The sequence below is a fragment of the Dendronephthya gigantea genome, unplaced genomic scaffold (genome assembly GCF_004324835.1).
Source record: "Dendronephthya gigantea isolate DGI-Jeju-01 unplaced genomic scaffold, DenGig_1.0 000156F, whole genome shotgun sequence".
Taxonomy (NCBI): Eukaryota; Metazoa; Cnidaria; class Anthozoa; order Malacalcyonacea; family Nephtheidae; genus Dendronephthya; species Dendronephthya gigantea.
In genome coordinates this window covers 86,961-231,139 of record NW_021163166.1, presented here as the reverse complement: position 1 = coordinate 231,139, position 144,179 = coordinate 86,961, and the positions used below count along the sequence as shown (strand labels likewise).

The window sequence follows — 144,179 nt, the reverse complement described above, 5'->3', positions numbered from 1 at the left end:
CAATTAGTACATGCTGACCAGAGACGGGGTAGGAGAGCATTCCTATTCAGAGGGGAATATATAAACAAATAAATACACCTACCTTCCTCCAGCCAGATGGCACTTACCTTGAGAATGGCAGAATGCGGCCTGATAAATGCAACACTTCTTCGCCTGAAGGCGGCAGGAAAGCTAAGCATACGATTATACGCAGCTGACTTCCCAACCACAACAAGCAACGTTCGTTTCGCACTTGTACTAATTCACGGAGTACATGCCCCTCATTTATAGCCCAGCCTCGAACACAAACTTTGATAAAAACAAAGCTTTTTCACCCGAAAGTGGAAAGAAATGCAGCATGCGATCGGACGCAACCGACTTCCCCTCCACGACGAGCGATATTCGTTTCGCACTCGTACTAATTCACGGAGTACATGCTCCTCAGTTATAGCCCAACCTCGAACACAAACTTCGATAAAAACAACGCTTTTTCACCCGAAAGTGGAAAGAAATGCAGCATACGATCGGACGCAACCGACTTCCTCACCACGACGAGCGATATTCGTTTCGCACTCGTACTAATTCACGGAGTACATGCTCCTCAGTTATAGCCCAATCTCGAACACAAACTTCGATAAAAACAACGCTTTTTCACCCGAAAGTGGAAAGAAATGCAGCATACGATCGGACGCAACCGATTTCCTTACCACGACGAGCGATGTTCGTTTCGCACTCGTACTAATTCACAGAGCACATATACCCCTCTTATATAGCCAACTTTGAAGCAAAACATCGATTAACGCAACGCCTTTTTACCCGAAGGTGGAAAGAAAGCCAGCCATACGATTGGACGCATTTGACTTCCTCACCACAACGAGCAATGTTGATTTCGCACTCGCACTCATTCACAGAGCACATGCCCCTCATATATAGTAAAAATATTAACCGGAGAACCGTTCGCCGCAACATCCTCCTGGAAGGTCGATGTTGACAATGTTTCACAAACCGGACTCCATCTTCCCAAACATCCTCCTTGGTCATGACCCGTGCAAGCTAACTTCAGCGACATCGCCATTTCGCTCGAATCGACCACAGCGAAATCACAACCTTTTTTCGAACATGTTCGAGAGACCTCGACTTTTTTCCCAACTACTGCGGGTCCAAACCGGACTTTTTGGACATGTTCGGGAGAATTCGATTTTCACCCGTCTTAGTGCTGGTCGAAATCGAGACTTTTTCGAACTTGTTCGAAAGACCTCGAGTTTTTCCCTTCTTGGTCGGGGTCGAAATCGCTACTTACCCGAACATGTTAGAGAAGATCTCGAGTTGTTCCCCTTTTCTGCCGTTCATGTTAGAGAGACTACGACTTGTTGGCCTCTTCTGCCGAACATGTTCGATCGACCTCGAGATGTTGGCCTCTTCTGCGGACATGTTCAAGAGACCAGGACTTGTTCTGCTCTTAGGTCGACTTCGCCGAGGATGTTCGAGTTTTGGAAAAAAAAACAATCGCAAAAAGGGTTTAATCTCAGCAGATCATAGCAACAAGGCTACTTTCTACTGCTTACATTACCCCTGTTCTTTATTCAAGTCGTCTGCAAATGATTTAGCTCTGGAAAATTTAGATTTTGATCGTTGTAGTGCTTGGGAGCATGGTCCGCTCCGTGGGCACGTTGTGACGCAGAGGCGCGAAAGATCGCGTCTGTTATTCGTGTTCGCTGAAGTCGTCCAGAGAAAAGGAATCGTTGCGTTCTAGCACGAATTCTGATTTAGAGGTGTTCAATCATAATCCAACAGATAGTAGCTTCGCACCATTGTCTTTCAGGCAAATTGCATGAAAATCTCATGTCAATATCAACTAACACATTTCGTTAACTCGGCGTTCAGTTTATTCCGCAACACCAGTTCTGCATACTAAAAATGGCCCACTAAGAGCTTGCATTCGAGCGTCCGGCTTCAATCGAGCGAGTGGGACTTCTTACCATTTTAAAGTTTGAGAATAGGTTAAGGTCCTTCTACCCTAAGACCTCTTAATCATCCGCTTTACCTGATAAAACTGCATGTATGAACTCCATCTTTCCTGATGGAAACTTCGGAGGGAACCAGCTACTAGATGGTACGATGAAGCAAACATCGATTAACGCAACGCCTTTTTACCCGAAGGTGGAAAGAAAGCCAGCCATACGATTGGACGCATTTGACTTCCTCACCACAACGAGCAATGTTGATTTCGCACTCGCACTCATTCACAGAGCACATGCCCCTCATATATAGTAAAATATTAACCGGAGAACCGTTCGCCGCAACATCCTCCTGGAAGGTCGATGTTGACAATGTTTCACAAACCGACTCCATCTTCCCAAACATCCTCCTTGGTCATGACCCGTGCAAGCTAACTTCAGCGACATCGCCATTTCGCTCGAATCGACCACAGCGAAATCACAACCTTTTTTCGAACATGTTCGAGAGACCTCGACTTTTTTCCCAACTACTGCGGGTCCAAACCGGGACTTTTTTGGACATGTTCGGGAGAATTCGATTTTCACCCGTCTTAGTGCTGGTCGAAATCGAGACTTTTTCGAACTTGTTCGAAAGACCTCGAGTTTTTCCCTTCTTGGTCGGGGTCGAAATCGCTACTTACCCGAACATGTTAGAGAAGATCTCGAGTTGTTCCCCTTTTCTGCCGTTCATGTTAGAGAGACTACGACTTGTTGGCCTCTTCTGCCGAACATGTTCGATCGACCTCGAGATGTTGGCCTCTTCTGCGGACATGTTCAAGAGACCAGGACTTGTTCTGCTCTTAGGTCGACTTCGCCGAGGATGTTCGAGTTTTGGAAAAAAAAACAAATCGCAGAAAAAGGGTTTAATCTCAGCAGATCATAGCAACAAGGCTACTTTCTACTGCTTACATTACCCCTGTTCTTTATTCAAGTCGTCTGCAAATGATTTAGCTCTGGAAAATTTAGATTTTGATCGTTGTAGTGCTTGGGAGCATGGTCCGCTCCGTGGGCACGTTGTGACGCAGGAGGCGCGAAAGATGCGTCTGTTATTCGTGTTCGCTGAAGTCGTCCAGAGAAAAGGAATCGTTGCGTTCTAGCACGAATTCTGATTTAGAGGTGTTCAATCATAATCCAACAGATAGTAGCTTCGCACCATTGTCTTTTCAGGCAAATTGCATGAAAATCTCATGTCAATATCAACTAACACATTTCGTTAACTCGGCGTTCAGTTTATTCCGCAACACCAGTTCTGCATACTAAAAATGGCCCACTAAGAGCTTGCATTCGAGCGTCCGGCTTCAATCGAGCGAGTGGGACTTCTTACCATTTTAAAGTTTGAGAATAGGTTAAGGTCCTTCTACCCTAAGACCTTTAATCATCCGCTTTACCTGATAAAACTGCATGTATGAACTCCATCTTTCCTGATGGAAACTTCGGAGGGAACCAGCTACTAGATGGTACGATGAAGCAAAACATCGATTAACGCAACGCCTTTTTACCCGAAGGTGGAAAGAAAGCCAGCCATACGATTGGACGCATTTGACTTCCTCACCACAACGAGCAATGTTGATTTCGCACTCGCACTCATTCACAGAGCACATGCCCCTCATATATAGTAAAATATTAACCGGAGAACCGTTCGCCGCAACATCCTCCTGGAAGGTCGATGTTGACAATGTTTCACAAACCGACTCCATCTTCCCAAACATCCTCCTTGGTCATGACCCGTGCAAGCTAACTTCAGCGACATCGCCATTTCGCTCGAATCGACCACAGCGAAATCACAACCTTTTTTCGAACATGTTCGAGAGACCTCGACTTTTTTCCCAACTACTGCGGGTCCAAACCGGGACTTTTTTGGACATGTTCGGGAGAATTCGATTTTCACCCGTCTTAGTGCTGGTCGAAATCGAGACTTTTTCGAACTTGTTCGAAAGACCTCGAGTTTTTCCCTTCTTGGTCGGGGTCGAAATCGCTACTTACCCGAACATGTTAGAGAAGATCTCGAGTTGTTCCCCTTTTCTGCCGTTCATGTTAGAGAGACTACGACTTGTTGGCCTCTTCTGCCGAACATGTTCATCGACCTCGAGATGTTGGCCTCTTCTGCGGACATGTTCAAGAGACCAGGACTTGTTCTGCTCTTAGGTCGACTTCGCCGAGGATGTTCGAGTTTTGGAAAAAAAAACAAATCGCAGAAAAAGGGTTTAATCTCAGCAGATCATAGCAACAAGGCTACTTTCTACTGCTTACATTACCCCTGTTCTTTATTCAAGTCGTCTGCAAATGATTTAGCTCTGGAAAATTTAGATTTTGATCGTTGTAGTGTTGGGAGCATGGTCCGCTCCGTGGGCACGTTGTGACGCAGAGGCGCGAAAGATCGCGTCTGTTATTCGTGTTCGCTGAAGTCGTCCAGAGAAAAGGAATCGTTGCGTTCTAGCACGAATTCTGATTTAGAGGTGTTCAATCATAATCCAACAGATAGTAGCTTCGCACCATTGTCTTTTCAGGCAAATTGCATGAAAATCTCATGTCAATATCAACTAACACATTTCGTTAACTCGGCGTTCAGTTTATTCCGCAACACCAGTTCTGCATACTAAAAATGGCCCACTAAGAGCTTGCATTCGAGCGTCCGGCTTCAATCGAGCGAGTGGGACTTCTTACCATTTTAAAGTTTGAGAATAGGTTAAGGTCCTTCTACCCTAAGACCTTAATCATCCGCTTTACCTGATAAAACTGCATGTATGAACTCCATCTTTCCTGATGGAAACTTCGGAGGGAACCAGCTACTAGATGGTACGATGAAGCAAAACATCGATTAACGCAACGCCTTTTTACCCGAAGGTGGAAAGAAAGCCAGCCATACGATTGGACGCATTTGACTTCCTCACCACAACGAGCAATGTTGATTTCGCACTCGCACTCATTCACAGAGCACATGCCCCTCATATATAGTAAAATATTAACCGGAGAACCGTTCGCCGCAACATCCTCCTGGAAGGTCGATGTTGACAATGTTTCACAAACCGACTCCATCTTCCCAAACATCCTCCTTGGTCATGACCCGTGCAAGCTAACTTCAGCGACATCGCCATTTCGCTCGAATCGACCACAGCGAAATCACAACCTTTTTTCGAACATGTTCGAGAGACCTCGACTTTTTTCCCAACTACTGCGGGTCCAAACCGGGACTTTTTTGGACATGTTCGGGAGAATTCGATTTTCACCCGTCTTAGTGCTGGTCGAAATCGAGACTTTTTCGAACTTGTTCGAAAGACCTCGAGTTTTTCCCTTCTTGGTCGGGGTCGAAATCGCTACTTACCCGAACATGTTAGAGAAGATCTCGAGTTGTTCCCCTTTTCTGCCGTTCATGTTAGAGAGACTACGACTTGTTGGCCTCTTCTGCCGAACATGTTCGATCGACCTCGAGATGTTGGCCTCTTCTGCGGACATGTTCAAGAGACCAGGACTTGTTCTGCTCTTAGGTCGACTTCGCCGAGGATGTTCGAGTTTTGGAAAAAAAAACAAATCGCAGAAAAAGGTTTAATCTCAGCAGATCATAGCAACAAGGCTACTTTCTACTGCTTACATTACCCCTGTTCTTATTCAAGTCGTCTGCAAATGATTTAGCTCTGGAAAATTTAGATTTTGATCGTTGTAGTGCTTGGGAGTATGGTCCGCTCCGTGGGCTTGTTGTGACGCAGTAGGCGCGAAAGTTTGCGTCTGTTATTCGTTCGCTTAAGTCGTCCAGAGAAAAGGAATCGTTGCGTTCTAGCACGAATTCTGATTTAGAGGTGTTCAATCATAATCCAACAGATAGTAGCTTCGCACCATTGTCTTTTCAGGCAAATTGCATGAAAATCTCATGTCAATATCAACTAACACATTTCGTTAACTTGGCGTTCAGTTTATTCCGCAACACCAGTTCTGCATACTAAAAATGGCCCACTAAGAGCTTGCATTCGAGCGTCCGGCTTCAATCGAGCGAGTGGGACTTCTTACCATTTTAAAGTTTGAGAATAGGTTAAGGTCCTTCTACCCTAAGACCACTTAATCATCCGCTTTACCTGATAAAACTGCATGTATGAATTCCATCTTTCCTGATGGAAACTTCGGAGGGAACCAGCTACTAGATGGTACGATGAAGCAAAACATCGATTAACGCAACGCCTTTTTACCCGAAGGTGGAAAGAAAGCCAGCCATACGATTGGACGCATTTGACTTCCTCACCACAACGAGCAATGTTGATTTCGCACTCGCACTCATTCACAGAGCACATGCCCCTCATATATAGTAAAAATATTAACCGGAGAACCGTTCGCCGCAACATCCTCCTGGAAGGTCGATGTTGACAATGTTTCACAAACCGGACTCCATCTTCCCAAACATCCTCCTTGGTCATGACCCGTGCAAGCTAACTTCAGCGACATCGCCATTTCGCTCGAATCGACCACAGCGAAATCACAACCTTTTTTCGAACATGTTCGAGAGACCTCGACTTTTTTCCCAACTACTGCGGGTCCAAACCGGGACTTTTTTGGACATGTTCGGGAGAATTCGATTTTCACCCGTCTTAGTGCTGGTCGAAATCGAGACTTTTTCGAACTTGTTCGAAAGACCTCGAGTTTTTCCCTTCTTGGTCGGGGTCGAAATCGCTACTTACCCGAACATGTTAGAGAAGATCTCGAGTTGTTCCCCTTTTCTGCCGTTCATGTTAGAGAGACTACGACTTGTTGGCCTCTTCTGCCGAACATGTTCGATCGACCTCGAGATGTTGGCCTCTTCTGCGGACATGTTCAAGAGACCAGGACTTGTTCTGCTCTTAGGTCGACTTCGCCGAGGATGTTCGAGTTTTGGAAAAAAAAACAAATCGCAGAAAAAGGGTTTAATCTCAGCAGATCATAGCAACAAGGCTACTTTCTACTGCTTACATTACCCCTGTTCTTTATTCAAGTCGTCTGCAAATGATTTAGCTCTGGAAAATTTAGATTTTGATCGTTGTAGTGCTTGGGAGTATGGTCCGCTCCGTGGGCTTGTTGTGACGCAGTAGGCGCGAAAGTTTGCGTCTGTTATTCGTTCGCTTAAGTCGTCCAGAGAAAAGGAATCGTTGCGTTCTAGCACGAATTCTGATTTAGAGGTGTTCAATCATAATCCAACAGATAGTAGCTTCGCACCATTGTCTTTTCAGGCAAATTGCATGAAAATCTCATGTCAATATCAACTAACACATTTCGTTAACTTGGCGTTCAGTTTATTCCGCAACACCAGTTCTGCATACTAAAAATGGCCCACTAAGAGCTTGCATTCGAGCGTCCGGCTTCAATCGAGCGAGTGGGACTTCTTACCATTTTAAAGTTTGAGAATAGGTTAAGGTCCTTCTACCCTAAGACCTTAATCATCCGCTTTACCTGATAAAACTGCATGTATGAACTCCATCTTTCCTGATGGAAACTTCGGAGGGAACCAGCTACTAGATGGTACGATGAAGCAAAACATCGATTAACGCAACGCCTTTTTACCCGAAGGTGGAAAGAAAGCCAGCCATACGATTGGACGCATTTGACTTCCTCACCACAACGAGCAATGTTGATTTCGCACTCGCACTCATTCACAGAGCACATGCCCCTCATATATAGTAAAAATATTAACCGGAGAACCGTTCGCCGCAACATCCTCCTGGAAGGTCGATGTTGACAATGTTTCACAAACCGGACTCCATCTTCCCAAACATCCTCCTTGGTCATGACCCGTGCAAGCTAACTTCAGCGACATCGCCATTTCGCTCGAATCGACCACAGCGAAATCACAACCTTTTTTCGAACATGTTCGAGAGACCTCGACTTTTTTCCCAACTACTGCGGGTCCAAACCGGGACTTTTTTGGACATGTTCGGGAGAATTCGATTTTCACCCGTCTTAGTGCTGGTCGAAATCGAGACTTTTTCGAACTTGTTCGAAAGACCTCGAGTTTTTCCCTTCTTGGTCGGGGTCGAAATCGCTACTTACCCGAACATGTTAGAGAAGATCTCGAGTTGTTCCCCTTTTCTGCCGTTCATGTTAGAGAGACTACGACTTGTTGGCCTCTTCTGCCGAACATGTTCGATCGACCTCGAGACCTCTCTTGTTCAAGAGACCAGGACTTGTTCTGCTCTTAGGTCGACTTCGCCGAGGATGTTCGAGTTTTGGAAAAAAAAACAAATCGCAGAAAAAGGGTTTAATCTCAGCAGATCATAGCAACAAGGCTACTTTCTACTGCTTACATTACCCCTGTTCTTTATTCAAGTCGTCTGCAAATGATTTAGCTCTGGAAAATTTAGATTTTGATCGTTGTAGTGCTTGGGAGCATGGTCCGCTCCGTGGGCTTGTTGTGACGCAGTAGGCGCGAAAGTTTGCGTCTGTTATTCGTTCTTAAGTCGTCCAGAGAAAAGGAATCGTTGCGTTCTAGCACGAATTCTGATTTAGAGGTGTTCAATCATAATCCAACAGATAGTAGCTTCGCACCATTGTCTTTTCAGGCAAATTGCATGAAAATCTCATGTCAATATCAACTAACACATTTCGTTAACTTGGCGTTCAGTTTATTCCGCAACACCAGTTCTGCATACTAAAAATGGCCCACTAAGAGCTTGCATTCGAGCGTCCGGCTTCAATCGAGCGAGTGGGACTTCTTACCATTTTAAAGTTTGAGAATAGGTTAAGGTCCTTCTACCCTAAGACCTCTTAATCATCCGCTTTACCTGATAAAACTATGTATGAACTCCATCTTTCCTGATGGAAACTTCGGAGGGAACCAGCTACTAGATGGTACGATGAAGCAAAACATCGATTAACGCAACGCCTTTTTACCCGAAGGTGGAAAGAAAGCCAGCCATACGATTGGACGCATTTGACTTCCTCACCACAACGAGCAATGTTGATTTCGCACTCGCACTCATTCACAGAGCACATGCCCCTCATATATAGTAAAATATTAACCGGAGAACCGTTCGCCGCAACATCCTCCTGGAAGGTCGATGTTGACAATGTTTCACAAACCGGACTCCATCTTCCCAAACATCCTCCTTGGTCATGACCCGTGCAAGCTAACTTCAGCGACATCGCCATTTCGCTCGAATCGACCACAGCGAAATCACAACCTTTTTTCGAACATGTTCGAGAGACCTCGTTTTTCCCAACTACTGCGGGTCCAAACCGGGACTTTTTTGGACATGTTCGGGAGAATTCGATTTTCACCCGTCTTAGTGCTGGTCGAAATCGAGACTTTTTCGAACTTGTTCGAAAGACCTCGAGTTTTTCCCTTCTTGGTCGGGGTCGAAATCGCTACTTACCCGAACATGTTAGAGAAGATCTCGAGTTGTTCCCCTTTTCTGCCGTTCATGTTAGAGAGACTACGACTTGTTGGCCTCTTCTGCCGAACATGTTCGATCGACCTCGAGATGTTGGCCTCTTCTGCGGACATGTTCAAGAGACCAGGACTTGTTCTGCTCTTAGGTCGACTTCGCCGAGGATGTTCGAGTTTTGGAAAAAAAAACAAATCGCAGAAAAAGGGTTTAATCTCAGCAGATCATAGCAACAAGGCTACTTTCTACTGCTTACATTACCCCTGTTCTTTATTCAAGTCGTCTGCAAATGATTTAGCTCTGGAAAATTTAGATTTTGATCGTTGTAGTGCTTGGGAGCATGGTCCGCTCCGTGGGCTTGTTGTGACGCAGTAGGCGCGAAAGTTTGCGTCTGTTATTCGTTCGCTTAAGTCGTCCAGAGAAAAGGAATCGTTGCGTTCTAGCACGAATTCTGATTTAGAGGTGTTCAATCATAATCCAACAGATAGTAGCTTCGCACCATTGTCTTTTCAGGCAAATTGCATGAAAATCTCATGTCAATATCAACTAACACATTTCGTTAACTTGGCGTTCAGTTTATTCCGCAACACCAGTTCTGCATACTAAAAATGGCCCACTAAGAGCTTGCATTCGAGCGTCCGGCTTCAATCGAGCGAGTGGGACTTCTTACCATTTTAAAGTTTGAGAATAGGTTAAGGTCCTTCTACCCTAAGACCTTTAATCATCCGCTTTACCTGATAAAACTGCATGTATGAATTCCATCTTTCCTGATGGAAACTTCGGAGGGAACCAGCTACTAGATGGTACGATGAAGCAAAACATCGATTAACGCAACGCCTTTTTACCCGAAGGTGGAAAGAAAGCCAGCCATACGATTGGACGCATTTGACTTCCTCACCACAACGAGCAATGTTGATTTCGCACTCGCACTCATTCACAGAGCACATGCCCCTCATATATAGTAAAATATTAACCGGAGAACCGTTCGCCGCAACATCCTCCTGGAAGGTCGATGTTGACAATGTTTCACAAACCGGACTCCATCTTCCCAAACATCCTCCTTGGTCATGACCCGTGCAAGCTAACTTCAGCGACATCGCCATTTCGCTCGAATCGACCACAGCGAAATCACAACCTTTTTTCGAACATGTTCGAGAGACCTCGACTTTTTTCCCAACTACTGCGGGTCCAAACCGGGACTTTTTTGGACATGTTCGGGAGAATTCGATTTTCACCCGTCTTAGTGCTGGTCGAAATCGAGACTTTTTCGAACTTGTTCGAAAGACCTCGAGTTTTTCCCTTCTTGGTCGGGGTCGAAATCGCTACTTACCCGAACATGTTAGAGAAGATCTCGAGTTGTTCCCCTTTTCTGCCGTTCATGTTAGAGAGACTACGACTTGTTGGCCTCTTCTGCCGAACATGTTCGATCGACCTCGAGATGTTGGCCTCTTCTGCGGACATGTTCAAGAGACCAGGACTTGTTCTGCTCTTAGGTCGACTTCGCCGAGGATGTTCGAGTTTTGGAAAAAAAACAAATCGCAGAAAAAGGGTTTAATCTCAGCAGATCATAGCAACAAGGCTACTTTCTACTGCTTACATTACCCCTGTTCTTTATTCAAGTCGTCTGCAAATGATTTAGCTCTGGAAAATTTAGATTTTGATCGTTGTAGTGCTTGGGAGTATGGTCCGCTCCGTGGGCTTGTTGTGACGCAGGCGCGAAAGTTTGCGTCTGTTATTCGTTCGCTAAGTCGTCCAGAGAAAAGGAATCGTTGCGTTCTAGCACGAATTCTGATTTAGAGGTGTTCAATCATAATCCAACAGATAGTAGCTTCGCCATTGTCTTTTCAGGCAAATTGCATGAAAATCTCATGTCAATATCAACTAACACATTTCGTTAACTGGCGTTCAGTTTATTCCGCAACACCAGTTCTGCATACTAAAAATGGCCCACTAAGAGCTTGCATTCGAGCGTCCGGCTTCAATCGAGCGAGTGGGACTTCTTACCATTTTAAAGTTTGAATAGGTTAAGGTCCTTCTACCCTAAGACCCTTAATCATCCGCTTTACCTGATAAAACTGCATGTATGAACTCCATCTTTCCTGATGGAAACTTCGGAGGGAACCAGCTACTATGGTACGATGAAGCAAACATCGATTAACGCAACGCCTTTTTACCCGAAGGTGGAAAGAAAGCCAGCCATACGATTGGACGCATTTGACTTCCTCACCACAACGAGCAATGTTGATTTCGCACTCGCACTCATTCACAGAGCACATGCCCCTCATATATAGTAAAATATTAACCGGAGAACCGTTCGCCGCAACATCCTCCTGGAAGGTCGATGTTGACAATGTTTCACAAACCGCACTCCATCTTCCCAAACATCCTCCTTGGTCATGACCCGTGCAAGCTAACTTCGGCGACATCGCCATTTCGCTAGAATCGACCACAACGAAATCGCAACCTTTTTTCGAACATGTTCGAGAGACCTCGACTTTTTCCCCAACTACTGCTGGTCCACCAAATCGGGACTTTTTTGGACATGTTCGGGAGAAGTCGATTTTCACCCGTCTTAGTCTTGGTCGACACCGAGACTTTTTCGAACTTGTTCGAAAGACCTCGAGTTTTTCCCCTCTTGGTCGGGGTCGAAATCGCTACTTACCCGAACATGTTAGAGAAGATCTCGAGTTGTTCCCCTCTTCCGCCGTTCATGTTCAAGAGACTACGACTTGTTGGCCTCTTCTGCCGAACATGTTCGATCGACCTCGAGTTGTTGGCCTTTTCTGCGGACATGTTCAAGAGACCAGGACTTGTTCTGCTCTTAAGTTCGACTTCGCCGAGGATGTTCGAATTTTGGAAAAAAACAAATCGCAGAAAAAGGGTTTAATCTCAGCAGATCATAGCAACAAGGCTACTCTCTACTGCTTACATTACCCCTGTTCTTTATTCAGTCGTCTGCAAATGATTTAGCTCTGGAAATTTAGTTGATCGTTGTAGTGCTTGGAGTATGGTCCGCTCCGTGGGCTTGTTGTGACGCGTAGGCGCGAAAGTTTGCGTCTGTTATTCGTTCGCTTAAGTCGTCCAGAGAAAAGGAATCGTTGCGTTCTAGCACGAATTCTGATTTAGAGGTGTTCAATCATAATCCAACAGTAGTAGCTTCGCACCATTGTCTTTTCAGGCAAATTGCATGAAAATCTCATGTCATATACTAACACATTTCGTTAACTTGGCGTTCAGTTTATTCCGCAACACCAGTTCTGCATACTAAAAATGGCCCACTAAGAGCTTGCATTCGAGCGTCCGGCTTCAATCGAGCGAGTGGGACTTCTTACCATTTTAAAGTTTGAGAATAGGTTAAGGTCCTTCTACCCTAAGACCTCTTAATCATCCGCTTTACCTGATAAAACTGCATGTATGAATTCCATCTTTCCTGATGGAAACTTCGGAGGGAACCAGCTACTAGATGGTACGATGAAGCAAAACATCGATTAACGCAACGCCTTTTTACCCGAAGGTGGAAAGAAAGCCAGCCATACGATTGGACGCATTTGACTTCCTCACCACAACGAGCAATGTTGATTTCGCACTCGCACTCATTCACAGAGCACATGCCCCTCATATAAGTAAAATATTAACCGGAGAACCGTTCGCCGCAACATCCTCCTGGAAGGTCGATGTTGACAATGTTTCACAAACCGGACTCCATCTTCCCAAACATCCTCCTTGGTCATGACCCGTGCAAGCTAACTTCAGCGACATCGCCATTTCGCTCGAATCGACCACAGCGAAATCACAACCTTTTTTCGAACATGTTCGAGAGACCTCGACTTTTTTCCCAACTACTGCGGGTCCAAACCGGGACTTTTTTGGACATGTTCGGGAGAATTCGATTTTCACCCGTCTTAGTGCTGGTCGAAATCGAGACTTTTTCGAACTTGTTCGAAAGACCTCGAGTTTTTCCCTTCTTGGTCGGGGTCGAAATCGCTACTTACCCGAACATGTTAGAGAAGATCTCGAGTTGTTCCCCTTTTCTGCCGTTCATGTTAGAGAGACTACGACTTGTTGGCCTCTTCTGCCGAACATGTTCGATCGACCTCGAGATGTTGGCCTCTTCTGCGGACATGTTCAAGAGACCAGGACTTGTTCTGCTCTTAGGTCGACTTCGCCGAGGATGTTCGAGTTTTGGAAAAAAAAACAAATCGCAGAAAAAGGGTTTAATCTCAGCAGATCATAGCAACAAGGCTACTTTCTACTGCTTACATTACCCCTGTTCTTTATTCAAGTCGTCTGCAAATGATTTAGCTCTGGAAAATTTAGATTTTGATCGTTGTAGTGCTTGGGAGTATGGTCCGCTCCGTGGGCTTGTTGTGACGCAGTAGGCGCGAAAGTTTGCGTCTGTTATTCGTTCGCTTAAGTCGTCCAGAGAAAAGGAATCGTTGCGTTCTAGCACGAATTCTGATTTAGAGGTGTTCAATCATAATCCAACAGATAGTAGCTTCGCACCATTGTCTTTTCAGGCAAATTGCATGAAAATCTCATGTCAATATCAACTAACACATTTCGTTAACTTGGCGTTCAGTTTATTCCGCAACACCAGTTCTGCATACTAAAAATGGCCCACTAAGAGCTTGCATTCGAGCGTCCGGCTTCAATCGAGCGAGTGGGACTTCTTACCATTTTAAAGTTTGAGAATAGGTTAAGGTCCTTCTACCCTAAGACCACTTAATCATCCGCTTTACCTGATAAAACTGCATGTATGAATTCCATCTTTCCTGATGGAAACTTCGGAGGGAACCAGCTACTAGATGGTACGATGAAGCAAAACATCGATTAACGCAACGCCTTTTTACCCGAAGGTGGAAAGAAAGCCAGCCATACGATTGGACGCATTTGACTTCCTCACCACAACGAGCAATGTTGATTTCGCACTCGCACTCATTCACAGAGCACATGCCCCTCATATATAGTAAAAATATTAACCGGAGAACCGTTCGCCGCAACATCCTCCTGGAAGGTCGATGTTGACAATGTTTCACAAACCGGACTCCATCTTCCCAAACATCCTCCTTGGTCATGACCCGTGCAAGCTAACTTCAGCGACATCGCCATTTCGCTCGAATCGACCACAGCGAAATCACAACCTTTTTTCGAACATGTTCGAGAGACCTCGACTTTTTTCCCAACTACTGCGGGTCCAAACCGGGACTTTTTTGGACATGTTCGGGAGAATTCGATTTTCACCCGTCTTAGTGCTGGTCGAAATCGAGACTTTTTCGAACTTGTTCGAAAGACCTCGAGTTTTTCCCTTCTTGGTCGGGGTCGAAATCGCTACTTACCCGAACATGTTAGAGAAGATCTCGAGTTGTTCCCCTTTTCTGCCGTTCATGTTAGAGAGACTACGACTTGTTGGCCTCTTCTGCCGAACATGTTCGATCGACCTCGAGATGTTGGCCTCTTCTGCGGACATGTTCAAGAGACCAGGACTTGTTCTGCTCTTAGGTCGACTTCGCCGAGGATGTTCGAGTTTTGGAAAAAAAAACAAATCGCAGAAAAAGGGTTTAATCTCAGCAGATCATAGCAACAAGGCTACTTTCTACTGCTTACATTACCCCTGTTCTTTATTCAAGTCGTCTGCAAATGATTTAGCTCTGGAAAATTTAGATTTTGATCGTTGTAGTGCTTGGGAGTATGGTCCGCTCCGTGGGCTTGTTGTGACGCAGTAGGCGCGAAAGTTTGCGTCTGTTATTCGTTCGCTTAAGTCGTCCAGAGAAAAGGAATCGTTGCGTTCTAGCACGAATTCTGATTTAGAGGTGTTCAATCATAATCCAACAGATAGTAGCTTCGCACCATTGTCTTTTCAGGCAAATTGCATGAAAATCTCATGTCAATATCAACTAACACATTTCGTTAACTTGGCGTTCAGTTTATTCCGCAACACCAGTTCTGCATACTAAAAATGGCCCACTAAGAGCTTGCATTCGAGCGTCCGGCTTCAATCGAGCGAGTGGGACTTCTTACCATTTTAAAGTTTGAGAATAGGTTAAGGTCCTTCTACCCTAAGACCTCTAATCATCCGCTTTACCTGATAAAACTGCATGTATGAACTCCATCTTTCCTGATGGAAACTTCGGAGGGAACCAGCTACTAGATGGTACGATGAAGCAAAACATCGATTAACGCAACGCCTTTTTACCCGAAGGTGGAAAGAAAGCCAGCCATACGATTGGACGCATTTGACTTCCTCACCACAACGAGCAATGTTGATTTCGCACTCGCACTCATTCACAGAGCACATGCCCCTCATATATAGTAAAAATATTAACCGGAGAACCGTTCGCCGCAACATCCTCCTGGAAGGTCGATGTTGACAATGTTTCACAAACCGGACTCCATCTTCCCAAACATCCTCCTTGGTCATGACCCGTGCAAGCTAACTTCAGCGACATCGCCCTTTCGCTCGAATCGACCACAGCGAAATCACAACCTTTTTTCGAACATGTTCGAGAGACCTCGACTTTTTTCCCAACTACTGCGGGTCCAAACCGGGACTTTTTTGGACATGTTCGGGAGAATTCGATTTTCACCCGTCTTAGTGCTGGTCGAAATCGAGACTTTTTCGAACTTGTTCGAAAGACCTCGAGTTTTTCCCTTCTTGGTCGGGGTCGAAATCGCTACTTACCCGAACATGTTAGAGAAGATCTCGAGTTGTTCCCCTTTTCTGCCGTTCATGTTAGAGAGACTACGACTTGTTGGCCTCTTCTGCCGAACATGTTCGATCGACCTCGAGATGTTGGCCTCTTCTGCGGACATGTTCAAGAGACCAGGACTTGTTCTGCTCTTAGGTCGACTTCGCCGAGGATGTTCGAGTTTTGGAAAAAAAAACAAATCGCAGAAAAAGGTTTAATCTCAGCAGATCATAGCAACAAGGCTACTTTCTACTGCTTACATTACCCCTGTTCTTTATTCAAGTCGTCTGCAAATGATTTAGCTCTGGAAAATTTAGATTTTGATCGTTGTAGTGCTTGGGAGTATGGTCCGCTCCGTGGGCTTGTTGTGACGCAGTAGGCGCGAAAGTTTGCGTCTGTTATTCGTTCGCTTAAGTCGTCCAGAGAAAAGGAATCGTTGCGTTCTAGCACGAATTCTGATTTAGAGGTGTTCAATCATAATCCAACAGATAGTAGCTTCGCACCATTGTCTTTTCAGGCAAATTGCATGAAAATCTCATGTCAATATCAACTAACACATTTCGTTAACTTGGCGTTCAGTTTATTCCGCAACACCAGTTCTGCATACTAAAAATGGCCCACTAAGAGCTTGCATTCGAGCGTCCGGCTTCAATCGAGCGAGTGGGACTTCTTACCATTTTAAAGTTTGAGAATAGGTTAAGGTCCTTCTACCCTAAGACCTCTTAATCATCCGCTTTACCTGATAAAACTGCATGTATGAACTCCATCTTTCCTGATGGAAACTTCGGAGGGAACCAGCTACTAGATGGTACGATGAAGCAAAACATCGATTAACGCAACGCCTTTTTACCCGAAGGTGGAAAGAAAGCCAGCCATACGATTGGACGCATTTGACTTCCTCACCACAACGAGCAATGTTGATTTCGCACTCGCACTCATTCACAGAGCACATGCCCCTCATATATAGTAAAAATATTAACCGGAGAACCGTTCGCCGCAACATCCTCCTGGAAGGTCGATGTTGACAATGTTTCACAAACCGGACTCCATCTTCCCAAACATCCTCCTTGGTCATGACCCGTGCAAGCTAACTTCAGCGACATCGCCATTTCGCTCGAATCGACCACAGCGAAATCACAACCTTTTTTCGAACATGTTCGAGAGACCTCGACTTTTTTCCCAACTACTGCGGGTCCAAACCGGGACTTTTTTGGACATGTTCGGGAGAATTCGATTTTCACCCGTCTTAGTGCTGGTCGAAATCGAGACTTTTTCGAACTTGTTCGAAAGACCTCGAGTTTTTCCCTTCTTGGTCGGGGTCGAAATCGCTACTTACCCGAACATGTTAGAGAAGATCTCGAGTTGTTCCCCTTTTCTGCCGTTCATGTTAGAGAGACTACGACTTGTTGGCCTCTTTTGCCGAACATGTTCGATCGACCTCGAGATGTTGGCCTCTTCTGCGGACATGTTCAAGAGACCAGGACTTGTTCTGCTCTTAGGTCGACTTCGCCGAGGATGTTCGAGTTTTGGAAAAAAAAACAAATCGCAGAAAAAGGGTTTAATCTCAGCAGATCATAGCAACAAGGCTACTTTCTACTGCTTACATTACCCCTGTTCTTTATTCAAGTCGTCTGCAAATGATTTAGCTCTGGAAAATTTAGATTTTGATCGTTGTAGTGCTTGGGAGCATGGTCCGCTCCGTGGGCACGTTGTGACGCAGTAGGCGCGAAAGTTTGCGTCTGTTATTCGTTCGCTTAAGTCGTCCAGAGAAAAGGAATCGTTGCGTTCTAGCACGAATTCTGATTTAGAGGTGTTCAATCATAATCCAACAGATAGTAGCTTCGCACCATTGTCTTTTCAGGCAAATTGCATGAAAATCTCATGTCAATATCAACTAACACATTTCGTTAACTTTGCGTTCAGTTTATTCCGCAACACCAGTTCTGCATACTAAAAATGGCCCACTAAGAGCTTGCGTTCGAGCGTCCGGCTTCAATCGAGCGAGTGGGACTTCTTACCATTTTAAAGTTTGAGAATAGGTTAAGGTCCTTCTACCCTAAGACCTCTTAATCATCCGCTTTACCTGATAAAACTGCATGTATGAACTCCATCTTTCCTGATGGAAACTTCGGAGGGAACCAGCTACTAGATGGTACGATGAAGCAAAACATCGATTAACGCAACGCCTTTTTATCCGAAGGTGGAAAGAAAGCCAGCCATACGATTGGACGCATTTGACTTCCTCACCACAACGAGCAATGTTGATTTCGCACTCGCACTCATTCACAGAGCACATGCCCCTCGTATATAGTAAAAATATTAACCGGAGAACCGTTCGCCGCAACATCCTCCTGGAAGGTCGATGTTGACAATGTTTCACAAACCGGACCCCATCTTCCCAAACATCCTCCTTGGTCATGACCCGTGCAAGCTAACTTCACCGACATCGCCATTTCGCTCGAATCGACCACAGCGAAATCACAACCTTTTTTCGAACATGTTCGAGAGACCTCGACTTTTTTCCCAACTACTGCGGGTCCAAACCGGGACTTTTTTGGACATGTTCGGGAGAATTCGATTTTCACCCGTCTTAGTGCTGGTCGAAATCGAGACTTTTTCGAACTTGTTCGAAAGACCTCGAGTTTTTCCCTTCTTGGTCGGGGTCGAAATTGCTACTTACCCGAACATGTTAGAGAAGATCTCGAGTTGTTCCCGTTTTCTGCCGTTCATGTTAGAGAGACTACGACTTGTTGGCCTCTTCTGCCGAACATGTTCGATCGACCTCGAGATGTTGGCCTCTTCTGCGGACATGTTCAAGAGACCAGGACTTGTTCTGCTCTTAGGTCGACTTCGCCGAGGATGTTCGAGTTTTAGAAAAAAAAACAAATCGCAGAAAAAGGGTTTAATCTCAGCAGATCATAGCAACAAGGCTACTTTCTACTGCTTACATTACCCCTGTTCTTTATTCAAGTCGTCTGCAAATGATTTAGCTCTGGAAAATTTAGATTTTGATCGTTGTAGTGCTTGGGAGCATGGTCCGCTCCGTGGGCACGTTGTGACGCAGGAGGCGCGAAAGATCGCGTCTGTTATTCGTGTTCGCTTAAGTCGTCAGAGAAAAGGAATCGTTGCGTTCTAGCACGAATTCTGATTTAGAGGTGTTCAATCATAATCCAACAGATAGTAGCTTCGCAGCATTGTCTTTTCAGGCAAATTGCATGAAAATCTCATGTCAATATCAACTAACACATTTTGTTAACTTGGCGTTCAGTTTATTCCGCAACACCAGTTCTGCATACTAAAAATGGCCCACTAAGAGCTTGCATTCGAGCGTCCGGCTTCAATCGAGCGAGTGGGACTTCTTACCATTTTAAAGTTTGAGAATAGGTTAAGGTCCTTCTACCCTAAGACCTCTTAATCATCCGCTTTACCTGATAAAACTGCATGTATGAATTCCATCTTTCCTGATGGAAACTTCGGAGGGAACCAGCTACTAGATGGTACGATGAAGCAAAACATCGATTAACGCAACGCCTTTTTACCCGAAGGTGGAAAGAAAGCCAGCCATACGATTGGACGCATTTGACTTCCTCACCACAACGAGCAATGTTGATTTCGCACTCGCACTCATTCACAGAGCACATGCCCCTCATATATAGTAAAAATATTAACCGGGGAGGCGTTCGCCGCAACATCCTCCTTGAAGTCGATGTTGACAATGTTTCACAAACCGCTCCATCTCCCCAAACATCCTCCTTGGTCATGACCCGTGCAAGCTAACTTCGGCGACATCGCCATTTCGCTCGAATCGACCACAGCGAAATCGCAACCTTTTTTCGAACATGTTCGAGAGACCTCGACTTTTTCCCCAACTACTGCAGGTCCAAACCGGGACTTTTTTGTACATGTTCGATAGAACTCGATTTTTCCCCGTCTTAGTGCGGGTCGAAATCGAGACTTTTTCGGACATGTTCCAAAGACCTCGAGTTTTTCCCTTGTTGGTCGGGGTCGAAATCGCTACTTACCCGAACATGTTAAAGAAGATCTCGAGTTGTTCCCCTTTCTGCCGTTCATGTTAGAGAGACTACGACTTGTTGGCCTCTTCTGCCGAACATGTTCGATCGACCTCGAGTTGTTGGCCTCTTCTGCGGACATGTTCAAGAGCCTAGGACTTGTTCTGCTCTTAGGTCGACTTCGCCGAGGATGTTCGAGTTTTGGAAAAAAAAACAAATCGCAGAAAAAGGGTTTAATCTCAGCAGATCATAACAACAAGGCTACTTTCTACTGCTTACATTACCCGTTCTTTATTTAAGTCGTCTGCAAATGATTTAGCTCTGGAAAATTTAGATTTTGATCGTTGTAGTGCTTGGGAGTATGGTCCGCTCCGTAGGCTTGTTGTGACGCAGGAGGCGCGAAAGATCGCGTCTGTTATTCGTGTTCGCTTAAGTCGTCCAGAGAAAAGGAATCGTTGCGTTCTAGCACGAATTCTGGTTTAGAGGCGTTCAATCATAATTTAACAGATGTAGCTTCGCACCATTGTCTTTTCAGGCAAATTGCATGAAAATCTCATGTCAATATCAACTAACACATTTCGTTAACTCGGCGTTCAGTTTATTCCGCAACACCAGTTCTGCATACTAAAAATGGCCCACTAAGAGCTTGCATTCGAGCGTCCGGCTTCAATCGAGCGAGTGGGACTTCTTACCATTTTAAAGTTTGAGAATAGGTTAAGGTCCTTCTACCCTAAGACCTCTTAATCATCCGCTTTACCTGATAAAACTGCATGTATGAACTCCATCTTTCCTGATGGAAACTTCGGAGGGAACCAGCTACTAGATGGTACGATAAAGCAAAACATCGATTAACGCAACGCCTTTTCACCCGAAGGCGGAAAGAAAGGCGGCATACGATCGCACGCAGCTGACTTCCCCACCACGACAAGGCGACGTTCGTTTCGCTCTCGTACTAATTCACAGAGCAAAGGCCTCTCATAATTTATAGGCAACTTCGAAGCAAAACATCGATTAACGCAACGTATTTTCACCCGAAGGCGGTAAGAAAGCCAGCATACGATCACACGCAGCCGAATTCCTCCCCACGATTGGCGTTGTTCGTTTCGCACACGCACTCATTCACCGAGCACATGCCCCTCATTCATATATAACCAACTTCGAAGCAAAGCTTCGATGAACGCAACGCTTTCTCGCCCAAAAGGGGCAGGAAAAGCAATATACGACCAGCATACAACCAGGATTTAGGGTTAATTGTCACATTCTTGGGAGTCGAACCCAAGCCCCAGTGGGGCAGCCGTGAATGTGTGGACGCATTCGAATGTTACAGGACAACACAAGACAACACAACAAAAAACACAACGAACCTTTTATCTGAAACGAGAGCTTAGAAAAATAGTATTTACAATTAGCATAGCAGAAAAATTTAGGCAAAGGGGTCTAAGGAAGGGGTTGGGCTCAGTGCAGGGCAGGGGCTGGGCCTAGTAATCACACTAAAATCGGTCATCTTTGTTCTGAAAGAGAAAGAATAAGTTTAGTAGCCCTAGAGAAAAAAATTACACAATTAGTACATGCTGACAAGAGACGGGGTAGAGTGCATTCCTATTCAGAGGGGTATATATAAACAAATAAATACACCTACCTTCCTCCAGCCAGATGGCACTTACCTGGAGAATGGCAGAATGCGGCCTGATAATTGCAACACTTCTTCGCCTGAAGGCGGCAGGAAAGCTAAGCATACGATTAAACGCAGCTGACTTCCCAACCACAACAAGCAACGTTCGTTTCGCACTTGTACTAATTCACGGAGTACATGCGCCTCATTTATAGCCCAACCTCGAACACAAACTTCGAAAAAAACAACGCTTTTCACCCGAAAGTGGAAAGAAATGCAGCATACGATCGGACGCCACCGACTTCCTACCACGACGAGCGATATTCGTTTCGCACTCGTACTAATTCACGGAGTACATGCTCCTCAGTTATAGCCCAACCTCGAACACAAACTTCGGTAAAAACAACGCTTTTTCAACCGAAAGTGGAAAGAAATGCAGCATACGATCGGACGCAACCGACTTCCCCACCACGATGAGCGATATTCGTTTCGCACTCGTACTAATTCACGGAGTACATGCTTTTCAGTTATAGCCCAACCTCGAACAAAAACTTCGATAAAAACAACGCTTTTTGACCCGAAAGTGGAAAGAAATGCAGCATACGATCGGACGCAACCGACTTCCCCACCACGATGAGCGATATTCGTTTCGCACTCGTACTAATTCACGGAGTACATGCTTTTCAGTTATAGCCCAACCTCGAACAAAAACTTCGATAAAAACAACGCTTTTTGACCCGAAAGTGGAAAGAAATGCAGCATACGATCGGACGCAACCGACTTCCCCACCACGACGAGCGATGTTCGTTTCGCACTCGTACTAATTCACAGAGCACATATACCCCTCTTATATAGCCAACTTTGAAGCAAAACTTCGATTAACGCAACGCCTTTTTACCCGAAGGTGGAAAGAAAGCCAGCCATACGATTGGACGCATTTGAATTCCTCACCACAACGAGCAATGTTGATTTCGAACTCGAACTCATTCACAGAGCACATGCCCCTCATATATAGTAAAAATATTAACCGGAGAACCGTTCGCCGCAACATCCTCCTGGAAGATCGATGTTGACAATGTTTCACAAACCGCATTCCATCTTCCCAAACATCCTCCTTGGTCATGACCCGTGCAAGCTAACTTCAGCGACATCGCCATTTCGCTCGAATCGACCACAGCGAAATCACAACCTTTTTTCGAACATCTTCGAGAGACCTCGACTTTTTTCCCAACTACTGCGGGTCCAAACCGGGACTTTTTTGGACATGTTCGGGAGAATTCGATTTTCACCCGTCTTAGTGCTGGTCGAAATCGAGACTTTTTCGAACTTGTTCGAAAGACCTCGAGTTTTTCCCTTCTTGGTCGGGGTCGAAATCGCTACTTACCCGAACATGTTAGAGAAGATCTCGAGTTGTTCCCCTTTTCTGCCGTTCATGTTAGAGAGACTACGACTTGTTGGCCTCTTCTGCCGAACATGTTCGATGGACCTCGAGATGTTGGCCTCTTCTACGGACATGTTCAAGAGACCAGGACTTGTTCTGCTCTTAGGTCGACTTCGCCGAGGATGTTCGAGTTTTGGAAAAAAAAAACAAATCGCAGAAAAAGGGTTTAATCTCAGCAGATCATAGCAACAAGGCTACTCTCTACTGCTTACATTAACCTGTTCTTTATTTAAGTCGTCTGCAAATGATTTGGCTCTGGAAAATTTAGATTTTGATCGTTGTAGTGCTTGGGACCATGGTCCGTTCCGTGGGCAGGTTGTGACGCAGGAGGCGCGAAAGATCTCGTCTGTAATTCGTGTTCGCTTAAGTCGTCCAGAGAAAAGGAATCGTTTTGTTCTAGCATGAATTCTGATTTAGAGGCGTTCAATCATAATCCAACAGATGGTAGCTTCGCACCATTGTCTTTTCAGGCAAATTGCATGAAAATCTCATGTCAATATCAACTAACACATTTCGTTAACTCGGCGTTCAGTTTATCCCGCAACAGCAGTTCTGCATACTAAAAATGGCCTACTAAGAGCTTGCATCCGAGCGTCCGGCTTCAATCGAGCGAGTGGGATTTATTACCAATTTAAAGTTTGAGAATAGGTTAAGGTCATTTCTACCCTAAGACCTCTAATCATCCGCTTTACCTGATAAAACTGAATGTATGAACTCCATCTTTCCTGATGGAAACCTCGGAGGGAACCACCTACTAGATGGTACGATGAAGCAAAACATCGATTAACGCAACGCCTTTTCACCCGAAGGCGGAAAGAAAGGTGGCATACGATCGGACGCAGCTGACTTCCCCACCACGACAAGGCGACGTTCGTTTTGCTCTCGTACTAATACACGGAGCAAAGGCCTCTCATAATTTATAGGCAACTTCGAAGCAAAACATCGATTTACGCAACGCATTTTTACCCGAAGGTGGTAATAAATTAATGATTCTCCACTAAGAAATTTGGCAAGAACACCACGCGAACGTTCCTCCACCCTACAAGCTCGACAAGTGCGCGATACATTAAAGGAATATTTCTTTAATGAAGGGGCTCTTGACTTTCAATTGAAAATGACTGAATAATTTCAAATGATTTATAAGATTTATACCTTAAATTGAAAATTAATACTATTGAATCATTCTTAATACAATATTTGTACAACAATAACATTATGTAATTATTAACAACAAAATATATATTTTAAGTGAAATTATTTTATAATGTATTGAGTGTAACTTAATTGAGTGTACAGAATATTTATAAATTATACAAAAACCCCAACTAACACGTGTTGTAATTTATCTACTTACATACAATCAGTGGTGGATCCATCCCTGAATTTTAGGATGTGCACCAGGGTGACTTAAGCAGGCGATTGAGTGCTGAAAGTGCGAGCCACCTAGCGGGATCTAGGGGCATGCCCCACCTAATTTTGCATTCCTCATGTAGAGATTAAGCGGGGCATGCACCCCCAGTAAATCCACCACTGCATACTATAACAAAAACAACTTTTTCAAACTGTTTCAACATTAAAACCTAGTGTCAGTAATCTCTATAGTGAATACTCTGCAATGGTGGATAATTGAACATTTGTGACATTTCACTCTCTTCACCATTCATTTGGCCATATTGCATGGACTGGGGAGCAAAAGGAGGGGTTACAGGGGTTGGCTCTGATATCTGGAAAAGTGCTTGTTGGACAGCAAACTTGGCCTTGCGCTGCAATTGCAAATTCCCAAGGGAGCGGATTGAACTGGCACGTTTTTACCGAATATCTGCCATTCATCTTGTGGCTCAGTGGTTGCACCTTTAGCTAATTCATTTAGGGCATTTGCTGCAGTTTCCATCCATGAGGAGGTACGCTTTTTCTTTGTTGGATGTTGGACATCTGAAGAGGCTGGTACAATTGTTTGTTGAGGGTAGTTTTCTTTTGAAACATCATTATCTTCATCAACATCATAATCTTCACCATCCAAATCATTCAAACGACTGGGAGCAGATACGTTTGAAACTGTAGCTCTCTTAGACAATACAACATCCTCCAAAAATTTGCACAGTTCAAAAAACTTCCAATTTGGAGCATAAACATCATTTGTACCACTGCCCGTGCCTTGGCTCTTCTTAACTTTCCGCACTTCCTCTCTAAAAGACGTTCGCAAACTTTGTATTTTACCTACAATTGAAATATTTTAAAATTAGACGCAAAGCACCCAACTTGGCAAACATATGTATAGTCAGAACAAAATATAGTCAGAACATCTAATTTGTATTGCTTTTCAGTTTTCCTCATTAATATACAAAATAAAATACTATAATACCTTTTAAAGCGGCTAAGTTGACAGCAGGACAATCATCTTTCGAAAGTTGAAGCAGTTCATCATATTCACGTTTCTTTTTGTTTTTGTCCTTATATTCTGTGATACCCGTGTTCCACAAACTTTTTCTGGATTGTAGGGCTTCCAATAAAATAAAGACAGCAGAATCCGTCCAGTAAACTGCCATAATAATTCTTAAAGGACCGAATTTCAAGACAAACAAAAATTATGAAACTTCAAAAAGCCGCTCGAATATATTGATGCGCAGTAGCCTACTGCGCATTTCCTTGTCAAGTTTTCCTTGACGGCCGTACACACGAACAAGTTTCCTTGTTGAAAAGCTGGCATGACTAGCTTTTGAACAAGGCTCCTTGTCAAGGAAAAATTGTCAATTTTCGTGCGTACACACGGGCAAATAAAACTTGTCAAGGAAAACTTGCTCGTCTGTGCGGGGCTTTAGCAGAATGAGTGTCTATTGTATTCTATTGAGTGGCATAGTACAGAGCTGTGACGTCATTACGTTGTTCGAATATTAACTGTATGAGTGTCTATTGTATTCTAATGAGTGGCACAGTACACAGCTGTGACGTCATGTTAAATGAACTGGTAACCAATATAGAAATAATTCATAACACGATTGTGAGGCTCAGTGGCTAAAACCTAAGAATAATCAAACACGAAACAGCAAATAAGGCAGATTAGTTGTTCTGAGACGAAGGATCGATTCACACAGTTTTATTTTAAAAGACTCGATCCTTATATTTTAATAGACTCGATCCCTGAGCGCCTAATAGTAGTGCATAGACTTACGAAATTACTAGAAATACATGCATACAGCAACCCCTCGCCATTTCAAACGAAGCAAAATATTTCCTGAGCTAGCCAAACCTAACCTTCAATATTATGAAATGTCCTAAATGTAAAACCGATAGCTGATGTTTCAAATATTTCGGAAACAAACACAGTCGTAAAGGTGAAGTGAAATCACCCGTTTTCCTGCTGCTTTCCGTTGCATTAAGTTATAGACTTTCACAGTTTAAGTAAGAGTTAATACTTCATTATAGCTAAACCTTCAAAACATCAAAACAGCCCAAATAATATAAATAACCAAGCAGTGAACGTCGAATGTTTTTTTTTCGATTATTAAATTCATGCAGTGATTGCAGTCGACTATATATAAACCTTTAAAGTGATATTTGTTATATTGAAACTCCGAATTGCACTTTTAAGAACTCTTTTAGAAGTTAAAACGATAATGTAAAGCCTTAAATAGTCGGTCACGTCTTCGCAAAACCGAGCAAAACGACATACTGTACGAAGGCATAAAATGTATTCGTATAGCAAACACGAAATAAACCTCGAAATAAACAAAATAGACTCCTACCATTTCAAGGATTATAATCGAGTTGTTCGTTTTCACCGCTAATTCCTCCAGTTCTGATAATATTTTAAACTCTTCCCAGTGTTTTATCTGTTTTTTGATCCCACATTTCATATTTTGTTTTCGAAACATTTTTTTAAAAAATAGTTTGCAAAATGACAATTAAATTGCTGACATTTTTCACTTGCTGTTTCAATTGCTGACAGTTGCTGATTACCAGTCTACACTCGTTAGCATTTCGCGCATGCGCACAAGTACCATGACCATTGAACGTCCATGACATTTGGGCAACTTTGGATTCCGCTATGTTCTCCTGGGCCCGGGTGTAATTCCTAATCTCCGGGCGGAATTAGTACCCTCGCACGGTGCTCCGCACTGGCTCGTGGATAATAATCCAGCTTAACTGGTTACATGCTGAGGAAGCACAGCCACTAGTCTGAGAAGAGAAATGTTTATAAAGTATTATTTGTAAAAATAAATGATCGAGAGTTTGCTGAAATAGCTTTTCAAAATTATCGCTCGAACTAAATGGAATTTATAAAAAACCTTCAACCACAGTTTACAATCGGAAATGAAAAAAATCGAGTAGCAATAAATCTTAAATACACGAGATATATATTATTTTGCATGAAAATATACTCAGCTGATACCATGTCTATAAATGGGAACAGACTTTCAAAATTTATAATACCAAGAAAAATCTCATTCCACACACAAATAAGGCAGTAGATTACTTCCCCCCCATATACCGGACAAAGGGATGTCGCCAATGACGTCGTACTGGGTGTACACGAGGTTACCAGGTTAACATCATGTGGGAATACACGATAGTTTACGATTACATCACATCAAATGTGCACTATAGTTTCACGTGTACATCATGCGTTTGATGTGTCTAGTGTTTATGTAACATTCAAAAACAAATTTTAGTGTGAGTCATTTATTATTCTGATTTATTGAGACATGGTTATAAAGTTCGATTTAATTTCATTAACATAATTTTGGAACTTTATGACTATTAAATAGATAGTAATTTATGATACGAATAACTATTGTTCTATAGTCATTTAAGCTTGCGGCTTGTTCTATTTTGATGAAATGAGTAATTATCAATAAGTAAAAGCTAATGTTTGAAGGATATATGAGCGAGTCAAGCAGAAACATCTGATCATGTCTTAGCATACAGTCAGTGACTTCCATCCAAACAATTATTATTATAACTCATGGGCCATGACGTTTTGCTAATTAGGTCGTATTCTCTGGCACGAAAAGTCGCTTAGAAAACGATTTCCGTTGCTCCCCTTCGGACACTACTTGAAAACACGATAGAAAAATAGAAGATATTATAGAAAGTCTAAATTTATTTGTTTTCACCTTCACAAACCTGCAGTTTTCGAGCATTTCATCTTCGAAAAATCAGTAAATTGGCATGTTTTGAAATACACTGACGCCATTTTGATTCAGGAAATGTCCAAGATATTTGGTGTAATATTATACGACATATATAGCAGATTCTGCAGTTTTATTTGTAAAGGTGGCCTCTTCCGACTCATGTCTAATTCTTTTTGACGAAAAAAAATGACGTGTTTTTTCAAAAATTTTTGAATTGTCTTAGTATTTAGTTAACGCTAGATGGAGAACATCGTGATATTGCACGGATAGGTTTAGATCTTGGTAGCAAAAACGTAGAAAATGTTAAAACTGACGGTATCGAATATGCAAATTTCTCGTATCACAGAGCTTGTTATTCAGTATTGACAAATAATATTCACATCAAACGAGCTCGAGTGCGGTGTCAGAAAAAAAAAGAACGTGAAGCAGTTGAACTTTCGTCTTCTGTTGGTGAAATTGAGGAAACAGAACCAGAAGAAGTTCAACCTGCAAAAACGATGCTGCGAAAAACATTGGCTGAATTTCCGGAGATTGTTGAGTGCTTTTCAATGCTTGGAAGATACCTCCCTCCTTCAGAAGATCTTGTCAATTGGCTGAACAAATTTATTTGTTCATTGTATGGAGACAAAGCGTCAACAAGTGTGGATGACTCTAGATATGCCCTTTTTAAGACAGGAAAACGTTCTGATGACATCTATGTATATCGTTGTTCCTGCTAAAAGGCGGCCTTTAAGTGCACCGACCTATGTGTGGTGATTGCCAAAATGCAGTAGTTAAAGGTGGTAATGACGATGATAGCAGTTATGGCCTGGCTCAATCTGATGACGATGATGAACTTGAAGGATCTAATCCGGATTTCGGAGATGACGATGACGATGAGTTTTGGTACTCTAAGAGATATACTCCAATTATCTTTTTAGTGGTTTGATGATAAGATAAAGCGTTGCCGTAATTAACTATGTAAAAAACTGAGATGTTGTAAATAGTTTCGTTGAGAAAACGTGTGTATTATACTTGTAGCTAACATAAAACAAAGGTTATGCTGGAAAAAGATTGTGTAGCGATTATTTTATATAACTTGACTAGAAAAAAAACACTCGTAGATGGTTTTAAATTAATATTTATAAAATAAACTATAAGTCTATAACAGTCAAATAACTGAGTCCAGTACCAGTATTCTACTAAGAATTATTTACCAAAATAAGCCAATGTTCATAATATTCAGGTTTCCCAACTACCAACCATAACGTTGATTGAAAAGCGATGAAAAACCGTTTAAAAGGGAAAAAGTAAAAGAACCCAGCTCAGTATGCATGGCAAACAGTGGTGGAACCTGACGCCTCCGGATGCTATACCCCAAGAAATTAATTGCGCTTAGCCTCCCCCGCAAAATAATAGATGAATTTTCACACAGTAAGTAAAAAACTTCAAATGATACATTGAATAAGAACTTCAATGTGTTTATTTTGTGTTATATAACAACGTCAAAGAATTCAAGCAATTTCATTGGTCGAGAGCCATGATCTTAAGAGGACACACGCACGGAATGACGTCACATATAATTTTAACGAATTTGATCAGTCATTTCTTGTTTTATTTTGTTACCCAGTCGCATTTTAGCACATGTCTTATTATTTATAATGAGCTGTCCGCCATCTTGTTTTATTATTAATCTAATTAAATGACGTCACAACCAGAGAAAAACTTTTTATTACAAGTGGATGCTCCTGTGTAGCAAGCATATGAGTGAATTTAAGACATGATCGATGAATTAGTATTTAACATCATCCACTAGGCATGAGAAGCGCTCAATAAAATTATAAATTTACTCCGCTTGTGACATCATGCATAACCAAAGACATACATGAATATCAAAGATGGTGGTATGTGCCATTATTATTGCTACGGTAAAAAAAAGCTTAATTATTCAAACTATGATATCTTCCGAAATATATATTAATGAGTAAAATATGATTTTTTTAGTTTAATTTTCTTAGTTTTTTTTGGGTAAATATCTTCTTCAGGAGGTGAACCGACACTATTATTAAGATTGGTGCAACAGTAAAAGTCCGATAAGCTATAAACATAAAACGCCAATTACTTTCGGACAAAAATTATCACCGTTTTACTACAATAAGATTCACAATTCGAATTAACAGTTCGTCTATATGGATCACAAAATAATTCTGAATTAATTCCGAAAAAATTTTTGGGGGAAACTATATGTAAGAATCGCCGTATACACTATTTTGACTAAATCCCATGATGCTGTGCGCGTGCATATCTTGGGGTACAAAAATAATCAAAATTGCGACGTTTTGATTTTGGCGGGATTTAGTACCCTAAGGAATGTGCGCGCACAGCATCATGAGATTTAGCAAAAATAGTGAATAGGTATTTAGAAAATCTCAAAAGTAGGTCTTAACAAAAGTGCCTTCCACAATATGGACTCCAAGCTTAGCTTCGTGAAATTGCAGCTGTTACATAGGATTTTTTTTCAATTTTCAATGCTTCCTAGAGACTTTAATTAAGCAGGAACAAAACTCACTATCTTAAATGAATTTCTTTGTCTCCGGCCACGAACAATAGCTACATCATCAACTGTCTCTGAAATATAAGGACTATAGGCTTAAATATGAATGCAATTAAACTTTTTAAATACACATATATTTATATTTAAAGGTATTATACATCTTTCAAACGAAAACTTAAACTAACTGCAGTGGTGACTTAACCTTAAAATCAAGAGTTACAATGCGATGCTAATTAGTGCAAATTTGCAAGCCAATACATAAACTGGCAATATGAGGCAAATTAGCACACACAGCTAAGCAAAGATCACGGTGTAAATTTTCTAAGCGTCCTCTTTCGAAATACCCGAACTTATAAGTTCGTCGAATGACGATTGTAATGTTCCTACAAAGGATATTATCGATGTTCGCTCAAAGCATATTTTATAAATCGCATTTAAAACACCAGATGACGTTGGTCAATTATCATTGTCTAATTCAATTGTTTACACAACAACTGGTTATTATGTAAGTGTAAGTGTGAACTTTCACTCAAACCTTGTTATCACTACGAGCTTTACTGAACCAGGCCCTGGACATGTGACAATAGCCACGTTTACACTAGAAGCCTAGATCTGGCCTGGACCAGGTCTTGGACAAGTCTAGGTAATATTATGTGCTATACATTCGCGATATCTAATAGGCAACATAATTGACTAAATACACGGAACACTACCCATACTATTAAGTTGAAAATAGATTAAACTAGATAAAGACTAGGTAAAGCCCATTCACATTACAAAAATCGTGCTCGAGGTCAGGTCCAGGCCTGGTTGATGACTACATGGGAAAACCTGGCTAAAGTGCGTTTAAACCACTGAGCTATATAATAATTCCTGGAGGACCGGCTCGCCACCAAAAAGTGTAACGAAAAAGATGGCGGATTTTCAGCTTTGCTGACGCCACATGGTCCCCTTTGCCCATGGTAATTACCACTGACATACCGCGATACAAAGTCAAAAACGTGTCCATCACCCTCCCGATTTTTATGAAAATATTTTTGGTTTTCGGTATTGTTTTCGGCATATATTTTCTCCGCGTTTCATCTAAAAAGACTCTTTTTCCCTGTTCAACAAGTTAAATGGAGAAGTGATTTCTCGCTCTACATATGATGCTGTGAATGGCCTAATTCACCTATCGGGATATCAATTTTTACCTCAGGTAAGCCGGTTTTCATAACATTTTCGTTTTTCGCCTTTGGTATATAGACAACTACCAAAGCGTCTGTTGCAGTTTATTTCTTTTGAAATTAATGTTAAAAACGGCAAATATGCTGCAGAGTGCAGCCTTTTTGATCAATAGTACATGACTTAGTTACGCTATGAAAAACTATACTTTATGAAAAAGGATCAATAACTGATCTTTTGAGTTTTGGCTATGTTTTGCCAGTTTTGGCTTTTGAATAGAACTCTTTATGGCATTTGCACTGGAGCTTTCACTCATATTGAATGCCAACTCATGAGTATTTTCAGCCAAACAATTAAAATGAATCAATATTCAATCCTCCCAGTGAATCTACTAGTCTCTCTATTGATCCTTTAGATGAATTTAAAACATTAAACATGATGACTGTGTGAGTGCTGATACAAAATATTTTACTGTCAGATTTCAAAGTGGTTGGTTAAAAGTCTAGTATGTTATCTTGTTTGCCTTGTCAAATGCAAAGTCAATAATCATGGCTTAATAGACTTCTTGGCATCTTGCACCTTGTTGATCAAGCTACAAGCTTGATTGTTAATCAGTTTGCAATGGTTTTTATTCCCCTCTGGCTCTGTCCTCTGGGTGTACTCTATTGAGTACAGTTAAACTTGGTCTGATCTCTCTTTTTTAGGATGAAGATGCTATTGAATTTGGGGATGGCTTTTTTGCAAATTACTGGAACATTAAACTGTTAATTTTACCATGTTGACTTTGTTAGTCATAGTTAAGATAGTTATATAAATGGAAAATAAATTTATACAGACATGCATTGACTGAGCAGTTTGTTTTCAATTTGCAGCAACTTCTGGACAGTTTTACCCTCCCCACCATTCAAAGGAATATTATCATGGGGCTAATCAGGAATTGAAGGTTAATAGATTATAGAATAATGGAGGAATGAATAGGCTCAGTTGCATTTTCATGAATTCATGAGACATTTGTTTAATAGCACAACTAGTACCATATTCTTCTTGGTAGTTGGTACTATAATAAAATTTTTGTTATTTACCATAGCCTTTCTTCGCATTATCTGGAATATGATTCCATATCAAATCCTTGAGTCAAACAGGGAATCATTTGAAAATGCATTACTTGGGATACAGTAAGATAGGGGTAACTTAGGCTAGCTATAATGACCTGAATGAAAATATCCTATGCAAATGACGTGAAGTACTATTACTATATAATCAGCTGCCCAGCATCTTGCATGAGGTTTGGCCTTTTTTTCCTTGAGTTATGGGCTGATATGCATAAGCATGATGTTCTAAGGAAAACATCACATAACAACATATTTTCTGCCGGTAACCTTTAGTCGGCGATTGATATCCGAAAGATAATCCAAATTTCTGACAAGACTCGAAAAATATTCAAGTATTTTCAAAAATTTTATACAGAAATGTATGAATAATGAAAATAAATAAATAAATAAAATAACCTGTCAGCTAATCGTACATAAAAATCCTTCGTCCACAATTTTTTTTTACGTTTTAATATTAATATTTTCTCTGGCATTCGCAAAATAGCGTCCACGATTGTAAAGAACTGAAATAAACGCCTTATTGCAACGCTTTGTAGCACAAAAATAAATCGAAAAATACAAAACAGCAAGGTTTCCAACATGTTTCACGGCAAAAAAAATATTCATAAAAAACCAGGGGGGAAATACTGTTGTTTAGATAAACCAGGGGGGAGCATCTCTCGTAGCGGGCTCAGATTTGAGCCTGGTCAGTGGTAATTACCCTGGGCAAAGGGGACCATATGGCGTCAGCAAAACTTCTGCGCAGTGCGCAGAAGGCAAAATCCGCCATGTTTTTTTGTGCAAAAAGATGGCGGCGAAGTTACCGAAAAATGACGAACCGGTCCTCCAGGAATTATTATATAGCTCAGTGGTTTAAACTATGACGTGAGCTCTTGCAAGCGCCAAATTAAAATACGGTTAACAGTCAACAGTAATCGGCTCAATAAAATATCAACATGCCACCCAAATTAGCAAACTACGATTCGTGAACATTGCAAGAGCCCAATACCCCATAAAAATACAAAGATACGCAAGTAAAGTAAATGATATGAAAAAATTAGGACAAAATAACCTAATACCTGACGAAGAAGCGACAGTCACTTCAATCCAACTGAAAATGTACTAAAAAGCTACCTAAATTATCATATGTGGGCGAGAAAAGATTAGTGAGTTTCGCAGCAATTTTTGCTTATCACCAGCTAGTCTACTGCAACACTACAACATACATTGCACAAAGGCAAGGTTAAATTGATTTTAAGGGCAAAGTTCTCCAAAGGTGACAACGATCGCTCCTCGGCAACAATTCTTGTTATTAGGATTGTAGTATTCTGTGCCACAGCATTTGAAGTCATATTTCTTCCTGTGGACTTCACCACAACAGCAAACATGAGTGATGTGATTATAATCCGTGTGACCACAATCCTTTCCTGAAAGGTAACAATATATAATGATGATATAAGTGCATCGAGGTCATTAAATAAATCAAACTTAGATTCATCGAAGTCATTAAATAAATCAAACTTAGATTTTGGGTTTTTTTTAACGGTAAGGCTAACACTTCCCAGATTCCCAAAGAATGTAATAAGCATTTACCTGTGACATGAATTTTCACATGACATAGTATATCAGTAATATATGAACTGGCATTGCGCCAGTCCCAGGACATATGCATACTGCAATAAAATATGTCTCGCATTAAATTCATACTTATTGTTAGTGTGCAGTGATAACCAATTTGTGCAGTGATAAAATAAGAAATGTGATGTAATAAATGGTATTTTCTCAACAGACCTCACTCTTCTCAGATGGGTTAATCAGTAACTGTGGCCCAAAATGCAGGAAATCAACGCATAGGGACTCAAAAATACAAATAATTATCTGTGAGAGATCCTGCAGACCCCCTACAATTACGCAATCCCTCTTTTTTTATAATGCCCCCCCCCCCAACCTCCACTATACCATTTTGATTATATGTGCAGTGATAAAAAAAAATTCTTAAAATTAGCGATTAATTATGTGTGATCTACACTATAAATGTCTTCTATTATTACGCAACGCAGGCATTGTTAGAGTTTTTTTGTATGAGTAAGTGTTAGACACTCCCCAGACACGTCCTGGGAAACCATAATTTTGCTAATGGAGTGTGTGTATGTTTTTAGACATCATTATAAAAATGGGTCGCGCTTCAGGAAAGTGTTTGTCCTCACTGGGTGGGCTGTAAAACATGTAAGGCCCCGTTCACATGAGTGGGATGAAGATAACGATTTTCGACAAGTTTACATGACGCCGATACGAATTCCCGAGATACACCCCATATTTGTAATGCCTTTTTTAACGTATTTTTTTAAGATGGCGCTTTTAAATATCGTATCACTGCTCGTTTTGCAATATTATTATGCCATTGCAGCATTGCTATTGGAAAGGGTTCTACTCGGCGGAAATTATCTTCATGACTTCATCCTATTTTTCAGCCATGCGCTTCCTAATGTCAAATTGAACTTAATTTCATTCGAAATCAACTCGCTTATGCTGATGCTTTGAATAGTGGAAATAATAGTAAAGTGAACTAATATCAGGAAAATAAGCCATTGGGTTTCTATTGGTTTTCATTGTATATCTCCAAGTGAAAAAATCAATTCCAGTTCCATTAAACCCACACTGTTGAACACAATTAAAGCTTGACACTTGTAATTGTATACTTTGCAAGTTTGTAGCTATTTCGGCCTTTACGTTAAGGCGTTGAACTGGTTGTATATAGATAATAGACCATGTGGGGTTACCAAAAAAAGTTTTGTTGGATATGTTTTTAATTGCATTCCACATAATAACTGTATTTTTTCTTTCCTAAGAGCACATTAGTGGTAACGAAACTCACTATGCGACATGAACTTTTCAAGTAGGGTTCTTCTGTTAACAAAAGATGAGACGCTAAAGGCAAAATTGCAACATTGCTTGAGAGCAAATAAAAAATATTAAAGAACTGGTATTATATTCCCAATGAAAAGATTTAACAAATTTTCTATTATCCCAAAAATTAGATAACTTATTCTTTGCTGTAAGCAAGCAGAAATTGTAGCTAATACAAGGCAAACTTCATACAAAATGTTTGATTACGAAAGAAATCATAGTCATTCACTCGTACTTTGCGTGATCACCGTAATTAAAGTTGACAATCCTTATAATACAGTTACACAGACAATCGCACAGCAAAGTTCGAGTTAACGGACGCTGTTGAACCTCAGATATAAACGCTGTAAAGACGTCCACCTAATTCAAGAAGAATGCAAAGATTTAACTGGTGAAGTTTTAAAAAAATGTGTCAGGACAGGAGGAGAAAAACACTTTTAAGTGAGAAATAGGGAAAAATTTGCGTTTTTCAGATATGTGCTATGAGAGCCACATTAACATGTTTATTTTTTGTATCTTTACCTGGTGAAATACATTCTAATCCAGCGTCTTCGGAATGACTGCAATCATGTTTCCCCCATCCTTTATGAGAACAACTTATCAAATTTTGCTCCATTCCTTTGCATCCAACCTCGTCTAACAATATCCGTCCAGAACCATGAGGAACCTGACCTCCCTGAAGAGCTCTCACAGCATCTTGATAACCAAGTTGACGACACACAACTCTAGCATCTTTGAAATCCCATCCATCATCACAGATTGTTCCCCACTGTCCATTGAAGAACACTTCAACACGTCCTGTTCCATTTTTACTCAAAGATCCTTGTAACCGCAGCGTTATATCAGCTGGAATATTTAAAATAACTAAATAAAGCTTCTGTGAGTTATATGCGGATGCTTTGAATAGTGGAATAAATAGTAAAGTAATTAAGTGAAACTAATATCACGAAAATTACTCATTTCGTTTTTCAAGCACGTAGGTTTCCATTGTCTTTTAACACATATCTCAAAGTGAAAAATTTAATTCGAGATCGATTCCGTTATACTGCACTGTTCAACACAATTAAACCATTGACACTTGTATACTTTGCACGCTTATATTTCGTGGTTTATGTTACGCGTTTAAAGGCCCGTTTACACTTGCGATTTTTGCTGTGATTTTTTGTGATATTTTGCTCTCTCGATAGATATGAACGAGTAACTAGTTACGAATTCTCTGATGTATAAGAACTCTTATTTGAGTATCAGTAACTAATTCACTCATTTGTATCTATCAAAGAAAGAATATAGCACATAAAATCGCAGCAAAAATTGCAAAAAAAAAATTAAAAAATAATTCTTTGGTGTATAAGCAAGCAGAAATTGTAGTTAATTCAAGGCAAACTTCATATAAAATATCTCAACTTTGCGTACTTTGTGTGCAACTCGTACTTTGCGTGATCATCGGCATTAAGAGTTCACAATCATGATAATAGAGAATAACAAAATAACATTTCCGTTTTTTAGAAATATGGTCAGAGAGCATTAACATGTTTATTTTTTGTATCTTTACCTGTTGAAACACATTCTACTCCAGCGTGTTTTTTAGAAATATGGTCAGAGAGCATTAACATGTTTATTTTTTGTATCTTTACCTGTTGAAACACATTCTACTCCAGCGTCTTCGTAATGACTGCAATCATGTTCTCTCGATTCTCTATAGGAACAACTTGTCAAATTTTGCTCCATTCCTGTGCATGCAACCTCGTCTAACCATATCCGTCCAGAACCATGAGGAACCTGACCTCCCTGAAGAGCTCTAACAGCATCTTGATAACCAAGTTGATGACAAACAACTCTAGCATCTTTGAAATCCCATGTATTATCACAGATTGTTCCCCATTGTCCATTGAAGAACACTTCAACACGTCCTGTTCCATTTTTACTTAAAGATCCTTGTAACCTCAGCGTTTTATAAGCTGGAATATTTAAAATGAAGCTTATGCTGATGCTTTGAATAGTGGAATTAATAGTAAAGTGAAACCATGGTGAAACTAATATCACGAAAATTTCTGTTTTCATTTCTCGGGCAGAGTTCATACCAAATGTTTGCTTTTGATAGAAATCATAGACATTGATTCGTCTTTGCGTGATTAACAGCATTAAAGTACACAAGCCTGATAATAGAGTTACACAGACAATAGACCTTTCGTATAAGACGTCAAATGCGGAAAGTCTGCTGTCACACGCAATTTGATTTGTTCCACAAAACTATCGAGCCAATCAAACTTCTTCTAACAGCAGACTTTCCTTGCTTGACGTCATTATGAAATAGGTCTATTGCAAAGATAATAGAAACCTTACGCAAACAGGACGGCACCTTCGTAATGGCGTGTAGAAATGGTGTTGCTTCCGCTTTTGCCAAATATTAATATGCATTGATTAGCAACAACGGAAGCAAAGCAATTTCTTACACGCCATTACGAAGGTGCCGTCCTGTTTGCGTAAGGTCTCTATAGTCCAAGTTAACGAACGCTGTTAGATATATGCTCATTGAGCTACCTTGACATGTTGTTATTTTTTGCATCTTTACCTGTTGAAACACATTCTACTCCAGCGTCTTCGTAATGACTGCAATCATGTTTTCCCCATCCTCTATGAGAACAACTTATCAAATTTTGTTCCATTCCTTTGCATCCAACCTCGTCTAACCATATCCGTCCAGAACCACGAGGAACCTGAGCTCCGTAAGGAGCTCTAACAGCATCTTTATAACCAAGTTGACGACAGACAACTCTAGCATCTCTTAAATCCCATCCATGAGCACAAATTGTTCCCCATTGTCTATTGAAGAATACTTCAACACGTCCTGTTCCATTTTTACTTAAAGATCCTTGTAACCTCAGCGTTATATAAGCTGGAAGATTTAAAGTCAAGCTTATGCTGATGCTTTGAATAGTGGAATTAATAGTGAAGTGAAACTAAAATAACGAAAATTTCTGATTTCGTTTCTCAGGCCCGTAGGTCTGTATTGTTTTTTAATGCACGTCTCCAAGAGAAAAATTTAATTCGAACTCTATTATACCGACACTGTTCAACACAATTAAGGCTTAGCATTTGTACACAGTGCACGCTTATATTTCGGGTTTTACGTTTCAGCGTTTGAGGTTTATAGAATTCAACTTTTTTTCAATTAGCTATAACCATGCGAAATTTGAATACAGGTTACCCTATAGCATTCAGTACAAGTTTTAGTTAAGTAATGTAAAACAATTGGGATTATTATTAGAGTGAAGAGCATAACTGTGACAGCAATTCTTACATGACATTGGATGCCAAATGTTCCATACTTGTCGCTGTACGTGTAATTGTAGTACAGCGTGTAATTACCAATAGAAAACAAGCCAATAAGTTTCGGATTGGCGGGATTTGGTGTTGCCGGGCATCTAGGCTTAGGTTCTGTCCAACTGACTAGGATCTTCTTGTCCTGACCCTCTTCAACTTCAGAATTTACTGTTTGTGTGCATGGGCAATCACAAGCTAAATTGCAAAATAAACAATTGGGAATTTTTCAAGTTTATAAAAAAAAGACTAAAGAAAGTACAATTAGGATGTCGAAAACTTCGGAAATGGTTACGAAATATTAAAGAAATTAAATCATTACTGTAACTGCTGGCTTAATTACCAGCGACTTGCGGGCTCGAGTTTAATGAGGTTATTCATCAACCAAAGTTAATAGCGAGGAAAGCACGCGTGTTCCGGAAGTTAGGTGTTTCTGTCGAGGTGTTCTAAGTCAGCCCACGTGTTATATTGCGTTCTCACTCCCTTTGCGGTCATTAGTTACTCAGCACGCAAAGTGTAACAAGCCTAACAAAAATTTTAAATGGTTTACATTGAAAGAACCTAAACTTCGTCCTTGTGGATTTACACGCGGCTGATGCGTCTTTGGGAGAGTCTTCTACCCCAGCTTCCACGGGGACCAACACCAACTGGAACGTTACCTTTCAGAGTTTCAGTCGCCAGAGTTTTTCTTAGGGCTACAGAGCGCAATGGCCCGCCTTGCGTCCACGTCGTCCCATCGCTCTGCGACGCATTTAGAACAGTTGGGGGATGCGCTCCCTTCCACTTCCATCGCACCAACATAACTTGTCTCTGGCTCAACAAGGTACGTTATATGCTCCGTCGTTTGTTACGGCTTTAAGCGGTATTACTTTCACACTACACCTTCCCTCTATGCATGCTGATGAAACCGAAATTTTTGCACCCTTTAATGACTGCTGCGATCTGGGGCCAGTTGTTCAAAAGCAGGTTAAATTTAACCCTGGGTTAGTGCTAAACCTAAGTTAAAATCTCTAACCCAAGGTTAGCTAAACCTGGGTTAAAACTGTGTTGTTCAAAGCAGGGTTAGCGGTAGGGTTAGTTAACCCAGGGTTAAAATATTTAACCTAAGATTAAATGCATTTTAAGGACTAAATTGGATATAAGAACGTTTTCGATTGGTCAATAAACGAGCGTCAAAACTTTACCCGACGAGGATATATTGTCAGTCGAAAGATTATAAGCCGTGAGGGCAGGGTCGCAGGGACGTTGTTTTGAACAGCAATTTCTGTGCAAAGAATTTTGGAAAGATTGTTAATGAAAGGCCATTTTGTTTGATAAACAATGTCGATGTGAAATAAAATTAAGCAAATTATAAACAATCTATTTTAAAATTTCAGGCATTCTTTGATTATTCAAAATTCAGGAACAAACGTAGCCTTACCACTTGCTGCCAATCAAAAGAATCGAATTTTGGCATCCCAAACAAATATTTCGATTACCATGTTTCAATTTGTACGGTTGTATTCATTTATCGTGTATTTTGCATTGAAGCAAAGATAAACAAATCAATACATTAGCTCAAACCGAACGAATTAACTTAAATAATTATTTGCTGTCGAAATAATTCCTAAAACCTTTCCAAAGTGTTTAATTCATGACGAATTATACGTGTTTACGTGTTTCAGCTCCTTATTCATCCATTTTGAATTGAAGTTAACCCAGGATTAAAAAGTTAAACCACCTAGATAGCAGGGTTAATTTTTTTTATCAATTTTAACCCAGGGTTATCGCTAATCGAGCTTTGTGCAACGCAAATCAACCGAGGTTTAAAATTTAACCCTGGGTTAAGCACTTTTAATCCTGGGTTAGCGTTAACCGGCTTTTGAACAACCGGCCCTTGGAATAAACATATCAAATCTATTTGTTCCAAGGTTAGTGCCGGCATTGGTGCAATCAGACGGATTAATAAGAGGAGATTTTTTATAATGTCGCGTATTTTGGCGAGAAAACGCTCAAAACCTAAAATCTTTTCGGCGTACCAGTCAAAATCCATTTATTTTACCATTATTCTTTAGATTATGTTGTGAACTAAATTTTGAACTGTATTTGGTGAATGCAAAACACCAAACAAAGGAGTTATTACAAAATATAATGCGGCGGCTATGAACAATGTTATAATGTCAACGCCATTAATTATAACTGAAATGAATACAGAAGAAGCTTCGATTCAAGTGTCACTTTCTTCTCGGTGTATCCCGAGAAATCTTTTCATTTTCACAATATTTTGAGATTATACAGTAAACATACTTTGTGGATGCTTTTCAGGTTTGCAAAACATTTTTAATGCTAAAAATTTTAGTGTTACATGAAGATATAACGGAGGTTTTGACTTTTGAGCATATATTACGCGACATAGAAAAATATCTCCTCTTAAACCTTTTGTACCACTGTCGACTAGCAAAACGTTATATAATTGTATAATACTGCCATGGATATTTCGATTATTGCAGTCCTCTATGGGATAATTGCGCGAGTGGTCTTAAAAATAAGTTGCAAAAATACCAAAATCATGCGGCAAGGGTTTATTGGGGCAACTTACGATACTCGGTCTTTTGAATTACTCGAGAACCTAAATTGGAAATCTCTGGATGAAAGAAGAAACAATCCATTGATTTTCATTAAAGTTCTGAACGGCCACACCGCTCTCAATCTAAGTGAATGATTTCGATGCAATAATGAAAAAATTATTACATATAATCTCAGAAGTAGGAATACCGATTTAGCACTACCAATGCCGAGAAAAGAATTCGGCAAGAGGTGCTTTAGATATAATGGCGCTTTGCATTGGATTAATAAGCAATTTTGAGACAATTGAGTTGAAACGGGTATTGCAAATCTATCGTCCGTTTCCACGGATAATACGGTTTGTGGTTCGTACCAACGACAGCGCATTATTTTAGCAAATCTATCTTGCGTTTTCGTGAATAGTAGGGTTTGTGGTTCGTATCCAACGACAGCGAATTATCTGAGCAAATCTATCTTGCGTTTCCGCGGAAAGAAAGGTTTGTCGGTCGTATCCAACGTCAGCGCGTTATCCTGGTCAAGCTATGAGAGTCATCCTAGGGGCGGCGTCCATTGCCAGCACTTCGCTAGCTCGGTACTTTGATGCGTGATGCTTGCAACATCTCTTGGTTGGCTGTTCAAGATACCATTGGCATGGAACTTCCCTTAATCCAAGTACCATTGCTAGTTCCCAGGCCACCTCCAGCCTTGCATAGTTCCCGGACCACCTTGGACTACAGCTTGCACCTAACCTTCCAAATTCGTAACTAAGCAGCGGGACCAGGGTTAATGTTTGTCCTTACGTTATGTAATTTTACATCAAGTTTTGGGGATTAATAGAGCGATTAAACTGTACGAAAATTGCGTGGTCGATAGCGGATTAATCTCCATAAGGCTTGTGAGTGATTAAAGAAATTTTTTCGTTCAAGAGCGGCTCTATTGCGAATTTGCTGACCGAGGGCAACAATTACTTACCGATAACAGTGAAGTTAACAAAACATTTGAACTCTATAGTCTTGTTATTGCGTTTGTACGAGTAGGGATAGGTAATCACATGCTTGCCAAGGGAGAAATTTGCAGGAGACCTGACGTCAGGTGGATGAACTTGGCCTCTCTCATAGTCAGAGCACGTGACTTCTGGTACCGACCAATGAACCAGCCCTTTGATTTCATTAGGTTTAGCATATGCAGTAAACTCATAGTTAACGCCATCTCTGCATTCACATCCGCCTTTGAATTAAAAAGAAGAATTGGTGATTACTCTAAATTTGCACAGCATTAGGAGCAAAATTTTTTGGGAAACGGAAGGGAATTGTTTATTTTTTAGATTGCTTGAATTAACGAGTCTTATAAGCTTCAAAATTATACCTTTTGACACACATACACTTACCATGCAAAGTGCAGGAAGCATCAACTGTTTCATTCACAACTTTGTTCAACTCGTCCAACTTTAATTCGAATATTCGCTCTGGTGACGACCAGCCATTAATATACAGTTTCAACTTTTTGAACTCATTCCCGACAGCCAAGCGGACAATAGTGAAATTCTTCTTGCTAAGTATTGTGGTATATTCATCGACAAGCTTCGTTTGATTTTCTGAAGATTCATGTCCGCTGCTGGTTAACAACAAAATAACGTCTTTTACGTCCGGACGGAAATTTTTAGGACTTGTATCGTTAAACAGCTATGAAAAAATTGAATATTAAACTTGTATACTCGTTTGATTGTTGAAAAATATGTAGTAGTTCAGTAAATAATTTGTATATTTGTGCCAATGGGCACCTGGAATTGGACGTTTCTCACAGTTAGGGCTGTTCAGTCTATACTCTCAGTTAGCTGCTCTGAAATGATAAGGTCATAGGACATCAATCAGTGACGTCAATGCAAAAGTGAGTTTTCCTTAGTGAGCTTCACATAAAGATTTCATCTAAGTTTTGTAAATAATCATAAATTGTAATTTTTACCCCTTGAATGTAAAGCGCTCCTGGATATTTATAGAAGAAGCGCTATATAAGATTTAAATTATTATTATATTATTATTATTATTATTATTATTATATATCTGGAGTAAGAATTTTTGGTGCAAAAAGTGAAGCAAAAGATGGCGGAAATTGAAGCGAGATAGTACGTCAGTTTCAGTCTCCTAACTCGCGCGGCCTAATATTTTTCATTGTTTTTGACCGGGAGTGACGTTCCCGAACCCTCAGATTTTCGCGTTTTTCATCCTTTTGAGAGCACAAAATTGGAAAAAAATGATTGATTTTACGGGGAGTCTGTAACTTTGTGATAAAGATGTTGTCTATCAACGCTCTGCCATTGACTCATTCAACAAGTACGGTCGTACTATAGTGGACCAGGAACTGCGTGACCGAGTTTCTGAACTGCATTGTATTTACAACGATAGAGAGGACAATGTATTTCTAATCGTTTGCGTATTCTTATATACAGGGTGTCCCAAAAAAACGAAAACTATTGAAATCACTCATTGTTAAAACTTGAATGCCGTGTTCACGAATTTTAGCTCGTGGGGATTAAATGCGACTTATAAAATGCTAAATGCTTTGTGTTGCTAGAGAAAGGGGACATGTCGAAGGTCATGGTCCTTGAGATGCACATTTAAATAATGTTATCTATGTTTGTAAATTGTAAATATTGTTAATAAATATCATTTTTGCGAACAAGCAAATTTTACTGCATATAATATACTGCATAAAAATGAGTATGGCAAACATTTATACACCTGTGGGTCCCAACAGAGTGCTTAGGCATTCTAACAATTGCATTGTTATGGGTGATTTCAATAGTTTTCGTTTTTTTTGGGACACCCTGTACAGGCTGAATATTAATTATATATAGGCTGAATATTAATGATATGTATATATTATTTGCTGCACATATAATCAAGAATTGCTTGTAACTTGCTTCAAAAGTCAAAAGTAAAAATTCGAACTCCGTCAATCGATGCGGAATATTGCTTAGAATAATTGTGCCAAGTTTCATTCCGATCAAACAAGTAATGATAGAGCCTTAGGGTTTTTTTAAAGAGCGTCGCCCCCTAACAACAACAACAACAGCAAGATTAGCAGCGGTTAGGGACCAGTTCCTGGTCCAATAAGTTATAGCTAATCTAGGTCTGAGTAGATTATTTTCTTGGTTAAAACTTTAAAATGGAGAGGGGTGCTGCATGAATTTATTTTTATATCGTATTAACACAGATCCCTTCCTCCTTTGTGGTTTTCAATTGCAAGGAAATTCCCTTGCATTTTGGAAACCCTGGCTATCATGTGAAATGGTAACTGATTTTCTTTGAGGTCCTGGCTTATGATTTGTTAATTTTCATTCTCAGATCACCTGCAGAATGATACGTAAATTACAAATGAAAATAACCAAATTATTTCCCGTTTATATTATCATAGACTGGGTTGGTTTATCTGGGTTGTTTACGCTTTACAGTCTTCACGTGCCGACCTCACCTGGTAATTGTGGAGTCCTTTGTATTATCACGGTTTAACAACTTTTCTCAATAACACGATCGAATATGAGCAAAGATTGAAAACACGCTTGTGTAAATGTTACCTTGGTAAAACATTTTAGGCCTACTTACATTTTTCGCCATACTTTTGAACGCCGTATTGACGCTCGGATTATTTTCAAAGTCATTTCTATCCAGCCACTGCATCAACAATGTTTTGTTCTTAATTTCACCAACCTCCAATAATTCTCTAGTTCTGTTGTCGCTTGAGAAGGAAGCGAAACCAAGATGAGTGCCTTGTTCTTCCACTCGCAGCTTTTCACTTTTGATAAATTTCTTCAGAAATTCTTTCACAACATCGATGTACGCAGAGTTAACATAATTCGAAATATCCCAGAGAACAGGGATATCTTTTTTACAGTCTAGAACAAAATAGAATAAAACTGTTCAGTGCCAGTCTATAAAGTATAATGCCAAATATGATTGTTGTTGATTAATTCCACGAATGTTCCAAGAATGTCAAGAATAATCCAAGAATGTCCCACTGACAAATATTACAACTCACAGCAACGATAAACACCATCCAAATTTATACTTGGACCTAGCTGCCATCTCACATCGACCGCTTTGTTTTTACATTTTCAAAAGAGACAAAATTGACAGAAAACTAATTAAACCATTTTAATAACGCATTAAACAAACACGTCCCAATGAGACTATAATATTTATTACTATTTTCGTTTACTATATTTTTAAATGAATAAGCTATAGTTTATGCCCAAAGAAATGCAAAACATACGAAATTTGGGAAATTTCTAAAGCATGGAGTCCCGCAATGCAAAACCGAATAAACTATAGTTAAAGTCCTTCGAGGCCAAAATTTGTCTGCATGGCTTTTGACATCATGTTGGTTCTCGTCTCTGTAAAAATTGTCGCATACTGATATTTTTTGTATTCTATTGTGGAATATTTTTTGTATTTTATATGTTTTATGTAACACGAAGACGAAAGAAGAATTTACACAAAATACTTTTTCAATTATACTACCGTCTCCCAGGCTCACGCCTATAGCCAGATAGCCCAGGAACCTGGCTGAAAGCGTATAGCGTCTATCAAAACGTCTATATAAAATGATATATCGCATGCGACTAGTAATCAGAAGTTATCTTCAGAAAGGAAACAACTTGAAAAGTACGCAATGCGAACTAAACTACGAACTTGTGAAGGATTGATTGTTTTGTCTCCAATTCAAACGTCTTGATAATATAATTAAACATTAATAAAGATATTTTCGAAAGTGATAATGATCTTTGCAGTTTACCTCTTTTATTGCCATTTCTCTCAGCTATTTCTTCTTTTTCTAAGCATTGAATACAAAACTTGTTAATCGCGTGGATAGACCCAATGTGTATCGAATCATATTATGATCTAGGCAAATCTTACAAATAATTTTGTCATATATAGGATTATAGGTAGAAATAGCGTCACAAAATTAATAAATATGGTTTTGATGTTTCGTTGAGAAATGTTGTAAGCTAAATAGAATTAGGCGTGGGTTAAAAGTACGCCGCAGGCAACATTGCATGGTACTGTTTTTGAGAAACTGAAAGGTATTAATTTTGGACCAATAATAAAAAAGTATGTAAATTTTTTGAATTCCTATGTCTATACCTTTAACAATTTAAAACGTTTCGCAAAGGGTTTTACTAACTTTGTGATGCTCTAAAAGGTTCGTGAAATTTTAGTTCATCAAGTATAATTTTTGAGCAAAAAACAATTATGGAATAACAAAATGAATTACTACAATGGTTAATTTCCCTCATCTTATTGAATTTGGATACGGTACCCCTGCTCCCTCCCTTTTTCTGGCCAATGATAACAATGAAGATATCCAGACGACTTATTTCTCGCTGTGTCCTGGTCTTTTGCTTTCACTATTCGAGTATTTGTCATCGCTAGAAGTGCTATAAACTTAGGATTACACTTACCACTGGAATTACAAGAACGAACATGCCGCATAGTCTATCACCTCGAAAAAGGTTATTCTTTGGAATTTGTAGGAGATTATTATCAATACCGTCATGTAGCCATGTTTCAGAAATAGCTACAAAATCAGCGACATTATGTTGTAACAATAAGTCAAGTTCATCCACCTTTGGGAGAAGGGATCGCACATCAGCAGACAAAAATTCGGTAGTTGCGACCTCGTATAAGCTGGAGTTGCTGGTTTAATATTTATTAAATTAGAAGGATTTCTAAATCTTTTATTATTAACCATAGGGGAGTAACGTGATATAGAACAGTGGGACTTTCGTGAGGTTACCCGAACCGGGATATGATGATTAATACCATTATTTAGTCTCGTAATGTCGCACGGAAAAATGTCAGGTAATCTTGCCAACTTGAGTCCCGTTTCCGTCTCCAACAAAAATCCCGATCATGCATTGTGGGCTTACTTTAACTGATCTTTTCAGCTGGTTGGTTTGATTTTGTTTAGTTCGTAGCTGTTGTTGTACGAAACGGGTTGTATGAGGTGGAAACTTGGGTACATTTATTTCAATTACTTTAGGAATTTTAATTTTAGAATTTTAAAGTTATCTTACTGAAATTTCCAGCATTCGATATCTCGCCAATTTAAATTAAGACGGGAAATATTCTTTTCCAACCGCAGGAAAGTTTTCGTAGTGTAGTGGTTATCACATGCGCTTCACACGTGCAAGGTCCCCAGTTCAATCCAGGGCGAAATCAATTCGCTTTCTTTCCCTGTTTTAAAGACACAATTTTGTCATTTTTTTTCTGCTGAATGTGGTTTGCGTGTTTCCGTAGTGTAGCGGTTATCACGTGCACCTAACGTGCGCAACGTCCCCAGTTTAATCCTGGGCGGAAACATTTCGCTTTGTTTCCCCCGCTTTTAAAGACACAATTTTGCCATTCTTGTTCTGCCGAATGTTCTTTGCGGTTTTCCGTAGCTGCCTCGTCCACAGGCTTTTTTAATTTTGGCTTATTTCATGTATATATCGGTTTTACATCATTGAAGCGATTAGGGACGAGGCAGTTTCCGTAGTGTAGCGGTTATCACGTGCGCCTAACACGCGCAAGGTCCCCAGTTCAATCCTGGGCGGAAACATTTCGCTTTCTTTCACTCTATCAAACACTAAATTTTCTACTTTTGTTTTTTTCAATGCTTTTTGCACTATAATCGTTTGTGGAATACAAGTTGCCGCATATGCAGCAGATTTCAGACTTTAAAATAGCTAATGAAATTACTTCCTGAAAGATAAACTGGTAACAAATATACCGGATTCCAGCAATCCTTTGGTTTAAACACTTTTAAGGTGCGATACGATTTCTCTAGTGTAGCGGTTATCAAGTGCTCTTTGGAGGCACAAGGTAAACAGTTTCACCATTTACAGAAAAAACTAATTCCGCTGTGTTTCTTTCGATATATTTTATTTAAACCTGTAACCGTTCTGACTCGTAGAAATTTCTGAAACATAAAGAATTTTGGAGTTGTCTTACTAAAATTTCCAGCATTCGATATCTTGCCAATTCAAATTAAGAGGGCCCGGAAATATTCTTTTCCAACCGCGGGAAAGTTTTCGTAGTGTAGTGGTTATTACATGCGCTTCACACGTGTAAGGTCCCCAGTTCAATCCTGGGCGAAAACAATTCGCTTTCTTTCCCTGTTTTAAAGACACAATTTTCCCATTTTTGTTCTGCTGAATGTGCTTTGCGTGTTTCCGTAGTGTAGCGGTTATCACGTGCGCCTAACGTTCGCAACGTCCCCAGTTCAATCCTGGGCGGAAACATTTCGCTTTGTTTCCCCCGCTTTTAAAGACTCAATTTTCCATTCTTGTTCTGCTGAATGTTCTTTGCGGTTTTCCGTAAATGCCTCGTCCTCAGGCTTTTTTTAATTTTTGGCTTATTTCATGTATATCTGTTTTACATAATTGAAGCGATGGGGGACGAGGCAGTTTCCGTAGTGTAGCGGCTATGACGTGTACCTAAAGGCCGATCTACACGATGCGATTAGTCGCATACGATTCGTATGCTGGCGTATGTATTCGAATAAATGCGTGTAAAGGTTTCCCATTTTAAATTTCGTTATAAACTGATGAACAGACAAAGAGACGTTACCAATCTTTTTCATACGTCAGGATAAGAATCGTATACGACTAATCGCATCGTGTAGATCGGCCTTAATACGCGCAAAGTCCCCAGTTTAATCCTGGGCGGAAACATTTTGCTTTCTTACACTCTATTAAACACTAAATTTGCTAATTTTGTTCTTTTAAATGCTTTTTACACGATAATCGTTTGTGGAACACAAGTTGCCGCATATATGCAGAATTTTTCAGACTTGAAGATAGCTAATGAAATTACTTCCTGAAAAATAAACCGATAACAAATATACCGGATTCCAGCATTGCTTTGGTTTAAACACTTTTAAGGTGCGATACGATTTCTCTACTGTAGCGGTTATCAAGTGCTCTTAAGAGGCGCAAGGTAAACAGTTTGACCATGTACAGAAACAACTATTTGCGCTGTGTTTCTTTCGATATATTTTATTTAAACCTGTAACCGTTATGACTCGCAGAAATTTCTGAAACATAAATAATTTTAAAGTTATCTTACTAAAATTTCCAGCATTCGATATTTTGATAATTCAAATTAAGAACGCCCGGAAATATTCTTTTCCAACCGCGGGAAAGTTTTCGTAGTGTAGTGGTTATCACGTTTGCTTTACACGCGCAAGGCCCCTAGTTCAATCCTGGGCGAAAACAATTCGCTGCACGCTTTTAAAGACACAATTTGCCATTCTTGTTCTGCTGAATGTTCATTGCGGTTTTCCGTAGCTGCCTCGTCCACAGGCTTTTTTTAATTTTTGGCTTATTTGATGTATATATCAATTTTACATCATTGAAGCGATTAGGGACGAGGCAGTTTCTGTAGTGTAGCGGTTATCACGTGCGCCTAACACGCGCAAGGTCCCCAGTTCAATCCTGGGCGGAAACATTTCGCTTTTTTTCACTCTATCGAACACTAAATTTTCTACTTTTGTTTTTTCAATGCTTTTTGCACCATAATCGTTTGTGGAACACAAGTTGCCGCATATGCAGCAGATTTCAGACTTTAAGATAGCTAATGAAATTACTTCCTGAAAAGCAATGCTTTGGTTAAAACACTTTTAAGGTTCGATACGATTTCTCTAGTGTGCGGTTATCAAGTGCTCTTTAGAGGCGCAAGGTAAACAGTTTGACCATTTACAGAAACTACTATTTGCGCTGTGTTTCTTTCGATATATTTTACTTAAACCTGTAACCGTTATGACTCATAGAAATTTCTGAAAGACAAAGAATTTTAAAGTTATCTCACTAAAATTTCCAGCATTCGATATTTTGATAACTCAAATTAAGAGCGCTGGGAAATATTCTTTTCCAGGCACGAGAAAGTTTTCGTAGTGTATTGGTTATCACGCGGGCTTTACACGCGCAAGGTCCCCAGTCCAATCCTGGGCGAAAACAATTCGCTTTGTTTCCCGCTTTTAAAGACACAATTTTCCATTCTTGTTCTGCTAAATGTTCTTTGCGGTTTCCGTAGCTGCCTCGTCCACAGGTTTTTTTTAATTTTTGGCTTATTTCATGTATATATCAGTTTTACATTATTTAAGCGACTAGGGACGAGGCAGTTTCTGTAGTGTAGCGGTTATCACGTGCGCCTAAGGCGCGCAAGGTCCGCAGGTCAATCCTGGGCGGAAACATTTCGCTTTCTTTCACTCTATGAAACACTAAATTTGCTACTTTTGTTCTTTTGAATGCTTTTTGCAGGATAATCGTTTGTGGAACACAAGTTGCCGCATAGGCAGCAGATTTCAGATTTGAAGATATATAGCTAATGAAATTACTTCCTGAAAAATAAACCGATAATAAATATACTGGATTCCAGCAATGCTTTGGTTTAAACACTTTTAAGGTGCGATACGATTTCTCTAGTGTAGCGGTTATCAAGTGCTCTTTAGAGGCGCAAGGTAAACAGTTTGACCATGTACAGCAACAACTATTTGCGCTGTGTTTCTTTCGATGTATTTTATTTAAACCTGTAACCATTTTGACTTGTAGAAATTTCTGAAACATAAACAATTTTATAGTTGTCTTACTAAAATTTCCAGCATTCGATATCTTGCCAATTCAAATTAAGAGGGCCCGGAAATATTCTTTTCCAACCGTGGGAAAGTTTTCGTAGTGTAGTGGTTATTACATGCGCTTCACACGTGCAAGGTCCCCAGTTCAATCCTGGGCGAAAACAATTCGCTTTCTTTCCCTGTTTTAAAGACACAATTTTGCCATTTTTGTTCTGCTGAATTTTCTTTGAGTGTTTCCGTAGTGTAGCGGTTATCACGTGCGCCTAACGTTCGCAACGTCCCCAGTTTAATCCTGGGCGAAACATTTCGCTTTGTTTCCCCCCCTTTTAAAGACTCAATTTTGCCATTCTTGTTCTGCTGAATGTTCTTTGCGGTTTTCCGTAAATGCCTTGTCCTCAGGCTTTTTTTAATTTTTGGCTTATTTCATGTATATATCTGTTTTACATCATTGAAGCGATGGGGGACGAGGCAGTTTCCGTAGTGTAGCGGCTATGACGTGCGCCTAAAGGCCGATCTACACGATGCGATTAGTCGCATACGATTCGTATGGTGGCGTATGTATTCGAATAAATGCGTGTAAAGGTTTCCCATTTTAAATTTCGTTATAAACTGATGAACAGACAGAGTGACGTTACCAATCTTTTTCATACGTCAGGATAAGAATCGTATACGACTAATCGCATCGTGTAGATCGGCCTTAACACGCGCAAAGTCCCCAGTTCAATCCTGGGCGGAAACATTTTGCTTTCTTTCACTCTATTAAACACTAAATTTGCTAATTTTGTTCTTCTAAATGCTTTTTGCACGATAATCGTTTGTGGAACACAAGTTGCCGCATATATGCAGAATTTTTCAGACTTGAAGATAGCTAATGAAATTACTTCCTGAAAAATAAACCGATAACAAATATACCAGATTCCAGCATTGCTTTGGTTTAAACACTTTTAAGGTGCGATACGATTTCTCTACTGTAGCGGTTATCAAGTGCTCTTTCGAGGCGCAAGGTAAACAGTTTGACAATGTACAGAAACAACTATTTGCGCTGTGTTTCTTTCGATATATTTTATTTAAACCTGTAACCGTTATGACTCACAGAAATATCTGAAACATAAATAATTTTAAAGTTATCTTACTAAAATTTCCAGCATTCGATATTTTGATAATTCAAATTAAGAGCGCCCGGAAATATTCTTTTCCAACCGCGGGAAAGTTTTCGTAGTGTAGTGGTTATCACGTGCGCTTTACACGCGCAAGGTCCCCAGTTCAATCCTGGGCGAAAACAATTCGCTTTGTTTCCCGCTTTTAAAGACACAATTTGCCATTCTTGTTTCTGCTGAATGTTCTTTGCGGTTTTCCGTAGCTGCCTCGTCCACAGGCTTTTTTTAATTTTTGGCTTATTTGATGTATATATCAGTTTACATCATTGAAGCGATTAGGGACGAGGCAGTTTCTTTAGTGTAGCGGTTATCACGTGCGCCTAACACGCGCAAGGTCCCAGTTCAATCCTGGGCGGAAAATTTCGCTTTTTTCACTCTATCGAACACTAAATTTTCTACTTTTGTTTTTTCAATGCTTTTTGCACCTAATCGTTTGTGGAACACAAGTTGCCGCATATGCATCAGATTTCAGACTTTAAGATAGCTAATGAAATTACTTCCTGAAAAGCTATACGGATTCCAGCTGTTTGGTTAAACACTTTTAAGGTTCGATACGATTTCTCTAGTGTGCGGTTATCAAGTGCTCTTTAGAGGCGCAAGGTAAACAGTTTGACCATTTACAGAAACTACTATTTGCGCTGTGTTTCTTTCGATATATTTTACTTAAACCTGTAACCGTTATGACTCATAGAAATTTCTGAAAGACAAAGAATTTTAAAGTTATCTCACTAAAATTTCCAGCATTCGATATTTTGATAACTCAAATTAAGAGCCGGGAAATATTCTTTTCCAGGCACGAGAAGTTTTCGTAGTGTATTGGTTTTCACGCGGGCTTTACACGCGCAAGGTCCCCAGTCCAATCCTGGGCGAAAACAATTCGCTTTGTTTCCCGCTTTTAAAGACATTTTCCATTCTTTTCTGCTGAATGTTCTTTGCGGTTTCCGTAGCTGCCTCGTCCACAGGTTTTTTTAATTTTTGGCTTATTTCATGTATATCAGTTTTACATTATTTAAGCGACTAGGGACGAGGCAGTTTCTGTAGTGTAGCGGTTATCACGTGCGCCTAAGGCGCGCAAGGTCCGCAGGTCAATCCTGGGCGGAAACATTTCGCTTTCTTTCACTCTATGAAACACTAAATTTGCTACTTTTGTTCTTTTGAATGCTTTTTGCAGGATAATCGTTTGTGGAACACAAGTTGCCGCATGCAGCAGATTTCAGATTTGAAGATATAGCTAATGAAATTACTTCCTGAAAAATAAACCGATAAATATACTGGATTCCAGCAATGCTTTGGTTTAAACACTTTTAAGGTGCGATACGATTTCTCTAGTGTAGCGGTTATCAAGTGCTCTTTAGAGGCGCAAGGTAAACAGTTTGACCATGTACAGCAACAACTATTTGCGCTGTGTTTCTTTCGATGTATTTATTTAAACCTGTAACATTTTGACTTGTAGAAATTCTGAAACATAAACAATTTTAAGTTGTCTTACTAAAATTTCCAGCATTCGATATCTTGCCAATTCAAATTAAGAGGGCCCGGAAATATTCTTTTCCAACCGTGGGAAAGTTTTCGTAGTGGTTATTACATGCGCTTCACACGTGCAAGGTCCCCAGTTCAATCCTGGGCGAAAACAATTCGCTTTCTTTCCCTGTTTTAAAGACACAATTTTGCCATTTTTGTTCTGCTGAATTTTCTTTGCGTGTTTCCGTAGTGTAGCGGTTATCACGTGCGCCTAACGTTCGCAACGTCCCCAGTTTAATCCTGGGCGAAACATTTCGCTTTGTTTCCCCCCCTTTTAAAGACTCAATTTTGCCATTCTTGTTCTGCTGAATGTTCTTTGCGGTTTTCCGTAAATGCCTTGTCCTCAGGCTTTTTTTAATTTTTGGCTTATTTCATGTATATCTGTTTTACATCATTGAAGCGATGGGGGACGAGGCAGTTTCCGTAGTGTAGCGGCTATGACGTGCGCCTAAAGGCCGATCTACACGATGCGATTAGTCGCATCGATTCGTATGGTGGCGTATGTATTCGAATAAATGCGTGTAAAGGTTTCCCATTTTAAATTTCGTTATAAACTGATGAACAGACAGAGTGACGTTACCAATCTTTTTCATACGTCAGGATAGAATCGTATACGACTAATCGCATCGTGTAGATCGGCCTTAACACGCGCAAAGTCCCCAGTTCAATCCTGGGCGGAAACATTTTGCTTTCTTTCACTCTATTAAACACTAAATTTGCTAATTTTGTTATTTTAAATGCTTTTTGCACGATAATCGTTTGTGGAACACAAGTTGCCGCATATATGCAGAATTTTTCAGACTTGAAGATAGCTAATGAAATTACTTCCTGAAAAATAAACCGATAACAAATATACCAGATTCCAGCATTGCTTTGGTTTAAACACTTTTAAGGTGCGATACGATTTCTCTACTGTAGCGGTTATCAAGTGCTCTTTCGAGGCGCAAGGTAAACAGTTTGACAATGTACAGAAACAACTATTTGCGCTGTGTTTCTTTCGATATATTTATTTAAACCTGTAACCGTTATGACTCACAGAAATATCTGAAACATAAATAATTTTAAAGTTATCTTACTAAAATTTCCAGCATTCGATATTTTGATAATTCAAATTAAGAGCGCCCGGAAATATTCTTTTCCAACCGCGGGAAGTTTTCGTAGTGTAGTGGTTATCACGTGCGCTTTACACGCGCAAGGTCCCCAGTTCAATCCTGGGCGAAAACAATTCGCTTTGTTTCCCGCTTTTAAAGACACAATTTGCCATTCTTGTTTTACTGAATGTTCTTTGCGGTTTTCCGTAGCTGCCTCGTCCACAGGCTTTTTTTAATTTTTGGCTTATTTCATGTATACACCAGTTTTACATCATTGAAGCGATTAGGGACGAGGCAGATTCTTTAGTGTAGCGGTTATCACGTGCGCCTAACACGCGCAAAGTCCCTAGTTCAATCCTGGGCGGAATTATTTCGCTTTTTTTCACTCTATCAAACACTAAATTTTCTACTTTTGTTTTTTTCAATGCTTTTTGCACTATAATCGTTTGTGGAACACAAGTTGCCGCATATGCATCAGATTTCAGACTTTAAGATAGTTAATGAAATTACTTCCTGAAAAATAAACCGATAACAAATATACCGGATTCCAGCAATGTTTTGGTTTAAACACTTTTAAGGTTCGATACGATTTCTCTAGTGTAGCGGTTATCAAGTGCTCTTTAGAGGCGCAAGGTAAACAGTTTGACCATTTACAGAAACTACTATTTGCGCTGTGTTTCTTTCGATATATTTTACTTAAACCTGTAACCGTTATGACTCATAGAAATTTCTGAAAGACAAAGAATTTTAAAGTTATCTCACTAAAATTTCCAGCATTCGATATTTTGATAACTCAAATTAAGAGCGCCGGGAAATATTCTTTTCCAGGCACGAGAAAGTTTTCGTAGTGTATTGGTTATCACGTGGGCTTTACACGCGCAAGGTCCCCAGTCCAATCCTGGGCGAAAACAATTCGCTTTTTTTCCCGCTTTTAAAGACACAATTTTCCATTCTTATTCTGCTGAATGTTCTTTGCGGTTTTCCGTAGCTGCCTCGTCCACAGGTTTTTTTTAATTTTTGGCTTATTTCATGTATATATCAGTTTTACATTATTTAAGCGACTAGGGACGAGGCAGTTTCTGTAGTGTAGCGGTTATCACGTGCGCCTAAGGCGCGCAAGGTCCGCAGGTCAATCCTGGGCGGAAACATTTCGCTTTCTTTCACTCTATGAAACACTAAATTTGCTACTTTTGTTCTTTTGAATGCTTTTTGCAGGATAATCGTTTGTGGAACACAAGTTGCCGCATATGCAGCAGATTTCAGATTTGAAGATATAGCTAATGAAATTACTTCCTGAAAATAAACCGATAATAAATACTGGATTCCAGCAATGCTTTGGTTTAAACACTTTTAAGGTGCGATACGATTTCTCTAGTGTAGCGGTTATCAAGTGCTCTTTAGAGGCGCAAGGTAAACAGTTTGACCATGTACAGCAACAACTATTTGCGCTGTGTTTCTTTCGATGTATTCTATTTAAACCTGTAACTATTTTGACTTGTAGAAATTTCTGAAACATAAACAATTTTAAAGTTGTCTTACTAAAATTTCCAGCATTCGATATCTTGCCAATTCAAATTAAGAGGGCCCGGAAATATTCTTTTCCAACCGTGGGAAAGTTTTCGTAGTGTAGTGGTTATTACATGCGCTTCACACGTGCAAGGTCCCCAGTTCAATCCTGGGCGAAAACAATTCGCTTTCTTTCCCTGTTTTAAAGACACAATTTTGCCATTTTTGTTCTGCTGAATTTTCTTTGCATGTTTCCGTAGTGTAGCGGTTATCACGTGCGCCTAACGTTCGCAACGTCCCCAGTTTAATCCTGGGCGAAACATTTCGCTTTGTTTCCCCCCCTTTTAAAGACTCAATTTTGCCATTCTTGTTCTGCTGAATGTTCTTTGCGGTTTTCCGTAAATGCCTTGTCCTCAGGCTTTTTTTAATTTTTGGCTTATTTCATGTATATATCTGTTTTACATCATTGAAGCGATGGGGGACGAGGCAGTTTCCGTAATGTAGCGGCTATGACGTGCGCCTAAAGGCCGATCTACACGATGCGATTAGTCGCATACGATTCGTATGGTGGCGTATGTATTCGAATAAATGCGTGTAAAGGTTTCCCATTTTAAATTTCGTTATAAACTGATGAACAGACAGAGTGACGTTACCAATCTTTTTCATACGTCAGGATAAGAATCGTATACGACTAATCGCATCGTGCAGATCGGCCTTAACACGCGCAAAGTCCCCAGTTCAATCCTGGGCGGAAACATTTTGCTTTCTTTCACTCTATTAAACACTAAATTTGCTAATTTTGTTCTTTTAAATGCTTTTTGCACGATAATCGTTTGTGGAACACAAGTTGCCGCATATATGCAGAATTTTCAGACTTGAAGATATCTAATGAAATTACTTCCTGAAAAATAAACCGATAACAAATATACCGGATTCCAGCATTGCTTTGGTTTAAACACTTTTAAGGTGCGATACGATTTCTCTACTGTAGCGGTTATCAAGTGCTCTTTCGAGGCGCAAGGTAAACAGTTTGACAATGTACAGAAACAACTATTTGCGCTGTGTTTCTTTCGATATATTTTATTTAAACCTGTAACCGTTATGACTCACAGAAATATCTGAAACATAAATAATTTTAAAGTTATCTTACTAAAATTTCCAGCATTCGATATTTTGATAATTCAAATTAAGAGCGCCCGGAAATATTCTTTTCCAACCGCGGGAAAGTTTTCGTAGTGTAGTGGTTATCACGTGCGCTTTACACGCGCAAGGTCCCCAGTTCAATCCTGGGCGAAAACAATTCGCTTGGTTTCCCGCTTTTAAAGACACAATTTGCCATTCTTGTTTTGCTGAATGTTCTTTGCGGTTTTCCGTAGCTGCCTCGTCCACAGGCTTTTTTTAATTTTTGGCTTATTTCATGTATATATCAGTTTTACATCATTGAAGCGATTAGGGACGAGGCAGATTCTTTAGTGTAGCGGTTATCACGTGCGCCTAACACGCGCAAAGTCCCCAGTTCAATCCTGGGCGGAAATATTTCGCTTTTTTTCACTCTATCAAACACTAAATTTTCTACTTTTGTTTTTTTCAATGCTTTTTGCACTATAATCGTTTGTGGAACACAAGTTGCCGCATATGCATCAGATTTCAGACTTTAAGATAGTTAATGAAATTACTTCCTGAAAAATAAACCGATAACAAATATACCGGATTCCAGCAATGTTTTGGTTTAAACACTTTTAAGGTTCGATACGATTTCTCTAGTGTAGCGGTTATCAAGTGCTCTTTAGAGGCGCAAGGTAAACAGTTTGACCATTTACAGAAACAACTATTTGCGCTGTGTTTCTTTCGATATATTTTACTTAAACCTGTAACCGTTATGACTCATAGAAATTTCTGAAACATAAAGAATTTTAAAGTTGTCTTACTAAAATTTCCAGCATTCGATATCTTTTCAATTCAAATTAAGAGGGCCCGGAAATATTCTTTTCCAACCGCGGGAAAGTTTTCGTAGTGGGGTGGTTATCACTTGCGCTTCACACGTGCAAGGTCCCCAGTTCAATCCTGGGCGGAAACATTTCGCTTTCTTTCACTCTATTAAACACTAAATTCGCTACTTTTGTTCTTTTGAATGCTTTTTGCACGATAATCGTTTGTGGAACACAATTTGCCGCATATGCAGCAGATTTCAGACTTGAAGATATCTAATGAAATTACTTTCTGAAAGATAAACTGATAACAAATATACCGGATTCCAGCAATGCTTTTGTTTAATTAAACACTTTTAAGGTGCGATACGATTTCTCTAGTGTAGCGGTTATCAAGTGCTCTTTGGAGGGGCAAGGTAAACAGTTTGAAAACTACTATTTGCGCTGTGTTTCTTTCGATATATTTTACTTAAACCTGTAACCGTTATGACTCATAGAAATTTCTGAAAGACAAAGAATTTTAAAGTTATCTCACTAAAATTTCCAGCATTCGATATTTTGATAACTCAAATTAAGAGCGCCGGGAAATATTCTTTTCCAGGCACAAGAAAGTTTTCGTAGTGTATGGGTTATCACGTGGGCTTTACACGCGCAAGGTCCCCAGTCCAATCCTGGGCGAAAACAATTCGCTTTGTTTCCCGCTTTTAAAGACACAATTTTCCATTCTTATTCTGCTGAATGTTCTTTGCGGTTTTCCGTAGCTGCCTCGTCCACAGGTTTTTTTTAATTTTTGGCTTATTTCATGTATATATCAGTTTTACATTATTTAAGCGACTAGGGACGAGGCAGTTTCTGTAGTGTAGCGGTTATCACGTGCGCCTAAGGCGCGCAAGGTCCGCAGGTCAATCCTGGGCGGAAACATTTCGCTTTCTTTCACTCTATGAAACACTAAATTTGCTACTTTTGTTCTTTTGAATGCTTTTTGCAGGATAATCGTTTGTGGAACACAAGTTGCCGCATATGCAGCAGATTTCAGATTTGAAGATATATAGCTAATGAAATTACTTCCTGAAAAATAAACCGATAATAAATATACTGGATTCCAGCAATGGTTTGGTTTAAACACTTTTAAGGTGCGATACGATTTCTCTAGTGTAGCGGTTATCAAGTGCTCTTTAGAGGCGCAAGGTAAACAGTTTGACCATGTACAGCAACAACTATTTGCGCTGTGTTTCTTTCGATGTATTCTATTTAAACCTGTAACCATTTTGACTTGTATAAATTTCTGAAACATAAACAATTTTAAAGTTGTCTTACTAAAATTTCCAGCATTCGATATCTTGCCAATTCATAATAAGAGGGCCCGGAAATATTCTTTTCCAACCGTGGGAAAGTTTTCGTAGTGTAGTGGTTATTACATGCGCTTCACACGTGCAAGGTCCCCAGTTCAATCCTGGGCGAAAACAATTCGCTTTCTTTCCCTGTTTTAAAGACACAATTTTGCCATTTTTGTTCTGCTGAATTTTCTTTGCGTGTTTCCGTAGTGTAGCGGTTATCACGTGCGCCTAACGTTCGCAACGTCCCCAGTTTAATCCTGGGCGAAACATTTCGCTTTGTTTCCCCCCCTTTTAAAGACTCAATTTTGCCATTCTTGTTCTGCTGAATGTTCTTTGCGGTTTTCCGTAAATGCCTTGTCCTCAGGCTTTTTTTAATTTTTGGCTTATTTCATGTATATATCTGTTTTACATCATTGAAGCGATGGGAGACGAGGCAGTTTCCGTAGTGTAGCGGCTATGACGTGCGCCTAAAGGCCGATCTACACGATGCGATTAGTCGCATACGATTCGTATGGTGGCGTATGTATTCGAATAAATGCGTGTAAAGGTTTCCCATTTTAAATTTCGTTATAAACTGATGAACAGACAGAGTGACGTTACCAATCTTTTTCATACGTCAGGATAAGAATCGTATACGACTAATCGCATCGTGCAGATCGGCCTTAACACGCGCAAAGTCCCCAGTTCAATCCTGGGCGGAAACATTTTGCTTTCTTTCACTCTATTAAACACTAAATTTGCTAATTTTGTTCTTTTAAATGCTTTTTGCACGATAATCGTTTGTGGAACACAAGTTGCCGCATATATGCAGAATTTTTCAGACTTGAAGATATCTAATGAAATTACTTCCTGAAAAATAAACCGATAACAAATATACCGGATTCCAGCATTGCTTTGGTTTAAACACTTTTAAGGTGCGATACGATTTCTCTACTGTAGCGGTTATCAAGTGCTCTTTCGAGGCGCAAGGTAAACAGTTTGACAATGTACAGAAACAACTATTTGCGCTGTGTTTCTTTCGATATATTTTATTTAAACCTGTAACCGTTATGACTCACAGAAATATCTGAAACATAAATAATTTTAAAGTTATCTTACTAAAATTTCCAGCATTCGATATTTTGATAATTCAAATTAAGAGCGCCCGGAAATATTCTTTTTCCAACCGCGGGAAAGTTTTCGTAGTGTAGTGGTTATCACGTGCGCTTTACACGCGCAAGGTCCCCAGTTCAATCCTGGGCGAAAACAATTCGCTTTGTTTCCCGCTTTTAAAGACACAATTTGCCATTCTTGTTTTGCTGAATGTTCTTTGCGGTTTTCCGTAGCTGCCTCGTCCACAGGCTTTTTTTAATTTTTGGCTTATTTCATGTATATATCAGTTTTACATCATTGAAGCGATTAGGGACGAGGCAGATTCTTTAGTGTAGCGGTTATCACGTGCGCCTAACACGCGCAAAGTCCCCAGTTCAATCCTGGGCGGAAATATTTCGCTTTTTTTCACTCTATCAAACACTAAATTTTCTACTTTTGTTTTTTTCAATGCTTTTTGCACTATAATCGTTTGTGGAACACAAGTTGCCGCATATGCATCAGATTTCAGACTTTAAGATAGTTAATGAAATTACTTCCTGAAAAATAAACCGATAACAAATATACCGGATTCCAGCAATGTTTTGGTTTAAACACTTTTAAGGTTCGATACGATTTCTCTAGTGTAGCGGTTATCAAGTGCTCTTTAGAGGCGCAAGGTAAACAGTTTGACCATTTACAGAAACAACTATTTGCGCTGTGTTTCTTTCGATATATTTTACTTAAACCTGTAACCGTTATGACTCATAGAAATTTCTGAAACATAAAGAATTTTAAAGTTGTCTTACTAAAATTTCCAGCATTCGATATCTTTTCAATTCAAATTAAGAGGGCCCGGAAATATTCTTTTCCAACCGCGGGAAAGTTTTCGTAGTGGAGTGGTTATCACTTGCGCTTCACACGTGCAAGGTCTCCAGTTCAATCCTGGGCGGAAACATTTCGCTTTCTTTCACTCTATTAAACACTAAATTTGCTACTTTTGTTCTTTTGAATGCTTTTTGCACGATAATCGTTTGTGGAACACAATTTGCCGCATATGCAGCAGATTTCAGACTTGAAGATATCTAATGAAATTACTTTCTGAAGGATAAACTGATAACAAATATACCGGATTCCAGCAATGCTTTTGTTTAATTTAACACTTTTAAGGTGCGATACGATTTCTCTAGTGTAGCGGTTATCAAGTGCTCTTTGGAGGCGCAAGGTAAACAGTTTGACCATTTACAGAAACTACTATTTGCGCTGTGTTTCTTTCGATATATTTTACTTAAACCTGTAACCGTTATGACTCATAGAAATTTCTGAAAGACAAAGAATTTTAAAGTTATCTCACTAAAATTTCCAGCATTCGATATTTTGATAACTGAAATTAAGAGCGCCGGGAAATATTCTTTTCCAGGCACGAGAAAGTTTTCGTAGAGTATGGGTTATCACGTGGGCTTTACACGCACAAGGTCCCCAGTCCAATCCTGGGCGAAAACAATTCGCTTTGTTTCCCGCTTTTAAAGACACAATTTTCCATTCTTGTTCTGCTGAATGTTCTTTGCGGTTTTCCGTAGCTGCCTCGTCCACAGGTTTTTTTTAATTTTTGGCTTATTTCATGTATATATCAGTTTTACATTATTTAAGCGACTAGGGACGAGGCAGTTTCTGTAGTGTAGCGGTTATCACGTGCGCCTAAGGCGCGCAAGGTCCGCAGGTCAATCCTGGGCGGAAACATTTCGCTTTCTTTCACTCTATGAAACACTAAATTTGCTACTTTTGTTCTTTTGAATGCTTTTTGCAGGATAATCGTTTGTGGAACACAAGTTGCCGCATATGCAGCAGATTTCAGATTTGAAGATATATAGCTAATGAAATTACTTCCTGAAAAATAAACCGATAACAAATATACCGGATTCCAGCATTGCTTTGGTTTAAACACTTTTAAGGTGCGATACGATTTCTCTAGTGTAGCGGTTATCAAGTGCTCTTTAGAGGCGCAAGGTAAAGAGTTTGACCATGTACAGAAACAACTATTTGCGCTGTGTTTCTTTCGATATATTTTATTTAAACCTGTAACCGTTATGACTCGTAGAAATTTCTGAAACATAAAGAATTTTAAAGTTATCTCACTAAAATTTCCAGCATTCGATATCTTGCCAATTCAAATTAAGAGGGCCGGGAAATATTCTTTTCTAACCGCGGGAAAGTTTTCGTAGTGTAGTTGTTATCACATGCGATTCACACGTGCAAGGTCCCTGTTTTAAAGACACAATTTTGCTTTTCTTGTTATGCTGACTGTTCTTTGCGTGTTTCTGTAGCTGCCTCGTCCACAGGCTCGTCTTAATGTTTGACTTATTTAACGTATATATCACTTTTACATCATTGAAGCGACTGGAGACCAGGCAGTTTCCGTTGTGTAAAAGTTATCTCGTGTGTTGAACACGCGCAATGTCCCTAGTTCAATCCTGGGCGGGAACACGTTGCTTCTACTTTTCCTATTTTGAACACTGGATAATCGTTTATGGTCAATTGTTATCGCACAGCAGATTTCAAACTTGAAGATTGGTTGTGAGAATAATTTTCTTTAAGTAGACAATTTATAAATATACCGGATTACACCAGCTCCTTCCTTTGAACACTTCAAAGATGCCACGCAATTCATGTAGTGAAGCGGTAATCACGTGCACCTTACACGCCAGAGAACCCAATTCAGAACTTAGCGGAAACAAACCACATGTGCGCTGTGTTTCTGTTTTCCTGCCATATAAATAAGATAAATTAGAATGCGAAAATTGGCGAAACACCGGGTTTCCAATAACATAAACAAATTTGTTTGCTTGGAAGTGCGAAAATTTTTAATTAGACCTTGGAATGCGATGGCCTTTAGAGAAATGTTTTTTATTTCTTTGAACAGGTTGAGTTCTTTGAACATGCAGGTAGGTGGAATGTTTTGTGAACATCCTCTCTGTGTATACATATGACTTTTTTTTTTAATTTTTTACAACTTTATTGGATAACAATACCCAAGCGGCAAGAGTGCGAACGGGACCTTTAGACTCATGCGAGGCAACTCTCCCGTATTTAACATGCAGCTACAGTATTACACAAAACACACACATCTAGACACATAAGCACGTTGCAATTGTTAAATTACGTAACAGACAAGTCCTGGTGACAGAAACAACTACGATGTAATGACCAAGTGCAAGTCGTGTCAATCGGTTGAAATAGGAGGACTTGAAGGTGTTGGTTCTGCATGACGGAACTTTTAGTAGAAGCAAAGGGTTATTACAGTTACGAGTTCTACTATGACCAACGAAAGACACATAACTTGAGACATCCAAATCATAAAATCCATACAACGCCTTGTAGAAGAAAATCAAGTCTTTTATTTCTCTATCGTACGCCAAGGGTATAAGGTGAAGGGAGAGCATCCGTTCTTTGTAGGGGATATCACCTATCTTCGTTCCCAGGATCCATCTTGTAGCTCTCCTCTGAACTCTCTCAAGTTTCTCCAGATTTGATTTACTTGTGTGGAGGGTTGGTGCCCAGACTTGCGTAGCATATGATAGTTGGGATTTGACAAGAGATAGGTATAGGGCACGTCGAATATCATGATTGGTTAGCAAAGGATATGTTCTTCTTAGTAGTCCAAGCATTTTGTTTGCCTTGTTAACAAGATTATTGACGTGAGTATTCCACAAAAGGTTACTGGTTACAGTGATTCCCAGATCAAGTTCACTGTCCACGTGTTTTAGTTCAGGTCCAAGATGGTAATTTATTTGACACGGGGTTTTGCGGCGGGATATCGTTAAAACTTTACATTTGGATGTGTTAAATTTCATGTTACAATCTTTACTCCAATCCTCAGCACGCGACAAGGCATGTTGCAACTGCACGCCGTCCTCGCAAGTTCTAATTGCTTGGTATAACTTCGTATCATCAGCATACAATCCTGTTGATGTAGCTTTAGGTATAACATCAGGAAAGTCATTTATGAATAGCAAGAAAAGCATAGGACCTAAGATGACAACAGCATTTAAGATGGAAAACTGCTTAAATTTTATTGCTACCATGCCTTAAGTCACAAGGTCTAGTGAATGAATGTCACCAAGAGATCCAGTTAATAGCAACTTCGGGGATGTGCTTTTTTTGACAATAGTCGAAATTTTAACACCAATGTAATCCTAAGATAAAATTTAAGAATTATAAAACTTTATATTTCTAAGCTTGGAAATAAAATATTTACACCCGGGAAAAATCCTGGGACACTAAAGAGCAAGACCTTACACTTGACAAGCAGCAACATATGCAATTCTAATTAGATTTCGGGTATCTATCTATATATCTATCTGCGGCCAACGTTTTTGCAAACGGGTATATATATATATATATATATATATATATATATATATTATAATATATAATATATATATATATATAATATATATATATATATATATATATATATATATATATATATATATTTACATATATATATATATATATATATATATATATATTTACATATATATATATATACATATATATATATATATATATATATATATATATATATATATATATATATATATATATATATATATCAATATATATATATATATATATATATATACCTTTTTCTTGTTCGGGTGACAACTTCGAACAGGACATCTTTGTTCTTGTTCTTTTCCAGAGCAGCCAGCATTGATGGCTTCTTTGAATCAATGTTTCGGTATCTTAACCATGTGCATCGAAATGATGCTCTACACACAGAAAAAGTAAAACTCAACAATAGCTAAACCAAGATATGTATATAAGATACATTAACTTCCACACATAGTTACTAACAATTACTACTTACCACATATACTCTTAACCTTCTCTGGGACAAGTTTGGGTTTTTGCATCCTTTTCTTTAAAAGCATTTGAAGCTTTTCCTGGGATGGAATGAGAGCAAAGTTGTTCTTGCATCGTCGACATGCCCATAATTGCATAAACTAAATCTTTCACATTTAATTTTGCTTTTATAGCTCTATTTTGACCTTTGGTTAATATGATGTTTGGATATAAGAAAATCTGTAATCTTCAACAGTAAATGTGAAAATTAAACATTTCACACCTTATTCACTCTTAGCATGATGCCATGATATAGCTACAGAATTTACTAGAAATACATGCATGCAGCAACCCTTCGCTATTTCAAACCAAGTACACAATTTCCTGAGTTAACTTGACCTAAATTTATATTATGAAATGACACAAAACTCAAATCAGTCTTATTATATTTTACCGAGTATATTATAGCTAATGTTTCCATCATTCAATACAAAAATAATCATAAAGCTAGTGTAAACATTGCCCGTTCAATTTGGCTGCATTATTATACCATGCCAGCAATTAAGTAACGGTTTAAAATCGAAGTTTGAAACGATTAAAACAGAACAAAATCTTCACAGACAAAGAAAAAACTTCAAATGTTATTTTATTCTGTAATTGCATTCGACGCCGGCGGCTAAAAGTTTTATACTTTATAAACAGTGTGTATTTTTTATACCAAAATTCAAATTACACTTTCATAAACACTTTTTGAAGTTAAAGCAAAGGTGTAATAGCCTTTCACAGGTTTATGCGTTCGCATAAAAAGCTGAAAATTTAACAAATTAACGGCTTACAAAGCTGAAAAGTATACAAATACGGCTCATTCTTATCGCGAAACAAATACGAAATACATAAAGTAAACACGTACCCTTTGTCTTTTAAAACATTTATAAGTTTGTAGATTATGAATTATTCCTCTTACACGCGGCTTTGTCTTGACCATATCCACGTTCATCTTTGCTAACTGTCGTGGTTCATATATCTTGTTTCTTCTCGTTTTACTTGCTTTGCACAAAGTTTATGAAACGCTTTTACAAAAATTTTTACGAAATGACAGTTAATATAAATTGCTGCCGTTCGCATTGAAATACAAATTTTCTGTCTAAGCCAATCCGAACGTTCGTTGATTACCAGACGTTACTCGTGCATGCGCATAACTTACAAAACCACCCAACGTCGACCGTCCATGACAAAGAATTTGGACAAGTTTGGATTCGCCTATGCCCTACCGGGTTCCGGGTGTAATTCCTAATCTCCGAGCGGAATTAGTACCCTCGCAGGCGCTCAGCGCTCGCTCGGGGATAAATGTACTGCAAAGGCATTGACAGAAATAATTTTTAGTTGTAATGGCCCTAACAAGGGGGAATTTCGTCCTCAACCAATCAGCATATTTGTTTACATTTTCAGTAAGCCAATCAGAATACACAAATCTTGACTACTTACTTCCGGTATTAAAATTTAGGAATTCTGATTGGCTCTGCCTGACAAATGTAAACAAACATGCAGATTTGTTCAAAACGAAATTCCTCCTTGTTAATGGCCCTATTTATAACGATATAAATAAAAGGTATATTATGTTATCTATATGATTCACCAGAAGTATGATTTGCAGCTGTTGAGTTTTGACAGCATGAATACAATAATACCTGCCATTTCTGATCAGTAGCGTAGCCAGCCTGTCGATTTGTCCCGCTATGCTAATATTTTGGTGTTCGCTGACTCTGAAAACAATAGGTTTCTAAAGGCACGAATAATTATAATGACTCGAAATTTACATAGCGGGACAAAATCGTCAGGCTGGCTACGCCACTGTTTCTGATTCAGCATCACTCATAAGAATCTTACACGTAAAGTTGATCTTGAAGCCAGGGTGCAATCGGTGTATATCACACGCCGAAGATACGCAAAAGCAATCTTAACATTACGCCAATTTCCCACCGTTGGCCATATACTTACGACAATTACCCACTCCAGGACGTTACGTCGGTCGCACACTCGCAAGGACATTCGACTCATGAGTCAAAAAATGCTACACGTTTAGAGGACCATTTTTAAGAATTTAATGCCTTTGTTGTAGTTAAAATACTTAAATGCATGCAGTTGAAGTCGGTGTGTGTGTGGACCTTCGAATTACAAAGTTTGGTGTCTTTATTCGGTATTTATGCGTTTTTGAAAAAAGTTTTGAAAAAGTGTCCAGCAGCCATACAAAGTCTAATCTGAAAAAATAGTCAATGTGCAAGGGTACTAATCCCGCCCGGAGATTAGGAATTACACCCGGGTATTCTGACAGAACATTGGCGAATCCAAAGTTGCCCAAATTCAATGGTCTTTTACTGAAGATCGCTTGGAAGGTGGTCGGTCGTAGAATGCACCAGTAACGGCTACAACTGAGAACGAGTAACGAGAACATTGACTTAAACAAACAAATTGAGTTCATAAAGCCATTTGCTTTACACGCTCCTGCAGGAGAATAGGACTTGGAATATCGCTTCGCTTAATGAGATAACTTTGCTTATCGCTTCGGTTATCGCTTCGCTTAAGGAGATCCTCGTTGCTCACGACCTCGTGCGGATGTGTATTTTATAGCTCCGTTCCGATTGATTTAAATTGACTTTAAATATGGATAAAGTGTTAGCGATTCCTACGAATCAGTTCGTCTTTTTGAAAGACAAACTATCCTGGACAGGGAATCTGGACGAATTAAAAACATTCGTTAGCACAGTTGCTGATAAGGAGGCTTTAGAACAAGCCTTTTGGAAATCGCCCGGTGGTGGTACTTGGAAGTTTACGAGCGAGCAGCTTCTCGTCACTTGGTATTCTAAAACTAAGTCAATTTATTTCAAAGGTTCGAGAGCAAGTGAACTATTATCGTTGATTCAGGATCAACTATGTCCCTCTAGTGCTAATATTTCCTCTCATGATGGCGATAACACAGCTTGTAACGGCATTAACTGTTCAGATTGTAAAGCAACTATAGAGTCGAGATGGCTGAAGCAAAGCTTGAAATTGCTATGCTTTGGGCAGTGGTGCATAAACTCGAAGACATTGTTAAGGCCAACCTGCCTTGTTCTGATATTGAACACTTGAAAGCTGAAATTAATCTGTTAAAGAATCAAAATGAAAGCATTAAAGAACTCCTAGAATATAGTCAAACTTCATGGGACCAGCCTCGTCAAACAGATTGCAGAATGCGTATTCAGAAGAAAAATTGAACTTTTTTAAGATATTCAAAAGGTTTCTCTTTGATAGGGCGATACAGAAATGCACAATTGTGAACCAGCGATTAGATTTTCGGGTTGAAACGTCTTAAACACCAATTTCTGCGGTGTCCGTCAAACATGTCCAAGGGAAACCGCAAACGAATCAAGTAATACGCCTATTTTACAATTATTTTGAGCCCCTCGCTAATGAGCCGAGTGAATATCAATCCGAAGTAAATCCTAGCGATCAAAGCAGTGTCACTGTCCCGGCTTCCTTCGATGATCAGATAGAAGAGTACCGCAACAATCAGAGACTAAAATGCATTGCATCTGGGACCTTCAATGCCCGTGAGAGGCCTGCTCTTGAGGAAGACAATTCTGTTGTCGAAGTTTCGCCAGATAAGTCCGACGCTCGCGGCTCTATTCTAAATCGATCGACTCAACGATTCGAAAGCATAAACGGCATAGGATCAAATCAGGAAAGAACCGATCGCATGGCCAGGCCACCGGTAAATCAGCTAATGTTGGGGAGACTAGTTTGGAAATGGCCACGTAAACAGACACAGACCCAGGGACAAGTATGACTAACACGAAGAAAGAAATTTATATCATCGGCGACTCCATTATCAAGAATATAGACGGACACCGACTATCAAGTAAGGCAAAGGTTCAGGTACGTTCTTTTCCAGGCTGTACTACATTAGACATGAAAGATCATGCCAAGCCGATACTGAGAAAAAATCCAGCAGAGATAATTATCCATGTTGGGACCAATAATCTATGCGAAAATAAGTCAGCTAGGAAATGTGCCGATGAAATAATTGAATTAGCCTCAACAATTAGTCGTCATTCTGCTTCTAAAATCGCTATATCTGGTATAGTTGACAGGTCTGACGACTTGAAATCTGCTAGTAAAATTAGAGACGTTAATAAATATTTGGATCAAATGAGCAAACAAAACAAATGGGGATTTATGAATAATAGTAATATATTAGCCAGTGAGCATCTGAATCGTAGTCGTCTCCATTTGAATAAACGTGGAACAGCTCTTTTAGCTCTTAATTTTGTAAATTATATTAGAAAAGATGAGGATATTGCCGCGGGGAAATCAGATACATTTGTGCGCGGTGGAACAACTCCTGACCTATGTCTCAAGCTTCGAATTTGAATTTTAACATAACAAATCGGGGCTTAGTTATGGCATCATTAAACATTAATAGCTTGTTACTGCATATTGATGAGCTCAAATTATTTTTGAGTACTTCTAAAATCGACATTTTAGCAATCAATGAAACCAAATTAGACTCTCATATTGAGAATAGGGAAATTCAACTACCGGGTTTTGAACTCGTGAGAAGGGATCGTGACCTGAACGGTAGGCATGGAGGTGGAATTTGCCTCTATGTACGATCCAACATTAATTACTTCATCCAACACGACTTAGAAGCTCCGACCCTTGAATATCTATGTATTGAAATTACTAAGCCAAGATCGAAGGCGTTTTTGGTCAGCACATGGTATAGGCCTCCGAACTCCCCAAGTGAAGCGTTCCATGCTTTTGAGAAAATTATAGGCAGAATAGATAGCGAGGATAAAGAGCATTATTTGCTCGGAGATATTAATTGTGATATGTTATCTCCTGAGGCGCATAATACTTCAACCTTGATTGATTTATTCAATATATATGGATTAAGTCAGTTGATTGATGAACCAACAAGAGGTTCCCCCAGTTCGCGAACATTAATTGACCTATGTGTCACTAATTGTCCTCAAAAAATAGTCAATGCAGGTGTCTTGCATCTTGGAATTAGTGATCACTCTTTGGTTTATTTTATTCGAAAAACACATTATCAGCAAACAACCGCACGTATCATCCAATCGCGGGTGTTTAAAAACTTTAATAAGAATGATTTTCTTCGGGAGTTGAACGAAAAGCCCTGGTGTGAGGTTAACTCCCAAAATAATCCGAATTGCATTTGGGATATCTGGAAATCACTTCTAATGGAAAGCATAGACAAACACGCACCTATTAGAAGCAGACGTGTTGGTAGAAAAAAAGCACCGTGGATTACCAATGAGTTGTTGAAAAAAATGCATGTGCGTAATTATCTTAAGAAACAGGCGGTCAACTTTAACGATGGGGTATCTTGGGAAAAATATAAACGCTGTCGTAATCTGACTAATAATGCAATTAAGTATGCTAAACAGCAGTACTTCAGCTCAAACCTTGAACATAATAAAAATCATCCTCGTCAAACGTGGAAGCTTATTAATGAACTGACTTCCCGCACGTGTAGTAAGTCCCAAATTTCCGAAATTGAAGTTGGTGATCGTACTATTAAATCTTCCACGCATATAACAGAAGCTTTTAATGAATATTTCAGCAATATTGGTCCTGATTTAGCTAGGGAAATTCCACAAACTAACATTAACCCGGAAATATATTTAGAACCAACCACCAAATCTTTTAGTCTTGACGCCCCTTCTAAGCAAACAGTATGTCTACTGTTAAGTAAACTTAATGAAAAAAAGGCTATGGGTCTTGATAAAATTCCAGCTAGGCTCCTAAAAATTGCGGCTTTTGTTGTTGGTCCCTCGCTTACCAACATATTTGAGCGATCGATTATTACCGGAATATATCCAACAGAATGGAAACTCGCGCGGGTGTTACCAGTGTTTAAAAAAGGCAGGAAATCTGACCAGAGCAATTATCGACCAATTTCAATATTACCAATTGTCTCAAAAGTTTTTGAAAAAATGGTTTATGATCAGCTTTTTGGCTATTTAAACGAGAATAATTTATTAAGTAGCTGCCAATCTGGCTTTCGTTCGCTCCATAGTACAGTAACAGCTTTACTTGAGGCCACTAATAAATGGTCAGTGAATATAGACAATGGTCTTCTCAATGGAGTAATATTTATTGACCTGAAGAAGGCCTTTGACACTATTGACCATGATATTTTACTGAGTAAATTAGTAAACTATGGTGTTGACCAGAATGCCCTAAGGTGGTTTAATTCATATGTCAGTGGCCGAACCCAAAAATGTGATGTCAACGGCAGGTTATCTAGTCTTGGCGCAATTAATTGTGGCGTGCCCCAAGGTAGTATTATTGGTCCTTTGCTATTTTTAATTTACATAAATGATCTACCAAATTGTCTTCGATCAGCCTCTGCCAATTTATTTGCTGATGATACTAATATTAGCCTTTCGGCACGTAACCTACCTGAACTTGAGCCCTTAGTCAATTCAGAACTTGCTAATCTCAAAACTTGGTTGATTGCAAATAAACTTAGTTTGAATATAGCTAAAACCGAATTTATGGTTATTGGATCGAGGCAAAAAATATCTGCCGATAATCACAGTACAATTTGTATTCATATTGGCGATCAGACGATCCAGCGAGTTGGTCACACTATTTCCCTTGGCCTGACCATCGATGACCGTCTTTCTTGGTCCAATCATATTGATGAATTATGTAAAAAAATTTCGTCAGGGATTGGGGTTTTGAAAAGAATTAGACCTTGTGTCCCTTTACACTCTGCTGTGCTAATTTATAATGCTTTAATATTGCCATATTTCGATTATTGTTCTCCAGTTTGGGATGGTCTAAGGAATCAACTTAGCGATAAACTACAAAAACTGCAAAATCGTGCAGCCAGAGTAATTATGAGAGCCAGTTACGATATGAGGTCTAGTGAACTTCTTGACATGTTGCAATGGGATATGCTTAATATTCGTCGCAAGAAACAAAAAGCTATTGTAATGTTTAAATCTTTAAACAACTTAGCTCCTGATTATATGCGAAATATGTTTGTTCCACGGAGCACAGGTTATACATTAAGAAACTCGGTTAGACAAGTTGATCTACCGATGCCCCATACTGACTACTTAAAACGTAGTTTTAGTTATAGCGGGGCTTGTTTATGGAATAATCTTCCAGAAAATGTTCGGAAAATTACCTCTCTGCAACAATTTAAATCCGAACTTGACAAATTCTTTTGAATATCTGATTTCCACACAGCAATCATGTAAAACAGTATTTTGTGTTATTATTGTGTGCTTTGTTTTTTGTATGGCTAAAAGTGTTTAGATATTTCTCTTTATTGTTTGTTTTATATATATAGGATTACTGATGATTCTACCGTGTATAAATAAATTTTTAATAATAATAATAATAATAACGTTCAATGGTCATGGTAGTTGTGCGCATGCGCGAAATTTGAACGAAGAAAGAACGGTCGTCTACAACTTGCTGATTGGCTAAGACAAAAAGAGAGCATGCATGAGAGCGTCAGCATTTTAACCGTCATTTTGCAAACTATTTTTTAAAAATATGAAATGAATGATCATGGAGTCAAATATTAAAACAATAATAAAAGATTTAAAGATCATGACAGCACAAAAATAGATGGTGAAATAGGAACTACACGTAGTTTACAAATTATTATCTTTGAAGTGGTAGGTGCCTATATTTTGCTTATTCAGTGTTTGCTAATTGTGTTTGGTTTAAGAACGCATTGTTATTTTGACAAGTACGAGCTTGGTATGTCGTTTTACAAGGAGCTAACCGACCGTTTAAGGCTGTACATCATTGCTTAAAAAATAAAAAGAGTTCTCAAAAGTGTACTTCAGAGTTTTGATAAAACAAAGTATCAATTTGCAGCTTATATACAGTCGCTAAAATCATTAAATAAAATGAATAATCGAAAAACAACATTCGACGTTTGGTGCTTGTATGGTTATTATAATTATTTGTGCTGTTTTGATGTTTTGAAGGTTTAGCTATAGAAAAGTTTAACACTCACTTAAACTGCAACGTAATGCAGCAGGCAAACAGGTGATTTCTGTTCACCTTTACGACTGTCTTTGTTTCCGAAAAATTTGCACGAGTTATTTTATAATATTAGCGTAGAAAGTTAGGTCTAGGTAGCGCATGAAATATTTTCAAAAATAACAGGGTGCCACTCAAACTTTGACCCAGGAAAAATGTGGGAGAACATAATGTTCAAACTAAGCCACCTAGATTTTAAATGGGCTGCAGTGTTGGAACACTAAAGTTGTAATTTACAATGTTTTAGATTTCTATGCATGCATGCCAATAGCTAATTTCATAACTTCATTTTTATTACAATGGTGATAAATTATTGCACCAAATTGTAGATATGTATCGCTTCTAATTAAAGGTGCCATTTGTTTCAATCGCTCTGAAACTAACAGTAGCGTAGCCATTTTTTCCCGTTATGCTAATATTTGGTGTTCATTGACTGAAAAAAAAACAATAAATTTCCGAAGACATGAATAATTATATAATAACTCGAAATTTACATAGCGGGACAATATCGTTAGGCTGCCATTGCGGCTACGACGCCTACAAGCTGAAAATTATCTGTCCGTTGTTCGGTGTAACTTTGTTGAAACTTTAACATTCTTTAAATCACGTATTATCTTTAATAATTGCCCCAAAACGGTAATTTTATTGCTTTTCAAGTATTTTACAACACCAACGGTAAAAAAAGAACTTTCAACTGGATAGTTCTACTATATATCCAGTCTTCGTACTTCTGGCCCCAGGACCAGGTAATGAGTTTACCTGCCAACTATACTCATTGTAAAACTTTTAAACAACATAACGTGTCATGAGAGCATAATCTTGTGACCATTGACAACAGGGCACGAATATATTACAACACCACACGCAATATTCACTTTACCTCAATTGCTCCAAGGAGTGGGCTTTTTTTGCTTCCAAATAACTTCAGTGCACCAGTTTCTCTGTCTTTGAAACATGACGAAACTAACCGAGAGTGCTGTGATATTGCCATCCTGTATAATCTAGTTTTCACAGCATAATTACGTATTGAATAAACTATATTGAAATTTTACCACAAGAGGAAGCCATCTTGAAATCGTACGATTTCTAAGGAGATGACGTCACCAAGACGTCACAAATTCACCTGATTACTTCATGTTGGATCGACACAATGGTGATAACGGGAAGACCACGGGATAAGCATGCGCACCTGAGTTATGACAATAAGGAACATGGAATACTTAAAAAACAAAAGAAAAAAATTCTCTATCTTGAACTGCCGTAAGTAAAGTGATAAATGAAAACGTATGAATATTGTGCTGTAATTATTCCTTTTTAGGAATTTGTTTTTTTAAATTAGTTTTGAAATCAAAATTACTGATTCGAAACAAGAAGCACTGTGCCGTCATTTTAAAAAACTATTCGCATCAGTATCTGAATGCGTGCATGAGCAAAAGACTATCTCTTAGACCACCAAACTTTAGTCTAATATAATTGTTATCTAACAGCGCTTGCTGTAAAATTCCGGCACAAAATATTCCAAATATCCTAGAAATTCATAGCACTGAGAAACTTCTTGACATCTTCAGTAATGTATAAGCATTTTTTAAACGAGAGCAGAACTCGGGAGATTTTCTACAAATTTGTTAGTGATAAAGATTTTTGAACAAATTCTTTCAAATAGCAGTATGTACACGACTCTCATGTCTCTTTGTTACAGCAATTTCTGCTCTTCTAAAATACTAATTAAGCCTTTATCAATTGATGTTCGACTTTCATTCTTTGCTATGAAGTTAAAAGCGTATATTAGATTTTAATTGGTGGAATGAGGCGTAAAATTTCCTAACTTTCTTTGTCTTTGGTGTTTGACGAATGCATGCACAACTTTGCCTCCCTCCCGAGGCTGATGTAGTAAAATTAAATGCGTTTGATATTTATTCATTGCTCTTGTAAATCCGATTCTCCAGATTACTTCTTCTTGTTTCGATCAAAAAGATCAGAAGAAAAAACAAAAATCAAGATGCTGGGAAATTTATAATGTTGTTCCATCATTAGATACGCATTAAAAAACTTAACAAAATTACAAGTGCATGACTCGTGCAATCAACAATTCTCAAAATGGCGGATGCTCATTCGTGTATACTGAACTTTGAAATATCGTCTTTGAAAGACAGACATAAAACATGGGATTGTTTTCTTTATCGTGTTAAATTTACTAACGATGTCATTACTACACCACTACGTCTACGCATGCTCGTATATCTGATTGTAATATAGTTATTGTATTTGATTCCACTGCATTGCTAATGACTAACTTATACTTATATCTTATTAACTTCACAAACTGTCCATTCACTCATCATCTACTAATCATATAATTATCCAACTGCTTCGTAAGATTCGCCAAGTCCAGGGCTACAATAAAATATATTGAATGCATTTTAACTTTGATATTCTATTTCTATACCTATGAGAAAACGTATGTATACGATTTTGCAAGTTAAATTTGCGTAAATTTTTAGGAAAGGCAAATGAAAACCATGTATTTACGTTTACCAAGCGTCAATAGTCGCCCAAAACATTTACACTTTTTCGCGTGCAGAGGCACCTGAGGACGTCTGGGGCTGCAGGGACAGAGTTTTAGAAAAGAGCGCAGTCTTTTTACCATAGCAATTACACGCGAAGGAAGCCTGATCGTATTGGTAGGTATACACACGATTTACAGATCCACAAGGAGACGTGTTTTTAATTATATTATAATTAGTACCATTTTGGGACCAATTATATTATAATTGGGACCACCCCATAATCATTTGATTATGGGATGAAATGGTAAAAGTATGATGCTCTTTTAGAGCAAAAGACCGCGGAGCGTCCTCGCTTGTCTCTCTAAGCCATTTTCCTCGCAGTACCCGTAGTTCCGGCGCCACAGTTGGCATATCCCGTACATGCATAAGGCGTAAATTACATAATTTTAAACAGAAACAAGACACAGACTTGGTGTTAACCTAAGCTCGTTGTAGCGCTGCAGGGCCTATAAAGACAACAAATCGGGTGGTATATATTTCATGTATGAGATCTGACGTTTGTAGAACACACATTCAAATTGTTCAAAATAAATCGTAAACAAACGTGCAACGTTGCAGACACGATGATGCACCAGTGGTAAAAAGACGGTGAAGTTATTTTGTTGATGAATATCGCAGTTCAACGCGGTCAAACATATTTTCTGGCGATTCTGGCATATAACCTTGGCTTCGTTTTTTTCCTCAGGTTTAATCACAATACTTCCCCCGAGCCGGTGCGGAGCACCGTGCGAGTGTACTAATTCCGCTCGGATATTTACACCCCAGTGTTACACCCACGATGTGCAAATGCGAAATCAAAGTCGTCCGCCATTATGCAATGGACCTCACGCCATGGACGGTCTTCTACGTTATGCGCATGCGCCAGTGGAAACTACTAAGCTCTTGATTGGTAGAAACAAAAATTTGCATTTCTGAACTTCAATGAATAACTTTAATTTCGCAAAATTTTGATGAAATTTATAAATTTACATTTTCATAAATATGTAATATATGTGTTTTTAATTAAATCAAATTAAATTAAATTAAATTAAATTCGACCCAATTCACCGTGCATAATGAAGTCGGAAGATTTCACAGCTTTAAAAAGTAATTCTTTTGTGGTAAACACAACTTTAATAATCTCAAATGTATTTCACAATAAATCTGAGTGTGTTATGTGATAAACGACACTATAATTTCATTTATAAACTGAGTTTTCATGATGACAAAATTAAAAAGAAAAGCAGATCAAAATATTCGCGTGCAAAAACCAGTCCAGGCGTAACATAAAACTTCAGATGTTGTACTTCAAGGTAATTAATAAATAAAATAATTTACCATGACAGTGACTATAGATGAGTGACTTAACTTCCAGAAAAAGGTAAGAATTTTGTCGTATTTTTGCCATTTTATTCACAAAAATATGAGGGTAAACTTTGATTCTTTAACTGAAATATACGGCCGTTCCGATGTTGGTTGCGAGTTGCTATGACTACAGTGCTTCGACGTGCAGAAAAATATTTCCATACTTTTCTCAATTTCTTCATTCTCACATACCATGCACCCTCCAAAACCCCCAACCCATAAATTTTCTAACAATAATATTACCATCCAAGGGGATGCTGCATGCATGTATACCTAGTATAATAAGCTGATATTTATATGAAGTATATAAGGTTAGTACATACCTCAGTAACAACCATAAAGCTCAATTCGCATACATATGTTGTCTTCCCAAGACTCTGGATATATACGAATATAACGAGCAGTGATTGGTGGAGACAGGACATTCTTCACAATGGTATTCCTGTCATTATTTCCATCAAATATCTAGACAAAGTTGTAAATTAAATACTGATGTATTTTCTTGAAAATCATAAAACCCTATCCAAATCCGTTTAGAAAATAATAAAACCGTTTAGTATGACTGAATTGCTTGACCATGCAGACTTCCTATGATAGTACTGTACATTCAGTGACAAACAAACAACAGACATACTTTTACATAAACCTGTGCTACTGAGGAATTTCGTTTTGAACCGAAGCCGTTCTCCAACTAGGCCATACTTTTCGATCGAACGAATTTTTCGCTAACCGGTCAAAGGCATTGTTTACTCTTTTTATACTTCATGTAAAATGGTAAATAATGTGCTTTTTCTCCGAAAGTGGTCAATATTTATGCATTGTAAATGATCTAAAACAAAATTCCGCATTGTTGTACGCGAATACTTGCATGATGCATGGCAGGCTCGTCCGGGAATATTCTCGTTAGTTTATTGCTTCGGCAGCAAAACTAACTAATTTACTTCATGTTTAATATCCAACCTTTTTTGAGCATGTTTTGGGCACTGAAGTGGACGGTGTAAAAACAATGACATTTCGCGTGTAAGTTGAGAGAACGTTTTATAGGTTATTTCAGATTCAGACTATTTTATATGAAAGTTAACCCAAACGTACACCGGGAAACGGGAATGGCAGACCATATAGTGTGAACTGAGGTTTCGCCCAATGCCGAGTTCAGCTCTGTTGTGATGAAGACTATTGTGTTTCCTTGATATTTAAAATCGGACTTTACCGAGTTTTTGGTAAGCAGTACTTGTATATGTTCTACCTATATCGTAATAGGCAATTCAGCACTCATTTATATGCCCAGCTCAAATTCATGTCGGACGGTAAAAGTAAAAGTCGAGATTTCATCTCCCCGATTAATATCATTGATCACGGCTGCTGCCCAACCTGCCTTGCTCGCTCGCTCCGGCAGAAAAAAGAGTGCTAACTGGCTGCTAATAGTGTTCTTGGGCCGGTTGTATAAAAACGTCGTTTACTCTAACTATGATTAGCTTTAATCACTGCAGTTAAAACCTTAACTATGGAAATTATTGACCGCTATTATTGATTTTGAAAAAGACTGTGAACTCGTATTTAGAAAAATTGACAGTATTTTGATCTAAAATATTGGAAAAAATGCAATAAAACAAGGAAAAAGCTAAAATAATTCAACGATAAAGGCGCTCTTAGTATAAAAAGCTGCCTTTGAGTCAAACTACCCGTTGCAGTTGAAAATGGAGATGGCTAATCTTTGCTAGGATCACAATTTGGCATCGAATAGTCTCCCGAAGCTAAAAAATACTCTGTTGCTGCCCAAATAAAAAAAAAATAAAAGCATATTGAAAGTTTACAAGCTTCGACGGGGCCTTTTCTGATTGGATAACTGTTGAAAACCTTGGTATGGGTTGATTTTAATGTTTTCTCACTCCTCAAAAGCTCAAGACGCCATTTCTAACTATGTTTTGAAAAGTTAACGATGCCCTTGAGGATAGTTAACTTTAATTAGATTTTAACTACAGTTAACGCTATATACGTTTTTATGCAACTGGCTTAACTATGTGATTAAAGTTAACTTCAATTTAACTACAGTTGGGTGGTTAAAAAGTAGTTAAAACGTAGTTAAGAATTTTATACAACCGGCCCCAGAAGATTAAGAACAGCTGCTGCTAAAGACAAAAGATCCACCATTACAAGGCGTTTTGTAAATAGTTCCTCCATATTTCAATTTGCCCGCGTTACCAAAGCGATGTCCTGGGTAAGTGTCCCGGTGATATGTCCCGGTGAAATGAGCCAATTTTATTGGCCAATAACTAATTCTTAGCTGATACTAGCTTATACTAGAGAGTATAAAATAATTGATTTATTTGTATGAAAGAATTGATGAGAGTAGTTTTTTAACTATGTCATCTCTACCACATTTTAAACCGGGATATCAAGCATCTAAATATTTCACTAGAAGGCTAAAAGTTAATATACTTTGCCGGAAAATATTTAGAGAAAAAATCTATTCGGAACTTGTGTGTGGCACCCGTTACAGAAGTGATGGATCATATCGACTATGGCAAACAATATGACGTTATATCTTGACATGTCCAAGGCTTTCGACAAAGCTAGACACTGCCGTCTCATTCATCGTCTTCGCGATTTTGGTTTGGAGGAAATATCATGAAATGGTTTTGTTCTGATCTCCGTGATCGTCACCACCAGACAACTGTATTTAGCGGAACCTCATTTCCTTTACATGTCACCTCTGGTGTGCCTCAGGTGTCTATTCTGGGATCATTACAGTTCATCATCTATGCCAACTATTTGCCTATTTGTAGACTATTCCAACTTGTACAGAACAATAAAGAATGAATTCGATCATATAAATTTACAAGATGAGTTATTGGAACTAAGTCGTTGAAGCAGCGATTGGAGTATGAGGTTCAATGTTACAAAATGGAAAGTCTTAAATATTTCGAAGAAACATAACAAAGCCGAACGGTCGTACATGCTTAATTCCACCATGCTTGAACAGTGGTCCAATCAAAAGATCTAGGATTAACAGTAACAAATACTTTCACTTGGAATAACGATATAGAGGAAATTTCACTGAAGGCTATCCGCAAATTGGGATTGATCCGTCGAATTATATTCTATTAGAAATTTTAATCCTAATAACTTCAGAATTAATCTGGTAAAACAGGACTACTTGAAGTATTTTTACTTCAATAGAGTAGAAGACTGAAGCGCATACAACGACGTGCTACCAAGTATATCATGAACCTGCCATTAAATTGTGATATGGACTACTACCAGCGTCTCTTCTCCATATCCTACAGATCTTCTCCCTATAACGTACTGGCAAGAATACCTCGACATAATATTTTATACCAAGGCAAACTATATGGTTTCTACTCTCTCAACCCAGACCTCTTACCAGTTCCTGAAAACCATAGACCTACTAGATCTTCCAAATCTGATTGTTTAAAATACACTGTTAAGAGATGCAAAACCTCTGCATATCAAAAATCCTTCTTCATTCGCTCAACGAGGACCTGGAATATCCTACATGATCATATAACATAAAAATTTCCCCTTTCAACATGTTCAAGGAAAATCTCTTCAACTACTACGTGACAGCGCTTCAGAATACTTACGACCCAGAAAACTCACGAACAGGGAAGAGTATCTGCTTGAAATGAAATACCGCTCGTAACATTTCATCAGCAATGACATGTTGCTTTTAACTTCTTTCAAATTTACTTTACATTAATTTACCAATTATCCGTTCGCCTGTGCGGGACCACATATAATTGGCTAACGCTGTTGTGGCTACCCAGCCATCATCATTGCATGTTTTTCGTCTTTTTTGTTTATTGTAATATTAGTATGATGTAGCAAATGTAAATAAATAAAAATAAACAAATAAAATTCTGTTATAGGAATTTTTTATTAAGTTAGAATAATGTTTTTGCATATAGAAAAAAAATCCCCATGAAAGTTTTTTTAAACTTTTTAATAGATAAAGCATCCATATAGCGTAAACGTTTAACACAAAAAAATCGAGTCACCGATCGTGCTTGTTTTATAAACACGATTAAACACCGTTTGGCGACCATTTTGAAACGTCTCTGTTACCATGGTAACGAGTGGCACACAAACGTTTTGGAAAGATTTCAGGTCAAGATATGTTTCCTGCAAAGTATATTAACTTTTAGCCTTCTAGCGAAATATTTAGATGCTCGATATCCCTGTTTAAAATGTGCACCAAAAAATGTCGAGAAGCTGTATTGAGCCACCACTATCCTTCAAATAACCTACCCCATACTTAATTAACTGTATTTTTTACACGCCCTGTAGTGCAATAATTCTCACCTTATCATCACCCTCATCTTTGTAAGACTCGAATGTTGTTTCATTCAAACTATACTTCACGGAATAGGTCTTCACCCAACGATAACGATAAGATTTATTATAATAATAACTTCCTCCCTGAGTGGCAATCCCTGAGACAACTTCCTTCTTTCCAAGATCAACCTGTATCCACGGATTCTGGTCGTTTACTCCAGCTATCCATCCTATATCTTTGTTGTACAATCGTCCACGAGCTGCATAGTAATTTTTCCAATAACTCGAAGAAGTCAATTGCGAATCTTTAACTTTATTCTTATCTTCCACGCCAAGTGTCTTTTCACCAGCTTTGCAAGGAATTGCATTGACTACAGGGAATTTTAAACATTTAAGCCTGTGTTTTAAGACAAAAGTCATAAGACTAGTTAAAGACATATCACACAAGCGCTAGATAAACATGCATGACTAGTTTCAAACAAATTAAGAACTATATACTGTTAATTAGCTACTATAACACCTGTTTGGGCCAAATGAGCTTTGTACGACCGCTTAGTTAAAGTGCCTATATCACTTGTGGGATCTTTATGCATTTGAAAAGAACGTAATAAGTTAGTTAATATATTAAAAACGTTTTTTGATTTAGTGCAATAATTTCGAAGATACAATCCTCTAAACTACCTGCGGTTCTTAAGTCCCAACCTCCTGGGTTTAAACACGGCTATTTAATTTGAAACTGCCCATTGTTTACAGGAGCCTGGGACTCAGGAATTGCAGGGAGTTTAAAAGCTAGTATCTTCAAAATTATTGCACTAAATAAAAAAACGTTTTTATATATTAAGTAACTTTTTACATTCTTTTCAACTGTATAAAGATTCCACGAGTGATATAGGCATTTTAAGTACGCAACATTTATAAGAAAAATATTTTTTTTGCGGAAAGAATTTTAGTCCTATATACCTTCCAGTACGGGCCAAACAAGTGCAATCCATTGCCCTACTGTTAAATCTCTTTGTATTACGTATACCGAGATGCACATCGGCACAAACATCATAGGGTCCTGACATATAGACTTTTCTTTACCTTCTGTACCGTTCAAAGTTGTAACCGATTTTTTGCAAAACGCAACAATAATCATGTAAAAGGAAACGTTGTTCCTACTGATCTGGGCATACAGCTAAATTAATAAGTCTCTTATGATTACAGCGAGCAGCAGTTTGTAGATTAGAATGGCGTTAAAAGAAGTGCCCAATAGTCTTGCAACGATAACGACCCCACCCACCCGGGGACGGCAGTAACGATGTTGCTGTTCGCCTGCGATCCTACATGTAAGTAACGGTGTTTACACTTGCGATTTTTGCAGCGATTTTATGTGTGATTTTCCTCTTTTAACAGATGTAAATGAGTAATTAGTTACGAACGTTCTGATTAATAAGCACTCTTTTTGGAACATCAGTAACGAATTCACTCGTTCCCATGTATCAAAGGAAAAAAATCGCACGTAAATCGCAGCAAGAATTGCAAGTGTATGCGGGCCTTACTACGTGTCACACTCTCCTTTCGGTGTATTTTATAAAAACGCCATTAGAGGAAAATTTTCAAATTTACAATTACTATTACGCAAAGTGAGATGTGCAAACATCATGGGGTCTGAACATATAGATTTTTGTTTTCCTGCTGTACCGCTCAAAGTTGTAACAGATTTTTTGCAAAACGCAACTATAATCATGTAAAAGGAAACGTTGTCCCTACTGATGTTGCATACGGCTAAATTAATAAGTCTCTTATGGTTACAGCGAGCATCAGTTTGTAGATTTGAATGGCGTGAAAAGAAGTGCCTAATAGTCATGGAACGATAACGCCACCTTTTCACACTTTCTTTTCAGTGTATTTTATAAAAACGCAATTCCGAAGAAATTTACAATTACTATTTGCAAACTTCTGCCTGCACTGCTTTTAATCCTACCTCTTTCACAACCATAAAGTTCCACTCTCAAAGAAATGTGGTTGTTCCATGTCTTCGGGTGTATGCGGATATAACGAGCTGTTACAGCTGGTGATAAGACATTTGTCACAACAGAATTTTCGTCCGTATTTCCATCGAACACCTGAAACGAAATGTTGAATGGTCGTTGTATTTTCACTATATTAATCTTCATATTTTACTTAATGGATCTTTTTATATTAAATTTTAAAAAATTGGCTTAAATTTCTAAGCAGTAGCAAAGTAGCAAAGTAGGAAAGCGCATGCAGTTGCCCAGCATGCCTCAGTAAGCGTTCCAGAGTAAAGTGTGATATTCTGTTTAGTGCATTTCTTAACAAAATGCCACATTAAAGCCAAATACAGCAAGAAAAAAAACATTTTGTTGTTGAATTTGGGCAGAACGTGTAAAATTTACAAAACAAGAATGTTTGCATTGCTAACTTGGGACGTTTTATCAATTTTTCTCCAAGTTCTAAATATTGAAGGTTTTGCTATTTTTTAATTTCCACAAAAAAATACAATGCTAGCTGTTAGTGGTCAATTTGATGTGAAATCACTCCAAATTGCATAAACTGTACAAATTGTCTATTGATAAATTATAAAAAATCTCATCATTTAGCAGGCTATATAAAAATACATGATAAAAACAGTTAATGAAACACATTTTATTTAAATATGTGGCAGATACATCAATCATCTTGCTATTTTGAGGTATTTTGCCACTAAAATGAAGATTGATTCAGCACAGTGTGGTATTTGGCAAATTTGCCACAATTATAATGGAAAATTGATTTACAGCATGTCCAATATCACAAAGCAAACCTTTTCTGGTTTCGAGATCTCGAAAGCCTTGCCTGGTTTCGAGATCTCGAAGCCTTGTCTGGTTTTGAGATCTCGAAGCCTTTGCCTGGTTTCGAGCTCTCGAAGCCTTTGCCTGGTTTCGAGATCTCGAAGCCTTGCCTGATTTAGAGAAAATATACAATATAATATAATAATACAATATAATAATTACAATATAACAATACAATATTAACTGTTAGGAAATTGTTCAATTAATCATATAATTAATTAATTAAATAAATTACATTAATAAAATACATTCTTGAGCTTAACATAGAAGCTGGTACAGCAATGAACAGCAACTCTACCTTATACACTTTCAATAAAAACAACATATTAAGATCACTACTGTCAGGTACATACTGTATTTGCTGGGTTTACCTGATTTATTTAGCCCTCTGCTGGATTAATCTCAATTTAATAGCAGAGCTGTCAAGAACTAGGCATTTTACACCAAGTTCTTGGCAAGCTAAGGCACATGATCCTGCACCTCCGCAGGCATCAACTACATATAGAGTTTTGTCCTCTACAAAAAGGTTTAGCAATTTTACATACAAATTGATTCCAGTGTCTTTTTCTGCGAAGAACTCATCTGCAGATTGCGTGAATAGGTCATCTCCTTTGATTGGTTGACATGTTTTTGTCACAATGAAAGGGTGTGTTGACTTTGTCAAGGAAGAGCTCTCTGCAAGAAACAACACAAATTATGAATGCTCACAGTATGAGGTTGTATGGCATTCAAGGTCTGATGGCATGGAGCACCTTACTGATATGCTAGCATTTTGGGTTATACTGGAGAAAGCATATGATGCATAAAACTTCATAACTTTCTCTTTATACAACCATTCTTCTTTCTTTGTGATTTCATAAGTATGAAAATTAAAAAAATCACTGCACAAGGAAATGATGCACATGATATATAACAGTTTTAATATTACACATACCTTGTAGTACTACAGGATTGCAATGATAATATGCAATGTCCCATTCAATGCCCATGGACTCTAGGACTGTCACAAGAACTGACATGTTAGCAGTCTCTCCCGGGAAGATGACAAATCTTGTCTGTTCGACGTTATGCCTGAAGTTGATGGTTCTCATCATCCTTAGAAACTGCTCTAAATCTTTTGATGCCCATGACTAGAATGTATAAAAATAAAATAAAAATACATGACATATAGTCCAATTAATTACTCTATACATACCTGTGATTCAGTTGAGTTAAATGTTTTGTAAAATTTGTACTTCGAAGTTGGAAAAATACTTGGGAAATGCAAATTCAGTATTCCTAGTAGATCTGTCAGAGCTACATCTGTCAAGCCATGGCGCAGAAGAAATGACAACAAAATCAAAATACTTTGTGCTCTGGTAATTATTGCTCCTTGGTAAACAGGTTCATTACCATCTTCAATATCCAGGCCCTACGAATTGCAATTAAAATGTACATTAATTTACGAATTGCTTAGCATGCATAGATCTGTTTAACACATGACGATTTTACTAGCAGTGGTACAAGGCCCAGGGTACTCTCAGTAAAAATGTTATATAATTTTAAATACTTATAATCTTATCTTACATCATTCTCTCCATCTGATTGATCATCTGAATAATCATCTGTATCATCATCATTGCTAGAACACCTTCTGTTCTACAAAAGACAATTTAATAACGTTATTACATACATTATACGGTTATATCAATACTTTTTATTATTTAGCCTATTTTTATTATTTATTTATTACTTCTCAAACAGCATAAATTTCTATGCGAATTTGTTATGGTACAGTAATTAAACAAATACCTGCACGATTCCATCATCAAATTCATCAGAGTTACTGCTGCTATCTTGTTGTTGTATCAGTAATTCATTGTTATCATCCAGGCCCTAAAATTAATGTGTGATCAATAAATAGTATGGTATGTACATTCCAAAGTAATTTGAAAACTTGAATTATTGAATAAATATATTAATGAATATGAATTTCAAATTTAAATGGCATTTTCTCTGGGTATCCTGGTTTCCTCTGACAGGCCAGACAGGGAATGTAATTATAAGGTGTGTGAAACCATTCCACAGTTCTCGTGTTCCATTATCAGATATAATATATCAGATATAACCTTGAAAAACTTCTGCGGTGCCTGATCACAAGCATTACTGAGAGTAACAAATCTGAATAGAAATATAAAAATGTATCATACCTGCTGGTCAGTATTTTCACGACTAGTGTGAAGCTACCACAGGATTCACCACAGGATTCGCTCTTCCTCCGAGAACAACAAAATCGAACATATGCGAAGCTAGCACGATATTCATCCGCACTAAATTCGATACGTAAACACAATATATTATTTTTTATTTTGCCGTTAAAAACAGGCGGTATGTCAAAGAAACTGGTATCGATAGAAAGGTTACATAACACAGATTCCGAATATGTAATTTTTATCCTGGCCCAAATTCGTCGTCGAATCTTACAGCTCCTGAAACGCAGACGTCTGCCAGCCTGAGATTCGAAATGGCATATAATGATGTACGTTAAATGCGCGTTGAAGTACGAGCGAAGTAAACACCAAAAAACGGCTTCAAAATTTATGAAACTGCTATCGATAGAAAGCTTATATAACACAAATTCCGAATATGTAATTTTTATCCTGGCCCAAATTCGTCGTCGAATGTTACAGCTCCTGAAACGCAGACGTCTTCCAGCCTGACATTCGAAATGTCCGTGAAATACGAGCGAAGTACGCACCCCAAAACGGGTTCACATGCAATAAAACCACCAGGGCTCTCACATCCTATTGTTTAGAAATCCTTAGACTAAGGACAAAATTCCTCAGATTGAGTAAAATTTCCTTAAATCTCCGGGTTCCCAGATATGAAGCCTGAGACCTAGTGTAGTTTACTAAAAAGGCGGGAAAATTGTTTTGGCTTTATATTAGTTAAAACTCAAACAATTCCTTAAAAACCCTCAAAAATTCCTTAAAAAGGTGAAATAAGATCAAAATTTCCTTAGTTTAAGGAAATGTCCTTAAAAGTCAGAACGCTGGAAACCACAGGCAGCCGGTCACTGCTTTTACGTCATGCTATATACGTAACAGCAGTGACCAGGCTGTCTGTGATGAAACTGGTATCGATAGAAAGCTTGCATTATTAAATATAAATAAAAAAAAAAGTAAATATAAAGCTTCGGTTAAATGTGTATCGTACTACGGTGGCCCATAGGGGACATGCTAAAAAAAATAAGGCCTAGAATTATGCGTTTATTTAGATACCTTCAAGAATTGTGATGCCTCAGAATCATATGCATGATGCCTACAGAATTCTATATGCATTGAGAATGAATGTCTTCAGAATTCTATATGCCTTCAAAATCTATCTGTGTACAACGGCAAAACGTCGTTTATTAGTCCCATGTAGAACGTCTGCATTTCAGGACCCAGTGAGCGCTACCTCGAATTAGGCTCTATAAATTGTCCCTAAACGTGAAACACAATGTTTTCAACGTCTTATATCTCATTAAATGGTACAGTTGATAATAACAACAACGTTTTATCATAACATTTATTTAAAGAAGTATTCCAACCACGTCGTCGTCGTGTTGCCGTCCTACATGCTTAAGGTCCCTATAATATGCGGAATACGGAGTAAGGAGTGCGAATGCAGAGTATAGAGTAGAGCGAAGGATCAGAGTATTACAATATTTATGTAAGCGGTGGCAGCGCTACGGGGGTGTGTTTGCCCCCCAGATCTTTTCATGTTACGTAAGTAGTGTAATACTCTTTTAACTTTTAAATACTTTTCTACTCTTTCCCCCCAAAACATTTCTTTGACCCCCAATTGCCCCCCCCCCTCATTTTAACCTGGCGCCGCCACTGTATGTAAGAACAAACAAGGGCCGTTGCGAAAAGTGCAACCCAGGTCCTCCGGCAGGAATCGAACTATAGCTGAGGCGAGGTTAAGGGTATAGGGTTATATGACGTTTGAGAGATTTTGAATTGACAAAATTCTGCTGATTTATAGGGACTAGGCCATGAATTTGATGAATTTTGAATTAAAAAATAAAATTGCCATTTTTTAGATTCGCATAAATCCATATGCTGCCTTAATCTCAACGCATGCCAAATGTAACGATAGCCTCCAAGTCTCCCAGAGTCCTCCATCATTTATGCGATTTACATGAACATTTCACAACAATTTGGTTGATGGGAGAGTTTAACTGATGCAATCTGAATTTTTTTCTGTTAAAGCAATCTACCATATTTGAAGGCTTTCGCAAAGATATGTTTTTTAAAAAGCGTGTAGCATTGTTAGAATAAAGTTGTAGAATTTTAGATTTGGGCACAAAGCTAAAAAATGGCAATTTATTTTTTAATTCAAAATTCATCAAATTCATGGCCTAGTCCCTATAAATCAGCAGAATTTTGTCAATTCAAAATCTCTCAAACGTCATATAACCCTATACCCTTAACCTCACCTCAGCTATAGTTCGATTCCTGCCGGAGGACCTGGGTTGCACTTTTCGCAACGGCCCTTGTTTGTTCTTACATACAGTGGCGGCGCCAGGTTAAAATGAGGGGGGGGGCAATTGGGGGTCAAAGAAATGTTTTGGGGGGAAAGAGTAGAAAAGTATTTAAAAGTTAAAAGAGTATTACACTACTTACGTAACATGAAAAGATCTGGGGGGCAAACAACACACCCCCGTAGCGCTGCCACCGCTTACATAAATATTGTAATACTCTGATCCTTCGCTCTACTCTATACTCTGCATTCGCACTCCTTACTCCGTATTCCGCATATTATAGGGACCTTAAGCATGTAGGACGGCAACACGACGACGACGTGGTTGGAATACTTCTTTAAATAAATGTTATGATAAAACGTTGTTGTATAGTATCAACTGTACCAATTTAATGAGATATAAGACGTTGAAAACATTGTGTTCACGTTTAGGGACAATTCTATAGAGCCTAATTCGAGGTAGCGCTCACTGGGTCCTGAAATGCAGACGTTCTACATGGGACGTAATAAACGACGTTTTGCCGTTGTACACAGATAGAATTTTGAAGGCATCATATAGAATTCTGAAGACATTATCTAAAATTCTGAAGGCATCATGCATATAGAATTCTGAAGGCATCATGCATATAGAATTCTGAAGCCTCACATAAAATTCTGAAGGTATCATATAAAATTCTAAAGGCATATATTTATATTTATAGCATGTCCCCTATGGGCCACCGTAGTACGATACACCGAAGCTTTATATTTACTTATTTTTTTTTATTTATATTTATTAATGCAAGCTTTCTATTGATACCAGTTTCATCACAGACAGCCCGGTCACTGCTGTTACCTATAAGCATTACGTAACAGCAGTGACCGGCTGCCTGTGGTTTGGTTTCATTGAATGTGAACCCGTTTTGGGGTGCGTACTTCGCTCGTATTTCACGGACATTTCGAATGTCAGTCTGGAAGACGTCTGCGTTTCAGGGGGTGTAACATTCGACGACAAATTTGGGCCAAGATAAAAATTACATATTCGGAATCTGTGTTATCTAAGCTTTCTATCGATACCAGTTTTATTGAATGTGAAGCCGTTTTTTGGTGTTTACTTCGCTCGTATTTCAACGCGCATTTAACGTACATCATTATATGCGACTTCGAATCTCAGGCTGGCAGACGTCTGCGTTTCAGGAGCTGTAAGATTCGACAACGAATTTGGGCCAGGATAAAAATCACATATTCGGAATCTGTGTTATGTAAGCTTTCTATCGATAGCAGTTTCATAAATTTTGAAGCCGTTTTTTGGTGTTTACTTTGCTCGTAATTCAACGCGCATTTAACGTACACATTATAATGCGATTCCTCCAGACGTCTGCGTTTCAGGAGCTGTAAGATTCGACAACGAATTTGGGCCAGCATATTCGCAATCTGTGTTAGCTTTCTATCGATAGCAGTTTCAAAATTTTGAAGCCGTTTTACTTGCTCGTACTTCAACGCGCATTTAACGTACATCATTATATGCGATTCGAATCTCAGGCTGGCAGACGTCTGCGTTTTCAGGAGCTGTAAGATTCGACAACGAATTTGGGCCAGGATAAAAATTACATATTCGGAATCTGTGTTATGTAAGCTTTCTATCGATAGCAGTTTCATAAATTTTGAAGCCGTTTTTTGGTGTTTACTTTGCTCGTAATTCAACGCGCATTTAACGTACATCATTATATGCGATTTCGAATCTCAGGCTGCCAGACGTCTGCGTTTCAGGAGCTGTAAGATTCGACAACGAATTTGGGCCAGGATAAAAATTACATATTCGCAATCTGTGTTATATAAGCTTTCTATCGATAGCAGTTTCATAAATTTTGAAGCCGTTTTTTGGTGTTTACTTTGCTCGTACTTCAACGCGCATTTAACGTACATCATTATATGCGATTTCGAATCTCAGGCTGGCAGACGTCTGCGTTTCAGGAGCTGTAAGATTCGACAACGAATTTGGGCCAGGATAAAAATTACATATTCGGAATCTGTGTTATGTAAGCTTTCTATCGATAGCAGTTTCATAAATTTGGAAGCCGTTTTTTGGTGTTTACTTCGCTCGTACTTCAACGCGCATTTAACGTACATCATTATATGCGATTTCGAATCTCAGGCTGGCAGACGTCTGCGTTTCAGGAGCTGTAAGATTCGACAACGAATTTGGGCCAGGATAAAAATTACATATTCGGAATCTGTGTTATGTAACCTTTCTATCGATACCAGTTTCATAAATTTTGAAGCCGTTTTTTGGTGTTTACATCGCTCGTACTTCAACGCGCATTTAAGGTACATCATTATATGCGATTTCGAATCTCAGGCTGGCAGACGTCTGCGTTTCCGGAGCTGTAAGATTCGACAACGAATTTGGGCCAGAATAAAAATTACATATTCGGAATCTGTGTTATGTAAGCTTTCTATCGATAGCAGTTTCATAAATTTTAAAGCCGTTTTTTGGTGTTTACTTCGCTCGTACTTCAACGCGCATTTAACGTACATCATTATATGCGATTCGAATCTCAGGCTGGCAGACGTCTGCGTTCAGGAGCTGTAAGATTTGACAACGAATTGGGCCAGGAAAAAAATTACATATTCGGATCTGTGTTATGTAACCTTTCATCGATACCAGTCATTGATATACTGCCTGTTTAACGGCAAAAAAAAAAATATATTGTGTTTACGTATCGAATTTAGTGCGGATAAATATCGTGCTAGCTTCGCATATGTTCGATTTTGTTGTTCTCGGAGGGAGAGCGAATCCTGTGGTGAATCCTGTGGTAGCTTCACACTAGTATTTTCACGTTCAGAGTCGTTGATTAATAGACCTTCCTAAAATTGACCCATACAAAGAATTAATCATATACTTGATTCAATAATGATAAAAAAACACCGCATGATACAAACACATGCAAAAGAGGTGATATAAACAGAAGCAGGCAAACCTCGACTTGTTCAAGAGCTCTTCTTGAGGTTGATGTAGCTTGTATCTGTTCGTTAACTTCTAACTGCAATCGCAGGATTCGCAGACGTTTCCTGTAGTTGGTTCTTCTCGGAATATTACTACTTCCATTCACCTGATATTGTTTGTAAGGTCCTCGCCTTGTGTTCATCATGTATTAGTTAGTTAAACATCGTTTTACGAAGGTAAAAACACAGCTTTGAATGAAGAAAACTTTGAAAATTCAAAATTCCATATGGTGTTTACGTTGGTCAGCGGTCAAGACAACAGGCGCATTTTCGCAATGATTTGTGGGAAACCATATGATAATACATCCCGCCATTTTCTGAAACGCGCACATTTATTCAAATTTACTGTGATTTTTTAGTGCTTTGCTCTGACTCTGTGAAGAATTTTCAGGCTTTTCATATTGTCTGTCAAAATGAAATTTGCCATATTCGAATTTGACGACAACACATGCGAGATTGGAGAGACATCATGGATTCTCAACGAAGACAAAAGCAAGTTAACAAACGATCATCTTTGCTTGTTATCAAATAAAAAAGTCGTCGTCCGATGGCCTAAAGATTTCGGTAAAATTGTAAGGAAATTGGGGAAGATGCCAATAAAGATAGACGATATTGCTTCAACGTTTTGTACTGCAACGATTGTGAAGTTGAACGGTAAGCACACAATTAACAGTCAACACTGAATATTTTAAGTATTGAGAATGGGAAAATACTTGCAAAAAATTGCGAAGTAACTGACTATATTGAATTTATAAGACATGTAGCCTTGTTTCTGTTGTTCATCGCATTGCCATTGCAACCAATGGACATGAAATATATTTATTTGAAGAGTTTCCAGGATAACTAATTTGAAATGAGCAAGTATACCCATAAGATGTTGAAAAATATTATGGATTGAAAACAGGGACATCTGAATATATCTAATATGACCACAAATTTACTATGCGCGAATATAAAAACGCAATAAATAAAAGAAAATGTTCAAAATACATCCAAATAAGTCAACGAAAAAGGTGTCCTTGATATAAAAAGGTCCCTTTGAATCAACCTACAAGTTGCAGATGAAAATGGCGATGGCTAGTCTTTGCTAGGATCGCAATTCGGCATCGACATGTCTTCCGAAGCAAAAATATATTCTGTTGGAGCCCAAATGGCAAAAATAAAAGCATATTAACGGCTGAAAACCTTGGTATGTGTTGATTTTAATGTTTTGTTGCTCCTCCAAAGTTCATGGGGCAATATTTAATTACGTTTTGAGAAGTTAACGATACTTTTGAGGATGATTAACTTTAACTACGTTTTAACTATGAATAACGCTAACCACGTTTTTATACAACCGGCCTAACTACGTGATTAAAGTTAACGACATTTTAATCACAAAAAAGTGATTAAGTTAGTTCTGGCCACATTTGGGTATCTTGGGCCTCTTGGCCCTTGGGATTATTTTATTATTGTATTAACAATTGTGAATAGTTTGTCACATAAGGTTAAGCAAGTGAAAATATTGTTATTTTGACATCAACATCACGCAAGTGTATACTAAACAAACAAACTCTAATTGAATATTTTAAATATATCATTTTATAGGATTTAGAGATTCCAGAAAGTGCCCTTGATCTTGTGCCATCTTCACCAGATAATGTGGACTTAGACAGATTGAAGAAGGATATCCCGAAATTTCTAAACAACTCCAGAGTCATTTCTACTGAACAAAAGGAGTGGTGGGACACCTTCTTTGCAGATGCTTTGGAAACATACCAAGTCTCCCCGGAGAAACATTCCTTGTGGCTGCTAGACGAAGTAAAGATCTTAAAGGCTCGTTCTTCAAACACAATGGCAACACCACATGCTTTGTCATCCTTGACCGTGCTTGTAGCACCCATGTCAGATGCCACAGAAAAGGCAGCTGAGCTTGTCAATGCTCAGTTTAATGAGATTCCAGAGGTATAGTATTAAGGCTATGTACAGTTAAAACACACCAACCTTAGTGAGGGTAGCTGGCCAATGTGCATGCAATCAGAGTTGATGACAATGGAGAGTAGTGTCCAATACACTACAGCAGATCAACTAGGTACTGTAAAGTCTCATATTTACTAATTTCTCAAATTATTTTTAAGGTTTACACTGGCCCTTATGTGAGACCAAAAACAGTCTCAGAAGTTGATAACCTGTGGCAGTTTGTGACAGTTGGGGTATTTGTGGCAGTAAACCTTGAAAATTATGAAAAGGTACCCGTCATTGGCAAAGTTGTTGAAAAAGATGAAGATAATGTCAAGGTGCACTACTGGAAAGTTTCTTGGAACAAGAAATGGACTCCTTGGTTGTACAATAATTTGCCTTGGATTGATGAGCTGCCAAAGGACTGTATATATTTAGCATCATTTGAACTTGATGAAAACGATAAACTGCAGAAGGATACTAAGCGAAGTATTAGAGAATTTTTAAACAAAGACAAAACTAATTGAAAATTTTAAGCTGTAATTAATGGCTTGCAATATTTATATATACAAAATTAATATAATCTTAACATACCAATGTTTTGGTAACTGTACCAGTAACCATAGTCATTCCTTAGGGCACTTGAAACCAGCGAATGCTTTAATATCTCAAGTCCTTGTCTGGTTTCGAGATCTCAAAGCCTTTGCCTGGTTTCGAGATCTCGAAGCCTTTGCCTGGTTTCGAGATCTTGAAGCCTTTGCCTGGTTTCGAGATCTCGAAGCCTTGTCTGGTTTTGAGATCTCGAAGCCTTTGCCTGGTTTCGAGATCTCGAAGCCTTTGCCTGGTTTCGAGATCTCGAAGCCTTGTCTGGTTTTGAGATCTCGAAGCCTTTGCCTGGTTTCGAGATCTCGAAGCCTTTGCCTGGTTTCGAGATCTCGAAGCCTTGCCTGGTTTCGAGATCTCGAAGCCTTGCCTGATTTTGAGATCTTGACTTTTGCAAAATGACCAGTTTTTGGCTATTTATATTCTTCTCATGGCCAGAAAATTCGGACATAGTTAACATTCTACTTCCGCCTAAATTTGCATATGGTGTCAAAATAAAGCTTCGTGAGTTTATAGTAAACTGTAATGTGCACAGTACTAAACGCTAAAAATACACCTTTAGGTAGGTCGATTATAATTTGCCTTAATTGCTCGTTGCAGAGCAAGTTAATCTTAATATTTTTATATAGTATTTCAAAATGTTTTATCAATATTCGTTCTGCATTTTCAAAACAAAGTTTTGGTCATTTATCACGTTGAATACCATATAAAACGAAAACCGTAATAGCGTAGAAATAAAATAAAAATGCAGAGCCGACATAAACCTTTGCCAGCAAAATATTACCTCAAGATCTTCAATATGACACGAGTTAAAAGAAACAACCAGGGCAAATAGCAAAGATGCAATGATTTTCTTAAATTTTGCAAAATTTAAGAATGCGCAATATAATTTATAGTTCTGCAAACGAATAATATTTGAACAGATATGCAAATTTGCTACGGCAATCTGCATATTCCATGTCCGCAATTTCTGGCCATGTCTGTATACATAGATAATAATTTTAAAAAAAAAGATGAATATAGCAATAAACAATATTTTTGTTGCTAATATTTGAATATTTACTTGATATCAGCCAAACCTCTTTCTTTTCTTGCAGATTTTTTGCAAAAATGGCTTTTTTAGGATGTTAAATGCTGTTGCAAACCGTTTCTTGAGAAATACTCATTTATTTGGCAGAAAATGAGCCAATTTTAAGTAAACAGAATATCACACTTTACTCTAGAACGTGTTCTACTAGCCTTTACAGTTGATTTCACAAAACTTTGGCCGCTCCAGTTGCGAACTATGTTCTGAAACTGTCAAGTGGGCGGGGAAGTTGTCAATTCCGTTTTGTAATTCGCAACGAAGTTCCGAAGTTCAAATCGAACTTCGGAATTTCAAATCGAACTTTGCAGGCAATTTGTCTCAGTCTTTATAAAATTGCTACTAGAAAATACCAGGGCAAAGCAATTACAATATATTTCTTTACTGCATTGAAATTGCTTTGCCCTGGTATTTTATAGTGGCCATTTTATAGCGATTTAGTCAAATTGCCGCAAAGTTCGATTTGAATTTCATTGCGAATTACAAAACGGAATTGTCAACTTCCCCGCCCACTTGACAGTTTCAAAACATAGTTCGCAACTGGAGCGGCCAAAGTTTTATGAAATCAACTGTAATACGACTTGTTTGCTTTCCCGTTCCATGGCTTATTCTTGATTAATGCATGCTATAACTGAAAGTCTTCCAAATATTTAGAACAAATTTGAATAACTTCACAAATAACCTCACGAATAACCCTCTGCTTTGTGTGGAGACGGAAGGAGCAAGATCACAAAAAGAAAAGCGTGGGTATTAGTCATAGTATTATTTTGTTAGAAAACAACTCATTTAAAAGCAGCCGAATTAATAAGCTGAAAGGCTATTGTTTGTAAAAAAGTATTTAATAATAATAATGAAATATCACATTTTTAGGGCGATTTCCCGATTCCCCAATTCCCCGATTCCCCGATTCCCCGATTCCCCGATTCCCCCATTCCCCGATTTCCCGATCCCTCCATTCCCCGATTCCCCCATTCCCCCATTCCCCGATTCCCTGATTCCCCGATTCCCCCTTTTTACAAAGTGTGTTCAATGGTTTTATTTCTATTTACGCGAAGTAGGAGATCTTTTACACTGGGTTAACTAATGTTCATTAATGTTTAGTTTTTGGCTTCACTCTTCTCTTCTCTTCGGATTCTTCGTCCTTTCGGAACCTCGTTGTTTTCTGTTGTTGTCTTTGGTACGTTTTATATGCTTTTTACTTCGCTAGTCCACTGAAGTTGGGGTGTTTTGCACGCCCTTTTATAGTAACGGTTTAGGGAAACTTGCCTTTCTCTCAGTTATAACTGAGAGCGTCAGAATTAAATCAGTTTATATACTGACCCAAATAGAAACATGCATGCGCTATTCTACGGCAACATGTTTAATCAGCATGCTAAGTGTTCTTAGGGAACTTTATTTGAACAGCTATACTCTCGTGTTTAATAATTATCGAACATAAACAAACAAATGACAAACATATACGTGTAACATGAGAATAACAAAAACTATATTATACAAATCTTAAAATGCGTCCAGTTTCATGTCCATAACACAAGCGTTCTGACCATCAGGAAGGATCCGGAGAACTCTGAGACTTTCGTACGTCTCAATAATCGTATTTAAACGACCACGGAGGCTTCCACTGGTACCTCTTTGGCTGGACATTTGACGTAGCCATCGCATTAGGATAGAGGGAGTACATGTCGCCAAACTCGTCTTGGACTGCAGACTGAGAACAAAACGACGGTAGTTTCAATTCTAGTTCATGGGAAGTGTAGAGTTTGTGGACAGTTGTCTTGAAGAGTCAACCAAAAATGAAACAAAGTTTAGCATTGCCATAAGTAGAAGTATTGATGAATACAGAGCGTGCGTTTCCTTCGAACCAGTCAGCAGGTCGCTACAGAACCCGTTTCTAAGCAATGTTTGCAATATTTATTGTTCTGACTTCTTCTGAGTATATACTAATGGTGGACTGATTGAGTTTCCGAAACGTTTTGTAAGGCCAAATTCTGCACCAAATGTTAAATGGTTTTATTTCTATTTACGCGAGGTAGGAGATCCTTCACAATGGGTTAACTAATGATCATTAATGTTTAGTTTCCGGCTTCATTCTTCTCTTCTCTTCGGATTCTTCGTCCTTTCGCAACCACGTTGTTTTCTATTCTTGTCTTTGGTCGTGGGTTCTGTAAAGGTTGAGCTTCTCTAACGTTTCATATGCTTTTTACTCCGCTAGTCGACTGAAGGTTGTGGTGTTTTGCACGCCTTTTTATAGTAACGGTTTAGGGAAACTTGCCGACGTCATCAACCAGAGTGGGCTGATCCTTATCCAACCAATCAGCGTTGTTAGTTAGAAATGTGGGCTCGTTCCAGCTCTCATATCTTGTTTGTATAAGGCGTTGACGCACTAGTCGAGTTGGTCTTTAGCTCAATCGATCAATACTTAAAAATGTTCACAACTTAAAATATTTATCATCAACAACTAGTAAAATTTTCAAATAATATCTCCGTGAACAATATCCTTCAACTTAAACTATTTTTACTCTTATTTTTATCGAATTAATTCATTTCCTCTGGAAACCATCTGCTAAAAGATAGTTAAAAGTGGATAGCAATCTGATGAATAATAGCTGTGCTGGATTAAACAATCACTTAATGGTTTCCGTGTTCGGTTGGCCTGATCCAAACAAGCGGGAATGTTGCGAGAGTGAAGAAAAGAGCGCTGAAATAAAATCCTGACTTTTTGTGCAATAATGTATTAATATGATTATTATCTCTTTAGATGCTCACCTTCTGAGTTGCATTAATTTTGTATGAAGTGAGGTTTTCTTTATCCACACCGTAAGAGATCGAATACGTCTTCACCCAATAACGATTAGAACCAAAACCTTGAGTGGCAATCGCTGTAACAAGTTTTTTTTTGCCAAGATCGACTTGGAGCCATTGGTTCTGATCGTCATCGTCAGGACGCCAAGAAGCTGCACCGTTTAATCTCCCTTTTGATGCGGAAAATCCATTTTTTTCAGTTGATGATGACATCTGAGAATTCTTTATTCTTCCATCCTCCGCTCCAAGTGGAACCTTGCTGGTATTGCAAGAACCTTGTCGTAAGATATGCAAAAAAAGTATGTACATGATCTAAGAGATTCACTTCTTCCATGGTTGCGTGCATTGACCACTTGAAGAGGCAAAGTGAATTAATGTTGCATATCAACTTTTGCCACATTTGAGAAAGGGAACTGGGTTCAGATGTAAAAAAATCGAGTCAGGGCCAATTATATAATGTGTTAAATCGGAATTAGAAGTAGAATATTTTTCACACAATGTTACGTCGTTAAATGGATTTTTAAACGTATGGCTAATACACCGAAGTCCAAAGCCATAATTAAATTGCACAATAATTTAATGCTAATAACTTAATACTACATCATTCCCCCCCCCCGTCCGTTTCAGCCAAAAACCTCAATATCTATTGTTATATATTGCCTTGATGTTCGAGTGTACGCAGGCATTTTCTCGGTGTTAATGCATTGAAATTCTAGCCACATAATTATGATATCAAATGACAATAATTCACTTCACCCGACCCTTCACCCACAATCCAACGATATGTTGAAGTTAATTTTGGATATGCGCGTTGAAGGTTAACGATGGACTTGAAACAAGTCAAAGTTGAGTATTATTTACCTGTGTAGCAACCAATAACTTCGATTCTCAAGGATATGTGATCAAACCAAGACACTGGGTGTATGCGAATATAACGCGCATTTATTGTTGGATATAAGAGATTTGTCACGACAGAATTCTTGTCATCATTTCCAGCGAATACCTTTATAATTTATAAAAGATGGATGAAAGAAAAACGTTTGCATTAGACTACTTTTGATTTGTGAAAAGAAATAAAATATATCACCACAGATATGAATAAATATACTACACCGGACAATTTCGCAAAATATAATAAAACATACCCGAAGGTATTTTGACTCAGAGATTCAAAGAAATTTAGAGGGACCTTGTGTAGCAATTAGCTTTCTTTCCCCCCAAAAAATCCTGAAGAAGTCATTGGCCCTGATTGGTTTTACGATAATTATGTAATAATATGATTATTATCTCTTAACTTCTCACCTTCTGAGTTGCATTAATTTTGTATGAAGTGAGGTTTTCTTTATCGACACCGTAAGATATCGAATAAGTCTTCACTCAATAATGATTAGAACCAGAACCTTGAGTAGCAATCGCTGTAACAAGTTCCTCTTTGCCAAGATCGACTTGGAGCCATTGGTTCTGATCATTATTTGTCGGACATCAAGAGTCTGCACCGTTTAATCTCCCTTTTGATGCAGAAAATTCGTTTTCTGCGGTTGATGATGCAAACTGAGAATACGTTATTTTTCCATCCTCTACTCCAAGTGGAACCTCACTGGTTTTGCAAAAACCTTGTTGTAAGAAATGCAAAACAGTAAGTAGGTATGTAAGACAATGACCTGAAGTATTTTGCCCCTGTTCTTCCAACTAACAGTGTAAAAGGGGAAAAATTTAAATTCTAATTTCAAGTTAAATGAAAAACAAATGTGTTTCCACATAGAAATAATAGAGTTACTTAACATTTTCCAGTGCTAAAATCATATCAAATGAAGGGTATAATAATTCAGTTTTTTCGAGGACCTGGCTTTCGATTGGCCGACTCTAATTTAATGCTAATAACTTAATACTACATCATTTTGCCCCCGCGTCCGTTCCAGCTAAAAATCCTCAATATTCATTGTTATATATTGCCTTGATGCTCGAGTGTACGCAAGCATTTGCTCGGTGTTAACGCATAGAAATTCTAGCGACATAATTATGATCTCAAAAGATAATAATTCACGGGTCCCGACCCTTCACCCACAATCCAACGCTATGTTGAAGTTAATTTTGCATATGCGAGTAGAACGTAAACGAGGGACTGGAAACAAGTCAGACATTCTCAATGCTGAGTATTGTTTACCTGTGTAGCAACCAATAACTTCGATTCTCAAGGATATGTGATTAAACCAAGACACTGGGTATATGCGAATATAACGCGCATTTATTGCTGGATATAAACGATTTTTCACGACAGAATCCTGGTCATAATTTCCAGCAAATACCTTTACAAATTATAAATGATTGGTAAAATTGACTTTTTACATTATATTTATGGGTTACTTTTGAATAAGACCAGTGATTAAGACACATTCTAGAGCGAAAATGGTAACAACCTCGAGAGTGTTTAAAACTTTTATAATAATTACATTAATATGATTATTATCTCTTTAGATGCTCACCTTCTGAGTTGCATTAATTTTGTATGAAGTGAGGTTTTCTTTATCCACACCGTAAGAGATCGAAAAAGTCTTCACCCAACTATTACTAGAACCTTGAGTGGCAATCGCTGTAACAAGTTTGTTTTTGCCAAGATCGACTTGGAGCCATTGGTTCTGATTGTCATCGTCGCGACGCCAAGAAGCTGCACCGTTTAATCTTCCTTTTGATGCGGAAAATCGATTTTTTTCATGTGACGATGACATCTGAGAATCCTTTACCCTTCCATCTTTTACTCCAAATGGCACTTCACTGGTGTTGCAGGAACCTTGTCATGGAAATGCGAAAAAGCAAGGTACGTACAACATAAAATCTAACAGAATCACTTCTCCAATAATTTCGTACATTTGTTGAAAAATGAAATGCAAAACTTGGAGCACTTTTATTTTGGGAACCACAAATAAAGTGGTCGACGTCTGTGTTAAAAAGATCTTTGCATGCATATGTAAAAAGGAAAAACCAAAAAAAAATATTTAAGCTGATCTTCTACGAAACGATCCTTGTTTTGACAACGTTCGTCGACGTTTGTGTTATAAAAATATCACTTTCACTATAGATGGATGGACGGATGGATGGATGGATGGATGGATGGATGGATGGATGGATGGATGGATGGATGGATGGATGGATGGATGGATGGATGGATGGATGGATGGATGGATGGATGGATGGATGGATGGATGGATGGATGGATGGATGGATGGATGGATGGATGGATGGATGGATGGATGGATGGATGGATGGATGGATGGATGGATGGATGGATGGATGGATGGATGGATGGATGTGTTTTGCACGCCCTTTTATAGTAACGGTTTAGGGAAACTTGCCTTTCTCTCAGTTATAACTGAGAGCGTCAGAATTAAATCAGTTTATATACTGACCCAAATAGAAACATGCATGCGCTATTCTACGGCAACATGTTTAATCAGCATGCTAAGTGTTCTTAGGGAACTTTATTTGAACAGCTATACTCTCGTGTTTAATAATTATCGAACATAAACAAACAAATGACAAACATATACGTGTAACATGAGAATAACAAAAACTATATTATACAAATCTTAAAATGCGTCCAGTTTCATGTCCATAACACAAGCGTTCTGACCATCAGGAAGGATCCGGAGAACTCTGAGACTTTCGTACGTCTCAATAATCGTATTTAAACGACCACGGAGGCTTCCACTGGTACCTCTTTGGCTGGACATTTGACGTAGCCATCGCATTAGGATAGAGGGAGTACATGTCGCCAAACTCGTCTTGGACTGCAGACTGAGAACAAAACGACGGTAGTTTCAATTCTAGTTCATGGGAAGTGTAGAGTTTGTGGACAGTTGTCTTGAAGAGTCAACCAAAAATGAAACAAAGTTTAGCATTGCCATAAGTAGAAGTATTGATGAATACAGAGCGTGCGTTTCCTTCGAACCAGTCAGCAGGTCGCTACAGAACCCGTTTCTAAGCAATGTTTGCAATATTTATTGTTCTGACTTCTTCTGAGTATATACTAATGGTGGACTGATTGAGTTTCCGAAACGTTTTGTAAGGCCAAATTCTGCACCAAATGTTAAATGGTTTTATTTCTATTTACGCGAGGTAGGAGATCCTTCACAATGGGTTAACTAATGATCATTAATGTTTAGTTTCCGGCTTCATTCTTCTCTTCTCTTCGGATTCTTCGTCCTTTCGCAACCACGTTGTTTTCTATTCTTGTCTTTGGTCGTGGGTTCTGTAAAGGTTGAGCTTCTCTAACGTTTCATATGCTTTTTACTCCGCTAGTCGACTGAAGGTTGTGGTGTTTTGCACGCCTTTTTATAGTAACGGTTTAGGGAAACTTGCCGACGTCATCAACCAGAGTGGGCTGATCCTTATCCAACCAATCAGCGTTGTTAGTTAGAAATGTGGGCTCGTTCCAGCTCTCATATCTTGTTTGTATAAGGCGTTGACGCACTAGTCGAGTTGGTCTTTAGCTCAATCGATCAATACTTAAAAATGTTCACAACTTAAAATATTTATCATCAACAACTAGTAAAATTTTCAAATAATATCTCCGTGAACAATATCCTTCAACTTAAACTATTTTTACTCTTATTTTTATCGAATTAATTCATTTCCTCTGGAAACCATCTGCTAAAAGATAGTTAAAAGTGGATAGCAATCTGATGAATAATAGCTGTGCTGGATTAAACAATCACTTAATGGTTTCCGTGTTCGGTTGGCCTGATCCAAACAAGCGGGAATGTTGCGAGAGTGAAGAAAAGAGCGCTGAAATAAAATCCTGACTTTTTGTGCAATAATGTATTAATATGATTATTATCTCTTTAGATGCTCACCTTCTGAGTTGCATTAATTTTGTATGAAGTGAGGTTTTCTTTATCCACACCGTAAGAGATCGAATACGTCTTCACCCAATAACGATTAGAACCAAAACCTTGAGTGGCAATCGCTGTAACAAGTTTTTTTTTGCCAAGATCGACTTGGAGCCATTGGTTCTGATCGTCATCGTCAGGACGCCAAGAAGCTGCACCGTTTAATCTCCCTTTTGATGCGGAAAATCCATTTTTTTCAGTTGATGATGACATCTGAGAATTCTTTATTCTTCCATCCTCCGCTCCAAGTGGAACCTTGCTGGTATTGCAAGAACCTTGTCGTAAGATATGCAAAAAAAGTATGTACATGATCTAAGAGATTCACTTCTTCCATGGTTGCGTGCATTGACCACTTGAAGAGGCAAAGTGAATTAATGTTGCATATCAACTTTTGCCACATTTGAGAAAGGGAACTGGGTTCAGATGTAAAAAATCGAGTCAGGGCCAATTATATAATGTGTTAAATCGGAATTAGAAGTAGAATATTTTTCACACAATGTTACGTCGTTAAATGGATTTTTAAACGTATGGCTAATACACCGAAGTCCAAAGCCATAATTAAATTGCACAATAATTTAATGCTAATAACTTAATACTACATCATTCCCCCCCCCCGTCCGTTTCAGCCAAAAACCTCAATATCTATTGTTATATATTGCCTTGATGTTCGAGTGTACGCAGGCATTTTCTCGGTGTTAATGCATTGAAATTCTAGCCACATAATTATGATATCAAATGACAATAATTCACTTCACCCGACCCTTCACCCACAATCCAACGATATGTTGAAGTTAATTTTGGATATGCGCGTTGAAGGTTAACGATGGACTTGAAACAAGTCAAAGTTGAGTATTATTTACCTGTGTAGCAACCAATAACTTCGATTCTCAAGGATATGTGATCAAACCAAGACACTGGGTGTATGCGAATATAACGCGCATTTATTGTTGGATATAAGAGATTTGTCACGACAGAATTCTTGTCATCATTTCCAGCGAATACCTTTATAATTTATAAAAGATGGATGAAAGAAAAACGTTTGCATTAGACTACTTTTGATTTGTGAAAAGAAATAAAAATATATCACCACAGATATGAATAAATATACTACACCGGACAATTTCGCAAAATATAATAAAACATACCCGAAGGTATTTTGACTCAGAGATTCAAAGAAATTTAGAGGGACCTTGTGTAGCAATTAGCTTTCTTTCCCCCCAAAAAATCCTGAAGAAGTCATTGGCCCTGATTGGTTTTACGATAATTATGTAATAATATGATTATTATCTCTTAACTTCTCACCTTCTGAGTTGCATTAATTTTGTATGAAGTGAGGTTTTCTTTATCGACACCGTAAGATATCGAATAAGTCTTCACTCAATAATGATTAGAACCAGAACCTTGAGTAGCAATCGCTGTAACAAGTTCCTCTTTGCCAAGATCGACTTGGAGCCATTGGTTCTGATCATTATTTGTCGGACATCAAGAGTCTGCACCGTTTAATCTCCCTTTTGATGCAGAAAATTCGTTTTCTGCGGTTGATGATGCAAACTGAGAATACGTTATTTTTCCATCCTCTACTCCAAGTGGAACCTCACTGGTTTTGCAAAAACCTTGTTGTAAGAAATGCAAAACAGTAAGTAGGTATGTAAGACAATGACCTGAAGTATTTTGCCCCTGTTCTTCCAACTAACAGTGTAAAAGGGGAAAAATTTAAATTCTAATTTCAAGTTAAATGAAAAACAAATGTGTTTCCACATAGAAATAATAGAGTTACTTAACATTTTCCAGTGCTAAAATCATATCAAATGAAGGGTATAATAATTCAGTTTTTTCGAGGACCTGGCTTTCGATTGGCCGACTCTAATTTAATGCTAATAACTTAATACTACATCATTTTGCCCCCGCGTCCGTTCCAGCTAAAAATCCTCAATATTCATTGTTATATATTGCCTTGATGCTCGAGTGTACGCAAGCATTTGCTCGGTGTTAACGCATAGAAATTCTAGCGACATAATTATGATCTCAAAAGATAATAATTCACGGGTCCCGACCCTTCACCCACAATCCAACGCTATGTTGAAGTTAATTTTGCATATGCGAGTAGAACGTAAACGAGGGACTGGAAACAAGTCAGACATTCTCAATGCTGAGTATTGTTTACCTGTGTAGCAACCAATAACTTCGATTCTCAAGGATATGTGATTAAACCAAGACACTGGGTATATGCGAATATAACGCGCATTTATTGCTGGATATAAACGATTTTTCACGACAGAATCCTGGTCATAATTTCCAGCAAATACCTTTACAAATTATAAATGATTGGTAAAATTGACTTTTTACATTATATTTATGGGTTACTTTTGAATAAGACCAGTGATTAAGACACATTCTAGGCGAAAATGGTAACAACCTCTGGAGAGTGTTTAAAACTTTTATAATAATTACATTAATATGATTATTATCTCTTTAGATGCTCACCTTCTGAGTTGCATTAATTTTGTATGAAGTGAGGTTTTCTTTATCCACACCGTAAGAGATCGAAAAAGTCTTCACCCAACTATTACTAGAACCTTGAGTGGCAATCGCTGTAACAAGTTTGTTTTTGCCAAGATCGACTTGGAGCCATTGGTTCTGATTGTCATCGTCGCGACGCCAAGAAGCTGCACCGTTTAATCTTCCTTTTGATGCGGAAAATCGATTTTTTTCATGTGACGATGACATCTGAGAATCCTTTACCCTTCCATCTTTTACTCCAAATGGCACTTCACTGGTGTTGCAGGAACCTTGTCATGGAAATGCGAAAAAGCAAGGTACGTACAACATAAAATCTAACAGAATCACTTCTCCAATAATTTCGTACATTTGTTGAAAAATGAAATGCAAAACTTGGAGCACTTTTATTTTGGGAACCACAAATAAAGTGGTCGACGTCTGTGTTAAAAAGATCTTTGCATGCATATGTAAAAAGGAAAAACCAAAAAAAAAATATTTAAGCTGATCTTCTACGAAACGATCCTTGTTTTGACAACGTTCGTCGACGTTTGTGTTATAAAAATATCACTTTCACTATAGATGGATGGACGGATGGATGGATGGATGGATGGATGGATGGATGGATGGATGGATGGATGGATGGATGGATGGATGGATGGATGGATGGATGGATGGATGGATGGATGGATGGATGGATGGATGGATGGATGGATGGATGGATGGATGGATGGATGGATGGATGGATGGATGGATGGATGGATGGATGGATGGATGGATGGATGGATGGATGGATGGATGGATGGATGGATGGATGGATGGATGGATGGATGGATGGATGGATGGATGGATTGATGGATGGATGGATGGATGGATGGATGGATGGATGGATGGATGGATGGATGGATGGATGGATGGATGGATGGATGGATGGATGGATGGATGGATGGATGGATGGATGGATGGATGGATGGATGGATGGATGGATGGATGGATGGATGGATGGATGGATGGATGGATGGATGGATGGATGGATGGATGGATGGATGGATGGATGGATGGATGGATGGATGGATGGATGGATGGATGGATGGATGGATGGGTGGATGGATGGGATGGATGGATGGATGGATGGATGGATGGATGGATGGATGGATGGATGGATGGATGGATGGATGGATGGATGGATGGATGGATGGATGGATGGATCACGATGGATGGATCAGGATCGATGGATGGTTGGATGGATGGATCAGAATGGATGGATCAGGATGGATGGATCAAGATGGATGGATCAGGATGGATGGATCAGGATGGATGGATCAGGATGGATGGATCAGGATGGATGGATCAGGATGGATGGATCAGGATGGATGGATCAGGATGGATGGATCAGGATGGATGGATCGGGATGGATGGATCAGGATTGATGGATCAGGATGGATGGATCAGGATGGATGGATCAGGATCGATGGATCAGGATGGATGGATCAGGATGGATGGATCAGGATGGATGGATCAGGATGGATGGATCAGGATGGATGGATCGGGATGATACACAAAACTAAATGCAAACTTTTATTTCTCAGACAAAACTCTAACCCATACCGATGTTTACAAAGATAGCTTGATTTTCGCACTAATTTGTCTCGCGTTGACGTTCAAATAAAACAAAGTTTGTAAGTTCAGAAAATATAAAGACGCTTTTAAACCACTGACCTACACAAGATGGACTAAGCGCTCGAGGCCTAAATGTGTCCCCACGGTTGCTCACGTCATATAGGTCCTCGCATCGATGAAAATTAGCGCAGACTGATATTTGTTTTGGTTTGTGGGCGGGTTCACATTTTATAAAAAAGTTTTTAGTGAGTATCCAGTGCAAATTTGTGGTGAAACACTGGAAAACAATTAACAAAGAACACTCGCGCTAACATTTTCTCGTGATTTGATATCCTGGTGAAAAACTTGCTTTCGTAGTCGATATATTGCTTCCAACGTGCTGTTTAATAATATCCACTATGCTGACATCATGTATGATACACCATCAATACTATATTTTAAATATTCTGTAGACGTGTCATTTTCACAATTTTTCATATTGTGCTGACCCAAAGTTACAGCTGATATACACGTCGTACCTGGTTTGAACACGATCTGTTGGCTTCTAAAAAATGGGAAAAACATGAATTTAAGTAAGGGAGCTCCCTTATGGTGGCAAACATCAATAAAAGTATAGTTTATTTGTAAAATATCATTCGCACAGCCGCATAACCCAGACGATTTAAGTAAAATATATTACGTTGCATTCAGTTATTGTATTGAGGTGCTTTGTTTTTCAGCCCGCGCGGGTGAAGCGGACGGTAATGGGGATCGCCTTTAACTACACCAACACTCTTTATTTAGAAAAAATAATGAAAAGTAAATCCAGCATAAGTTTGCATATTTTGAAGGATTTTTTTAATATAAATATTTTTTATATAAGTAAGTGCGTTTTCATTTTTTTCCAAAAATATACGCACGTAAAAATTAGGTAGTTTTTGGGACCCTGTAATTTGAAATCAAGGCCATAAATTTTCTTTGACCGCTTACAAATAGCATCTTATATTACAAAATAATGCATTAGGAGTAACTGCAACTTGTAACTACATGCAGAAAATAGTGTGTCAGCCCAACAGTAAGAACCTTTTTCAGTCCTAACCACAAAAGGATCGCCAAGTATGGACCATTAATTTGTACCCTGTAACTACAATTTTGATAAATTAAGAAACTTTGTCTTACATAGTGTAAAAAAAATAATACACGTATAGTATACATCTATTACCTTTTCCAGCGCAAGTAAAGCGAAGAATCGCCAATAACTGCATGCGTCGTGTTTTGATGTTAAAATGTCACTATTTTGTTCTCGAATATGTACCTAGTTGGCACCCTATAAAAATCACTTCTACCCAGTTTCAGAGGGTCATTTTTATATATTTGAGACAATAAATCAACTAACTGTGCACTTATTGTATTTTCCAGCATCGTCTTACATTAAAAAAGTTAAATCATCTTAAAAAGCTGCGTGCGTTGCATTTTTTGCTAAACCTAGTGTCGCCATTGTTGTTCTCGAGATATGTGCCTTTTAAATTTACTTTAGCCAGCAAGTTTTAGAGCCCCATTTGAAGATAGCTTAAAAAAACAATAAACTGTTAACTTATCGCACTTACTTAATGCCATACACGGCTTTTCATTGGACGTAGGATATTCTTCACATATTATGAAAAATTGTCGGATGTCATTTTGGCGGCGATTTGTTTACATTTTCTTTCAAGATAGCGTCGAAACATAGGCGTGAGATTAAAAACATAATTCTCATGCATATTCAAGATATTTTTACATTCAGCACACTCTGAAATCCTTCTATGAATAACTTCTATCGAGCAAAATTACAAAGAAACTGAACGGTAATAAGTATGTTTTGATGCATAAAATTATGGTTTTGTTTATTAAAAGCGTGTCGTTGTCAAATTGATCTCTATACACATTTAATAAAAAATCACTTCATGGTTGGCTGGTTTGTACAATTTTAATATGAAATCGTTGTGAAGGATCGCAAACTCACTCGTTCGCTACGCTCACTCATTCGTTTTGCAATCCTTCACAACTCGATCGATGCTAAACGAGACAGGACGCATATTTTGCGCGATCAAAATTAAACGTCTGTACTCTGTACACATATTCTGTGAATTCGATCAAAACTAAAAGACTGCATGCGCGCAAATTTTGTGTACTCGAGCTAGTTATTACATTTTAGAATTTAATAATATATTATGTTGCTAAAATTCCGCTTTGAAAGATAGCCTCGTTTTAACTTAAGCTAAGATATTTTTGTAGTTCATGCATGACAATCTTCTGCTTTTATTTATAAACTTTCTCCGCTAAAAGTAGCTCTTTTAGCTCGAGTAAACGCTTAGCAACCGTCTTGTATTATTTTAAACTGGCGAGAAGTGACTGCATGCATGTAGATTGCTTATCTACAAACGTGTAGCACAGGTGAAAAAGCGCTTTAAATAGAGTGTTGATTGAAAAATAATGCAGTGAAATTTACTAAGAATATGATAATCTCTTCATGTCTGGATTCCCAACACTTTATTATTATAACGTCATCCTGCTAACCCTGCTGTATATAACGATGACACAGCACCCTTGCATGTGTAGCTAATTACATGCATTTTAGTTATGTTTTCTCTGAAATATATTACTTATGTGTTGCAACAGTTTAAGAAAATATTAAGTAACACACTCATTTCGAACCGAAACTGCAGAATATATTCCTCAATTTGCAAATAAAATAATTATTTTATTTTTCTAGTCTTAATCAGGACAATATTTTACGTGTTATATACATTTATGTCTCTCGTTTAATCAACCCGAATATAAGAAGTCAAAAATTAGGTCAAATTTTATACAATTGCATCGCTCGTATATTAAATCATATACAAATTACCCGCTATTCTAAAAAGGTCCTTCATCTAACAATAAATTTCTCTGATAAATCATGCATATAATACTGCAACAGCATGCTTAAATAGCAGTCGCAAATACAGTTTTCTTACCTTTCCAACTTTGTAAAAATGGTTGAATTCTGGGTTATACAAGCTTTCCTCAGCGTAAGATATCTCTCGAAGTGAATTGCTGTTGATCTCACACAGACCTTTCCCAGGTTCAGAGATTTTAAAATTGACTGAAGCACATGAATCATTTCCGACGCAAAACATATAACATTCAAACTCTGTATCTGCATGTTTTGTATCAATAACATGATTCGCTAGATATCTTTGTTGATGTTTTCGGAAAAAAGCCTGATGAATGATTTGACATTCGCCTAATTGGAGTATTTTTGAGATTAAAATGAACGCATTAATGCTCTGTAAGACAGCCATTGTGAAAATGAGGTTCAGCTTTTTCAGGTGCAGTCTTAAGTTATTAATAACGATATTAAACAATTAATAGTGACAACTGACAAGCTCGAGTGAATTTAAGTAAACGGACTTTTAATCCTCATTAGGTTATTCTGTAGACACAACGACACACCTGTGTAGTTAAATGGTTTTACTTTGCAATTAACTTTCGGAATATCTTATGTACTGTATTTACTTACGTACCTGCATTTAGAACCTACTCTCAAAAAAATATCTATATTATGTTTTATTATATCCTCTTTTTACTTATGTATGATAATAGGATTTTCCTCCTTTTTTCCTATACGTTTCCTTTTTTACATTTTTGACATTATTCATGTCTCTCCTTTTATCTCTTATGTATTCTTTTATAGTCCATACAATCTCAACATTAACTCGGTCTCTGAAAGCGTGAAATTTCATGTAGTTTAACGCAAAATGTTTTCAAGATTTGATGTACTATAATGCAAAAAAAAAGCTTGTTTCCTTGACAGATGTTTAATAAGGAACCGATGCGCATCTAATTGACACGCTCAAGTAGATCTACTAGTTAAACATCAATGAACTTAGTCCATTCCATTTTAAGACATCATACTGACACAGATAAATAAACATGCAATTCTACACTGGTCTAATTGTGTTGTAGGTTTAAATTTTCAAATTTAAAATCTGGTATATAACAATATGCGCGCGTTGAAAAAACATTTAAATGCACCCTGTAAATGCATCAACTTAGGTGTATAAGACGAGCAATTGCCTCCGCCCACTCATTCAAAGCAGGTGCGTTCAAGTGAATATAGCTCTGGAAAAATCGGGCAATATACCGGTATAGAATAACGAGTTTTTCTTAAATCCCAAATAAAATCATCACAAAACATTTGTCAGAAGTAAAAAAATACAGGCAGGTCTTTTATGCCCCCTCACATGCAAAAGTTTTGGCACGATCCTAAATGTACGAAATTCCTGCATGGTTTACTTGTCCGTGATACATATGAAATAGCCAGAGACGTGTTTTATAATGGGAGACATGTACGCAAATGCTCCAAAGCAGAAGTCACACTACAGAGTATGGCCGGGCCAAGCGTAAACTTTTACCCATGCACTCACATACGTTGAGATTATTTAGATGTAAATTATTTTAAATATAAAGATTACATATATACACACTCATCTAAAACTGAAACTGCCGAATATAGTCATCAATTTGCAAATAAAACAATTCTTATTTTTCTGTAGTCGTCATCAAGACGTTACTTTACGTCTTACACGTGTCTCTCGTCCAATCAAGCCGGATAAAACTAGTCAAAAATTAGGTCAAATGTTATACAATTTTAAGCATCGCAATTATATCACTATACAAATTACCCGCTATTCTAACAAGGTCCTTCATGTAACAATTAATTTCTCTGATAAACCATGCATATGGGCGCATCCATGCATTCCCTTAGAGTAGGATACTACAACAGTATGCTTATATAGCGGTGGCAAATACAGTTTTCTTACCTTTTCAACTTTGTGAAAATGGTTGAATTCTGGGTTATACATGCTTTCATCAGCATAAGATATCCCTCGAAGTGTCTTGCTGTTGATCTCACACAGACCTTTCCCGGGTCCAGAGGTTTTAAAATTGACTGAAGCACATGATTCATCTCTAACGCAATATGTATAACACTCAGACTCGGTATCTGCATGTTTTGTATCAATTACAGGATTCGCTAAATATTTTTTTGATGTTTTCGAAAAACAGCCTGATGAATGATTTGACATTCGCCTGGCAGGAGTATTTTTGAGATTAAAATGAACGCACAAATGCTCTGAAAGACTGCCATTATTAAAATGAGGTTCAGCTTTTTCAGGCGCAGTCTTAAATTATTATTAATGATATTAAATAATTAATAGCGACAACTGACAAGGTCGAGTGAATTTAAGTAAACGGACCCCTAATCCCCATTAGGTTATTCTGTAGGCACAACAACACACCTGTGTAGTTAAATGGTTTTACTTTGCTATTAACTTTCGCAATATCTTACGTACTGTATTTACTTACGCGCCTGTATTTAGAGCCTATTTACTCTCAAACAAATATCTATATTATGTTTTATTCTATCCTCTTTTTACTTATGAATGATTATAGGATTCTCCTCCTTTTTTTCTATACGTTTTCTTTTTTTACATTATTCATGTCTCTCCTTTTATCTCTTATGTATTCTTTTATAATCCATATAATCAACATTATAATTCGCTCTCTGAAAGCGTGAAATTTCATGTAGTTTAACGCAAAATGTGTATAAGATTTGATGTACTATAATGCAAAAAAGAACCTTGTTTCCTTGACAGATGTTTAATAAGGAACCGATGCGCATCTGATTGACACGCTCAAGTAGATCTACTAGTTAAACATCAATGAACTTAGTCCATTCCATTTTAAGACATCATACTGACACAGATAAATAAACATGCAATTCTACACTGGTCTAATTGTGTTGTAGGTTTAAATGTTCAAATTTGAAATCTGGTATATAACAATACGCGCGTTGACAAAACATGTAAATGCACCCTGTAAATGCACCAACTTAGGTTTATAAGACGAGCAATTGCCTCCGCCCACTCATTCAAAACAGGTGCATTCAAGTGAATAGCTTTGGAAAATTCACCCACCTATTCAAAGCAGGTGCATTCAAGTGAATATAGCTCTGGAAAATTCGGGCAATATACCGGTATAGAATAACCAGTTTTTCTTAAGTCCCAAATAAAATCATCACAAAACAATTGTCAGAGCTGAAAAATAAAGGCAAGTGTTTTTTGCCCCTTCACATGCAGGAATTTTGGTCGCGCGCTAAATGTACGAAATTCCTGTCGATTATATTTCACATGGTTTACTTGTCCGTGATACCTATGAAATAGCCAAAGACGTGTTTTATAATGGGAGACATGTACGCAAATGCTCCGAAGCAGAAGTCACACTACAGAGTATTGCTGGGCCAAGCGTAAACTTTTACCCATGCGTTCACATACGATGAGATTCTTTAGATGTAAATTATTTTAAATATAAAGATTTAATACATACACATTCATCTAGACCTGAAACTGCAGAATATAGTCATCAATTTGCAAATAAAACAATTATCTTATTTTTCTGTAGTCATCATAAAGACGTTATTTTACGTGCACATGTCTCTCGTCCAATCAAGCCGGATAGAACTAGTCAAAAATTAGTTCAAATGTTATATACAATTGCAAGTATCGCTGTTATATCACTATTTAAATTACCCGCTATTCTAACAAGGTCCTTCATGTAACAATTATTTTCTCTGATAAACCATGCATATGGGCGCATCCATGCATTGCCTTAGAGTAGGATACTACAACAGTATGCTTATATAGCGGTGGCAAATACAGTTTTCTTACCTTTTCAACTTTGTAAAAATGGTTGAATTCTGGGTTATACATGCTTTCATCAGCGTAAGATATCCCTCGAAGTGTCTTGCTGTTAATCTCACACAGACCTTTCCCAGGTCCAGAGGTTTTGAAATTGACAGAAGCACACGATTCATCTCTAACGCAATATGTATAACATTCAGACTCGGTATCTGCATGTTTTCTATCAATAACAAGATTCGCTAAATATTTTTGTTGATATTTTCGAAAAACAGCCTGATGAATGATTCGACATTCGCCTGGCAGGAGTATTTTTGAGATTAAAATGAACGCACCAATGCTCTGAAAGACAGCCATTGTGAAAATGAGGTTCAGATTTTTCACGCGCCGTCTTAACTGACTTTTAATCCTCATTAGGTTATTCTGTAGACACAACAACACACCTTGTGTAGTTAAATGGTTTTACTTTGCTAATAACTTTCGCAATATCTTACGTTCTGTAGAATTACATGACGCCTAGCTGCATTTAGAGCCTATTTACTATCAAACAAATATCTATAATATTATTCTATATTCTATCCTCTTTTTACGTATGAATGATTATAGGATTTTCCTCCTTTTTTTCTATACGTTTACTTTTTGGGCTGCAAGTCTTCGAACGAATCGAAATCGTCCCGGGATCGTTTCTCGCGAGGGTGCCACGCCCGCTTTGACATCATTAGTTTACGTCATAAAACTGTTATTTTCACACAAAAATTAGAAGTTACAAGCTGAAGCAAGATAACTGTAGCCCGAGTGAACACCCGAGCCGGCGTCTTGTTATTATGTAAGCTGGGGAACACAGTTTAAAGTATAACTGCATAGCGATTTGCAAGAAAAATTGTAATGTGATCCGACTACATTTAAAGTAGTCAGCATTAAGGTACGCTAAAGCTCCAATTTACAACTCTTATATTTCTGTGGCAATAACGATTTTTAACATTCATTTCTATTGCAATATTGGTTGAATAATGCATCAAATATTTATCGTTTCTAATTAAAGTTGTTATTTCTTACGAGTTCCTTTTGGATTTTCCTCGTCTTTGATGGACCTCTCACAGTATGACGTACGGTCTTCGGGTTGGTATAAATCTCATAATCATTAACAACCATCAGAAAGGACAAAATTAATCGTATTTCTAGATGTGAATGGCCTGTTGTAAGAACGCTGCCTGTGACTGGGTATGGGGCTATTCACCGGATTGTGGTTTTTTCAATCGCTATAAAATTATCAGTACGATTTGTCCCGCTATGCTAATATTTTGGTGTTCATTTTTTTACCGTGAAAACAATAAATTTCTAAAGACATGAATAATCATAAGTCAAAATTTCCATAGCGGGACAAAATCGCCAGGCTGGCTTCGCTGCTGAAAATTATCCGTTGTTCGGTGTAACTTTGTCGAAACATATAGTATTCTTTGAATTAGGGATTCTCTTTAATAATTGATAGCTCCAAAACTGTAATTTTATTGCTGTTTAAGCATTTTTTAAACGGTTGAAAAAATAACTATCAGCCGGATATAGTTCTACTATATATTCAGCTTTCGTACAAATGGCCCCAGGCCCAGGTAACGAGTTACAGCATTATAAAATGCTTGAATAAACCTCCCAACTATACTCCTTGTAAAACTTTTAAACAACAAAACGTGTCATGAGAGCATAATCTTGCGACCATTGACAACACGAATATATATTACAACACAACGATATAACGGAAGCTATATTCACTTTACCTCAATTGCTCCAAGGAGTGGGCTTTTCCTGGCGTCCTTCAGTCCACCAGTTTCTATGACTTTCAAACATGATGAAACTAACCAAGAATGCAGTGATATTGGTATCCTGTATAATCTAGTTTTCGCGGCATCAATGCGTATTAAATAAACTGTCGAAATTTGACCACAGGCGGAAGCCATCTTGAAATCTTACGATTTCTTAGCAGATGACATCGCCAAAACGTCACACATTCACCAGGGTACTTCATATTCGATAGACACAATGGTGATAACGGGAAGATCACGAGATAAGCATGCGCAACTGAGTTAGCACATTCCTAAACCTGCTCTTAGAAAATGCGGTTATTACGTCGCAGTCAAAGTCACAAACGTGTGAGGTATGTTCCAGAGAGTATGCAATTTTTATTCTACTATAAATATATATATATAGATATATATAGGTCAGTAGATCAAACAACACTATGTTTGAGAATATTTCTGAAAACAAGGGAGAAAGTTAAGGGATGGGATGTCAAGTGACGAAAAGTTAAAGTCGCGAAACGGATTGGCGTAATTTGGCCGGTATAAATTTGAAATAACGAACATGGAATACTTTAAAAAAAGACAAAAATTCTCTATCTTGAACTGTTGTAATTTATTATTCATTTTTACGAATTCGTTTTATTTTATATTAGTTTTCAAATCAAATATATATATTCGAAACAAGAAGCAGTGTGCAGTCACTTTAATGAACTATTCGCATCAGTTACTGAATGCGTGCAAGAGCAAAAGACTATCTCTTAGGCCACCAAACTACAGTTTAAAATAAATTGTTATCTAACAGCGCTTGCTGTAAAATTCCTCCACAAAATATTCCAAATATCCTGGAAATTCATAGCACTGAGAAACAGAAAATTCTTGACAACTTCAGTAATGCATAAGCAGCGAGAACTCGGTATACCTCCAACAAATTCGTTTGTAATAAAGATTTTTGAACAAATTCTTTCAAATAGCAGTATGTAGACGACTCTCATGCAAAGGAGACATCTGCCTTTCATGACCTCCCAGAGATATTGCAATTCGACATCTAATGAACTCCAAATCCCCAGTCGCCTCAACAAAGGAGAACTTTGTCACCCAAGGTACGGTTTGGCGTAACTTTCACAAATGGCAAGAGGAAAAGGGAAAGTTTTGATACATGCAGCAATTTCTGCTCTTGTAAAAGACTTATTGATTTATTTTTTTTCACTGTTATTAAACATATATTTGGTGCGAAAAAATTTAAATCGACTATTAACAACGACCCCCCGAATAAATTAAATATAATAGTTCTACAGACTATTTACAAAAACAACTTAACTATATATAGACTACTCGCTAATGTTGGATTTCCATTCCGACAACGTAATGTCGTTAGTTGATGTGATGGACGCAGTCCTCCAACTTCGACTGCCACGAACACACACCACGCGAGCTCTAAGCAAAGCAAAGGCGATCTTTCGTCGTAACCAGCTAACCACCATATATGGAAGTAGGTAACCCCCCCCAATATAGCAACAAAATCACGCACCGCGTGATTCCCACGCGGGCCGTCGAGAACTGTCGGATTTTCCCGAAGTTATGCGTGGTCTCCACGCAGGGTGAGAGTGTGGCGTTATTAAACCGTAATTAAGTACACAGTAAGGATTTGCGAGAAAAATATTTTATTTGTCAGGTTATACACATTTAGTATGTCAACATTTTAAAAGTATGTTTCTTTCCATAGCATTAGGACCGTTTATTTCACTACGTGATATTATGAGAAATGTTTCTTTCAATCCTACTAGGACTGTTCGTTCATTTTAAGAGTTCATTTCTTAAATAATCTGAAGGGAACAGGTTTTTTTATTTTTGTTTGTTATTACATTTGTCTCTCTCCAGCCATAACCCGTACGCTTCTACTTCAACTTTAGGACAATGTTGATAATATGCGTCGGCTGCCAAATGCTTTCCGCAGGTCTCCAGCCATACTAGATTTTTTATCAGTATTTGCGCTTTCGGGCATCCAAAACACTCCAAATTGATGGAGGGAATGTTCAGGTTTGCGAGGAGATCCTTCTCGTATCAAACATATTGTTTACAAAAGGTAATTTGTGAGCGCTACGGTGTGCGCTACTCCCACGCGTAGTTATGAGTCAGTTGATGACTTTGTCCAAACGCGTTTATGCATACATTACTGGTAATAGGTTTTAATGACAGGACGAACCTGAACATGTTCGCCTCCAAACAAAGAGTAGCTTGCACATAAATATCGCACATCGAACAGAAATTGCCCGAGAAAACACAGCAATGGAGTGCTTACATGGAGTGCCTGCGACCGCAATCTCTACCAAGAGAGGAAAGTTTTGGGTTTGTAACAAGAACAACCCTAAATGTTGCGAATTCTTTTGCCCTGAACAAGTTCATTCGCTATTTGATACGGCTATGATGCTGCGGAGGGCGAATGGCGCGATTCATCCGCTGTGTGACACACACCAAAGACCGACCAAGATGAAAGTCGTGAAGGATTTAAGTAAACGTAACTGTGGGAAACCGTTCTTTGTTTGCTGCGATCGTAAAAATCCGTGCAACTTTTGGCAATGGGGTGACAGATTAGAGCTCCCGAAACCGAAGTGTCAGCACGGGGTAAACTGCTGTGTGGGGGCAATCTTGTAAATCAGTTTATATATCTGTATTTTAAATTGTATTGTATTGTGTTGTATTTAGTAATTGTGTCCCTAAATATCTAATGAATGTATATAATTATAGCCCACTTTTTATACTGTAGATTTTACCGTGCTTAAATAAAGTTTTGATTGATTGATTGATTGATTGATTGAAATAGTTGTATCAAAACAGATATAGATTTGCGTTTTTAACATTTATTCATCTAACGATTAATTACAGCAATAAATTGTAATACATCAAAATCTAATTTCGTATCCCTTTTTGTTCGTTTGCCATGGATTCTTCAACAAACGCTCTATTAGTAAACCTTTTAAATCGCTTTCTTTATTTTACTATTCATCTTCAAACTTGTATTCGTTCAAACGTCTTTTGATAAGAAACTTTCTCTTATCAATAGCAGCTTCTATTGCTTCTTCTGGATCAAAATCATCGTTTTCAACAAATGCATCTTTTGTGTTCATTATTTTCTTATGTATCGGGTCTTTCTTTAGTTGTCTCATCCACAAAAGGCGCTCCATATAAATATTTTCTAATTCTTTCTGAAGGTTAGGCATGATGTTCGAGAAAGCTTTCCCTTTGGCAGAGTGCTCATCAAAACCACGTTACAAGGCTTCTTGCATTTCTTCGAAAGCTCTATTACTTCTTTGCATTGCTTCTTCTATAAGCGGCATCCATGGGTGCATTTTTTCTTCAGATTCTGAGTCAGTCGTCGTCGCCGAACTTTCAGACTGCTGACTGGAAGTGGTCGAGACATCCTCTTGGAAATCTCCACCTTCGCTGTCATAGTCTGTTTGAGACATGTTTCTTTCTTGCTCTCGTAGTGGACAATACTCCTGTTCGTGTCTGCGCTGATTGTAACTGCGGCTGAAGTATCTTCCGCAAAATTGGCAGCTCATCCCCTTAGCACTAGCAGTGTGGAAATGCCTTGTTATCGAGCAGCAATGCATTTTATGAACAGATGAGCAACTGCTCATGAGCAGTTATGAGCATGTGCTCATAGGCCCGTTTGGGCCCTATATGGCCTTATATGGCACTATTAGGCCCGATGGCCCGATTGCTGACTGGGCGTCCCAACCCGCGAATATGGACAAATATTCCATTAAACATCTACGCGGTACTTTAATTTCGTAGTCCAGTGCATGCACACAAACTAAAATGTTAACCATCCCTTATGTACTTTCTTCGTTTCCCCCGAGGTAGAGGTTCTTCGTTTACGACTAGGCTGCACATGCTTTAATTTTGCAGTGCTTAAGTAAACATTAAAGTTTCTCTCCATCTCTTCTTGGCGCTCTAATAAATTTTCCAGACACTCCTCCATATTGAATTCCTTTGGTTCTTTACTCTGTCGAGGTACACATATTCCTATCTTACTCCACTTTAACCATTTCTTGCGTTCCTCTGTGTCCATACCGTGTACTTGGTCGAGATGATTTGCTAACCTTGCTAAATTTGTACTACCACAGCCAAACACAGGGCAGTTCCTACGCGTGCGACCCATATTTAGATGATTGCTCAACAAATTCCTAATAATAATTGGCTCATTTTTTCGTGGGTCAGGTATTTTATTAGACCCGTTTGGGCCATATATGGCCTTATATGGCACTATTAGGCCCGATGGCCCGATTGCTGCATGACTGGGCGTCCCAACCCGCGAATATGGACAAATGTTACATTAAACATCTACGGGAGCAAGTAAAAACAGGAAATGCAGGAAGAACAAGCCAACATGACAAAATTCCTAACGTCTTCGCAAGCTCTACCAATACTAACACGAGAGGAAATGGTCCCCTACAAGCATTATGGGCAAGGGAAAATTGTTGTCAAGTTAGACTACGGCACAATCTACCAGGCTGGGGATAATTTGGAAGAACAAAAGGGGTATGGTGAATGCGAAAATGTATACATTTTTAGATATATATTGGTGTTATGGACAACGCGTTGCTTGGAGCATAAATTAAGACACGGATTAACGCTTGTAACAAAATAATTAGGTAGAACAATTTTACAAATATTCTAAACATATTGTCCGGGCACTACACTGTTTTCTTATTTAGATCGTTTGAATTTGTCTTCCGTAAGTAAGAGTTTGCGTTGATAAGCCCGGACTTGTCCGGGTTAGGACGCCCAGTCATGCAGCAATCGGGCCATCGGGCCTAATAGTGCCATATAAGGCCATATGGCCCAAACGGGTCTAATAAAATACCTGACCCACGAAAAAATGAGCCAATTATTATTAGGAATTTGTTGAGCAATCATCTAAATATGGGTCGCACGCGTAGGAACTGCCCTGTGTTTGGCTGTGGTAGTACAAATTTAGCAAGGTTAGCAAATCATCTCGACCAAGTACACGGTATGGACACAGAGGAACGCAAGAAATGGTTAAAGTGGAGTAAGATAGGAATATGTGTACCTCGACAGAGTAAAGAACCAAAGGAATTCAATATGGAGGAGTGTCTGGAAAATTTATTAGAGCGCCAAGAAGAGATGGAGAGAAACTTTAATGTTTACTTAAGCACTGCAAAATTAAAGCATGTGCAGCCTAGTCGTAAACGAAGAACCTCTACCTCGGGGGAAACGAAGAAAGTACATAAGGGATGGTTAACATTTTAGTTTGTGTGCATGCACTGGACTACGAAATTAAAGTACCGCGTAGATGTTTAATGGAATATTTGTCCATATTCGCGGGTTGGGACGCCCAGTCAGCAATCGGGCCATCGGGCCTAATAGTGCCATATAAGGCCATATAGGGCCCAAACGGGCCTATGAGCACATGCTCATAACTGCTCATGAGCAGTTGCTCATCTGTTCATAAAACTGCATTGCTGCTCGATAACAAGGCATTTCCACACTGCTAGTGCTAAGGGGATGAGCTGCCAATTTTGCGGAAGATACTTCAGCCGCAGTTACAATCAGCGCAGACACGAACAGGAGTATTGTCCACTACGAGAGCAAGAAAGAAACATGTCTCAAACAGACTATGACAGCGAAGGTGGAGATTTCCAAGAGGGTGTCTCGACCACTTCCAGTCAGCAGTCTAAAAGTTCGGCGACGACGACTGACTCAGAATCTGAAGAAAAAATGGACCCATGGATGCCGCTTATAGAAGAAGCAATGCAAAGAAGTAATAGAGCTTTCGAAGAAATGCAAGAAAGCCTTGTAAACAGTGGTTTTGATGAGCACTCTGCCAAAGGGAAAGCTTTCTCGAACATCATGCCTAACCTTCAGAAAGAATTAGAAAATATTTATATGGAGCGCCTTTTGTGGATGAGACAACTAAAGAAAGACCCGATACATAAGAAAATAATGAACACAAAAGATGCATTTGTTGAAAACGATGATTTTGATCCAGAAGAAGCAATAGAAGCTGCTATTGATAAGAGAAAGTTTCTTATCAAAAGACTTTTGAACGAATACAAGTTTGAAGATGAATAGTAAAATAAAGAAAGCGATTTAAAAGGTTTACTAATAGAGCGTTTGTTGAAGAATCCATGGCAAACGAACAAAAAGGGATACGAAATTAGATTTTGATGTATTACAATTTATTGCTGTAATTAATCGTTAGATGAATAAATGTTAAAAACGCAAATCTATATCTGTTTTGATAAAACTATTTCCGGCGTTCAACCCCCACACAGCAGTTTACCCCGTGCTGACACTTCGGTTTCGGGAGCTCTAATCTGTCACCCCATTGCCAAAAGTTGCACGGATTTTTACGATCGCAGCAAACAAAGAACGGTTTCCCACAGTTACGTTTACTTAAATCCTTCACGACTTTCATCTTGGTCGGTCTTTGGTGTGTGTCACAGAGCGGATGAATCGCGCCATTCGCCCTCCGCAGCATCATAGCCGTATCAAATAGCGAATGAACTTGTTCAGGGCAAAAGAATTCGCAACATTTAGGGTTGTTCTTGTTACAAACCCAAAACGTTCCTCTCTTGGTAGAGATTGCGGTCGCAGGCACTCCATGTAAGCACTCCATTGCTGTGTTTTCTCGGGCAATTTCTGTTCGATGTGCGATATTTATGTGCAAGCTACTCTTTGTTTGGAGGCGAACATGTTCAGGTTCGTCCTGTCATTAAAACCTATTACCAGTAATGTATGCATAAACGCGTTTGGACAAAGTCATCAACTGACTCATAACTACGCGTGGGAGTAGCGCACACCGTAGCGCTCACAAATTACCTTTTGTAAACAATATGTTTGATACGAGAAGGATCTCCTCGCAAACCTGAACATTCCCTCCATCAATTTGGAGTGTTTTGGATGCCCGAAAGCGCAAATACTGATAAAAAATCTAGTATGGCTGGAGACCTGCGGAAAGCATTTGGCAGCCGACGCATATTATCAACATTGTTCTAAAGTTGAAGTAGAAGCGTACGGGTTATGGCTGGAGAGAGACAAATGTTATAACAAACAAAAATAAAAAACCTGTTCCCTTCAGATTATTTAAGAAATGAACTCTTAAAATGAACGAACAGTCCTAGTAGGATTCAAAGAAACATTTCTCATAATATCACGTAGTGAAATAAACGGTCCTAATGCTATGGAAAGAAACATACTTTTAAAATGTTGACATACTAAATGTGTATAACCTGACAAATAAAATATTTTTCTCGCAAATCCTTACTGTGTACTTAATTACGGTTTAATAACGTCACACTCTCACCCTGCGTGGAGACCACGCATAACTTCGGGAAAATCCGACAGTTCTCGACGGCCCGCGTGGGAATCACGCAGTGCGTGATTTTGTTGCTATATGGGGGGGGGTTACCTACTTATGGAGAATGATTCTTCTTGTCAGCCAGCTGTGCACCCAGGAAGGAGAGAAAATGTTGGGTCTCTCTTCCGCATCCGCCAAAGGCGCTGAAGATGACCGGTGTGAAGGAGCCATGCTCGACCTCAACAATCCGTTGGTTGTAATTTCGCTTATTTTCCCGTTCGTTGGCTTTAAACGAGCTGCTCAACGTCTGGCGTCGATGTGTAGAGGCGTATGGGTTAAACACCCTTACATAAAAAAATGCCTTTTCACATCTCTGCCAGAAACCTCTCGCAGCAATGTCAACTCTGGCGTCATCGGCTGAGTTAGCACTGGATGGAAGAACCTCGCCAGTCAAAGGAGCAAGAGCAGGTTCAATTGAAACATTGTAAGCAACGTCATCGATAGCAGCAGCAAGTAGATCACGGATCTCATTATGTCTTCGATGGATAAAACCTCCTTTCAGGCACGACAGGGCATGATCTACCGTGAACGATTTTCCACAAGCGCAGAAAGATGGAAGGCGTTTCAAAGGCCATCGATAACGCATGTAGATTGCATCAAAGAGCTCACGCTTGGTCAAGATGTAGCCCTCTTCAGCAAGTGGCAGAGCAGTTAGCCAAGCTGAGGATCCTTTCAACTGGGCGAGGTCATTTGCTCGAATCTGCTCTTCACTCATGCTCGATCTCAAGTTCTGTAGCAGCAACGAGTTCCTAGCTTGACGTTGTTTTGGAATCTCACGGCGAAGATCGTGGATGGAATCTCCATGTTCTGCTGATGGTGTACCATTCTGATGGATGATTCTACTTGAGAGAAGATGACAGATGGTTGTGGAGTTCAAATGCTCTTCATCACAAATGTCGTTAAAGATCGGAATACCAAGACCTCCCATACGAGCTGGAAGCGAAACCAATTGTCGTTCATGGATGGACAAGCTACGGTTATCGAGGAGTGGAGGAAGGAGCTTCAGGTTGATGGTGTCGTCAACAAGCTGCATCGCGGTCTTGATACCAGGAACGGCACGAATGTGGTAAGTAAATCTGTGCCGAAAACCTGAGACAAACGCCGTGTATGCTGCTTGGGGTTGGAATTTGGCAATTTCACTCAAAACGTGAAGTTGCTGGCACCATTTACTAACTAAAGAACTAATATACTTATCTTTTCCGTCATCCGATCCAAGATATCCTCCAAGGTACTTATGTCCTTCACTTGAAACTTGTACATTAGTTCCAGCGAAGATCACAATGGCAGTCTGCTCCAGGTGTGGCTTCGCAATCAACCAGGATTTATCAGCTCGCGGGTAGTAACCAAGACTCGGACCATGCACGGCAATCTTCTCCCACCATGCAGGCACGCAGTTGCATTAGCTTACCTGCCCCACTAAGGTCATCCGCGTAGGCAACATGCCTTACATCACTAGCTTCATCAGATTTAATCATGAGCAGGAGTGGAGTAATGGCGACGGCGTATAACGGCATGGCTAACGGATCACCTTGCGTGGTACCTTCAGCTGATGCAATTTCTTTACCACCTTGCACGAACAATCTTGAAGCTGTTACATAACAATTGAACGTATAAACAGCCATTGCGGGACAAATGTACTGAATGTTATGTAACATGATCTTGCGGTTGATGGAATTGAACGCATTGGTGGCGTCTACCAGTAAAACAGCGTCTGTTTCTTCTTCTTCAAAAATCTTCGACATGGCGTGAACAGCAGCCTCGCAGCCTGATTGTTGTCCTGCACATAGCTGTAAGTCTCCTGCGCTATCCATGATTTGTGGTTTGATGGCAAAGACAATTGATTTTCCAATTATCCGTCGTAGAACATCTCCAATCCCAATCGGTCTGACACCAGGGTTCTTGTCCAGAGGTATTAAGCGGCACGCTAAGAAGGTCTCTAAGCTGGTGGTCTGATCTGCTCCAATAACGACCTTCTGGGTTGCAAGTGTTCTCGCCATTAACGCTATTGCGGATCGTAGATCTTTGCCAGCATCTCCATAGTTGCCAGACACCAAAATATGCCGCCATCCAAGTGCGTCAAGACCTGAAGGACAAGCAGCACCTTGAGTCCTCAATGTTGCTTTTGCTATGGCTGCCTCGTCGATGTTGGCGAATAACGATGGATCTTATTAATTGAATCTTATTAAAGACTTATTAATTGGAGGAATAAGGCTTTTTGCGTTTGATATTTATTCATTGCTCTTGTAAACCCGTTTCTACAGATTCTTTCTTCCTGTTTCGATCCGAAAGGTTAGAAGAAAAAACAAAAAGGAAGGTGCTGTGTGCAATTTATAATGTTGCTCTAGAAATACTGTAATATACATTCAAAAACTTAACAAAATTTATAAACATTTTAGGCCGTGGGATGATCAGGCAAAATGTGCTTAGAAATAAAATTCCGTTGCACCCATCGTGGAGCTAAGTAATTTTTACATGTTTACATAGATAACAACTTTCTTTCTCCGAATCCAATTCCCCCCAAGCGGTAAAGTTGCACAATTTGAAATAAAAGGCTCATGAAGTTCGCAATTTTTCACGCTATCGATTTTGTAATTAGCCATGTTTTGGTACCGAGCACGCATGCGCATTTGCAAAAGACTCTTATTACGCATGCGCATATTTGATAATACGGGGGGGAGTAATTACAATAATTTAAAATGTTTCTAAATTGTCTATGTTGTCGCTGTGAAATTCATCAAAATAATCTTCTCCGTCATCCAATTGCTCTTCATGACTTGCTGCCTCTGCTTGATCGGGTCTGTTGATACAATCTTCGCAACAATTACAAACACTAGTGCATTTCAGGTCAGCTTTTTTGCACGCACAACGTCTCGTTGAACAGGCTGCAGCAGACTTGCATCCACAGTTCACGTTTTCAAGAATGCAACGGGAGCTGCTGGCAATGTCATCCATTGGATTTCAACATTTCATTTGTTGACTTGCCATCCACAGCCAGTGATCGGAGGTGCTGATACAACAGGTTGTAATGCATTTTTCCAAATCCATGCTTGGTACGATGCAGGTTTCGTGTGAAGGAGAAGGGCGTCGCTTGTGCATGGCATGATATTTTGGCCACAGATGAAGAGGTTATAACGAGCAAAATTGACATCGTCTGTGCCATTTTGCCAATATAGTCGATACCGTCTTTTTCATAGCCGTAGTAGCCAAACATGTTAAAGCATGACATCTTTGTCCTGATGTTAGAGCTAGTAACGTGATAAGTTTGAATGAAATTTAATTTAAAGACAATTCATCGAGAGGCTGCATGGTTGCCAGATAATCCAGACCACATTTACATCCCACGTCTCAGAATACTTAGGTGTTGGTTTCCTGGAATTGAAAACTCCTATCAAAAACCGAACACTGAAAGGATGCGTCGCCACCGTATAATTCGTACCAGCAAACCTAGCATCCATTAAATAGCTTGATAACGCTGAACGCGCTGTGTTAATAGTCGAATAAGATAATTGTTGTTCAAACAAATTGTTAAGGAAAGTTAATACGTCATTCACAGAGGGTAACATTGAATTAATTTGTTCTTGAAAACAAAACTTGGTCCATTTGTTGAGGTAAACATTGTTTCTCAATGTTGTTTCTGAGTAGTTGGTCTCCATGATGACATGATGACGTCGGCAACTGGCGGAGAAACGCTGCATTCAAGGATGTTGTTCCTGATATTTTGCATGCCATTAGCAGTAATTTGGGGCTCAGAGGGTGAATATGACCGTGCAGAGGATTGAATAGAACATTCGCCGTTACCCTGAAAATTCGGGGGCACTCGATTAACAAACCTAAAAGTCGGGTGAACCATACCTCAGTGATCCACACTGGCACAACAATGATCTTGGTAATCTTCTCTTGAACAACTTTTTGCAAACACCTAGCAATTAGGCAAAAAGGTGGAAAGGCATAACTGTTAGAGAACCTGGTCCAATTTACCGAAAAAGCATCAACAAAGGATGCATGAGGATCCTGTTTCCATGAGATATATACTTCCGTTTGTCTATTTAATCGACTGGCAAACAAATCAACATCCGGCTGACCGAAATGCCAAGCAATTCGGGTAAACTTGGACGAGTGTAACGTCCACTCTAAGGCGATATTAAATTCTCTCGAAAGTTTATCAGCAATAATACTTGGTTTCCCCGGAGTAAAGGCAGCCGACAACCAGTTATTGTGAGCTATTGCCCATAGCCAAATATCTTTACTAACAGTGTCACACTCTATCGATTTGCATCCTCCCATTACATTTATATAAGCGACCGCTGTGGTGTTATCTGATTCGATGCGGATGTGTTGATTTCGAGTTGCATGAAGCAGTGACCGTAGACCAAATTTTATGGCTAACAGTTCTAAAACATTTATGTGAATTACAGCTTCTTGTGCGGACCAAAGTCCCTGTGTTGTGTTTGTGCCAACTATAGCACCCCAACCTAGATAGGAAACGTCAATTGACATAACAATATTAGGTATACCATGATCGATAGTTCGTGACGCTGTCGGAAGGGAGGAGACCCACCAATTTAGTTCATCAATACTAGCTTGTGATAAACAGGTTTTGGCATCAAAATCCCCTTTATATTGTTTTAATGCTAAATCTTTGTCACGCTCGAGCCCCCTGTAATATAGAGGGCCCCATTCAACTCCTGGAAACGTAGAGACCAGAGTACCAATGAGGAAGGCTAATTCTCGTACGGTAGACCGTTTTGCTCGTAAAAATTGCAAACATGTAGCTATGTTTTTTGTAATTTTCTTTTCTGGGAGAGAAACCGTCATAGTAAGAGAACTTAACAAAAACCCCAAAAATTCCAAACTTTGGGTTGGCTGAAAAACTGATTTGGTATGGTGTGGCACGAACCCCAATTGGACAAACAAATTTGTGACATTAAACGTAGCATCTTGGCATGATTGAACAGTATCCTCGAGATAAATGGAGTCATCAATATAACCTTGGCACGAGTGGCCATATTGTGATCGTAAAGTTGCAAACACAGGCTTCAGAACTTTAGTGAAAATGCGCGGGCTACTCGTTAGTCCCATTGGTAATGCTGTAAACTGATAAAGTACTCCGCGCCAAGAAAACTTGAGATATTTTCTATCTGCTGGTATAACTGGGATAGAATAGTATGCGTCTTTCAAATCAATAGTCGTCATAAAGCAGCCAGGTTTCATCATTTTCACAGCAGTTTCTAATGTGTCCATTTTAAACTTTCGGTAAGTAACAGCTTCAAAATCACTCGAAATTTGCCTGATTCCTTTTTTGGTCGAATGAAAATAGGTGAAATAACCTCACCAGGTTCATGTGTTGTATGTTCAATAACATGTTTGGATAAAAACTCGGTAACTTCTTTATCAACAGCATGTTTGTTCCGGTTGTGATAATTTATATTCCAAATTAAAGGTATGTCCTGTTGAGGATGGTTCATAATCAAACTCAATTTTATAATTAGTCGCACAACTTAATACAAACGGGTCTGAAGTAATTTTTTCCCAATATTCAAGACGGGATGTTAGTTGCCCCGCCATAAAATTCATTTATTCTATTAATATAACTGGCCTGTTGTGGAGTAGATGAAACTAATTTGGTGGAGGTCTTGTCTGGTTGGAACTGAACTTCGCTCCTGGCCTTCGACGGTGGGAGCCTCTGTCCCCGAAAAAAGACTGTAGTGTAGATAACCGGTGACTTGATCCTTTACTGGCATTGCTTCGCATTAATGTTGCGCTGCTTGATCCTCGTGATTGAAATCTTGCATAAGGATGATATCCTCGTCCCCGCCCTCTGCGAGAACTGGAAAGCTTACTGCCAAGTTTACTGGCTTTTGCGACTTCATCAATCTCTTTTCCGATGTCATCTCCAAACAGCTCACTCGTTATAGGTGTCGTGGGGTTACACAGCGATGCATATTGTGTATTCAGGTCAGGCCGTAACAAGTCTCGACGTTTAAGATGAAATTCTCTGTTGCCCGAAAAGGCGAGAACAAATGCATGGGTTAGAATCGTTCTAACCTCCCCGGTTGACTTTCCACAAGCTTGAATAATAGCATAAATGGAGGATATAAATAATTTCTGACACTTTGCATGGAGCTATCCGCTGTTTTAGTCCCTTGCTTAAGCTGGTGCCAAATAACTTTGTTAACTTTTGGCGTTACAAGCAACTGACAGTTATCTGGTCGAAGATACTTCTCAAGTAGCTCTTCGATTTTCAATTTAGGTAATTTGTTTGTAACAAGATCACCGACAACCTTGGCCAATTTTTCGTCAATTGCTGGCGCTGCTTTATCCACTGTGGAAAATTCAGCTGCCAATTCGTCAAACGAGCTCACTGTGACTTCAGCAGCATCAGTCGTTTGGAGTTCAGTCGAGTGTGACTCATTAATTGTCTCCTCACTTTCATCGCACACTTCATCGCCGACGACATACTGTTCGAATTGCTTGAAAATATCGTCTTTCATTTGAGCCATCATTTCCGACATCATGTTTGCCATAGACTCCTGCAACTCGTTGGGCATGAAAGCTTTTGGTGTTGGTTGCCCGTCCGGTATACAAGTTTCGCCGGAAGAGGTTTCCATGACTGAAAACCGAAAAAATATATCACTCATATCCTGAAATGATTCGTCACACATGACTAATATCAAGTCATGCTATATAACCTATGTAAAGGGGAAACGATAACTTTCTTTCCCGTGAGGTTATAACTGGGAAACTATAAATTTCTTTCCCGTGCATGTGGCATTGCCTAAGGTTGACTTAAATGGGAAACTATGACCTTCTTTCCCACGGCCTTCAGCAAAAGCCGAATATGAGCGAGGCTATAAAACACGACAACTGCATATGGCCGTTAACAGGCTGATAAAGTGGCGATAATAATGCCAATGGCTCTGTATTTATCAACTCATTAGATCTAAAAGGGCTAATAACAGTATTAGTAAAAAACCCGCAAGAAATTAGTGCAAACATTTACCTATAATATTCGAAAAGATATCCAAAGTTCCAGTCAAAAAACGTCCTAACAGCACGACTACACAACTGGTACTGAATCACGACAACACACCGCGTGCATCTCATGTTAACCAAAAGTACGTAACTACGATTTGGTAGAATGTTTGTTATGAACGCCAAACATGCTGGAAACTTTATATAGGACAACCATTGACCATGCATTAAAAGAGCGTCGTTATTCATGTCAAAATATTTGACATCATGACCAAAGCATGGTGATATTGTATAAGGTTTGTATATGAGAGCCAAACCGGCATGCTGGAACTTTGCATAGGACAAGCATTTGACCATTAAAGCGGCGTGGTTATCCATTTCAAAAAATTTGACAACATAACCAAAGCATGGTTACATTGTTTAATGTTTGTATATGAGCGCCAAAAATGCTGGAAACTTTACATAGGAAAAGCATTTGACCTTAAATCAACGTGGTTAGATATTTCAAAATATTTGACATCATAACCAAAGGGTAATTCCATGTCAAATCATCAAGAAAATTTTGAAAATGACACCATACCTCTCCAATTTCTTTCAATTTTAGAGGTTATAATTGTCAATTTGAGACATGTAAAAATCCAAAATTTCAGAATTGTATCTTTAATAACCTTGGAGTTATCGGATTTTGTAGTTTGGTCATTTTTCTCAAAAATGGGCGTGGCCCGAACAAAATTTCTTTGGTAGCGGATCATAAAGTTATTAATTAAACCCTGGTTATTTGCTGTATTTTCATAAAGATTGGGGACTTACCCAATTTGATGGTGTAGAATGCATAAATAACACTTGAAATTGAATAAAACCAATAGGTAAAATGTTATTGTCATACAAATTGAATTTTTCTGTATATGTCCATCAACATACTTCAGGTGTGAATCTTGAAATGTGGCAGACATGGTGGAGCTTATTTGACATAACCATCTTAAAGCACACATGTTCATTAGTATTTCAGGCAAGTTTCATCAATTGTTCTTCAAGGCCTCAAAAGTTACATCAACTTAAGTAGATATACCTAAATTCAGGTTTTTAGACTTGCGCAACATTATAATAGCTGCTGATAGTTCATCAGTATTATACTGATAGTTGAGAATGTGATGGTAATGTACTGTAATGGTTCTTTTACAGTGCTGTGGAAGGCTGAAACATTGATGTTTGATTTCCTAGAGGCTAAAGGTCCAAACTCATTATTTTAGTGAACTCCTTGTCGGATATTTCATACATCCTACCCGTGGTTGTTTCAGGCATGTCAACTTTGCAAATGAATTTGTCAAATGGCACCCAACACTGATCCTCTTTTGCTGGCTATTTAAACCTCCTATTTGGTCCATGAGGGTGCATGAATTTTACAAGAATATCCTGCTGTTCTTCATCAATCTCTATCACCAATCCAACCCACCAATGTACTCATATTGGCAGGCAATAAATTCCATGATCTTGACATCAGAAATTTTGTCCACCAACACAATGTCAAAAAATTTGAACGTGCCAACAGAAACTTCATCATCACTTACTCTCTTGTAAGAAACTTCCCCTTCGGAAACTGCTGCAAAATGATGGTAACTTCTTGTGCCAGGAATTGTCTTTCCACTTTCAAACCTGGTAACCAACATTTGCCTGACTGGTGCCATGTTTTCCTTTCTTATCTGTATAAAGTTTACACCCTTGATGCTAGACTCGCAATACTGGAACATTTTGTCCATGGACAATATTTGGTCATCTAACGGTCTTTGCAGACTTGCTCTTGCAACTAGTCTTTTCACCGTTCCTCCAATACCATCACAGGGGGATCGACTTTCCGTGACTGGTTGCAAAGAAAGACCACCTTGAAGTTATTCCAAAATCATTGAAATGGTGGTAAAGATTTAGGGTGTTCTTAAAGTTTTTGTACTGTCCTGCACAACCATCTGAAAAATATTCTATGTCATTAACATGAGGAAGCTTGCTCTTCAAATATTTGACAACCTCTGCTTGCACTTGATAAACAAAAGGAGTGTCATGTTCCATGTCATTGGATATCACACATAGCGTTTATTTTATATTTTGACATAGGTTATTGGAACCATATTGTAGTTCTTATATAGTTATAAGTTAATTTGTAACAATTGTCTAAATTAAACAAACTAGAGAAAAAAATAGGACGTTATGTGTATATGGGCTAAGGGGGAACATAATGAGTAATTTGTTGAGTAGTTAATTGCGAATTGAGGGGCGTAGAAATAGAAATAAAATTAACCAGATGGGGTAGTTTGGAAATTGTTGGATAACCGCCAGCCATGTGGTATGTTTGAATTAAATTTTTTTAAAAAGGGTTTTGTTTGTGTATGGTAGAGTTCTTCAAGAAACTATGTAGTTGCGTTTGTAGTAATAGGTTGTGTAGCTTTATTGGTGGTGTTTAAATTAAGGTTATGTAAGGAGGTAGGTAGAAAAGTAAAACAGAAGACAAGAAAGGCAAGCGTGCGAATCAATATCCCCGTACGCGGCGTTTCATCCTTTTGCGGACTCGTCAGCGGGGAGCAGGGTTGGCTTTGTGTAAAAGAACCATGAAGATAAGAAGTGAGTAAAAGTGGTGTGTGTTTACGGGAAAATCATAAGGGATCAATGTTGCGTGAAAGTGTATTCGTAAAGGGTAAAATAGAAAATTTAAACTGTGTGTCTTACCAAAGTTGTTGTTGTATTTCGATAAACCAACGCGATGAGCTATCTTAATGATAAAAGTTGTTGCGAAACCGTGTGGAATTTTATCAAAATTCGTGTAAAAAATTGCTTAACAGCAGAGCTTGTATCCGTTCAAGAAGCTTGATTGAAAAGGGGTCAGGGATTACACGTGTGTGCATAAAATGCGTTAGTATGTTACGTCACTGGGATCAGGTGTCAAAGTATGCGTGGGAGGAAGTAGGGTTTACGTGTCAATTATGGTTGTGCGTGGACATCGAGGTTTAATTGTGTTTTGTTCGTACGTTGTACTTCATGTAGTATGGTTGGTTATTATTGTTCAAGTTTCATTTTATCACCGTAGTCATGAGTTAAGTACAAGTATGGTCGAGTTGTTTTGGACTTTGGCGAGGAATTACAATGCAATATCGTCATCTGTGGGTAGTAAAATACCCCGGGTCCTAAAAACTTTCGTGGGTCGATATTCGGCGATGTGTCAACCGTGAGGGTTTCAATCGTGACCAGGGTGATCAATTTGAGCTAGTCAAGGTTTTTAAATAAGGTTTGTATGTATTTAGAAGTTTTATAATTAGTTTGTAAACCGTGCATATAATTGTGAGTGTAAGGTTGTAGTTATATAGATATCATTGGTTATTGTATATATACAACATATGGACTGTACATTATATTACATAAGGATAATTGGACGTGACCATGTTTCCCGTGACCATGTTCATGTGGTTTGATTTGAAGTGTATTTAATCCGTGTGGTTGAACATTTAGGTTCTGTTCGGGCAACTGGTCACATTTATGGCTTAATTCTGCTAAGGACAAGTATTTTTGTAAAAAAATTATTCTATACTTATGTCAGCAGGATGCCCAGGATGCCAGATTTGATGTGACTGGTTAAGGTCATGTAGTTTTGTTGTTTTCACAGGAGAGTGCCACAGGGTTTGTTTGTCATGTGTTGGTTCTTGCATGTTCTCACTTGTAACCCAGTGTGTCCCGGTAAGTTCTTTGGTTTGTTATATCCACTCTGGTGTTTTCAAGGTGGTATTCAGACACAATCTTAATTGGGAGTGGTTAAAATTTTTTTGTATCTCTGTGTTCAGGGTGGTGTGGAGGTTTCTGGCTGGTTTAGGTTAGGTTTGGGGTTGATGGGAGGCTTGGGGAATTTGGGTTATGGGATGTTATTATGTTTGGTTAGTGTTGTGTCTGGTATTAAGTTTTGCTGTGATAAGTGTGTCTCTCAGGTTAGTATTACGTTGGTAGGCTACAATTGGAGGTTCTTGCCATAGACTCCTCAGTGTGGGGTCATTCTCCAATATGTTCCAGTGTTTTCGTAGGATGTTTGCAATGTATTTTGTGTTTGTGTTGTATGGAATGGGGAAAATTAGGCGGCTTGTGTTTTTTTGGTTTTGTTTCCTATTGAGTAGGTCTGTTTGTGTGTATTGTAGGGCTTTGTTGAAGTTAGTGGTGATGGTGTCATGGTCATATCCGCGAAGGATCAGTGCAATAAGGAGGTGGTTTAGTCGTTGTTGTAATTTGTTGTTTTCTGTAATAATGCGTCTGTATCGTAGTGCCTGACTGTAGATGACTGCATTCTTGCATGTGGTGGGGTGAAATGAGCTTTTGTGTAGTAGAAGGGTTTTGTCGGTTGGTTTAATGTACAGGTCTGATTCCAGTTTGTTGTCTTTGTTTTTGTAGATAGTTGTGTCAAGGAAGTTGACACATTTCTCAGAAAAGGAGAAGTCAAATTTGATGGTAGGATGGAAATTGTTGATGTATTTAAGGAATTTTTCCAGTTTGTCAGTGCTATGTGTCCAGATTGCAAATATGTCATCTATTACTCTTATCCATTCAATAGGTATAAGATTTTCAGGAGCTTGTTGGAGGAGCTCCGGTTCAAGTGCTGCCATAAATATGTTTGCATAGGTAGGTGCCATTGGTGATCCCATAGCAGTGCCGTGAATTTGAAGGAAGTGTTCGTTGTTAAAAGCAAAGGCGTTCTTCTTAAGTACAAGGGATAGGATGTCATGAACTATTTTCTTCATTTGGAAACTGTACATTGGGCAAGCATTTGACCATTAAATCAGCGTGGTTATCCATTTCAAAATATTTGACATCATAACCAAAGCATGGTTATATTGTTTAATTTTTGCACATGAGCGCCAAAAATGCTGGAAACTTTACATTGGACAAGCATTTGACCATTAAAAAACCGTGGTTATCCATTTCAAAATATTTGACATCATAACCAAAGCATGGTTATATTGTTTAATGTTTGTATATGAGCGCCAAACCGGCATGCAGGAAACTTTACATAGGACAAGCATTGGACCATTAAAACAGCGTGGTTATCAATTTCAAAAAATTTGACATTATAAGCAAAGCGTGGTTATATTGTTTAATGTTTGTTATGAACGCCAAACATGCTGGAAACTTAACATAGGACAAGCATTTGACCAATAAAAAAGCGTGGTTATCGATGTCAAAATATTTGACATCATAACTGAAGCATGGTTATATTGTTTAATTAATGTTTGTTATGAACGCCAAACATGCTGGAAAGTTACATAGGACAAGCATTTGACCATTAAAACAGCGTAGTTATCCATTTCAAAAAATTTGACATCATAACCAAAGCATGGTTATATTGTTTAATGTTTGTTATGAACGCCAAACATGCTGGAAACTTTATATAGGCCAAGCATTTGACCATTAAAACAGCGCTGTGGTTATCGATGTCAAAATATTTGACATCATAACTAAAGCATGGTTATATTGTTTAAAGCTTGTATATATATGAGCACCAAACATGCTGGAAACTTTATTAAAAAAGCGTAGCTATCCATTTCAAAAAATTTGACATCATAACTAAAGCTTGGTTATATTGCTTAATGTTTGTATATAAGCGCCACACATGGTGGAAACTTTACATTGGACAAGCATTTGACCATTATAAAACAGCGTGGTTATCCATTTCAAAAAATTTGACATCATAACCAAAGCATGGTTATATTGTTTAATGTTTGTTATGAACGCCAAACATGCTGGAAACTTTATATAGAACAAGCATTTGACCATTTAAACAGCGTGGTTATCGATGTCAAAATATTTGACATCATAACTAAAGCATAGTTATATTGTTTAATGTTTGTTATGAACGCCAAACATGCTGGAAACTTTACATTGGACAAGCATTTGATCATTAAAACAGCGTGGTTATCCATTTCAAAATATTTGACATCATAACCAAAGCATGGTTATATATTGTTTATTGTTTGTATACGAGCGCCAAATTGGCATGCTGCATGGAAACTATATATAGGACAAGCATTTGGCCATTAAAACAGCGTGATTATCAATTTCAAAAAAATGACATCATAACCAAAGCATGGCTATATTGTTTAATTATAATGTTTGTTATGAACGCCAAACATGCTGGAAACTTTATATAGGACAAGCATTTGACCATTAAAACAGCGTGGTTATCGATGCCAAAATATTTGTCATCATAACTAAAGCATGGTTATATTGTTTAATGTTTGTATATGAGCGCCAAACATGCTGGAAACTTTACATTGGACATAGCCTCCTCCGCAAGCAACTCTTATGTATTTATTTTAGATATATTAGGCATGGGTTAGCTGTGTCATGGAAGGCGAGGAAAAAAGTGGGAGAGATGCCTGCCATAAATCGACACAAGAATTTTCACTGCGCATACCAGCTCGCGGATGCTAATTTTACAAAAATACGACAAAATCATACTGTGTGTAGGCGGGAGTGGAAAGGAGTGAAGGCATATTGCTACAAATTTGCGTAAAATTTTGTGGTTTTCAAAGAACGAATAAAAGTGTTCTGTTATTGTAACATGATAATCCGTAAAGTATGTAGTCTCTAGAATATAATTTGATTCTTTTGATATCGATTTTATCCATATAAAAATATTATTTCGCATGTCAAGTTTTGTCAACATCACGACATGGCTGTGCATAATGGGCGAAATCAAGCAAATGTTATCCGGAAAATATCTGTGTTTACCTGTTTTACCTGTGTTTGACCCATTAAACACGCAAGGTTTTAACGCACACTGTGAAGACGAAGGAATATAAGTTATAATTCAAGCAAATAGTTCTCGGGAAGCTGCAATAAATGTGGGATTGATGTTCGTCGAATCACTCGAATGTATTGCTAGATCATAGATGTATGCCTCCTTCTCATGTGTTAATACATTGCATGCAAGACCCAAATCTTGTTTGTTTATACTCTAAATTATGGGGATACAGTTTAGGTGCTATCGCCTGTATTCAAAAAGCTCACTCACACTCATACTCATCGAGTGTGACATATAAATTTCGTTAATGCTGATCAATGAGAAAGTTTTTTCTGAATAGATGGAAAGATATAAGGTAAATCACTGAAAATCAAGCCCCTGTTCGGCTGGAAATACCGCCATTGAAACGTTATGAGAAGATTAAGATCGCCCACTCAATGAGTTTGAGTGTGAGTGAGCTTTTAGAATACAGGCATATGTCTTGATTAAATACATTAAATACTGTCAAAAATATTTGCATAATAAAGTCCTACTAAGTTCAGGGTTAGATATTTGTAATTAGTCAAACATTGAAAACATGCTTTCATTAGGTTTATCATCTATAACAAAACATTCAATATGGAAATCACATGGGAAAGATTATAGGTACTTTATATAGTGCAGAAACATAGTTACATAAACCAAAGATTATATTAATTTTTAACCTGGATATAGCTTAGTGCAGCATATTACTGGTCTACTGGGATGTTGTAAGATGTGGAATATTATCACTTTCTACATTATAACTATCTATATAAAAATGCTACTAATTACTAAAGTTAACTAGGATATGATTGAAGTGAAAATCAGGCCTTATGCTTAATAAAACACTCCTGCTAGTTCATTAAATAAAATGGCAAATAAAAGTTTCTTATGTATATATCATTTATAGTGTAAGCACTTCTTGCAATTTATGATTATCTTTGTTTTGCTACAATGGCTAACATATGGAACTGGCATATCTACAAATATATTACAAAAAGCAAATCAGAGTAATGTCTGGCCAAAGTCGAAAATTTCAGTTCCGCTTTGTTGCTATATGCAAATGTGGGTGAGCATTCAGATGGGTTAAAAATCGCAAACGAATTACAAAACGCTCGACGTTTGCCTAATCGACGTTATTGTACGCGCTTTCGAACGTTTAACTTTGCAAAACTCAGTCTTCTAAAGAACTTCTAAAGTTTTATATCGATCGTGACATCTATAAAATGCCACCGCGACCTAGAAAGCAACTGGATTCGAAAAGGATCGAGAATTCACTTCGAGCAAACATTTTGCCATTGGTAAGTGTGTTGAGCGAAATTAACTAACAGATTTCACGACAATTCATCGAGTCCATGTGCTCAATTCGTCTATAGATCGGTGATCACTTGGAAGCGGCAGCATGCCGTGCTGTTTGGAGAGTTCGTCATGCTGATATTGACATCGCGAGAAACCAGATCGCTTCGAAGCGACTTCGTCTAGACCAAGTGGTTGGGGCGATGAATGGCGTTCAATTCTTTTTTTCCTGCATCACAAGTGTCATATGTAACGCCAGATCTGCGACTGACTACGACAGCAATGAACCCATTCGCACGCCCGAGAGCTACCCGGCAATTGGCTACTTCGTCGTGTACAAGGAAAGCGCAACTTGCAACGAGAATCGCTTGTTTTCAATCATTCACAACGAAGATCTCGACGCAAGCGTTACGCCAATTCGAGTACGAAAATCATCGGGCAGCAATAACGAAATGGAGAAAGCCGCCAAACAGCTATTCCAAGTGCTCAAGGACCATAACAACAAGTCGATCCAGGAGATGCTTCAAGTCTCGAACGTTTACTGCTACAGAAATTCCGAGGGAACGCCGTCCGGTGATGATAGCGATGAAGACGACGATGATGGCCGGCTGGTGTCAAGCTATTTCCCCAATGTTCCTTGTTGCCTACTAGTCGTGAACGGCGATCGTCTATCTGCAGCAGTTAGAAACCTTGAATCCGACGGACTAGTTTTAAATCTGGCCAACACAAAGGTTGTCAACTTGCTTGAAACACCGCTCTCAACTAATAACGAGATTGCTGCCCTGATAGACAAGATTGATAAATGCATGAAGTTATGCGACCACGCCTTGTATCGATCGGAAATTCACACGAAACCAGAGGGGTCAAAATTCACGTTTGTCAAAATGATAGATGTGACGAGTTACCTGCATAAACTTCTGGCTAACGAAGTGCTACGTGACAAGCTGATTAAGCATTTTCAATCGGTCGATAGACTTCTGTCTCATCGAGCATGCGCCATAATTCACCAGATCAAATTTGACGTCGATCTTATCGAAGTATCACACTGTTATTGTTTCTCCATCATAGCACGAAAGTTCATCGTATGCCCCATCCCAGAATCCATGCGTGGAAAGCTGTCGCCAAGATCCTTCGTTCCACACGACTGTTCCAAACCGCCGAATCCTCGATATTTTCGGGATGGTATTATCAACTCCTTTCCCGATGACGACGTGCGAGCGCGGTTCTTGAATAAGTTATATCAGTGCCTTCTCGCGTTCAGCATACCGCACAAGGTGAGAAAATTGGTTGTGGTTGGCCCCAAAGATTCTGGCAAGACATCGTGGTCCAACATCTTCCATCGTGTCATTTCAGCCAGTTACATTGCGTCCCTCACCAACGAGAGACAATTCTCAGCTGCTATGATAAACAACGAGACTCAGCTTATCGTCGTCGACGAATGGTCGGCCAGTACAATGCAATCCCACCTCGCAAAGTGAATCCTTCAAGGCGGATGGATGGTCTCTGCAATGAAGCACGGCCTACCAAAAACGGTGTTGAACAACAGCCCCTTCTACATCACAACGAATAACCTTCCGAATTTTGGTAAAGAAGAAGACGAGAACGTGCAGCGCAGAATTGAGATCTTTACAACGACATCAATGCCTCAAACCCTACCAGGAATCGACAAGTGGATATACGACAACGCAATGCATTGCATTGCGTGGATAGCGGAAGGAATTCAAGCAAACCGCGAGCACATCGATTAACACGAGCTGTGGTACGAGCCAAATCACTCTGGACCGTTGACGATAGCTGCAAACGAAGGCGAAAGTCTGTTCAGGGAAGAACGCGTACGACGTATTTCCAATGCTGATTTGCGCCAGGACGTTGACGTCGGTGACGAACTGTCGCCAACAATCCACGATAGTTTTGCGGCGGAGTTACGTTCGCGACGTCTCGCGCGAAAGAGAAGAGCTGCTCGTGGAAGAGTAGACAGCTACGGGCATAGCAGTACCGAAGAGAACGAAGAGCGTAACGCACGAAAAGCATGCAAGAATGCCCGCCGACTGAAGGCAACGTTGTCACAGAATGCCCTCGAGCAAACTCAACAATATTAACAACTGACGAAAAATCCAACGAAGAAGGCACGATCAGAAGTGAAAGAGACAAAAGGGACAACGCCAACAAGGAAACAACACCGGTAACAGTGGAACAACATCAAGCATCGAACGAAGCATCCCCTGACGAGAACGAGACGAACAGCCACACTATTCACACCAATTCCCCTCCAGCAGGATGGGTATTGAACGACAAGTGGTATATCTCGCAAGTAGCATACTTAATAAGGTATGGCTTCCTAAATGTTCAAAGAGGCGAGCTGTACTCGTTTACTGCACGAAGAGACAAAGCCAAGTTAAGGCGCACAAGAGAAGAACGTGACTTCTGGACTATTGGTGACCCAAACATTGATGCTTGGATGTTGGTAACAGGGCAAACGTTAGATGTTTTTGACATCCAATCTTTTGTTCAACAGAACCGTGAAATCGTTGGAGAAATACGAGAAGTACGAAAGAATGTGAATCTGCTCGTTCTCAGAAGTCGATGCCCCCTCCAGAAAGCACTACAACAAATTGAAAGCCGCGAACGGGGAGAAGAAAACGCAGAACAAGTTGAAGTTCCATCGCAAACATATTGGACAACCTTTAAAAGCTGGAGACCGTGGTAAAAAATGCTTAAATAAAACAGTATTAAGTATATTATGGCTCACGTATCAGAGACAAACATAAAAACTTGTGAATTGTGTGTGTGAATTGTGATGAACGCATATTTTTCCGAAGTATTTCATATACGATCTATTGTAAAATATTATGTAGAATATAGTACTAAGCATATCATAGCTCATGTGTCAGCGACAAACATAATAACTTTTGTGTGAATTGTGCTGAATGCATATTTTTTAGAAGTATTTCATATTATATTGATCTATTGTAAAATATTATGTAGAAAAAAATTTACTAATTTCAAAACGAACAACCGGTTACCAAGATGAACATGTCATCATGTACGAACAGCTCGCCAACAAAAGTTTTAAAAAAATAATTTCAAATCATTTCAATTTTTTTCCTGCTTTTAATTGTCTTGCCATTAATAATTTTGTAAATAGAAAAGATCGTTGAGGTGACTGATCAGCAATAAGTTTACAAAACTTAATCGTATTTTTTTTAAATTTTATCGTGTGACCCACGGCCCATTGAAAACCAGTATCTCAGCTGAATAGCTATATGCGGCGTATAAATATTTTTACAGATTAAACGTGACATGTCAATTATCTGTGAACAAAGTCTGGATTCGAATTAGTTTTCTCACTTTGTAACGGGCTACGGGCTACCAATAGAAATCCCTATTAAAATGACGGGCTACGAACGGGCTACCTGTCAAAATGACGGGCTACACCTCTTGCTCGTAGCCCGGAGTTGAAATTTTTCTAAGTGTCCACTCGAATTAGTTTTCTCACTTTGTAACGGGCTACGGGCTACCAATAGAAACCCCTATTAAAACGACGGGCTACCAACGGGCTACCAACGGGCTACCAACGGGCTACCTCTCAAAATGACGGGCTACACCTCTTGCGGCATGGTAGCCCGGCGTTGAAATTTTTCTAAGTGTCCACTCGAATTAGTTTTCTCACTTTGTAACGGGCTACGGGCTACCAATAGAAATCCCTATTAAAATGACGGGCTACGAACGGGCTACCTGTCAAAATGACGGGCTACACCTCTTGCTGGTAGCCCGGAGTTGAAATTTTTCTAAGTGTACACTCGAATTAGTTTTCTCACTTTGTAACGGGCTACGGCCGCTACCAGCGAGAGGTGTAGCCCGTCATTTTGAGAGGTAGCCCGTTGGTAGCCCGTCCTTTTAATAGGGATTTCTATTGCTAGCCCGTAGCCCATTGCAAAGTGAGAAAACTAATTCGAGTGGACACTTAGAAAAGTTTCAACCCTGGGCTACCAGCAAGAAGTGTAGCCCGTCATTTTGAGAGGTAGCCCGTTGGTAGCCCGTCATTTTAATAGGGATTTCTATTGGTAGCCCGTAGCCCGTTACAAAATGAGAAAAGTAATTCGAGTGTACACTAGAAGAATTTCAACGTCGGGTTACCATGCAGGAACATGTAGTCCATGGATGAAATTTTTCTCCAAAGTTTTTTGCAGGCACCTTACGCTAAAGAACAAATTAACATCCGGTGCTTTTAATTGGGAATTAAGTAATATTCTGTAAAAAATCATTGCATTGTACATGAAAGATTTTTTACCATCCCCTACAATAAAGTCGTTACCCACTGTTAGTTTTAGTGAACTTAAACTGCACGAGCTTGGAAGATTTATTCACTAATATCATTGCCACTAGCGTGTATAGCAAGTCTGATTCTCTTCATGGACGATACAACGATTAGTGAGGCACTGGATGTTCACAATCATATCTCTGGCACGGAAATTGGTAATATACCCCAAAAAATTAATTCGGTAAAGAATTTTGCGGAAATTGAGAGAATGGAGTTAAACCCAAAAAAGTGCAAAGAGATGATTATCGACTTTCGAAAGGATAGAACAGCTATTCCTGCAACAGAAGTCGATGAATGCATCCTAGAAAGAGTAAGCTCTTATAAATTACTTGGATTGTGGTTAGACGATGATCTAAAATGGAGAACAAATACGGAATACATTGTCAAAAAGGCAGCTAAACGATTATATCTTTTAAAAATTTTAAAAGGATATAATGCTCCGCGAGATGACTTGAAAACTATTTATACTTCGGCAATTCGATCAATCGTAGAATATGGAGCTCAAATTTGGCATGGGAGTTTGACAGAGGAACAATCTAGGGATATAGAGAGAATTCAAAAGCGTGCAATGAAAATTATATGCCCGGAAAAGAATTATGAACAAGCATTAACTGAATGTGGTATTAAAACTTTGGAAAGTCGAAGAGAGTTAATGTGCATAAACTTGATAAAGGATATAAAGGACCCTTCACATAAACTCAATGATTTGCTACCACCAACTGTAGGTCAATTACGGGAGAGAGACACGAGACTTAATGTAAATAAAATTTACAATTTTAAATGCAGAACAGAGCGCTTTAGAAATAGTCCTCTAGTATATGCGATTCGTAAGTACAATCTCAAAATTGATGATTCTTAACTATTTTATTAGTTTCTTAATATTTAAAATATAGCTTTTGTAATTTACTTCTAGCTTTGTAATATAGATTAGAGTATGAATTATTGTAATTCTAAAATGTAATATTTCTTAAATTATTTTTATGAACCTGTAAATCACATTGTAATTTAGCTGTCTAAGCTACTTTATGTGTATTTTTTAATAATAATAATAATAATAATAATAAGTCGC

General features: G+C 38.7%; 3 protein-coding genes, 1 long non-coding RNA gene and 26 other non-coding genes across 30 annotated transcripts; 27 read left to right on the top strand and 3 right to left on the bottom strand.

The window, feature by feature from the left end:
- Nucleotides 1-34,239: 34,239 nt before the first annotated feature.
- Nucleotides 34,240-65,966, bottom strand: LOC114537309. Its single transcript, XM_028558450.1, has 12 exons — nt 65,864-65,966; nt 65,621-65,700; nt 65,095-65,170; nt 64,276-65,004; nt 45,360-45,649; nt 43,145-43,439; nt 42,730-42,984; nt 39,118-39,411; nt 38,465-38,788; nt 37,527-37,850; nt 36,415-36,738; nt 34,240-34,412 (listed from the first exon to the last, which is right to left on the bottom strand). The coding sequence occupies exons 1-12, from the start codon at nt 65,964-65,966 to the stop codon at nt 34,240-34,242; spliced, it is 3,267 nt and encodes a 1,088-aa protein (XP_028414251.1).
- Nucleotides 47,903-47,975, top strand: Trnav-cac. Its single transcript has one exon. It is a non-coding gene; the product is annotated as a tRNA-Val (tRNA).
- On the top strand, nt 48,044-48,116 carry Trnav-aac. Its single transcript has one exon. It is a non-coding gene; the product is annotated as a tRNA-Val (tRNA).
- Trnav-aac lies at nt 48,282-48,354 on the top strand. Its single transcript has one exon. It is a non-coding gene; the product is annotated as a tRNA-Val (tRNA).
- On the top strand, nt 48,823-48,895 carry Trnav-cac. Its single transcript has one exon. It is a non-coding gene; the product is annotated as a tRNA-Val (tRNA).
- Nucleotides 48,964-49,036, top strand: Trnav-aac. The gene has a single exon. It is a non-coding gene; the product is annotated as a tRNA-Val (tRNA).
- On the top strand, nt 49,939-50,011 carry Trnav-uac. The gene has a single exon. It is a non-coding gene; the product is annotated as a tRNA-Val (tRNA).
- Trnav-aac lies at nt 50,171-50,243 on the top strand. Its single transcript has one exon. It is a non-coding gene; the product is annotated as a tRNA-Val (tRNA).
- Trnal-aag lies at nt 50,916-50,988 on the top strand. The gene has a single exon. It is a non-coding gene; the product is annotated as a tRNA-Leu (tRNA).
- Nucleotides 51,461-51,533, top strand: Trnav-cac. Its single transcript has one exon. It is a non-coding gene; the product is annotated as a tRNA-Val (tRNA).
- On the top strand, nt 52,579-52,651 carry Trnav-uac. Its single transcript has one exon. It is a non-coding gene; the product is annotated as a tRNA-Val (tRNA).
- On the top strand, nt 52,816-52,887 carry Trnav-aac. Its single transcript has one exon. It is a non-coding gene; the product is annotated as a tRNA-Val (tRNA).
- On the top strand, nt 53,558-53,630 carry Trnal-aag. The gene has a single exon. It is a non-coding gene; the product is annotated as a tRNA-Leu (tRNA).
- Trnav-uac lies at nt 55,199-55,271 on the top strand. Its single transcript has one exon. It is a non-coding gene; the product is annotated as a tRNA-Val (tRNA).
- Nucleotides 55,436-55,508, top strand: Trnav-aac. The gene has a single exon. It is a non-coding gene; the product is annotated as a tRNA-Val (tRNA).
- Nucleotides 55,977-56,049, top strand: Trnav-uac. The gene has a single exon. It is a non-coding gene; the product is annotated as a tRNA-Val (tRNA).
- On the top strand, nt 56,214-56,286 carry Trnal-aag. The gene has a single exon. It is a non-coding gene; the product is annotated as a tRNA-Leu (tRNA).
- Nucleotides 56,754-56,826, top strand: Trnav-cac. The gene has a single exon. It is a non-coding gene; the product is annotated as a tRNA-Val (tRNA).
- Nucleotides 57,871-57,943, top strand: Trnav-uac. The gene has a single exon. It is a non-coding gene; the product is annotated as a tRNA-Val (tRNA).
- Nucleotides 58,108-58,180, top strand: Trnav-aac. Its single transcript has one exon. It is a non-coding gene; the product is annotated as a tRNA-Val (tRNA).
- Trnav-cac lies at nt 58,649-58,721 on the top strand. The gene has a single exon. It is a non-coding gene; the product is annotated as a tRNA-Val (tRNA).
- Nucleotides 59,421-59,493, top strand: Trnal-aag. Its single transcript has one exon. It is a non-coding gene; the product is annotated as a tRNA-Leu (tRNA).
- Trnav-cac lies at nt 59,966-60,038 on the top strand. Its single transcript has one exon. It is a non-coding gene; the product is annotated as a tRNA-Val (tRNA).
- Nucleotides 61,085-61,157, top strand: Trnav-uac. Its single transcript has one exon. It is a non-coding gene; the product is annotated as a tRNA-Val (tRNA).
- Nucleotides 61,322-61,394, top strand: Trnav-aac. Its single transcript has one exon. It is a non-coding gene; the product is annotated as a tRNA-Val (tRNA).
- Trnav-cac lies at nt 61,863-61,935 on the top strand. Its single transcript has one exon. It is a non-coding gene; the product is annotated as a tRNA-Val (tRNA).
- Trnal-aag lies at nt 62,645-62,717 on the top strand. Its single transcript has one exon. It is a non-coding gene; the product is annotated as a tRNA-Leu (tRNA).
- A 16,136-nt stretch (nt 65,967-82,102) lies between the features above and the next one.
- LOC114537308 (venom prothrombin activator pseutarin-C non-catalytic subunit-like) lies at nt 82,103-106,528 on the bottom strand. The gene is made up of 7 exons (XM_028558449.1): nt 106,228-106,528; nt 104,604-104,745; nt 103,708-104,018; nt 99,719-99,860; nt 98,822-99,132; nt 84,072-84,213; nt 82,103-82,476 (listed from the first exon to the last, which is right to left on the bottom strand). Exons 1-7 carry the CDS (start codon nt 106,468-106,470, stop codon nt 82,103-82,105), a joined length of 1,665 nt encoding a protein of 554 aa, XP_028414250.1. The 5' UTR covers nt 106,471-106,528.
- Nucleotides 85,500-87,385, bottom strand: LOC114537300. The gene is made up of 7 exons (XR_003688575.1): nt 87,343-87,385; nt 87,129-87,248; nt 86,731-86,814; nt 86,506-86,577; nt 86,135-86,350; nt 85,874-86,069; nt 85,500-85,614 (listed from the first exon to the last, which is right to left on the bottom strand). It is a non-coding gene; the product is annotated as an uncharacterized LOC114537300 (long non-coding RNA).
- An 894-nt stretch (nt 106,529-107,422) lies between the features above and the next one.
- On the top strand, nt 107,423-107,794 carry LOC114537307. The gene has a single exon (XM_028558448.1). The coding sequence runs from the start codon at nt 107,423-107,425 to the stop codon at nt 107,792-107,794; it is 372 nt and encodes a 123-aa protein (XP_028414249.1).
- Nucleotides 107,795-144,179: the final 36,385 nt, after the last annotated feature.

Bases quoted from the DNA above. Each gene is read 5' to 3' on its own strand.
- LOC114537309 (XM_028558450.1), bottom strand. From the start codon at position 65,966: ATGTCGACGATGCAAGAACAACTTTGCTCTCATTCCATCCCAGGAAAA. The intron at 45,650-64,275 runs GTAATAACCCTT...ATTTTGTTCTAG, and splicing joins TCATAGTAGAACTCGTAACT to ACTGTAAAAAAGATATCCCT. The intron at 43,440-45,359 runs GTAAGTAGGCCT...ATTTTTTCATAG, and splicing joins TCAAAAGTATGGCGAAAAAT to CTGTTTAACGATACAAGTCC.
- LOC114537308 (XM_028558449.1), bottom strand. From the start codon at position 106,470: ATGTCATCGTCACATGAAAAAAATCGATTTTCCGCATCAAAAGGAAGA. The intron at 104,746-106,227 runs GTGAGCATCTAA...TAAATTATAAAG, and splicing joins AAATTAATGCAACTCAGAAG to GTATTCGCTGGAAATGATGA. The intron at 84,214-98,821 runs GTGAGCATCTAA...ATTTCGTTTCAG, and splicing joins AAATTAATGCAACTCAGAAG to GTGTTCGATGGAAATACGGA.
- LOC114537307 (XM_028558448.1), top strand. From the start codon at position 107,423: ATGGATGGATGGATGGATGGATGGATCACGATGGATGGATCAGGATCG.